This window comes from Schistocerca americana, chromosome 9, assembly GCF_021461395.2.
Source record: "Schistocerca americana isolate TAMUIC-IGC-003095 chromosome 9, iqSchAmer2.1, whole genome shotgun sequence".
NCBI classification, from domain to species: Eukaryota; Metazoa; Arthropoda; class Insecta; order Orthoptera; family Acrididae; genus Schistocerca; species Schistocerca americana.
Window position 1 is genome coordinate 3,937,385 of NC_060127.1, and position 117,054 is coordinate 4,054,438.

The 117,054-nt window shown below is 43.4% G+C and overlaps 2 protein-coding genes across 2 annotated transcripts; both read left to right on the top strand.

The window, feature by feature from the left end:
- Window positions 1-21,690: 21,690 nt before the first annotated feature.
- LOC124551170 (luciferin sulfotransferase-like) lies at window positions 21,691-42,092 on the top strand. Its single transcript, XM_047126152.1, has 3 exons — window positions 21,691-21,757; window positions 29,149-29,362; window positions 41,989-42,092. The coding sequence occupies exons 2-3, from the start codon at window positions 29,161-29,163 to the stop codon at window positions 42,090-42,092; spliced, it is 306 nt and encodes a 101-aa protein (XP_046982108.1). The 5' UTR covers window positions 21,691-21,757; window positions 29,149-29,160.
- Window positions 42,093-42,103: 11 nt separating this feature from the next.
- Window positions 42,104-79,380, top strand: LOC124551188 (luciferin sulfotransferase-like). Its single transcript, XM_047126177.1, has 4 exons — window positions 42,104-42,319; window positions 47,968-48,088; window positions 61,253-61,347; window positions 78,700-79,380. The coding sequence occupies exons 1-4, from the start codon at window positions 42,104-42,106 to the stop codon at window positions 79,006-79,008; spliced, it is 741 nt and encodes a 246-aa protein (XP_046982133.1). The 3' UTR covers window positions 79,009-79,380.
- Window positions 79,381-117,054: the final 37,674 nt, after the last annotated feature.

The window sequence follows — 117,054 nt, forward strand, 5'->3', positions numbered from 1 at the left end:
CTCCCCAATTCTATTCAATACTTCATCATTAGTAATGTGATCTACCCATCTAATCTTCAACATTCTTCTGTAGCACCACATTTCGAAAGCTTCTATTCTCTTCTTGTGCAAACTATTTATCGTCCATGTTTCACTTCCATACATGGCTACACTCCATACAAGTACTTTCAGAAACGACTTCCTGACACTTAAATCTATACTCGATGTTAACAAATTTCTCTTCTTCAGAAACGCTTTCCTTGCCATTGCTAGTTTACATTTTATATATATCCTCTCTACTTCGACCATCATCACTTATTTTGCTCCCCAAATAGCAAAACTCCTTTACTACCTTAAGCGTCTCATTTCCTAATCTAATACCCTCAGCATCACCCGATTTAATACGACTACGTTCCATTATCCTCGTTTTGCTTTTGTTGATGTTCATCTTATATCCTCCTTTCAAGATACTGTCCATTCCGTTCAGCTGCTCTTCCAAGTCGTTTGCTGTCTCTGACAGAATTACAATGTCATCGGCGAACCTCAAAGTTTTTATTTCTTCTCCATGGATTTTAATACCTACTCCGAATTTTTCTTTTGTTTCCTTTACTGCTTGCTCAATATACAGACGTAAATAAGGAGTATCAAGTTCGCAGGCTGGCTCTTTCAAACAAAGGAAAGGCAGCAGTGGATTACAGAGTTGCAATAAATGTTTCAACCGAAGATACACAGCCGCAAAAAAAGTCGCAGTATCAGAAAATACTTAATGTAGAGTAATGAAATTTCTGGAATACATTTGTGTAGGTAACTTACGTAAGTGATTAACATTGCAAGATCACAGGTTAATGCAGGTGCGTGATAAGCCACTGCAAATGTGAAATGCTGGTACATTAATAACCGGTGTAACAGCCGTAATGTTGAATGCAAGCGTTCAAACGTGTATGCACTGTGTTGTACAGGGGCCTGACGTCGGCTTGTGGGATGGAGTTCAACGCCTGTTGCACTTGGTAGGCCAACACAGGGAATAAAGCTGGAGTTGGTGTGCTATATGTGCTCGATTGCAGACAGATCTTGTGATCGAGCAGGCCAAGGCAACATATAGTCACTCTGTAGAACATGTTGGGTCACAATAGTGGATTGTGGGCGAGCATTATCCTATTGGAAAACACCCCATGAAATTGTGAATTCGTGAATGGCAGCACAACAGGTCGAATCGCCTGACAGACGTCGCACGAATTTGCAGTCAGGATGCTGTCGTACGAAATCGTATTTTACGAAAGGAAATGACGGAATATGGCTACTTTTTGCTTGTAGTTAAGAGTGATTTGAAAATAACATGAAATGCAGATGTTACAAATGTGCTTGACGTTGACGCTTAGTCGAAATTAGCTAATCGCACGGTTAAATAAACATTGCATTGCAGCGTACTGCGGACTGTATTTACGTTTATTAAGTATCTTGGAAGCAAAGCTGGACTTGTTACGAGATAAGGACAAGTTCACCAACATCTGAAAGCAGCTAAGAGACTGCGGAGTGTCTTTAAAGGCCGGCAGTGTGGCCGAGCGGCTCTAGGCGCCTCAGTCTGGAACCGCGCGACCGCTACGGTCGCAGGTGAGAATCCTGCCTCGGGCATGGATGTGTGTGATGTCCTTAGGTTAGTTAGGTTAAAGTAGTTCTAAGTTCTAGGGGACTGATGACCTGAGATAAATCCCATAGTGCTCAGAGCCATTTCAACCATTTTTTTGTCTCTAAAGGAAGTTGTCGAAACACCCAGGAAACGTGTTTCTTAGTGTCCACTTCTAATTGAGTGTCTTTCTGCGCATTTTTTTCAGGTGGGCATGAATATCTGTTTCTTCGTATATGGCCATAAAGTATCCTTTTTTCGCTGTGTGAAGAATTACGAGGTTGTTTTCGATGGTCTGCACCGTGTGTGACTACCTTGAATGAGTTGAGCTGTGCAGGTAAATCTACTTCCTGTGTTTTTGCTTTTTAATTGTGATTGTTGCTTGTACTGCGTTTTCAACTTCCTTCCCGTCTGCCCCATGTAACCAGCCGTACAGTCTCAGCCGCAGAGTTGTACCTGTCACCATTTTCGGAGTAAGTCTTGCGTTGTGTAAATGTGGAATATTAAAAGGAAGTAGTAGTGAAGGTCGCGATTTATAAGCGACGTGTACATTACGTTGTTTTATAAAGACTGCTGAATTTATATGTGACCTAGCCGTAGAAACGAAGCGATACTGACCCGTGTGTCGGCTCTCAACATATATCGCGCTCTTAAGATTGTTCTGAGTCCTTCCATTCCATCGTTAATTGATTCTTTCATATTTATCGTTATGCTGCGTACAATCCTGTTGAGATTCCCCTCTGGCGGCGTGTCTGGTCTTATCGGCCTTCGAGTCGTTGCTTCCTGTTAGCCTCGTGTAAGGGAAGAAGGTCTCTGGGGGGATGGCCGGTTGCTTGCCTAGCGGTGACGAGTCGGTCGGTCGGTTTTTAAGATCGGGAATTAGAGAATGTCGTACGAGGAGACCGCGGCGTGGCGTGGCCGTGGAGAGCTGGCTGTTGTTCCGACAAGCCGCGTGGTCTATGCTGGCGGTGCGAGACGTGTGGGACGAGTTGACGGCACAAGGGTGTAAGCTCTTGCTGTGAACACCCGGGGCCCACGGCTGTGGTTCCGAGTCACTACTTGGTGGGAGCGGCAACGGATGTCTCTAAATTGTCCGTCTGGAGGCGGGAATGATGGACTAGTAACTCACCTAACCTGAGGAGTGGTACTCCGCCGCCGTGGGTGCAGAGAAGACGAGGGCTCCGGTGACAGAGCGCGTGGCTGCGTCACTGTGCCCAGTTGGGTACGCAGGCGACGTGGACACGGTCGAGTGTGAGGAATCCTTGCATCGGAGTTCACCTGCTGTTACTCTGATAAACTGCAAGTTAAGTTGGTTAAAGGTTTAGATGTTAATTGAAGAATTTTGGTTTGTGCAACCAGCGTCTTTTGTGCCTTGTGGCCTCCTGCGTTCGGGTTTCCTGTCCCTGTCGCCGGTGAATTTATAGACAGTGATCTTTTCCGCTTCTTATTAGTACTGCCCAGTAGGAAGTGTATTTTTGGGCAGGGATTATTGTTTTAGATTACATTTTTTTCTGCCTTGTGGCCTCCAGCGTTCGGATTTCCTGTCCCTGTCGCCGGTGTAATTATAGACAGCGATCTTTTGACTTCTTATTAGTACTGCCTGGGAGGAAGTGTATATTTGGGCAGGGATTATGGTTCCTGATTTGATTCCTACTCCTCCCCTGGCCTCGCGTGAGGTCGATGTGATTGCTGGATGTGAGGCGTTGTGGGTCTGTTAGTCCGCTTCTAGCCTGAGCATCCTTCGGGAGACAATTGTGGCCGCCCTTACACCCGGTCGGTTAATTATTTCTATCCCAGGACATTTTGGTGGCAGGAAATGGTATTAAAGTTGTTAGTTATTGTAAAATGTTAAATGGTTATATTTTACTCTGATTGTTTTTGACCACTGTTTAAAAAGGTTAAGTTTGCCTTTCATTAGTGGGTTTTTTAAAATTACGTGGCTTTAAAATTGTTAGTGATTGTAAAAGGTGAGTGACTGTATCTTTACTTTGATTATTTCAATCTACTTGGCATCCTTTGAAAATGCTAGTTCTGCCTCCCTGTTAGCGAGCCCTTGTATTTCAATATATTGTTGTGCCAAAATTTAAAAGAAGTGGCTCCCTACATGTTCGGTATCGAAATGGTATGCAAATTGGTGTTTTTGTTTCATTACTTGGAAATTTTTAATTTTGTTATTAAATGCTTTAGCAAAGTCTGTTTAAGGTAAAATGGCTTGGCTATTAACGGTGAAGTAAAGTTTTTAATTTCATTACTTGGAAAATTTTGATTTGTTATCAAACGTTTTATCAAAGCCCCTTTTAAGTAAAGTGGCTGGGCCGTTAACTGTAAAGTAAGTCGGGGTCAGGGATTTTCTCTGCCTCGTGATGACTGGGTTTTGTGTGATGTCCTTAGGTTAGTTAGGTTTAAGTAGTTCTAAGTTCTAGGGGACTCATGACCATAGCTGTTAAGTCCCATAGTGCTCAGAGCCATTTGAACCATTTTTTTGTAAAGTAAGTTGTTTTGCCTACCCCCATGAACCATGGACCTTGCCGTTGGTGGGGAGGCTTGCGTGCCTCAGCGATACAGATGGCCGTACAGTAGGTGCAACCACAACGGAGGGGTATCTGTTGAGAGGCCAGACAAACATGTGGTTCCTGAAGAGGGGCAGCAGCCTTTTCAGTAGTTGCAGGGGCAACAGTCTGGATAATTGACTGATCTGGCCTTGTAACATTAACCAAAACGGCCTTGCTGTGCTGGTACTGCGAACGGCTGAAAGCAAGGGGAAACTACAGCCGTAATTTTTCCCGAGGACATGCAGCTTTACTGTATGATTAAATGATGATGGCGTCCTCTTGGGTAAAATATTCCGGAGGTAAAATAGTCCCCCATTCGGATCTCCGGGCGGGGACTACTCAAGAGGACGTCGTTATCAGGAGAAAGAAAACTGGCATTCTACGGATCGGAGCGTGGAATGTCAGGTCCCTTAATCGGGCAGGTAGGTTAGAAAATTTAAAAAGGGAAATGGATAGGTTAAAGTTAGATATAGTGGGAATTAGTGAAGTTCGGTGGCAGGAGGAACAAGACTTTTGGTCAGGTGAATACAGGGTTATAAATACAAAATCAAATAGGGGTAATGCAGGAGTAGGTTTAATAATGAATAAAAAAATAGGAGTGCGGGTTAGCTACTACAAACAGCATAGTGAACGCATTATTGTGGCCAAGATAGACACAAAGCCCATGCCTACTACAGTAGTACAAGTTTATACGCCAACTAGCTCTGCAGATGATGAAGAAATTGATGAAATGTATGACGAGATAAAAGAAATTATTCAGGTAGTGAAGGGAGACGAAAATTTAATAGTCATGGGTGACTGGAATTCGTCAGTAGGAAAAGGGAGAGAAGGAAACATAGTAGGTGAATATGGATTGGGGGGAAGAAATGAAAGAGGAAGCCGCCTTGTAGAATTTTGCACAGAGCATAACTTAATCATAGCTAACACTTGGTTCAAGAATCATGAAAGAAGGTTATATACCTGGAAGAATCCTGGAGATACTAAAAGGTATCAGATAGATTACATAATGGTAAGACAGAGATTTAGGAACCAAGTTTTAAATTGTAAGACATTTCCAGGGGCAGATGTGGATTCTGACCACAATCTATTGGTTATGAACTGCAGATTGAAACTGAAGAAACTGCAAAAAGGCGGGAATTTAAGGAGTTGGGACCTGGATAAACTGAAACAACCTGAGGTTGTAGAGAGTTTCAGGGAGAGCATAAGGGAACAATTGACAGGAATGGGGGAAAGAAATACAGTGGAAGAAGAATGGGATGAAGTAGTGAAGGCAGCAGAGGATCAAGTAGGTAAAAAGACGAGGGCTAATAGAAATCCTTGGGTAACAGAAGAAATATTGAATTTAATTGACGAAAGGAGAAAATATAAAAATGCAGTAAATGAAGCAGGCAAAAAGGAATACAAACATCTCAAAAATGAGATCGACAGGAAGTGCAAAATGGCTAAGCAGGGATGGCTAGAGGACAAATGTAAGGATGTAGAGGCTTGTCTCACTAGGGGTAAGATAGATACTGCCTACAGGAAAATTAAAGAGACCTTTGGAGAGAAGAGAACCACTTGTATGAATATCAAGAGCTCAGATGGCAAACCAGTTCTAAGCAAAGAAGGGAAGGCAGAAAGGTGGAAGGAGTATATAGAGGGTTTATACAAGGGCGTTGTACTTGAGGACAATATTATGGAAATGGAAGAGGATGTAGATGAAGAAGAAATGGGAGATAAGATACTGCGTGAAGAGTTTGACAGAGTGTGGGGCGGCGGATGTATAAGTTTGTAACAATAATAAAAAATCTGATTGCTGGATATATGCTTGCGTGTTGAATCAGTTTCTAGCTTTTAGAATGTTGTTAATGCTGTCTTTTGCCGTTCTCAACACTGGCTCTCTATTTACTCCGTGGCCCCCAGAAAGTGATTTAATAAAACTTGGAGCCAGTAAATAGATATCCTAGTGCCCACTTTACCTGAGAATGTTATTATAGCTGCAGCTTATAGCTCTGAGGAATTAGGAGATTGTCCGGGATTTCTAATCAAAAACGGTTTTCCAAAATAGTTGAGTATATTCTGAAATTCACTGATAAAAACCACAAGTATCCCTACCACCTAACTAACAGAACAGTTCAGAGTCTAATACGCTGATGCAACTATAAATGTCCGAATCAAATGTTAAAAAGAATGCTCGCCAAAATTTGATGAAAATATTTCATCAAACGCCACGCTAAATATTTGGTAGAATGACTGTCCCGCGACGGCACGTGAAAATACGACAATACGCAAACTGAAGCTAGTTAATGAAAATCATTCCAGAATTAACACTTCACATGAAATGTTCTCATGGTTCCGCGTATCTCTAGTAACTTAATACGGCACCCGAGGCTGTTTGTAGCAGATGCACTGATGCGACGCGACTACCGACACAGATGGCGTGTCATTCAGCGTCTGGAGAGAACTGGGGCCTTGCTTCCTCGCGCAGTGTTCTTATATATAAAGCCGCGGTGCGGACGGCTGAGGGATCGCCTGATCAAATCCGCTCTCCCGACTAGCCGCTGGGCTAGTAACGCACCACTTCAAGATACATAATAATTTATAGCTTCTTTGGCTGATGGCCGAAGAAGCTCTTAATTTAAACGTGCATTCAGCACGCAGGTAAGTATTGATAATAAAATTTTGACGTGACTAAGTTAAATACTTTGGGCGAGAGAATTAATCTAATTACTCTGCACGCAGCAGATGAGCTCTGAACTGTCCCTTTTGAGATCCGCTATCGCTATAATTTTATAGGTATTAAAAAGAAACTTTACACATCTTCATAATCATAGCGGACCTCCAACCTATTTAAATCTAAACATCCTAGCCTTATTTACTAGCCTACTTAATCTATCTTGCTTCCTTCAGTGTTGAGACGAAAACCAGAAAATCATGAATTTCCACTAAAGTCTTAATTTGTGAAATCCAAAGTACTGTTTTTATTAAATCATTATGAAAGATGAATCTAAATATAAATTTTGAAGTCTCTAGCTCTTTTCTGTTGCGCCAATGATTTTTCCAGAAAAACGTCCAAATCTCGGAAATGGCTGAAGTTATCGAACTGATATTTAACACACATTAATTTAATATTATTTCTGACATGCTAGAAAAGTTTTAGTTCATGTGCTTGATTTTTAAGGTATTGCGCAACATTTATGACGTCAGAGCTAGTTACAGCAGACTGGTTGGCACACAATGGAAACTGATGTGAATTTACTACAGCGTGAGTAGGCTGCTTCCCTACATCACCCTCTACTTAAATTTTTTGTTTATGAATGTTAATGAATGAAAAAAAAATTTAATTACAAAAAGGGAAGCAAGAGTACAGTTTAACTCCCTATGAAAAATCAAAATTGAAATATAAACCTGTAGAAACATTAAAGAAAACTTATTACCTACATTAATTATTTAAATTGTAGGCATGCTCACTGCCTTTTTAAACAATGTCATTACTCAAAATTTTAAGCAAAGTCAACGAAATATTTTGGCATACATATTGCCTTAGACAAACAAACACATACAAATTGAAAAATTATGAAAATCTTAGATCCATTAAATACATTTTTACATACACAAATTCAAAGAAAATAACATGATACATAAACAGATGTTTATCTCTTAGCAGTCTTTTCTAAACCTGAAAGAAAAGTTCACAAATAATTTTTACACACGTGGTTGTAGCCGCTTTGGCTGGCGTCCTACACTTCCATTCACAAGGGTAGAGGAGGGGAAGTTGCTATGGTGTGCGTCCTTCACGTTCTCTCTAAATTACATGGGGGAAAGGGGAGGGGTCACTGTGAGTTGTGTCCAAGTCACTCCACGCTTTCACGCAGCTACCAGGCTGCCATTATCTGGTTTGTCCTGTAGAACAAACAAAAAGAGTGCCTCAGACTCTGTTCACTTAATATCTAAGGGAGGGTCACAATGAAATGGGGATATATACATTTTATCCTTCAGTATGTTGCCGGAACAAAGTTAACAGAACCTTTCTCAATTTTACTCTTACTGTTACTTAACTGTCATAAAATCGGTCAACAATTGGCTCAAAATGCCGTTAGTCACGTACTGGAGGAAATTTGTGCTCCTAAGGCATACAATCATAAATCATATTTAATCTGAATTTCTTATTTCTGGGCCGGAACACTGAACCAATGCTCGGTACATTCCTGATACATTTGTATTTTAAGCACTTAACTGACTCATCTTTGATTACCTTATTCTTAGAGATAGTATGAGTATGATTAGTGGTTGTTTTCTCAGCTTCCATGTACATGTGAGTAACTTTTGGTAATAGTACAATTGTGAGTGTTCAAAACACACTACGTTTAGTTGACTACAAAATCCACTTATTGGTCCTCTGCTGTTGCCAGTTCCACATCTGCAATTAGGTACTTACTTACTTTGAAGTGTATTTATGCGGAGCTAAAATAATGTTTTACGTCTGTCATTATGTGCTTACTTACTTTGCTAGTGTATGAACTTAGGTAATACTCACTCCATTTAAATTTAAAGCATAGGAAAGCACATTTATTTCATATTCATAGTGTATTGCAGCTGATTAGTTTGCTTACGTGGCAATCCATTTCCACTCGATCGGATGCTGAAACCTCAGGTAGTCTCTCTCGGACCTACCAATAAACTGCATCAAGTAATTATGGACGAGCGTAATGCAAAATTCCTTAAACCTATAGGACACCATGAGCTGCTCTGTCTCATCTAACATAAGGGTACCTATGGTCGCATTCACGCCTCCAACTCATAACCTCAATACGTGTAGGTGTATCCTGTCACACACTACACTAAAATAATGGCCAGCTCCAACCTTATAAATACTTCAGGGACGTGTCCTTCACGTCTAAACCACAAACACTGCTCAATTCTATTACACTGCCTTTCCTTGCTATACCAGGTGAGTTTAATCTCACAACTTATCTGCATATTTTTCATAACACTAAGCAATCTCTTTCTTACTATTTATTAGTTAGCTCTAATGCATACACTAGGTTTCACTACCACTTCAGATCTTGCTTGTACATGAATTCATATATCGTTTTAAATTACTGTTGGTGGACCATTTCCAATACAACAACACTTTGTACTTACTATATTACCAGGGTACTATACATAATTGTTACTCAAATACATTTTATATCTTCATTACGTCATACTTCTCTACTGTTTGTCACTATTAGGTTTGTCACATTAGGTATTTTTCTTCACTAATCGGTAGATAGAATGGTTACATAACTCAAGGCTTGATAGTTATTACGGAAAATTTTCATTTCTGGAAAGAAGAGGTCGAAATTTTTGTGGACAGGAAAGAGGAAGAATGAGTGAGACCTGAAAGGGAAAGAAGATCTCACACAGCTGGGACTGCACAGCTGCCACACTGTGTAGAGGTTAAAGAACAACCTCCTCCCTACAGCATTCATTAGCTTAATGCTGGCGTGATAATCATAACGGAAAATTTTAGTATTTGGAAAGAAAAGGTCGAAATTTTTTGTAGATAGGAAAGATGAAGATTGAGTGAGACCTGAAATGGGAAAGAAGATCTCACACAGCTGGGACTGCACAGCTGCCACACTGTGTAGAGGTTAAAGAACAACCTCCTCCCTACAGCATTCATTCACTACCTATGAATTTCTTTAGGTCAATCACGTTCCTGAGACCTAAGAGCTTCTTACTTTTAGGATACTCTAGCCTATATGCATTGGCATGTGGTTTTCCTATTATCCTGAAAGGTCCTTGGTATACAAACATGAATTTTTTTGTTTCTGCATTTACTTTCTTTGATTTTTCTTTGGTTTTGACAAGGACTAATTGACCTATTTCAATGCTAGTAGGTACAGCTTTTGCGTCATGACGCTTCTTCCTTTCCAACGCTCTTTTTCTCATATTAGCCCTAGCCTTTAGTTTCTTCTCGTCTGTGGATATTTGCGTTAGAATAGGGAATTCTACCATAACTGCAATCACATTGTGCGGTTCTTGGCCAAACATCAATTCGCAAGGTGCAAAACCAGTTGCATCATGTCTTAAGTTGTTAATTACATTCTCAAAATACTTAATGTGCTCTGCCCAACTTGAGTGTTTCCGAGCACAATAAGTTCTGCAAAGCCTATTCAATTCCCTCATAATACGTTCACTCATATTTCCTTGGGGGAAATACGCAGATATTTTCAGATGTTTCACGCCGGCCTTATCTAGACATTCCTTAAATCTATCAGAAGTAAATTGAGGCCCATTGTCTGACAGCAAATTCTTCGGAACGCCAACGTTCACGAAGAAATCTTTCTCCAACTTTTCAACCAATGTTTTTGCATTTGCTCTTTTAATTGGGTATAGTTTAACATATTTACTGAATCCATCCATCACAACAAAAACATGGGTGCAACCACCTCTCGAAACAGGAAGAGGGCCAAACACATCACAAGCCAGTAATTCTAGGGTTTCAGTTGGCTCTACTGAATGCATATCCCCTTGTATTCTGGTGTTGGCAGCACGGACTTTCTGGCACACTACACACGATGCTAGACGCTTGGCCACACGGCGGTACATGTTGTCAAACACAACCTTCTCTTGTAATTTCGCAATGCACTTCTTTGCACCGTAGTGCCCATACCTCAGGTGTACATAGTCGATTAGTAAGTCTACATGTTGTGAGGGAAAGCACAGCTTCCACTCAGAAACACCTACCTTCTTCCCTCTAAACAGAATACCTTTATGCACACAGTAGTATTGCGAAACCTTAGGATAGCTCGCATTTCCTAAATAGCTCTTCACTAATTTCAGTTGGTCATCTGCATTCTGCTCACGCCTCAAGTTCTTAATCACCTTCTTTAATGCACTTTCTTCCTTTACTTCGTGCAATGCAAACATTCAAACTTCATTTAGGTCGGTGGCTGTAATTCCCGCGTCATCACAGAACTCTGCACTTCTAGATAACCCATCAGCTACCAGATTGTCTTTCCCTTGAATATATCTAACCTCAAGGTCAAACTGCTGGAGATACAATGACCATCTTACCAAACGAGCATTCCTCAACTTACAGGTCTTTAAAAATGTCAACGCTTTATGGTCACTGTAAACAATTATCTTGTGACCTAATAGATACTGCTCAAACTTCTGTACCCCAAATACAATTGCCAACGCTTCTAGTTCTGAGATGCCATAATTTCTTTCTGCTGCCTGTAAAGATCGACTTGCGAAAGCTATAGTCTTGCGCACTTCTTGTTCGTTCTCTATTTCTACTTGGAATATCTCCACAGCTATACCATAGCCACTAGCATCAACAGACATACAGAAAGGTTTTTCAAAGTCAGGATGATGCAAAATTGGACTATTAATTAACGATTGTTTAAGCACCTCAAACGCCTGTTGACATTCTGCTGTCCAAACCCAAGGGGTATTCTTTTTCAGCAGGAGGTGAAGACAGGGAGCATTAAAAGCCTGATCACTAACAAAACGCCTATAGAAGCCGAAAAGACCGAACATTGATCTCAACTGCTTCTTGTTTCTGGGAGCCTCAAATTTTTCAATTACTGCTAGCTTGCCTGGGTCAGGCAGAATACCTTTTCCACTTATCCTATATCCCAAGAAACCTATTTCCTCTTTAACGCACTCTGTCTTTTCAATCTTTAGTTTCATGCCACCTTTCTCAATAGCCTCTAACACTTCCTCTAATAAAGCTATGTGTTCTTCCCAGGTAGGAGTTGCTATTAACAGATCATCTACGTAAACTGTTATTTTATTGCTTAAAGCAGGTCCTAAAACATGGCACATCACACGTACGAAGGCACAAACAGAGATATTAAGTCCGAAAGGTACCACACGGTATTGGTAACAAACTCCTTCGTACAAGAAAGCTGTGTACTTCCTTGAACTTTCCGCCAGTGGCAAATTCCAATACCCACACGTGATGTCCATAGACGTTAAGAATTTTACTCCCCGGAATTTTTGCAGTAACTCGTCCATGTTCTGCGGTCTATCACTTTCCCTAACCACTATTTCATTCAACCAACGAGCGTCCAAGACCAATCTGACACTCCCGTCTCTTTTTGGTACAACAACAAGAGGATTATTGTACTCACTGACCGCTTTTTCAATCACACCCCACTCTAGCATTCTCTGTATCTCCTTCCGAACTGCCTCCTTCCTAGCTACATGTATTTGGTATGGCTTCCTGAAAAACACTTGGCCGGGTTTCACTTGTAATTGACATTCATAACCCTTGACTATGCCAGGTCGATCCGAAAATACCTTATGATGCCTTTTTAGAACCTGTCTCAGTTCTTCCTTCTGATTGGCGGAAATTTTATCGATTTCCTGCAACTTAGCTTCTATCTTGTCTAAAATAATTGCTTCTTCTTCTTCTTCTGTGTTTAGCTTACTTGTACCAAGATTAACATCCTCGTCCCAATACCTCCTATTTTTCAGAACTCGTATAGGCAGCTCCCAAGTTTCATGATCAGTTACTACATATTTATCACTAAAAGGTACTATAATTACTCCGGTTATTGGCAAGACCATTTTTAACTGGCTTCTTTCAAAGTCAACAACACTCTGATATTTTGACAAGAAATCTATGCCAATTAAAACCTCAATACTGAGATTGTTTACAATTAAACATGGATGATCAATTACATTACCATTTATGTTAAAGGGTAGTAAAGCTTCTTGCTTTACCGTTTTTGACACCTTGCCAGTAGCACCAATTATTCTTAGTCCTGATACCCTCATTACTGTAAGCTTATCTTTACCAGGTAATGCATCAAAGAAGGACTGAGATATTGCACTCACCTCACTTCCACTGTCTAAGAGACAACGTACATTGATACCCAACATATTCACTATTATTATAGGGTGGCTTATTCTAGGTTGTACAGGTGGTTCCTCAGATTCATCTAGTAGTTCCTTTTGGATTTGTCTCCAACTAAAGTGATCAACATCTGTCTTCATTACATTTAGGTCACAGTGTGTAGGGGTTTCCTGAATTACATTTTCAGCTGCCTTTTCCAGTCGGTCTATTAATTTTAAATCGAAACACCGCACGACTTCATTACATTTAGTTTGCTGAACATGACCCAAATTACTGTAGTCTGAGCGATTCTGCGCCTCCAGACCGGGCATAACATTAGTTACAGCTAAACCACTTTCACCATTATCGTCGGTTTCCTTCTCAAGTGACAACTGGTCACAGCTACTGGGTTCATCGACCCCAAACAGCCTACCCTCTACATTCCCACTTATCTCCTGTCCTAAATCTATTAGTACATTATCAACATCCTGCACAGGCACTTTAGATAAGAGCACATCATCCTCATCGTAAATATAAGCATGAATTTCTTCTGCTTCTTCACCTGTCAATTCAGTATTTTGTAGCTCCTCCCTATCATTACACAGCTGCGCCTTTTCTTTCTCTTCCCACTTAGAAAGCGTCTCTAACACGGTATCTATCAAATACTGTGAGTGATCTAATATTTCTGTAGTATCCTTAGGTGCTACCGACATTTCATCCATCTGTTCAGTTTGAGTATTCTGATCTGTCTTACCAATTCCCTTAACTACTGGCTTAGGAAAAGTAACCGCCTGGTGAGCGCCAGTGTCCTCATAGACGGGAACTAGTTTTCCTGCCTATGTCTACTACTGTTTCCTTTATTTTCATTATAGTTAGCTGGCATAGCCTTACTTTCCGTACTGTTGTTTACATGCATATTTCTGTTTGGAACAAAATTATTATCCCTTGGACGCCATTGTTGGTTCTGATAATTATTTCCCCAATTCCTATCTCTCTTAGGATGACGAACACCTACTGTTCTGATGTTTACATTGCCATTTTGCTCGTTCCTAAAATTACTATTATTATTATTGGCATTACGGTTATTACGTGCTTGCTCCTCATTGGCAGCAACACGTTCTACACGTTCCAAATATTCAATGAAACGATCTAGATTGTCTCTAGGGGCTGATATAATTCTAGTTTGCCAGTACCATGGCAGTTTGGCTTCCAGACCTAGTATAATCATTTCTGGTTTTAGCTTTTCCGCCAAATGTGACAAACGTGAAATCCATGACCTAGCAAACTCTTTAATACATTCCTTGCCTGCATTGAAGCGTTTTCCACTCCAAAATTCTCTCAACACTTAATTTTGCTTATTGCTAGACCAATACTCATTAATGAAAGCTGTTTTAAATTCCGCTAATGTTTTACACTTTAACATAACATCAGCTGACCAACGCATGGCGTCACCTGCTAAATGGCTTCTAACAAATGAGATTTTCTCTCGCTCAGACCAAGTTGGTGGAATCACATCTTCAAAATCGTTCCAGAAATCTAGCGGGTGGATATTTTTATCTGGATCAAACCGCAAGAACTGCCGACACCCGATAAAAGCGGCGTTTGCAGCTACAACTTGTTGTACATTACCATTACCAGAAGTTACTGAAGCTACTTTACTCTCAATGTTAGCAATGTTAGTACTTATATTTTCTACTTTCATTTCAACATTATCTACTCTTTGCACAATATGAGTAGTGTCAGTTTTGATTGCACCTATGTCTGCTTGACATATGTTTACTTTTATATTAACATCTTTAAATCTATCTGAGCACAGTTCAGACTCCGCCTCGATCTTTTCTGTTAACTTGTGCTCCAGCTTCGCATCTTCCATTTGGAAGTCTTTGCGAACCTCAGCGACTTCGGATTTTATTGTCTTATACATTTCAGAAAATTGTTGAGCAACCTTTTTCTTAATATCCTCATGATTGCAATCAATTTTATAATTCAAACTGTCTAGATCCTCTTTCAACTTATTGCAACCAGCCTTGAAGGTATCGTCCATTACCTCCAATCGTTTATTAAAATTTGTTTGGCTGGCCAAAATTTCAGACTTTAATTCAGCGTTCATTCTAGCATTACTGGCTGACATTTCAGCATTATTGGATTCTAATTTATTGTTCATTGCCTCAAACCGCATATTAAAATTTGTTTGACTGGCCACCATTTCAGACTTTAATTCAGCTGTCATTTGTGCATTACTGGCAGCTATTGCTTGTAATATAACATTTAGATCAACAGCCCCAGCATCTTTGGGTTGCTCACGAGCTGACTTTTTATCACACTCAGGTGACGAAAAACTAGCTCCAATACCAGAACCATCAAAATTAAATGAAACTTCTGATTGATTAGTCATCTCTAACTTCTCCTTCTTAAACTCTACCATTTCTGATGACTGTTTCACTTTTAATTCATCAGAGAAACTATCATCCAATAAATTTATCATTTCTACTTTCCGCTTTACTACAGGGGTCTCTATTATTGAATCATTGCCCCTTCGCACACTACTGTCAGGAGACAATACTTCATTTTTCACTTTAACATCACTACTTTCATGTATATTTACACTTGAACCGTTGTCTGGATTTACAGTTCCCTCAACAGACATAGGTTCTAATTTAAGTTAAAACTCAGTTTCTTTTGGCGGTTCCATCGCGGACAGTCTTTTAGTGCAGGTTAGTAAAATTTTTAACAGCTTTTCACTTAACTTAGTTCCTTCTGCACGACGTATGGCGTTGCCAGCGCGGCGTACCAGGATTCCTGATGCGACGTGGCACGGTGAACTGCACACGGCTCTCCGACGGCTGTTTTGTGTTAGCGTGGCCCGCAATTGCAGGCTCTGCGTCGGCTGCTCCAGCGGACGACTGCGGTGCGGCGAGACTGGCTTCTCGCGATGCCGGCAGCACCGCTAGACTCAGTGCCAGCTCCGTCAATCCAGATGCGTTGTTAATCCAATTGCGTCGTCCACATGCACACGTAACACTTTCACTGTTCTATACTCAGTTGCGTGTCGCATTTCACTCGCGAATCCGAAAAGTTAAAAATCACTTTCACTTAGTTGATTTCCCGGCCGATGCACCATATGTGGGGCGGCGGATGTATAAGTTTGTAACAATAATAAAAAATCTGATTGCTGGATATATGCTTGCGTGTTGAATCAGTTTCTAGCTTTTAGAATGTTGTTAATGCTGTCTTTTGCCGTTCTCAACACTGGCTCTCTATTTACTCCGTGGCCCCCAGAAAGTGATTTAATAAAACTTGGAGCCAGTAAATAGATATCCTAGTGCCCACTTTACCTGAGAATGTTATTATAGCTGCAGCTTATAGCTCTGAGGAATTAGGAGATTGTCCGGGATTTCTAATCAAAAACGGTTTTCCAAAATAGTTGAGTATATTCTGAAATTCACTGATAAAAACCACAAGTATCCCTACCACCTAACTAACAGAACAGTTCAGAGTCTAATACGCTGATGCAACTATAAATGTCCGAATCAAATGTTAAAAAGAATGCTCGCCAAAATTTGATGAAAATATTTCATCAAACGCCACGCTAAATATTTGGTAGAATGACTGTCCCGCGACGGCACGTGAAAATACGACAATACGCAAACTGAAGCTAGTTAATGAAAATCATTCCAGAATTAACACTTCACATGAAATGTTCTCATGGTTCCGCGTATCTCTAGTAACTTAATACGGCACCCGAGGCTGTTTGTAGCAGATGCACTGATGCGACGCGACTACCGACACAGATGGCGTGTCATTCAGCGTCTGGAGAGAACTGGGGCCTTGCTTCCTCGCGCAGTGTTCTTATATATAAAGCCGCGGTGCGGACGGCTGAGGGATCGCCTGATCAAATCCGCTCTCCCGACTAGCCGCTGGGCTAGTAACGCACCACTTCAAGATACATAATAATTTATAGCTTCTTTGGCTGATGGCCGAAGAAGCTCTTAATTTAAACGTGCATTCAGCACGCAGGTAAGTATTGATAATAAAATTTTGACGTGACTAAGTTAAATACTTTGGGCGAGAGAATTAATCTAATTACTCTGCACGCAGCAGATGAGCTCTGAACTGTCCCTTTTGAGATCCGCTATCGCTATAATTTTATAGGTATTAAAAAGAAACTTTACACATCTTCATAATCATAGCGGACCTCCAACCTATTTAAATCTAAACATCCTAGCCTTATTTACTAGCCTACTTAATCTATCTTGCTTCCTTCAGTGTTGAGACGAAAACCAGAAAATCATGAATTTCCACTAAAGTCTTAATTTGTGAAATCCAAAGTACTGTTTTTATTAAATCATTATGAAAGATGAATCTAAATATAAATTTTGAAGTCTCTAGCTCTTTTCTGTTGCGCCAATGATTTTTCCAGAAAAACGTCCAAATCTCGGAAATGGCTGAAGTTATCGAACTGATATTTAACACACATTAATTTAATATTATTTCTGACATGCTAGAAAAGTTTTAGTTCATGTGCTTGATTTTTAAGGTATTGCGCAACATTTATGACGTCAGAGCTAGTTACAGCAGACTGGTTGGCACACAATGGAAACTGATGTGAATTTACTACAGCGTGAGTAGGCTGCTTCCCTACAAGAGCACTGAAAGACCTGAGTCGAAACAAGGCCCCGGGAGTAGACAACATTCCATTAGAACTACTGATGGCCTTGGGAGAGCCAGACATGACAAAACTCTACCATCTGGTGAGCAAGATGTATTAGACAGGCGAAATACCCTCAGACTTCAAGAAGAATATAATAATTCCAATCCCAAAGAAAGCAGGTGTTGACAGATGTGAAAATTACCGAACTATCAGTTTAATAAGTCACAGCTGCAAAGTACTAACGCGAATTCTTTACAGACGAATGGAAAAACTGGTAGAAGCGGACCTCGGGGAAGATCAGTTTGGATTCCGTAGAAATGTTGGAACACGTGAGGCAATACTAACCTTACGACGTATCTTAGAAGAAAGATTAAGAAAAGGCAAACCTACGTTTCTAGCATTTGTAGACTTAGAGAAAGCTTTTGACAACGTTAACTGGAATACTCTCTCTCAAATTCTGAAGGTGGCAGGGGTAAAATACAGGGAGCGAAAGGCTATTTACAATTTGTACAGAAACCAGATGGCAGTTATAAGAGTCGAGGGGCATGAAAGGGAAGCAGTGGTTGGGAAAGGAGTGAGACAGGGTTGTAGCCTCTCCCCGATGTTATTCAATCTGTATATTGAGCAAGCAGTAAAGGAAACAAAAGAAAAGTTCGGAGTAGGTATTAAAATCCATGGAGAAGAAGTAAAAACTTTGAGGTTCGCCGATGACATTGTAATTCTGTCAGAGACAGCAAAGGACTTGGAAGAGCAGTTGAACGGAATGGACAGTGTCTTGAAAGGAGGATATAAGATGAACATCAACAAAAGCAAAACGAGGAGAATGGAATGTAGTCAAATTAAATCGGGTGATGCTGAGGGGATTAGATTAGGAAATGAGACATTTAAAGTAGTAAAGGAGTTTTGCTATTTAGGGAGTAAAATAACCGATGATGGTCGAAGTAGAGAGGATATAAAATGTAGACTGGCAATGCCAAGGAAATCGTTTCTGAAGAAGAGAAATTTGTTAACATCGAGTATAGATTTAAGTGTCAGGAAGTCGTTTCTGAAAGTATTTGTGTGGAGTGTAGCCATGTATGGAAGTGAAACATGGACGATAACCAGTTTGGACAAGAAGAGAATAGAAGCTTTCGAAATGTGGTGCTACAGAAGAATGCTGAAGATAAGGTGGGTAGATCACATAACTAATGAGGAGGTATTGAATAGGATTGGGGAGAAGAGAAGTTTGTGGCACAACTTGACTAGAAGAAGGGATCGGTTGGTAGGACATGTTTTGAGGCATCAAGGGATCACAAATTTAGCATTGGAGGGCAGCGTGGAGGGTAAAAATCGTAGAGGGAGACCAAGAGATGAATACACTAAGCAGATTCAGAAGGATGTAGGTTGCAGTAGGTACTGGGAGATGAAGAAGCTTGCACTGGATAGAGTAGCATGGAGAGCTGCATCAAACCAGTCTCAGGACTGAAGACCACAACAACAACAACAAACAAGTTGTTTTGAAAAGGCACTCATGCCTGCTAGCTTTTTTTGATCTGTTCCTGATAATGTGGTAAAGGAATGACTTTTAATGGTTGAAGTAATCAATAAAGAAATTGTAAATTGCAACTCGACAGTAAGCAACTAATTTTGGCCCCGTTTCCCAACTGGGTGTATTCCTTGATTAATCGTAACACCCGGCTCAGTGATAATGCAAAAAAAGTCACTAGATCGCATGCCGATCAAAGGATCGAACAGAACCCGAGATTTCCTCAGCTGTAACGTATAATGTTCGAACAGTTAGAATCGTTCAAATACAACCCGAATATCAACAACAGTGTCAGATTTCCTAGACTGCTGTTGTCTTTCAAACAATTACTATGGCCATATTTTGAAATGTAATAAAGTTACGTTTGTTTGAGTGGCCATCTTCTGCAGGATTTCTTGGCATCTGTTACTATAGGTTGTCCGTCTTGAGCTGACTGCAGTTTAATTGAAAAGAATTACACCACATGCGTTTCGCTTTTATTCATGAAGCATCTTCCGTGGTTATTGTTGTTTCGTTACGTATTCTGCTCCCTCCCTCCTTGATAGTAGCGGTTGGTGTCGAAATGTAGTGAACTTCGTGAAACGAAGTGAATAAAAACGAAACGCGTCAGGTGTAACTCTTTTCAATTAAATTGCAGTCAGCTCAAGACGTATAACCAACGGTAACAGATGTAATGAAGTCCTCTACCATTTACGCAAATAACATTGAAACGGTACAGTAGTTTCCGCTCCATAAGCAGTAGGTTTCGCTGCTCGCTCGCACCGTAAAATACAAACAGAGGCGGCTCTGCTGCCAGTTTTATTACACGACGCGGCCGGCCGCGGATGCAACAGAACCAATGTGGACGGGTGGAAAGAAATATGTCAGGCTTCATAATACGTATTTATATGTGGCGTATATTATGCATTTCTTGTACGTGAATGTGAATCTGCACATGAACTGTCCTAATCCTCCTCATACCTTTCCGTAAAGCGTGGCCAAATCTTTGTTGGGAAGTAGTTCTGTAGTATAGTAGTGCCACCCTTACTCCTGGCTAGGGGATCAGAGAGACATCACAGGCAGGTAAAAGTCAGACGTTCCAGTGTCACAAGATTTGGGGTGGAGAGGTTGGTCACGACCAAGTGGTTCGACCACCCCCTCCACCGGGGCCCAGGAAGACCTCCGGGTGCCCGCCATATTCTGGGGGTGTTACAGAAGACGGCTAAGTGAGCAGACGTGCCCTCAGTGCGTCTGTCTCAATGTTCACGCATGGAAGAGAGGTATTTGAATATTTGTACTAATTCTTTTAGTTCCAGCTTCAGATTGTGTAAGGAAATGAATGTGCTCGTTTAATTCCGGAAATTTGACCCCCTGTGTTAATGTATCTGGTCCCCAGTTTGCCCGTTATCCTCCTCACATAGTGATCGTCCTATGTAAAATATTGGGAGACTTTGGTGGTATACATTTGGCCAACGCAATTCGGTCTTGCCCGTAGAAATGTGCGTCCAGATTAGTAAATAACATACCCGAGCTATAAGTTGTAAAATTGTAATATCTGTAAACTGAAACAATTGCTGAAATCGCTGTAAAGTCGAGTGATAATGTTTAAAATAAATAGGTAATCAACTGTCATCAATCTTTAACATACCTTAAAAATCACAAAGAAGTCGAGTTAAAGGAATTCATCTAAAATAGAAGATATAGAATGCGGGGACCCACACATCAGCGTGTGAGCCCTCCAGCCCCTTGCCTAGTATCATACAGAAAGGGCACGCTCTCTAGGTAGCGCTCTCAAGCTCCCCTCCCCAGTTATCCGTTGCGCAATTTTCATTCAGGGCTTGACGACATCAACTTTCATCTGGCGTCCCTAGGCAAGGAGGTTTGACGGTAATCTTTCAACATAAATACAGATACTGCGATATTTGATCATATTCACATCAAGAGTTACCGGATACAAAACAAACATTAATAACGCAATTCAGAAATATATTTCTCTATTTTACGAAGCTACCGTTGTTCCATGTAAGAAGAAGTATTTATTAGACTCTACTTCATTTACTTCTACAAACATGAAAGAGATTTCGCTATTAGTGCAGATGTAGAGTAACTGCTTGAAGTAGGTGATTGCACAAAAAACGTATCTGTACGATCGGGAGGCCGTGACGCTACAAGATCGGCTGGGATTGCCCCTGCAGCCAGCGTCGCTCTCGCATGTAATTATGGCGCAGCAGCGGGTGCTATCTGCCGCTGTGTTTGATGTGCTGGTAATTATCGCGCAGCCGTACACACAGCTGCACCGCCTGCCCGCCTGGGAACAACTGGCGAGCAACGAGACTCCGCGCCTGGCAGTCCGTCCGTCCTGCACTGCAGCGGCGGATGCGTTAATCTGGCGTGCCGCGGCAGCCGCTTACGAAACGAGGGTAAAGTCCCTCCCCTCGACAGGCTTTGCTCCCTCCTCGTGTGGGGGCGGGACTGGTTCCCGGCCGAGTGTGCTTCTGGGCGGGTCCCTCTCCCACCTACGTACGTATATAAGCGGCCGTACACTGCTCGTCTCGTAAACCGAGCGACGCCGAAGCCCAGCGCTCTGTCTGGCCCGCATTTCAGCGCAAGACGTACGCTCTAGCAGTAAGGCGTAAGTATTGCCTCGTTCCAGTCGCACGGAACCGGTTTCCTGCAAATGGGACTGTCACTGGACGTAGATGCTACACAGTACATTCGATTCTGCTGCAGCATATTCAGAGTGAGGAATATCGTTACAGGTGTATCACAAGGAATGATGTCCGGCCTACTCTTATTGTTGGTCTTATACAGGGTGGTCCATTGATCGAGACCGGGCCAAATATCTCACGAAATAAGCGTCAAACGAATAAACTACAAAGAACGAAACTTGTCTAGCTTGAAGGGGGAAACCAGATGGCGCTATGGTTGGCCCGCTAGATGGCGCTGCCATAGGTCAAACGGATATCAACTGCGTTTTTTAAAATAGGAACCCCCATTTTTTATTACATATTCGTGTCCTACGTAAAGAAATATGAATGTTTTAGTTGGACAACTTTTTTCGCTTTTGTGATAGATGGCGCTGTAATAGTCACAAACATATGGCTCACAATTTTAGACGTACAGTTGGTAACAGGTAGGTTTTTTAAATTAAAATACGGAACGTAGGTACGTTTGAACATTTTATTTCGGTTGTTCCAATGTGATACATGTACCTTTGCGACCTTATCATTTCTGAGAACGCATGCTGTTACAGCGTGATTACCTGTAAATACCACATTAATGCAAAAATGCTCAAAATGGTGTCCGTCAACCTCAATGCATTTGGCAATACGTGTAACGACATTCCTCTCAACAGCGAGTAGTTCGCCTTCCGTAATGTTCGCACATGCATTGACAGTGCGCTGACACATGTTGTCAGGCGTTGTCGGTGGATCACGATACCAAATATCCTTCAACTTTCCCCACAGAAAGAAATCCGGGGACGTCAGATCCGGTGAATGTGCGGGCCATGGTATGGTGCTTCGCCGACCAATCAACCTGTCATGAAATATGCTATTCAATACCGCTTCAACCGCACGCGAGCTATGTGCCGGACATCCATCATGCTGGAAGTACATCGCCGTTCTGTCATGCAGTGAAACATCTTGTAGTAACATCGGTAGAACATTACTTAGGAAATCACCATACATTGCACCATTTATGTTGCCATCGATAAAATGGGAGCCAATTATCCTTCCTCCCATAATGCCGCACCATACATTAACCCGCCAAGGTCACTGATGTTCCACTTGTCGCAGCCATCGTGGATTTCCGTTGCCCAATAGTGCATATTATGCCGTTTTACGTTACCGTTGTTGGTGAATGACGCTTCGTCGCTAAATAAAACTCGTGCAAAAAATTGTCATCGTCCCGTAATTTCTATTGCGCCCAGTGGCATAACTGTACACGACGTAGCACACGCCGGTTGGGCATTTTGATCACAATAGCCATACATCAACACGATATCGACCTTTTCTGCAGTTGGTAAACGGTCCATTTTAACATGGGTAATGTATCACGAAGCAAATACCTTCCGATCTGGCGGAGTGTTACGTGATACCACGTACTTATACGTTTGTGACTATTACAGCGCCATCTATCACAAAGCGAAAAAAGTGGTCCAACTAAAGCATTCATATTTCTTTACGTACTACACGAATAAGTAATTAAAAATGGGGGTTGGTATATAAAAAAACGTAGTTGCCATCCGTTTAAGCTATGGCAGCGCCATCTAGCGGGCCAACCCTCGCGCCATCTGGTTTCCCCCTTCAAGCTAGACGAGTTTCGTTCTTTGTAGTTTTTTCGTTTGATGATTATTTCGTGAGATATTTGGCCCCGTCACTATCAATGGACAACCCTGTATACAGGGGGTCTCCCGTAAGAGTTAACAGACGCATTATCTGTGTTTTCTCGGCGTATATTTTCAGTTTTGTTTTTACAACGTGTATCTGCTGTCACATCAAACAAATTCTGGTCATCGAGTCCTCCATGCGGCGCTGAGGGTCTACGGAAAGCGTCAGTTTGTTTCCCGTTACAAACTAAAAGATTTTAAAAGTGGAATTTTACGTGCCCATTCGACAGAGCGGTCCCAGATTACTCTAGCGCGATATTCCTTTTAACAGGGACGGTAAGACACGAAGGATAGGCTAGCAGTACTGCAGCAGCGACTAAGCAGCGCCGTGGCCCCGTGCTGGCCGCTACCGCGCTGCCCAGTCACTGCTGCAGTACTGTTAGCTATCCTTCGTGTTCACTATCTCTGTCAGTACACATCGGTAAAACGAATCGCACTAGACTAATGTGTGTCGAATGGGCACGTAAAATTCCGATTTAAAATTTTTTTGTTTTGGGATGGGAAACGAACTGACGCGTTCCGCCGACTCTGGGAACCGAATGAAAGACGTGAGTGATGAGCAGAATTTGTTCGAGCTGACACCACCAACACCCTATAAAATGTAAGTTGCAAATATCTGCTGAAACACCAGACAAAATGCACTTGACGACCCGTGCGAGAGACATCCTGTATATAAAGCACTATTCCCTGCTGCCCTCCCCCCCCCCCCCCCGCCCCCCTCCTTCACCCCATAAAAGCTTAGAAAATGTTTGAAATTTTGTTTTAAGTTTCGGTCTCTATTGTCGACCTTCAGATCTCTTTTATAGAAACATGTCCTAATATACTGGAGCCATAGTGGCATCGTCGAATGCTCAACACAAAATCAGTGTCAGTTTTTAGCATTTGACGATGCCACAACGGCTGCAGTATATTAGGACATGTTTTTATAAAACAGATCTGAAGATGGTCATTATACGCCGAAACCGGTAGTCTGATGATGTTAAAATTTGTGACCGTAGACGTGAAGTAAAGGAAATTTATTCTGTTTTCGGGTCGCTGTTCAATTCGCGACCATGTCGCAGCTTGTAGACATTCACAAGTTCAGTGGCTGTTTGCGCAAAAGGAGACAGTCTAGTTATCTGTCGTCACAATGCCTTAAAATGTCAGAAGAGAGAGATGATTATATTCAGTTCGCATAAGGGACAGGTAGTGCTTATTTGTTATGAAAGGACATTACAGTAACACGCAGAGATAATTTAAACACTTAGATGACAATGCAAGGGCAAAAAATTACGACAATCGATAGGCGGGATTCATTGTCCTGTACATCAAGAAGCGCTCGTGCTAAATTGGCAGACGTCGAGCACTTGGAGAAATTGGCAGTACGAACAGTAAAATTCCTGAAGTCGCACCCATTATTCCATAGTCAGTTCCAACAGTTTTCAATAGAAATCAACGAAGAGTGGGAGACTTCGTATATTACTGCAAAGTAAGTTGGTTAAGTCGAGGTGCATGCCCGCAACGATTTTTCGTTTTAAAACTCGCTATTGTTCCATCTATGAAGGAAAAAAGAGTGCAGGAACGAAAATTGGAACATCGGGAATGCATTGCAGACTTCGCATTTTAAGTGGACTCCACCGCACACTGACCACAGTGAAACACTCCAAGGTAACCTCTTTCTGATCTGATGAGGATGCATTTAAAAAGAAAATCCCATTGTAGAAGGGACACATCCTGACAAAGACAGTCCAGCTCCATAAGCTCTCTGGCGTTAAGGGAAGCGCGCGGTGTGAAGAGTTCATTGTGGTCTTGCGAGAATTGGCCGGCCAGAGTGGCCGTGCGGTTCTAGGCGCTACAGTCTGGAGCTGAGCGACCGCTACGGTCGCAGGTTGGAATCCTGCCTCGGGGATGGATGTGTGTGATGTCCTTAGGTTAGTTAGGTTTAATTAGTTCTAAGTTCTAGGCGACTGATGATCTCAGAAGTTGAGTCGCATAGTGCTCAGAGCCAATCTTGCGAGAATTAGAAAGATAGTTTTATAATGGTTTTGAGGACACTGTCAGTTTAACACCTCTTTTCGATCTGTTTTCGGGACCGTTTGCCATTTTAGCTGAAAGCGGCCCTGTGCAAATACAGGCGTAATTGATGGACCTGGAAGCTAATTCCAGTTTCAGTTACAAATCTCTTTATGTTAAAACTGTCCAGGATGTATATACATTGCTTTCTTCAGGTAGATTTTCCAAGTCTCTATAATGAGGCTGCGAAACTGCTACAATGCCAATTTCGATCGAAGTATTCGTATGAAAAACGTACAAAATGCAAGACGACGGCGGACATCGCGTACACACGATCTCTATCTACATTTCTTGGAAATGAGCTTCTAGCAGTATTATAAGAGGTTCCTTTGACTACAAGAATGGCTGGCTTATCTTAGCAATGAAGGCCCCTGACATTCCGCGGAAAAAGGGTCGGCACGAATGGTCACGTTCCTCGCCCACCGGACCTGTGCCCCTTCAGTTCTTTTGCCTGTGGGGATGGTTGAAGGGGGAAGTCTATGAAGAGAAAGTAAACTCAGGAGACTAGTCGATTGTTCACATTATGAACAGCGCTGTCTCCCCCCCCCCCCCCCCCCTCCCAAAAAAAAAAAGAATGGCAAGACGGTCTCAGAAGATCTTCTCGTGGTGTTGTCAAGAGATTTCTAAAGTGCACTGAAGTCGTAGGTGGAATTTATGGCAGTCGACTGTGAACTTCATCACATGCCTTTGCTTAACACCCTGTGTGTTTATTTCTTTGGGTTACATTGCAATAGCGGTATCTCTGTAAGCAATAAAAATTGAACGCATCTTATATGGAATGTTTTATTCCAATTAGACTTGTTAGTTAGTTCGTCAGAGGTTCCATAGACATTAAAACGAATATTTTATCGAAGTGATGTGGAACGAGTCAGTTTGCAGGATATGTTACACGTGATTAGCGTCGGCAACAATGAACAATGTATTACTTTTAGGGTTCTGAGGCTCAGATTGCTTTGTTGTCCATCCTTCTGTCTGTCTGTACGAGTGTTTAAATTTACCTCACACACTGAGGTCTGTGGTCCATTGGTGGTACAAAATTGAAGCTTATAAGGGAATGCAATCAAAAGATATGCCATTTATGTTCTTTCTTTAAAACTCGCAAACTCAGTGATCAATACCTATAAGGTACCTCCCGTTGGCCTGGAATCATGTAATAGGCAAAAAGGAAGGTTTCACGGTACAACCAAAGTAAGAATCTAAAAAATGTAAATCGTACCCCAGAAAACTATTCCATAACTTATTACTGTGTAGAAAGATGCAAAAATACGAAGAGTGATAGTAGCTGAGCTTAACTGTTTGAGCAAGTCATTAATATGCTTCTTCCAGAGTTCCAGTTTTCATTTGCATTCTGTTTTAAGTACGAGTCAAACCAATTGTGTGCTATATATTTCATAAACTTAAGTTTTTGTAAATGATTAACATGATCGTAATCAGATGCCTCGGAAAGATCACAAAAAGTATCGACTGACGATATTTTATTATTTAAGGCGTATAATATTTGTTTAGTGAATGTATAAATAGCATTCTCAGTCGAGGAAAGGTACTAGAATTGAAACTGTGATGTGCTAAGCGAATTGTTTCTACTTAAATGTGAGACTACTGTTCAGAACATTACTAAAAAATATTTGGGAAAAAGACATCAGTAAGGAAACTAGATGAGAATTATTTAAATATTACCATAGTTACCCTATCTAGAGAGTTTTGATATACTGCAAGACAAAAAAGGGCGTACTGCGAAGGAATTATCCCATGTAAATACAGGCAAATTATTACATTTTCAGAAACATTGTGTGATTAATTCAAGAGAAAAAATTTCACAAATTGAGCAAGTCAGTAATGTGTTGGTCCACCTCTGTACCTTATGAAAGCAGTTTTTCGGTTTGGCATTGACTGTGAGAGCTCCCACATATCCTCCTGAGGATACCGTGCCAAATACTGTCCAATTGGCAAATTAAATCGCCAAAATCCCTATCTGGTTGGAGGGCACTGTCCATAATCCTCCAAACGTTCTCAATTGGGGAAAGGTCCGGCGACATTGTTAGCCAAGATAGGATTTGGGAAGCACGACGACAGGGACTAGATACTTTCGCCGTGTGCGGTTGGGTATTATCTTGCTGAAATGTAAGCCCAGAGTGGCTTGGCGTGGAGAGCGACAAAACGGGGCGTGGGATATCGTCGACGTGCCGCTTTGCAGTCAGTGTGACGCAGATAACAACCGAGAGGGTCCTACTATGAACAGACCATCACTGGTGGTTGTTGGACCGTATGGCGGGCGACACCCAAGCTGGTACCCCGCCGCTGTCTGGCTCGTCTTCAGACACGTCTTCACTGGTCATCGGAGCTCGGTTCGAAGCGGGACTCATCACTAAAGACAATAGTACCCTGACCAATGAGAGCGCAGGCCAAAGACAAGTCTGGAGACGCCGCAGACGCTGGTGAGGTATCAACTAGGCTCCCGCTCGCCCTACGGCCCGACACCCAGCAGTGGTGGGCCAGTCCAATTGATGGCAGGACCACTTTCGTTGTTATCTGGGGCACCGTTACAGCACAGCTGTACGTCGACCATTTACGACTGCCCGTTTTGTAGCCATTTATGACAAGCCATCATTTGAAACTTCCTGGCAGATTAAAACTGTGTGCCCGACCGAGACTCGAGCTAGGGACCGTTGCCTTTCGCGGGCAAGTGCTCTACCAACTGAGCTACCGAAGCACGACTCACGCCCGGTACTCACACCTGTACTTCTGCCAGTATCTCGTCTCCTACCTGCGGAGTGAAAATCTCATTCTGGAAACATCCCCCAGGCTGTGGCTAAGCCATGTCTCCGCAGTATCCTTTCTTTCAGGAGTGCTAGTTCTGCAAGGTTCACAGAAGAACTTCTGTAAAGTTTGGAAGGTAGGAGACGATATACTGGCAGAAGTAAAGCTGTGAGTACTGGGCGTGAGTCGTGCTTCGGTAGCTCAGTTGGTAGAGCACTTGCCCGCGAAAGGCAAAGGTCCCTAGCTCGAGTCTCGGTCGGGCACACAGTTTTAATCCGCCAGGAAGTTTCATATCAGCGCACACTCCGCTGCAGAGTAAAATCTCATTCTGGAAGCCATCATTTGTTTACATTTCAGCAAGACAATGCCCGCTCGCACACGGCGAGAGTTTCTACTGTTGCTTGCCGAACCCTGCCCTGGCCAGCAAGTCTGCCGGATCTCTCTGCAATTGAGAACGTTTGGAGCGTTATGGGCAGGGCCCTCCAGCCAGCTCGGGGATTTGACGATGTAACGCGCCGATTGGACAGAATTTGGGCACGATTTCCCTCAGATGGGCATCCAACAACTCTGTCAACCGCTGTCAAGCCGAAGTAGTGCTTCAGCAAGGGCCAGAGGTGGGCCAACGCGCTGTTGGCTTTATTAGTTTGTGGTGCTCTTTCTCTCGAATAAATCACCCAGTTTTTCTGGATCTACCGATTTCGACCCCATTCGTATGATTCCTTCGCGGTGCATCGTTTCTTTTTCGGTCTTATTACGGTGTATGTAGGAAGTGTTGGCGCCATTGTCTAACGCAACGTCAGAGGCGCTCTGCTGTTTGTGTGCAGTGAGAAGGCACGATGTCGGTGAGTGGGGAGCGGCTGCGGCATTCGCTGGCGGAGCGCCTGAGTGCCGGGTTCGAGCACCGCTACGGGGACGGCTTCGTGGTGACGCGGCCCGGCGGCCTCGTCATGCCCGCAGAGTTCCTGCTGGACGCGCAGCGCGTCCACGACTTCCCCGTCAGGCAGGACGACGTCTGGCTCGTCACCTTCCCCAAGTCAGGTCAGTCTCCGAAAGGAAAAGGTCCTTGTAGAGCTGACGCTTTAGACTCGCGGGGAACGGGCAGTTCCGCATCGCACGACTTTTGTGACGTCACTTCCTGCTGTTTCACGTTGAGGAGACATTTCGAGGCTGAGAATCCTTCATCCTACAAGTTCCAGCTTTCTAAATAATCCTGTTCGTGACAGGTTAGGGCTTCCTGCAGCATACAAGGCTTCAGGGCTGATCGCTGATAATCTTTTAATTTTATATTCATTAGTAAGTTCTTATTGTCGTACACCTTCATAATGAGTTTGAGTGCTACGGTCACCTTCTTTATTCTTGGTCGCATAACATTTTCTTCTGCCCCACCAGTTTGTGTCCATTGTCCTAGGTTTCTAAATCTCTCCACGTTCTACATTTTCCCTCCTTCTAATGTCACCGATGTAGGACATTCTTGATGTTCGCCATATACTGTGCTTCCTCGATAGAGAGTTGTAAACCTGTTTATTTCTGTGTCGGATGGTTGAATTCCCCGTGTCTTCTAATGATTGCGACAAAATCGCAACATTGTCTGCAAATAACTATTTCTGAATTTTATCCATAGTGGATGCTGTCGAACTCCGTGACTGTTCCTTTATGGGGTTGTAGAAAAATACCCGCTACTAGTCACAATAAAAGGTTGTTTATTCGTCACACGACCGGTTTCTTTGACCACAGCCCACATGTTTGTATGTAAACATAGTGTATTTCACGAGTGCACATCATAATAGTGTAATATGGTACTTGGTAAAACTGATATATGGGCGTGAAAACGACCGTAAGTGTGTAACCAAGTACCGAAACTATCACCACAGCACAAGCGTAATAATGGTGCTTCATCTTTTTTGATCTCCAACTGTACAAACATGTACATGAATTTATAAACACCTGAAGATTGGCGCAAGCCCGAAACCGGTCGTGTGACGAATAAACAACCTTTTATTGTGACTGGTAGCGGATATTTTTCTACAACCCCAACAGTATTTCTGTATTCCTCTTCTTGCATCCCAATCGTATTCCATCCACTTGTTTCATTTCCCGTCACATTTACCTGATCACCTTTATGAGGACACAACGAAAGAGGCGACTCTGGTTGTCTTAAATGACTCTGAAATTGACTTTCGATGTCGTATTACATAAGGGCTGCTCAGTCAGTTCACTCGATTTTCTAACCAAAATCACTCGTGTATATAACAAGCGTAGGAGCATAGACCTGCCAAGTTATAGACCAATATCCTTAACATGAGCTCGCACCCAAATTCTTTAACATATTGTCGGATCGAATGCAACAAATTTCCTTTAGATGGGAAAGCTTCTGTCCAGAAATCTTCACGGTTTTAGAAGGCATCGATCGAGTGAAACACAGCTTCGTCTTTTCTCACACGATAATGTGCTAACCACGGATGAACGGCAACGGAAGATTCTATATGCCTAGATCTACGGAAAGCGTTTGACACCGTGCTCCACTGCAGACTGTTAAAGGAGGTACGAACGGTACGTATGGGAAAGTTTCCCAGATATGCCAGTGGCTCGAAGACTTTCTACGTAACAGAATCCGGTAGATTGTCCTCGACAGCCAGTGTTCATCAGAGGCAAGGGTATTGTCAGGAGTGCCGCAGGGAAGTGTGACAGGAGCGGTGTTGTTGTCTGCATACGTAAATGATGTGATAGCGTGATCAGGAATCTGCCGCTGTTTGCTGATGACGCCGTGGTGTACGGGAAGTCATCTTCGTTGAGTGACTGTAGAACGACACAAGGTGAGTTGGGCGAAATTTCTGGCTGCTGTCATGAATGACAGCTGCCTCTAAATGTGGAAAAATGTAAGTTAATGCGGATGAGTAGGAGAAACAAACGCGTAATTTCCGGATACAGCATTACTAGCGTCCCGCTTGACACAGTCATGTCGTTTAAATATCTAGATACAACGTTGCAAAACGAAATGGAACGAGCACATAAGAATGGCTGTAGGAAAAGTGGATGGCCGACTTCGGTTTGTTGGCAGAATTTTAGGATGGTGTGGTTGCGATTCGCTTTTGAGTGCTGCTCGAGTGTCTGGGATGCCCTTCCGGTCGGACTGAAGGGAGACATCGAAGCAATTCAGAGGCGGCCTACTTCAACTGTTACCGGCAGGATCGATGAACAAGCAGGTGTTACGGAGACGCTTCAGGAACTCAGATGGGAATCCCGAAAGAGGGAAGGCGAATACTACTGAGAACATTTAGAGAACCGGCAATTGAAACTACCTTCAGGACGACTCTACTGCAACCAAAGTACATTTCGCGTAAGGACCACGAATGTAGGGTAAGTCTGGGAAAGTCGGGCCACTTTTCTTCTTCAGCATAAACTTTGTGTGTTTCTCAACTTTTCGACTTCAGGCAGCATGTTCGTATATAGTGTCATATAAACTTAAGCACAACGCCTTATTGAGGCACTGCCGCTTAGAATACAAGAGGTATGGTAAAAGGAAAACATACGTGAGAGCTCCGTCTCACCCATAGGTGCAGCAGTGAGATGGACCAGCGTACTCTGAGAGATGGACCGTAAGAAAAGGCTGTACATGAAGAAAAGAGTCAACAATATTCATGTGGCCTCCGTAAACAGGAAATGCACTGAATTCAATCGTCAATTTTATTAGTTTCGTAATAGATTTCGCCACACCCAACAGATTCATCTTCACCCCATTCATCAAAGTTATTTTCGTAATCTCCTACAATATCTACATCTGACGAATACGATGAGCTATTTACACTATTTTTCTGTTTTAGCTTCTTCAGTTTGTTTTTCTCTTCACTAGTATTTCTCCTTGGTTAGCTTTTTGTGCCTTTTTTATGTTTCCTTTCTGCTGTTATCCGCCTATTTCTTTACCGTTTCAATATTTTCAGCATAGTTTAGCGCTTTGGGTGCAGTGACTGCCTTCTTCTTAAAATTCATGGTTTTATTAATGCATGGAACAGATGATATTTCTTCCAAAAGTTTTCTCTGTGTTGGTTTAGGAGTAGCCAGTTCTGAGACGGTAAACTTAGATGTTTTACGTTTAGAAGGAGTGGAGTCCGCAGTTGTGTAAGTGAAACAAATTGCCTTGTATTGATAACACTTCTGACGAGCTTTGGATCAGCAGGTCTTTTGATGACCTTTGAAGTGGTTCGTTGGCCTGTGTGTGAGATTCTGTTCTTCCATTTGTTGGGACAGACATATCTTGCGGCAAATAAGCATAGTCCGGGACTTCGGCCCTCTTCAGTGGGGTTGTTCCACATCCCTTATAACTAAATGTAGCTGTATTCCACCTCTCACACATTAAGGCAAGTGGTCCATCTCTCTCAAATAAGTACTGGTCCATCTCCCCCGACTGTCTGGGGGAGACGAACCACCCTCACTCATATCTGCAGATAGCGGAATCGTGTTACATGCATTTGTAAAGCTCGCATGTAGGAAAAAAAACTGTATCAATATTGCGCAAACTAAGCCTTAATACTATACTTACATGGCTACACAATAAAACTTTTCGTCTCACCTGAACTAAGATGAAAATGTCAGCAACACTTTTGCACCACGTTTGTTCTTGAAAGAGGTCCTCGCAGGTAGCTTGAGCTGCTCTCCAGCGGCGCATTTGTGAACTACACCACTCATCCTGGACTTACCCTAAGACAAGAGAGATTGGGGCTCGTACGGTGCCATAAGTACAGTTGTTTTTCCCTCGCTCTGTTGGTGAGTGGACCGTGCAAGGAAATCGCTAGTGATGGCTTGCTGAGTATGTACGTACACGTAGGTGTAGCTCAGTGATCAGAGTGTCTGGCTGCCTTGCGGAGGACCCGCATTCGTTTTCCGATACTGGCCGGGTTTTGTCCTCGGCGGGAGGACTGGAACAGGGTGCCCTCTGTCTCGTGAGGTCAACTGGGGAAACTACTTGAGTGAGAAGCAGAAGCCAAAGTGTTTGCTGTTTTCTCTGCGGCGCGCTGCGGTCATCTAGAACATGTTTTATCGTCACGAAAGTCGACAACGGCCGAGGGAGTGGTGTGCTGACCACACGGCCCTCCACAGTGCATCCGATGGACGCCGTTGTCAGAGGATGGCACGGTGGTCGGTCGGTCCCCCTTGGTCCTCAATACGTTGCAGATGTCAGTCGTGGTGAAAACAGTATTCAGTGCCTTATGTCGGAGCTGAGTAAACACCAGCGTGGCCAAATTGTTGGACCTAGTATGCTGGATGCTTTCGTAACCGAGCCAGCCAAAGTGTTTGCTGTTTTCTCTGCGGCGCGCTGCGGTCATCTAGAACATGTTTTATCGTTTTTTAATACAAGTATGATTATTGTGTTCACATGGTGTTATTGGCCATTTACCGGATCGGATGGTCAGCAACTGCAATGGCGAACGGACTCTACATCTACGTGATTACTCTGCAATTCACAATAAAGTGCCTGGCAGAATTCGTGCTTCTGACACAGCACAACCTGTATTTATTATTTCCGACAGCACTCGAAGTTTGTTTGAATACCAACGGGTTTCCTAAACGGAATTAGGAATGGTGATACGTTTTTCGTGTTTCCATATTTTTGTAGTTTTTTATTCTAAGTGTGTGTTACTGCTATGCACTTATTATGTGATCACCTCGAAACAGTTGCTGAAAAAAGTTTTAGTTTTTAATTCAGTCGTTTCATTCAGCAACTCTCTTTCGTTATTGATGTTATTAGCGACTACTTCTAGCTCCTGTATGCTGAGCATGGGCGAACTTTTGGGTAATGTATGAAGCAAATGATTTTTGAATCTGCGGCCTGTTTCTGGGACACGGGCAACTAGAGGAGATTTGTAAGTCTCACCTGCTCTGAAAGAGTCGAGATGTTCTTGTAATCGGAATTTTTAGTTTATTATATGTTTTGTCCAATGCAGCATGTGTAAGTTCTCTTCGGTACGCCACATCTAACTCATAAGTTGAAAATGAGGTGGTGAAAATCCGAATGAGTAACGACTCCGTTTTACTGATTAAGATTCAAAATGTTAAACTTTGAACGTTAACATATCTCGTCCCATCATGAGGCTAAACTCTGACAAAACGGTATTAATTGTTTTTTTTTTCCTTTAGTGAACAGTTTCTAGTCATTCTCGACAAATTAAAAAAAATCATTACAACTGTAACTATAAGTTTAAACTTGCTCATTCCTCTTTGAACGAATTGTTATGACAGGTGCCAGCTAGAGATAGTTTTCTTTTCTCGTCTTTCTACACTATATAAACACATAGCCGTTTAACTCGCTTAAGAAGTGAATTAGACATTATTACTTCGATGTTAATCGCATTCCTACAACAAACAACTAATGTCGAGTTTTGACCATTGGCAATTGGCGTGTAATGTGTACCCGCTAATTACCGTTGGGGCGGAGCTGCATCTAGTATTGGCTGTATTAATTACAGCATCGTTCATTTGTTGTTATAACTTTTCAGACTTCAAAGTATTAGCAACAGACAGTTTAAATTAGGCAAACTCAAACTTAAATGCATTGCCTAGTCACAGAAAATATTGATTCCAATAGACGTGTTAAAAGAGAAATTCACACTTTTGTGTGTTGATTAGCGACGTACAGTAATGTATCTTCGACAAATGAGTTACACGTATAAGATAAATATGAGATTTTAGCATCGTTTAGGAGGCCCATAAGGGATAACTATTGTAACCTCCAAGTACAAGAAATCCCTTACTGAATGGGACGGTTGGCAACCCTGCCTTCTTTACACCTTAAGACGCCACCTGTCTGCTTTCATCTTGGTCTCATGGTACAAGCTACTGAAAATGCAGTCCAGCTTCCAATTAATTTGTTGTGGTTATTATGAACGGACGTGAACGACGGTTCTAATTAAAAGTTACTCACAGGATTAGCGAACTCTAGCATTTATGAATACTTGGGTTAGCAGCAAAACACAGCACAACATATTTACACATCTATACACATAATAAAACTGTAACTGGCCAACGTTTCTACATAGGAGACATTTAACTTATAACTGCAATACAAGCCTAAACAACTACGGTATATTGATAATTTTCACTTATAGACCGTCTGACAGCAACTGAATAAAACACAATTTTAGTGCCATACGCGTTTCGCCTTTATTTTCTGCAAGGCATCATCGGTGGCAGGTTGCGTAGACAGTTTCTTACATATTACGCTCCTGTTGCATTTTTGGTGTTGTTCTTCTTCCTATGAGCGCCAATTTGCTGTTTTTTCCGCATTCCACAGCACTATGCACTGAATGCTTGTTTTAATGCAATGTTTTGGTTTCTGTTCGAGGAGGACAGGACTACAAAAGTTGAAGATGTCCTAAACAACTAGTTTTAAAATTTTTGTTTATTTGTCTGTTTGACCGTTAGTCTGTAGGAGCATCACGCAGAAACTACTACACGAAACTAGATGCGATTTTCACAGTCGTATTGTTGGAGGTGTAACTTAAAATCTGGTGCATGTTTCATCTTGATATATTGCCAAGAAGCCGAGTCGTCTACTCATACGGAGTGCTTTTTGTTAACTGGGTCTGTGGGGGGAAATCGGATCCATAGGAGATACAGTGAAACCGTCTTAGGAACCATTAGGCGCTTTTTTGTGAAAACAGTTTTTACATAGTAAAATTTTTGGTCACTCTTGAGTTATATATGAAAACGAGTAATTCACAAAATTTTTTAATGTGGATCGACTCAGTTTCGTGTAAGGACCTTTTCATTATATTGGAATAAAATTGGGGTAGCAGAAGTTTTGTAACACTAAACTAAATAAACCAGGACAAAAATGATAGAATCCGTAAAAAGTAATATTTTGGAACGTTTTATCATCAAAATAATGATGTTAGCAGTTTAATCCCTTTATGCATAGACATTCTGTAATTCATTCTTGAATCGGTGTATATATTATCGTTGATAAGTTTCATCGAGTTGGCACTACTATTATCATTGACAAGTTTGTCGAGTTGACACTAAAAATCTATTATCGGTCTTAAGTTTGTCGATTTAACACTAAAAATCAATTTAATACGTTTCTTCAGAGGTTTCCATCGTGTCTTATCGATATAAGTGAGTAATACACTTTTTGTGATTTCGTGTTAGTGTCTTCGTTCGTTTAACTTCTTTCATTCGTCAACTCTTTCATCAACTGGTGTAACAATTATCGTTGATAAGATTGTCGAGTAGTAATAATGCCTTGCCAGAGATTTCGTCCATGTGGATCTCGACCCCGCATGAATTTTGAAAAACCTTGGAGCTTATTATCGGCGAGAAAAACAGATATAAAAAAACTAAGGTTAAACTGTCAAAATGGCCAATGGTAAGGAATTGCAGTGTGTGTAAGCACAGATCCTATAGTTTTCGTAATTTCTTTAAGTACAACACTAGGCTGTTCTGCTATCGAGGTCTACTGGTATTTCATTCTTCAAATATCGGTATCCGTGCTTACAAACACAGCAATTCTTCACCGTTTTGGACTCGAGATCCACGCGGACGAAGTCATGGGCCAAAGTTACTTTCTAGTAACACTCGTCCACTACCTCACTAACCACCGTTGCTCCGGTACACACTGACGCCATTACTCCATTCCATACTGGTACGGAAGTTAACTGCACAATACGACTTCAGCTGACTGGACACCACTGTACTGATTCGACTCGACCCGACCTACCAGCCCCGCGCAAACAGTACTTAACACTAATCTTAAACACCACCAGAAGCCCCAACGGGACCGACCGGCCGCCGTGTCATCCTCCGCCCACAGGTAGATACGGAGGAGCGCGCGGTCAGCACACCGCTCTCCCGGCCCTTTTGTCAGTTTACGAGACCGGAGCCGCTACTTCTGAATCAAGTAGATCCTCAGTTTGCCTCACAAGGGCTCAGAGTACCTAACACTGCCGACGCACAATTCAGCTACATCATTCGAAGATTACTTTTACTCTTAGCTTCAGCCAGCAGATGTGTCGTAGGCTCAGAAACGATTGCATCGATTGTTGTTGATAATTCTTCCGGGTTATATGGCCGTGGTACACGGAATTATTCTATTCCTAACGTTTCGTCGAATACTACGTCGGACGTCTTCAGAGGTATGGCTGGTCCTGCTGAGTCCTGCCTAGCGATGGCAGTCTAAAACATAAAGTGTTTCGGAAGAGCACACATACTGATAGATACTTACATAAGAACTCCAATCATCACCCACAACAAAAAAGAGGTGTAATCAAAAGTTTAGTGGACAGGGCAAAACGGATTTGTACGCCGGAAGATCAGGATACGGAACTGAATCATCTGAAACAGGCCTTCGAAAAGAATGGTTACTCAAACAAAGAAATTAATAGAGTTTTAAGACCTAATTACAGCAGGCTAAAGGAAAAGGATGGTACACAGCAATGGAAGAACACGGTGTCTTTACCTTTCATTAGTAAGGTTACAGATCGAATCGGCAAAATTTTGTTGAAACTTAGAGTGAAAACGGTAATCAAACTTACCAGAAAAATAGGACAAGTACTTCGTTCTGTTAAAGATAGAAGGCCACCATTATCATCTAGCGGAGTGTATAAAATTCCGTGTACTTGTGGCCAGGTCTATATTGGTACTACGAAAAGAAGTGTGAATACGAGGGTAAAGGAGCATAAAAGTCTTTGCCGACTGGGGAAAATAGATAAATCGGCCGTTGCAGAACATGCACTTCAGTCAGGTGACCATTTAGTTAAGTTTTCTGAAACTACAGTTTTATGTGCTACTACGAACAATTATCCACGACTGTATAGGGAGGCTATTGAAATTTATAAACATGAAGATAATTTCAATAGAAAAGAACAGGCCTTAAAATTAAGCGAGATATGGACAGTGGACCGTGGTCTAGGGGTAGCGTCTTTGATTCATAATCAAAATGTTTTCGGTCCCGGGTTCGATCCCCGCCACTGTCTAAATTTTGATAAATAATCAGCATTGGCGGCCGAAGACTTCCGGCATAAGAAGTCAGCCTCATTCTGCCAACGGCCTTGTCAAAGAGGGCGGAGGAGCGGATAGAGGTTCAGGACACTCTCTTGTCCTAGAGGTGGGAAATTGCCCCTAAAGGCGGAAGAATCAGCAATTATCAACGACATGAGGATGCAGAAGGCAATGGAAACCACTGCATTAAAGACACGTAACGTGTATCCACAGGACATGTGGCCTGTAATGATCTCTCCATTGGCAAAAGATTCCGAAATAGTCCCCCATTCGGATCTCCGGGAGGGGACTGCCAAGGGGGAGGTTACCATGAGAAAAAGATTGAATAATCAACGAAACGATAACGTTCTACGAGTAGGGCGTGGAATGTCAGAAGCTTGAATGTGGTAGGGAAACTAAGAAAATCTGAAAAGGCAAATGCAAAGGCTCAATCTAGATATAGTAGGGGTCAGTGAAGTGAAGTGGAAGGAAGACAAGGATTTCTGGTCAGATGAATATCGGGTAATATCAACAGCAGCAGAAAATGGTATAACAGGTGTAGGATTAGTTATGAATAGGAAGGTAGGGCAGAGGGTGTGTTACTGTGAACAGTTCAGTGACCGGGTTGTTCTAATCAGAATCGACAGCAGACCAACACCGACAACGATAGTTCAGGTATACATGCCGATGTCGCAAGCAGATAGAGAAAGTGTATGAGGATATTGAAAGGGTAATGCAGCATATAAAGGGGGACGAAAATCTAATAGTCATGGGCGACTGGAATGCAGTTGCAGGGGAAGGAGTAGAAGAAAAGGTTACAGGAGAATATGGGCTTGGGACAAGGAACGAAAGAGGAGAAAGACTAATTGAGTTCTGTAACAAGTTTCAGCTAGTAATAGCGAATACCCTGTTCAAGAATCACAAGAGGAGGAGGTATACTTGGAAAAGGCCGGGAGATACGGGAAGATTTCAATTAGATTACATCATGGTCAGATAGAGATTCTGAAATCAGATACTGGATTGTAAGGCGTACCCAGGAGCAGATATAGACTCAGATCACAATATAGTAGTGATGAAGAGTAGGCTGAAGTTCAAGACATTAGTCAGGAACAATCAATACGCAAAGAAGTGGGATACGGAAGTACTAAGGAATGACGAGATAAGCTTGAAGTTCTCTAACGCTATAGATACAGCAATAAGGAATAGCGCAGTAGGCAGTACAGTTGAAGAGGAATAGACATCTCTAAAGAGGGCCATCACAGAAGTTGGGAAGGAAAATATAGGTACAAAGAAGGTAGCTGCGAAGAAACCATGGGTAACAGAAGAAATACTTCAGTTGACTGATGAAAGGAGGAAGTACAAACATGTTCCGGGAAAATCAGGAATACAGAAATACAAGTCGCTGAGGAATGAAATAAATAGGAAGTGCAGGGAAGCTAAGACGAAATGGCTGCAGGAAAAATGTGGAGACATCGAAAAAGATATGATTATCGGAAGGACAGACTCAGCATACAGGAAAGTCAAAACAACCTTTGGTGACATTAAAAACAACGGTGGTAACATTAAAAGTGCAACGGGAATTCCACTGTTAAATGCAGAGGAGAGAGCAGATAGGTGGAAAGAATACATTGAAAGCCTCTATGAGGGTGAAGATTTGTCTGATGTGATAGAAGAAGAAACAGGAGTCGATTTAGAAGAGGTAGGGGATCCAGTATTAGAATCGGAATTTAAAAGAGCTTTGGAGGACTTACGGTCAAATAAGGCAGAAGAGATAGATAAATTCCATCAGAAATTCTAAAATCATTGGGGGAAGTGGCAACAAAACGACTATTCACGTTGGTGTGTAGAATATATGAGTCTGGCGATATACCATCTGACTTTCGGAAAAGCATCATCCACATAATTCCGAAGACGGCAAGAGCTGACAAGTGCGAAAATTATCGCACAATCAGCTTAACAGCTCATGCATCGAAGCTGCTTACAAGAATAATATACAGAAGAATGGTAAAGAAAATTGAGAATGCGCTAGGTGACGATCAGTTTGGCTTTAGGAAAAGTAAAGGGACGAGAGGGGCAATTCTGACGTTACGGCTAATAATGGAAGCAAGGCTACAGAAAAATCAAGACACTTTCATAGGATTTGTCGACCTGGAAAAAGCGTTCGACAATATAAAATGGTGCAAGCTGTTAGAGATTCTGAAAAAAGTAGGGGTAAGCTATAGGGAGAGACGGGTCATATACAATATGTACAACAACCAAGAGGGAATAATAAGAGTGGACGATCAAGAACGAAGTGCTCGTATTAAGAAGGGTGTAAGACAAGGCTGTAGCCTTTCGCCCCTACTCTTCAATCTGCATATCGAGGAAGCAATGATGGAAATAAAAGAAAGGTTCAGGAGTGGAATTAAAATACAAGGTGAAAGGATATCAATGATACGATTCGTTGATGACATTGCTATCCTGAGTGAAAGTGAAGAAGAATTAAATGATCTGCTGAACGGAATGAACAGTGTAATGAGTACACAGTATGGCTTGAGAGTAAATCGGAGAAAGACGAAGGTAATGAGAAGTAGTAGAAATGAGAACAGCGAGAAACTTAACATCAGGATTGATGGTCACGAAGTCAATGAAGTTAAGGAATTCTGCTACCTAGGCAGTAAAATAACCAATGACGGACGGAGCAAGGAGGACATGAAAAGCAGACTCGCTATGGCAAAAAAGGCGTTTCTGGCCAAGAGAAGTCTACTAATATCAAATACCGGCCTTAATTTGAGGAAGAAATTTCTGAGCATGTACGTCTGGAGTACAGCATTGTATGGTAGTGAAACATGTACTGTGGGAAAACCAGAACAGAAGAGAATCGAAGCATTTGAGATGTGGTGCTATAGACGAATGTTGGAAATTAGGTGGACTGATAAGGTAAGGAATGAGGAGGTTCTACGCAGAATCGGAGAGGAAAGGAATATGTGGAAAACACTGATAAGGAGAAGGGTCAGGATGATAGGACATCTGCTAAGACATGAGGGAATGACTTCCGTGGTACTAGAGGGTGCTGTAGAGGGCAAAAACTGTAGAGGAAGACAGAGATTGGAATACGTCAAGCAAATAATTGAGGACGTAGGTTGCAAGTGCTACTCTGAGATGAAGAGGTTAGCACAGGAAAGGTATTCGTGGCGAGCCGCATCAAACCAGTCAGTAGACTGATGACAAAAAAAAAAAAAAAAAAAAAAAGGGGGACAGTGGCGTTACAAAATCGATAAATGATTTTTATCTATGACGGACTGTTATGGATAGTTACATTTTATGCTTGACTAGTTTTCTCTCTGCCACTATGTGCAAGCTAGACCACGCCCACTTCCCTCGGTATTTAGGCCGCTCTGCGACGCCTGACTCGTCAGTCGCCAGGACTCAACAGGACCAGCCATACCTCTGAGGATGTCCAACGTAGTATTGGACGAAACGTTAGGAATAGAAGAATTCCATGGACCACGGCCATATACCCGGAAGAATTATCAACAACAGTACCGTCCGGTCGTGAAAGCCTTCATTGTATGATTGCATCGATTACACCGCTCTCTAGATACGTAAATAATATTAAAATTTCCGCGAAAACTTGGCACGTGAGGAATCTTAAACCTCACCGTTTCCTCACCGATGTGGCAAATGGTTACTATCTGAGCACGATCATTCGACAGGTACGACCTGGACGCAGGAGCTGGTGTGGCTTCTGATGAACGACCTGGACTTCGAGACCGCTAAGGAGATGTGCGTCACCAAACGGTTCCCGTACCTCGAGTGAGTACCCGCAGAATGACGTGTCGGAACGGCGGCTCCTTTGTAAGACTGCTGACCGCAGGCCCCGTGTTTACTGTTGCCGGCAGGCACGTGAGCCTGGTGCCCGCGGCGGCCAGGCAGGGGGCGCCGGACACCATCAGGCAGGCAGCGGACCAGCCGCCGCCCAGACTCATCAAGAGCCACCTGCCGCCGGCGCTCCTGCCCAGGCAGCTGTGGACCGTCAAGCCCAAGGTAAAGAAGGCTCTGCTGCAGTAGAGTCGTGGATTCCATCAGCATGTTTCAGGTGCCGAGTACAAAAATGTATAAACCAAGTCCCACCGCCAATTACACTGTTGTTGTTATTGTGGGCTTCAGTCCTGAGACTGGTTTGATGCAGCTCTCCATGCTACTCTATCCTGTGCAAGCTTCTTCATCTCCCAGTACCTACTGCAGCCTACATCCTTCTAAATATGCTTAGTGTATTCATCTCTTGGTCTCCCACTAAAACTTTTACCCTTCACGCTGCCCTCCAGTACGAAATTGGTGATACCTTGATGCCTCAGAACATGTCCTACCAACCGATCCCTTCTTCTAGTCAAGTTGTGCCACAAACTCCTCTTCTCCCCAATTCTATTCAATACCTCCTCATTAGTTATGTGATCTACCCATCTAATCTTCAGCATTCTTCTGTAGCACCACATTTCGAAAGCTTCTATTCTCTTCTTGTCCAAACTAGTTATCGTCCATGTTTCACTTCCATACATGGTTACACTCCATAGAAACACTTTCAGAAACGACTTCCTGACACTTAAATCAATACTCGATGTTAACAAATTTCTCTTCTTCAGAAACGCTTTCCTTGCCATTGCCAGTCTACATTTTATATTCTCTCTACTTCGACTATCATCAGTTATTTTGCTCTCCAAAAAGCAAAACTCCTAATCTAATACCCTCAGCATCACCCGACTTAATTCGACTACATTCCATTGTCCTAGTTTTGTTTTTGTTGATGTTCACCTTATATCCTCCTTTCAAGACACTGTCCATTCCGTTCAATTGCTCTTCCAAGCCCTTTGCTGTCTCTGACATAATTACAAATTCATCGGCGAATCTCAAAGTTTTTATTTCTTCTCCATGGATTTTAATACCTACTCCGAACTTTTCTTTTGTTTCCTTTACTGCTTGCTCAATATACAGATTGAATAACATCGGGGAGAGGCTACAACCTTGTCTCACTCCCTTCCCAACCGCTGCTTTCCTTTCATGTCCGTCGACTCTTAAAACTGCCATCTGGTTTCTGTACAAATTGTAAATAGCCTTTCGTTCCCTGTATTTTACCCCTGCCACCATTAGAATTTGAAAGAGAGTACTCCAGTCAACACTGTCAAAAGCTTTCTCTAAGTCTACAAATGCTAGAAACGTAGGTTTGCCTTTCCTTAATCTTTCTTCTAAGATAAGTCGTAGGGTCAGTATTGCCACACGTGTTCCAACATTTCTACTGAATCCAAACTGATCTTCCCCGAGGTCGGCTTCTATCAGCTTTTCCATTCATCTGTAAAGAATTCGCGTTAGTATTTTGCAGCTGTGACGTATTAAACTGATAGTTCGGTAATTTTCACATCTATCAACACCTGTTTTGTTTGGAATTGGAATTATTATATTCTTCTTGAAGTCTGAGGGAATTTCGCCTGTCTCATACATGTTGCTCACCAGATGGTAGAGTTTTGTCAGGACTGGCTCTCCCAAGGCCGTCAGTAGTTCCAATGGAATGTTGTCTACTCCCGCGGCCTTGTTTCGACTTAAGTCTTTCAGTGCTCTGTCAAACGCTTCACGCAGTATCATATCTCCCATTTCATCTTCATCTGCCTCCTCTTCCATTTCCATAATACTGTCCTCAAGAACATCGCCCCTGTATAGATTCTCTATATACTCCTTCCACCTTTCTGCTTTCCCTTCTTCGCTTACAACTGGGTTTCCATCTGAGCTCTTGATATTCATGCAAGTGGTTCTCCTGTCTCCAAAGGTCTCTTTAATTTCCCTGTAGGCAGTATCTATCTTACCCTTAGTGAGATAAGCCTCTACATCCTTACATTTGTCCTCTAGCCATCCCTGCTTAGCCATTTTGCACTTCCCGTCGATCTCACTTTTGAGACGATTGTATTGCTTTTTGCCTGCTTCATTTACTGCATTTTTGTATTTTCTCCTTTCATCAATTAAATTTAGTATCTCTTCTGTGACCCAAGGATTTCTACTAGCCCTCGTCTTTTTACCTAGTTGATCCTCTGCTGCCTTTACTATTTCATTCCTCAAAGCTACCCACTCTTCTTCTACTGTTATTCTTTCCCCCATTCCTGTCAATTGTTCCCTTATGATCACCCGGAAACTCTGTACAACCTCTGGTTCAGTCAGTTTATTCAGGTCCCATCTCCTTAAATTCCCACCTTTTTGCAGTTTCTTCAGTTTTAATCTACAGTTCATATTCAATAGATTGTGGTCAGAGGCCACATATGGCCCTGGAAATGTCTTACAATTTAAAACCTGGTTCCTAAATCTCTGTCTTACCATTATATAATCTATCTGAAACCTTCTAGTATCTCCAGGGTTCTTCCATGTATACAACCTTCTTTCATGATTCTTGAACCAAGTGTTAGCTATTAGATGCGATATTCCGCTCGCAGTGAACAGTACCTAACATGGTATCGCCTCCTTTGTAGCTGTAGTCATCGTAAACAGTGTTCCTGTACCGGCCAATTTCACTGACATCGATTTGTTGTAGAATCGTGGAACATACTTTGTGTGCAGACATAAAGACCTTTCTAGACTCTGAGAAGCTCATCTGCAGAAACCAGCATGGTTTTAGGAAACAGCGCCCATGCGAGACACAGCTGGCCCTCTTTGTGCATGATATACAACAGGCTGTAGCTACCGGCTCCAAGGTTGATGCCATATTTCTCGACTTTCGAAAGGCATTCGACTCAGTTCCGCTCTGTCGCTCGCTACAAAAAGTGCGCGCTTACGGTCTATGCGATGACATATGCGGTTGGATAGAAAGTTTTCTAACAGACAGGGAGCAGTATGTCGTCCTGAACGGGGTAACTTCAACAGGAACAAGAGTAACTTCAGGTGTGCCCCAGGGCAGTGTAATAGGTCCGCTACTTTTTACGATTTACATAAACGATCTGGTTGATGGTATTGACAGCGGCCTTAGACTGTTTGCCGATGATGCTGTAGTCTACAGGGAAGTAGTATCACACGAAAGTTGTGAACAAATCAATCAGGATTTGCAGAAAATAAATGCGTGGTGCAATGACTGGCAGTTATTTGCCAATATTAGTAAGTGCAACCCACTGCGTATAACAAGGCGAAAATCCCCACTAATGTGCGAGTACAAAATAAATGCCCAGTCTTTGGAAGCGGTAACGTCCGTCAAGTATCTGGGTGTGACTATTCGAAATGATCTCAAACGGAATGATCAGATTACACAAGCAACGGGTAAGGCGAACTCTAGATTGCGGTTTGAATTCTTGTGATAGCTCATTGAAAATGGATGCAGCTTAAAACTGAGCGCCTTGCGCAGAAGAGTGAAAGACGTGCGGTAAAAATGCACATTGGATTTCTGCTTAATATTAACTGAGTGAAAGCTCTTAATTCTTGGGAATAAGTTGATACTGTTAACAAGAAACGATACACAGGGTGACTCACTAACTATTGCCATCTAGAATAACTCCGAAAGTATGATAGTAGCTGAAAAGTTTGTAGGATAAATGCAGCATGGGACAACTTGGGACTAATATCGTGCAGGGCCCCCGCGTACAGGCAGAAGTGCCGCAACACGACGTGGCGTGCACTCGACTAATGTCCCAAGTAGTGCTGGAGGGAAATGACGCCATGAATCCTGCAGGCCTGCCCATAAATCCGTAAGAATACGAGGGGGTGCAGATCTCTTTTTGCAAGGAATCCTAAATATGCTCAATAATATTCACGTCTGGGAAATTTGGTGGCCAGTGGAAGTGTTTAAACTCAGAAGAGTGTTCCTCGAGCCACTGTGTAGCAATTCTGTACGTGTGGGGTGTCCTGCTGGAATTGCCCGTCGGAATGCACAATGGACATGAATGGATGGAGGTTATCAGACAGTATGCTTACGTACGTGTCACCTGTCAGAGTCTAGACGTATCAGGGGTCCCATATCACTCCAACTGGATACGCTCAACACCATTACAGGCCTTTCAGCAGCTTGAACAGTCCTCTCCCGACATGCAGGGTCCATGGATTTACAAAGTTGTCACCATACCCGTACACGTCCATCCGTCCGATGCAAACTGAAACGAGACTCGTCCGAGCACGCAGCATGTTTCCAGGCATCAACAGTCCAATGTCGGGCCCAGGCAAGGCGTAAGGCTTTGTGTCGTGTTGTCATGAAGGGTACTCGAGTGGGCCTTCGGCTCCGAAAGCCCATATCGATGGTGTTTCGTTAAATGGTTCGGACGCTGACACTTGCTGATGGCCCAGCACTGAAATCTGCAGTAATTTGTGGAAGCGTTGTACTTCTGTCACGTTGAACGATTCTCTTGCAGGATCTTTTTCCGGCCGCAGCGATGTCGGAGATTTGATGTTTTACGGGATTTCTGATATTCAGGGTACAATTGTGAAATTGCCGTACGGGAAAATTCCCACTTCGTGGCTACCTCGGAGTTGCTGTGTCCCATCCCTTGTGCGCAGACTATAGCAGCACGTTTAAACTCAGTTAAATCTTGATAACCTGCCTTTGTAGCATCAATAACTGATCTAACAACTGCGCCACACACTTGTCCTATATAGGCGTTGCCGACCGCAGCGCCGTGTTCTGCCTGTTTACATGTCTCTGTATTTGAATACGCATGTCTATACCAGTTTATTTCGCGCTTCAGTGTAGTTTGTCTACTCTATACTGCCGCCATCTGTATATGTGCATGTTGCTAACCCATGAGTTTTGTCGCATACTTGTATATATGTAGATGCAAGTAATGTACATATATAAGGGGCAGTCCAATGAAAACGAAACAGACGGAAAGAACTATTTGTCATTTCAAAAGTAATCGCCGTATGTGTTAATAGTTGTAACCCACTGTGAGTTATGGTCAATACCTTCACGTGGAAAATTTTTGCTATTGCCTATGGAAACATGACTGTACCCAGGCGTGTACGTATTCGTCCGAAGCAACTTGAGGACCACGAACGTCTTCTTTCAGGACTCCAGAAATATGGAAATCGCACGGGGAGTGATCCGGATAGTATGGAGGATGTGTACTGGCTTCCCAGCGATTCTTCTGCGGCGTACACGAACCAACCTTGTCAACTTAGTGTCAGCCGGCCGTTGTGGCCGAGCGGTTCTAGGCACTTCAGTCTGGAACCACGCGACCGCTACGGTCGCAGGTTCGAATCCTGCCTCGGGCATGGATGTGTGTGATGTCCTTAGGTTAGTTAGGTTTAAGTAGTTCTAAGTTCTAGGGGACAGATGACCTCAGATGTTAAGTCCCATAGTGCTCAGAGCCATTTTGAACCATTTGAACCAACGTAGTGTCACGATATCTCCCCATACGATTTCCGTACTTTTGGAGCCCTGAGAAAAGACATTCGTGGCCGTGTATTTGCTTCGGACGAAGAGGTGTACGCCTCGGTACAATCATGCTACCGTAGCAACCGCAAATATTTATCTACAAAGGAACTGGCCGTCTTGTCTGACAGTGAGATAGATGTACTAACAGCTATTGCGATTACTTTTGAAACAATAAACAGCCTACTTACTTTTTTCCACGTGTCTCGTTTTCGTTTGACTGACCCTTATGGAGAGTCGCAGCACGAGTGCTATATGCGCCGCTGCCAGGCGCCGGAGTGAAGTCGCGCTCTCGTCTGTTGTGCAGATCATATACGTCGCCAGAAGTCCGAAAGACGCCGCCACCTCGTTCTACTACCACAACTGCCTCATCCACGGACTCAAACTCTCGCTGGACGAGTTCCTCGAGTGTTTCCTCGCCGACTCTGGTAAGTGAAGTGGAATCCCCGACATGTCCTCTTAAACAGCAGCGATGAGATTAAGTACTGTGGAGGATGATTCAAATAGTATGGGACAAAAAGAGAGTGTTCCTGTGACTGCAGTAACTGCTTTATATCGGGAATACCCAGATACACTGGAAGGTTAGCTCTTACAGCTTAGGTTGGCAACAATGAGGAAATAGAAAGTCGCCGTTGTTGTTCGTCGCTGGCGTTAGTATTAAAAATGGTGGCATCCGCGATAGAAGGGGCGTACGATGTCTTAGAATACGCAAAAAATATCATCAGTAATCCTTGTTGAAATATATTTTCGGGCCGAGTTCGATAAAGTGGCACCACACCGTCAAGATGCGTACCCAAGAAGAACAACCACAGGATGGACACCCATCGAGAATGAAGTGGTGGAAAACATTCGCACGATGTAAGAAAGAAACCCCAGAAAGTTCACGGGTCGTGCCAGCAGGGAAGTGGACGTGTCGCAGTCGACATTGTGGTGTGTGTTGCTCAAGCGTCTGCAGTTCGAGGCTTACAGAACTTAAATGGTGCAGCCGCTAAAAGCAATCGATAAACTGAAATGGAGAAAACTATGCACAGACTTTGAAGCACGTTTGGAGGCGGACGGTTTCGCAGACAGACTTGCGTTCCCTGCCGGAGCCACATTTCACTGAAGTGGCAAAGTAAAAAGGCATAATTTGTAATGCCGTATCCCACTCTGGAAGCTGAACGTGATTCTCCGAAGCTTAACGTTTTCTACGCGCAAACAAACCACAGAGTCTTTGGTTCTTCCTCCTTCGCGGAACCTACCGTTACAAACATAACCCGTCTCGCTATGATTTCCGTCTCGTTGATGCTTCAGCTGACAGAAGAGGTACCCGACTTCGTTCTGCAGCAGGTCGGGCCCTCTTCACGTTAACATAACCTCGTACGTTACACCAGTGGATTTTTTGTTTTGGGGGATATGACCAATAATTCAAGAACAGTCTTAATCGCATTTATTATTGTTATAATACCGCCAACCGGTATCAACCCGACGGAGGGGTCATCTTCTGGGCGTTTACACCATTGGTCGACTGCTGGTGGTGTCACTCCTGTCTACATAACGGCAGGAAACTTCTTGAAAACATTGGTAGAGCGGAACCTCTCCCGAGGCTTCCTCCATACTCGCTGCGGTGCTACAGAACCACTGTTGACTGCTCAAAACAGTGCGACGCCGTTCTTCAGCAGTCCACGGCACCACACCAAACGCAGCCGTCTGTGCTGTGACGTCAGCGGCAGTCTACGCATTCCCTTGTCCAGCTCCTACCAGTCTCCGACCAACGCTAAGGGACGGCGCAGAACGTTGCGGGAAATACATTACTTTTTCTCGAATCACAGGCGCACATGTGGAGGGTTCACCTGCTATGTGCTCGGTGCATAACACGGCGCGGCAGGCCTTCCTAGTCGCGGTCAGACTCGGTGGGCCGGGATGCTGACAGTGAGCCAGCCTGCCCCCCAGGTTCTCACGCACTGCAACACGGGGCGCCCCACAGATCTGGATGTTGCTCATTTCGACCGGTCGGCCCAGTGGAGACCCACAACGAGGACCCTTCCAGAGCCTGTCACCTCTGGTAACGCTGCCTCGCACGAGTACGCGGCATCTCCGTGTCATTCACAACGACCACTCGACGCCGATGCTGTCCGTATGCCTCACACGCCCCACCAGGTCTGAGGAGAGCGCTAGGCACGAACGACACTCGGGCAGTCTGTTGGCCGCCCTACCTGTCACAGAGATTTGCAACTCTGGTCACTCACTTTACTCATTTTGAGCCGCAACGGGCGATCTGTGACAATACATCAGAGGAGAAGAACTTCTTTGCCAAGACCGCTAAAATAATCTTAGTCCTCGATAGCCGGTTTCGGTAATCGGAGTTACCACCATCAGATTTCGACAAATGGGTTACGACATACGTCTAAAAATAGCAGTAAAAGTGCTAGTCAAGCGGTGCCCTCGACGCCACGGTATACTCTGTTGTGAGTGACATAGACAGATGTATGTCGTGAATAACTGTACATTAGTTCTTTTAAGTTTCTCATGCCTATTCGTGAGAAAGGAGTTCACTGTTATTTTAAAACACGTGAAGGAACCTGTTTGTCGAGATCTGAGGATGGTAACATTGATTACCGAAACCGGTCATCGACTATAGAGATTATTGTTAGAGACCTTATCTTCTGTAATGTCCAGCCATTTACATACGCCCCTATAGTGTCTACGCTTATGAAGCTGCATCGAAAACCGACCGCGTCTTCCAGGTGCTTCGTTCTTTTCGCCGTGCTGTGCGCCCTGTTACAAGCAAAAGTTTAGCTTTTTGGCGATTAATACGTCCTTTATTATCCCTGTGAAAATCCTGCTCATAACTGACTGTTAGACGGTACAGCTTAAGCAGTGATTTGCGCTTCTGCGATCGTTAGGTTTGTTAACCATCAGACATCGACTGTACACAAATGCAGTGTTTTACAGACACACGGATTTGATGGATGGTACAATAAGCACATTTCTGTATTTTAACGTTATTTTGCTTCGGTTCTAACCCTACGAGCGGGGGTGCTTCCCGCGTAAGGAGTGCGACAATGTAGTAGGACTGTATTCTGGCTAAGAAGTAGAGCAGTGTTGTAGGACTGCATGGCTTCTTAGACGTAGGGCACAAATGTAGGGCTGTATGATGTCTAAGAAGCAGCACAGTAAAACTGCACGTATTTTTTGGATGACGGACGACACATGTGATTTAAAATGGCGATTTTCTGCGTGTGTAATTGTGAGATGATTGATCCATTTATTATACAATAAAACGTATCAAAAATTAAAAGAAAGACTGGTTGCATATTTATACATAAATAAATGAGACTACTTGGTATCTAACAAGTAGCCCACTACGGTATTTCAACATGGTGTCCAGCTGCTGAGCTCCGTAGTGGGACTGGATCGTCCCTAAGAAGTGGAGCAGTGATGTGGCAGTGTATGCTATCTGAGACACAGAACAGTAACGCAGCGACAGTACTGTGCAACCCAAGGCAAGTGGCTGTTGACGTTTGCTAACAGCGGCGTTTTGCATGTTAAAATGAGTGACGTGGGATGAGAGAAGGATATGGTAATATCAAATTCAGTTTATTCCATAGTAAATTCGTGTCAGTGTTTGAAAGTCCCTTTCCTAAAAAGTTATCCAGAAGTAAACCGTGAACAAATAAGGGAACCGAAATGCCATGTAAGAGCAAGAGTGTAATTATATAAATGCCAGAATAAATTTAGATCTGACATTACTTTCATAGCGCAAAAAATAGTGTAGTATTTTAAGGAAAGTCATTAAGATGTCTAGAAGAGTGCACATCGTGAGAGAAATAAATTATGCGGATAGTAAGATTGTAACTATATGCGATATTGTCAAATAGGAGATAGGACAGCCAGTCAGTGTACAAGATTCCATAACAATTAAACTAAATGACAATGTTCCGACTAATAATTAGCAAGTTGCGAATACCTTTAACAATCACTCTCTAAATGTAGCACCAAAAATACTATTCATTGGTTCAGTTGAAGAAGAAAGAATATTGAAAATGTCATTCACCCACAAAACTTGAAGCGACTAGGAGTAGCACGAATGCCGTTCAGCGAATTTAATGGAGTTGTGAAAGTTTTAAAAACAAAAGCTCATTTGATGTTGGTGGAACATCAAACAGAATTCTTAAAATTTATTCCAAATTGATAAGGAATGTCCTTAGCATCACGCATCACTGGCATAGGGAATTATTCCAGACAGGTTGAAATATGCAATTGTTAAACCTGTTTATGATAAAGGTGAGAAGATAAACTTAAACAGTTATCATCAAGTTTCCTTACTGACATCTTTCTCCACAATATTTGGAAAAGTAATGTACTCAAGAGTCGTCTAACATTTAAGTTGATATAGTGTATTTAGCATTTCGCAGTTTGAATTCCAGATGTGTTACTTGACTGAGAATGCTATTTATATATTCACTCATAAAATAGTACAATCCTTAAATAATAAAATATCGTCAGTCGGTATTTTTGTGAACTTTCCAAGGCGTTTGATTGTGTAAATCATGTTACTCTCTTAGAAAAATTCAACTTTTATAGAACTGATGGTTTTATGCACAGCTGGTTACTGAACAGACAGAATGCAAAAGGTTATGCTAAATAATTCAAACAACGTCGGATAGGTAGAAATTTTAGTGACGGGAGAAATCACAAATGGAGTCCCACAGAGTTTAATTTTGGTTCCACACTTATTCCTTATACATCTCAATGACACTGCTTTTAACATTCAACAAGCATAATTGATACTTTTCGGAGAAGATACTAGTGTTATAATAAATACCATTAGAGAGGAAACAAGATAAGAAATGGTAATATTTTCCAAAGAATTGTAAAGTGGTTCTTAGAAAATGGACTCTTTCTAAATTCAGAGAAAAGACGCTATATTCAGTTCTATGGAACAGTCATACTAACAACTGATGTAGCACATGAGCAGGAGTCAGTAAATAGGTAGAGTACCCCAAATTTTTGGGTGTTTATGTTGATGAAAACTTGAACTGGAAGAGGCATATTACTTAGCTTCTCAAGCAGTTAAGATCAGCTACTTCTGCTCTTCGTATAATTCTGATTTTGAAAAAAAAAAAACAAATAAAACACAGAATCGACCTCCTGCATATTTAGCATATTTCCACTGAATAATGTTTTACGTAATAATTTTTTGGATTAAGTCATCAGTTATGAAGATTGCATAAAACCGAGCAGTAAGAATAATGTGTGGTGTTCACTGATGGGTGTCATGTAGGTACCTCTACAAGGAGCTAGGCATTTTAACTGCCCCATCACAGTACACATTTTCTCTAATGAAATTCATGGTAAACGACCCATCATAGTTTGACAGCATCAGTGATGTACATTCCTACAACACTAGAGGGGAAAAATGACTCGTTATCAAAGCTGTCAGTAGCTCAGAAAGGAGTTCGATATGCAGCAACAAAACTTTTAGTCCATTTGCCCGATAATATCTAACAGGTAGCAAAGCAACTTTTAAATCTAAGTTAAAATAATTTCTCCTGGATAAAAGAACTGTTGAAATGGTTTATGGAACATGTAAGTAACTAATTATGTCGCCTACTTCGGCGTAGGGATGGTGATTATCCCTGAAGCAACTGCTTTTCAGTTATATTGGCTTTTTTTCCCACGCCAATTCAACCTGACTTTGAAAATCGTTCGAAATAAGCTGTTTCTGAAATAAAACGATTTTCGTTTTTTTTATTCATATTATTTCCTGTATAAATGTTAGAAACCGAAATAAAATGGAAATAATGTTGACTCCCACAGTTTCAAGAGACATAGAATGAACATATTAAATTACATAGGCAAATGAAAGAAACCTTACTCCATCCACCGTTCACTGCTTTCCTCGAAAAGTGATAAGTGGTTGAACATTACAACAAAATCATCAGTGGTCTCCTGTTGATTATAATTTTTTGGAACTCTGCTCGAAAATTATGTTCTAATCGGGGATCATACCACTGTTTGAGCAGTACGAATACTGAGTTCTGGGGAGTGAGAACTCAGATTAAAGAACTCTGTGTTTCGTGTTAATTTGTGTGGTTTCAAGGGCTTCAAGGAGATAGAGGCATGTTATGTGGACAGAGCCAGCAAATGAGGTACTGTTTCTATTAAATACTATAAATGAATTATTGTTAAATTTTTAATTTGTTCTGTGCGGCTGGTCCCGGCGGAGGTTCGAGTCCTCCCTGGAGCATGGGTGTGTGTGTTTGTCCTTAGCATAATTTAGGTTGTGTGTAATCTTAGGGACTGATGACCTTAGCAGTTAATTTCCATAAGATTTCACACACATTTAAACATTTAATTTATTACTGTTACCATAGTTTCCTTCTTATTTTATTATTTCATAGAAATGGCTGACAAACCTTTAATTTCTTAAAGCAAATGAAACTCTGTAGCTCACTGCTTCGTGACTTCGGAAAAATATTTCCAGACTAAGGTTGATGCCACTCAGAAATACAACGGGTATAAGAACGTAGGTTCCCGCGCAGACGTTTCGCCGAATTGCAACGGCCTTCCTCGTGCCCTGAGGAAGGCCGTTGCAATTCGGATGAAACGTCTGTTTTAGTTTATTATTGTTGTTAGAGGGGGGTACCCGTGGTCTAGGGGTGGGAAATTGCCCCTAAAGGCGGAAGAATCAGCAATGATCAACGACATGAGGATGCAGAAGGCAATGGGAACCACTGCATTAAAGACACTTAACGTGTATCCACAGGACATGTGGCCTGTAATTGAAGAAGTGTCATGATGATCTCTCCATTGGCAAAAGATTCCGGAATAGTCCCCCATCCGGATCTCCGGGAGGGGACTGCCAAGGGGCAGGTTACCATGAGAAAAAGATTGAATAATCAACGAAAGGATAACGTTTTACGAGTTGGGGCGTGGAATGTCAGAAGCTTGAACGTGGTAGGGAAACCAGAAAATCTGAAAAGGGAAATGCAAAGGCTCAATCTAGATATAGTAAGGGTCAGTGAAGTGTAGTGGAAGGAAGACAAGGATTTCTGGTCAGATGAGTATCGGGTAATATCAACAGCAGCAGAAAATGGTGTAACAGGTGTAGGATTCGTTATGAATAGGAAGGTAGGGCAGAGGGTGTGTTACTGTGAACAGTTCACTGACCGGGTTGTTCTAATCTGAATCGACAGCAGACCAACACCGACAACGATAGTTCAGGTATACATGCCGACGTCACAAGCTGAAAATGAACAGATAGAGAAAGTGTATGAGGATATTGAAAGGGTAATGCAGTATGTAAAGGCGGACGAAAATCTAATAGTCATGGGCGACTGGAATGCAGTTGTAGGGGAAGGTGTAGAAGAAAAGGTTACAGGAGAATATGGGCTTGGGACAAGGAATGAAAGAGGAGAAAGACTAATTGAGTTCTGTAACAAGTTTCAGCTAGTAATAGCGAATACCCTGTTCAAGAATCACAAGAGGAGAAGGTATACTTGGAAAAGGCCGCGAGATACGGGAAGATTTCAATTAGATTACATCATGGTCAGACAGAGATTCCGAAATCAGATACTGGATTGTAAGGCGTACCCAGGAGCAGATACAGACTCAGATCACAATGTAGTAGTGATGAAGAGTAGGCTGAAGTTCAAGACATTAGTCAGGAAGAATCAATAAGCAAAGAAGTGGGATACGGAAGTACTAAGGAATGATGAGATACGTTTGAAGTTCTCTAACGCTATAGATACAGTAATAAGAAATAGCGCAGTAGGCAGTACAGTTGAAGAGGAATGGACATCTCTAAAAAGGGCCATCACAGAAGTTGGGAAGGAAAACATAGGTACAAAGAAGGTAGCTGCGAAGAAACCATGGGTAACAGAAGAAATACTTCAGTTGACTGATGAAAGGAGGAAGTACAAACATGTTCCGGGAAAATCAGGAATACAGAAATACAAGTCGCTGAGGAATGAAATAAATAGGAAGTGCAGGGAAGCTAAGACGAAATGGCTGCAGGAAAAATGTGAAGACATCGAAAATGATATGATTGTCGGAAGGACAGACTCAGCATACAGGGAAGTCAAAACAACCTTTGGTGACATTAAAAACAACGGTGGTAACATTTAGAGTGCAACGGGAATTCCACTGTTATATGCAGAGGAGAGAGCAGATGGGTGGAAAGAATACATTGAAAGCCTCTATGAGGGTGAAGATTTGTCTGATGTGATAGAAGAAGAAACAGGAGTCGATTTAGAAGAGGTAGGGGATCCAGTATTAGAATCGGAATTTAAAAGAGCTTTGGAAGACTTATGGTCAAATAAGGCAGAAAGGATAGATAACATTCAATCAGAATTTCTAAAATCATTGGAGGAAGTGGCAACAAAACGACTATTCATGTCGGTGGGTAGAATATATGAGTCTGGCGACATACCATCTGACTTTCGGAAAAGCATCATCCACACAGTTCCGAAGACGGCAAGAGCTGACAAGTGCGAGAATTATCACACAATTAGCTTAACAGCTAATGCATCGAAGCTGTTTAAAAGAATAATATACAGAAGAATGGAAAAGAAAATTGAGAATGCGCTAGGTGACGATCAGTTTGGCTTTAGGAAAAGTAAAGGGACGAGAGGGGCAATTCTGACGTTACGGCTAATAATGGAAGCAAGGCTACAGAAAAATCAAGACACTTTCATAGGATTTGTCTACCTGGAAAAAGCGTTCGACAATATAAAATGGTGCAAGCTGTTCGAGATTCTGAAAAATGTAGGGGTAAGCTATAGGGAGAGACGGGTCATATACAATATGTACAACAATCAAGAGGGAATAATAAGAGTGGACGATCAAGAACGAAGTGCTCGTATTAAGAAGGGTGTAAGACAAGGCTGTAGCCTTTCGCCCCTACTCTTCAATCTGTACATCGAGGAAGCAATGATGGAAATAAAAGAAAGGTTGAGGAATGGAAGTAAAATACAAGGTGAAATGATATCAATGATACGATTCGCTGATGACATTGCTATCCTGAGTGAAAGTGAAGAAGAATTAGATGAACAGTCTAATGAGTACACAGTATGGTTTGAGAGTAAATCGGAGAAAGACGAAGGTAATGAGAAGTAGTAGAAATGAGAACAGCGAGAAACTTAACATCAGGATTGATGGTCACGAAGTCAATGAAGTTAAGGAATTCTGCTACCTAGGCAGTAAAATAACCAATGATGGACGGAGCAAGGAGGACGTGAAAAGCAGACTCGCTGTGGCAAAAAAGGCATTTCTGGCCAAGAGAAGTCTACTAATATCAAATACCGGTCTTAATTTGAGGAAGAAATTTCTGAGGATGTACGTCTGAAGTACAGCATTGTATGGTAGTGAAACATGTACTGTGGGAAAACCGGAACAGAAGAGAATCGAAGCATTTGAGATGTGGTGCTATAGACGAATGTTGAAAATTAGGTGGACTGAAAAGGTAAACCGGCCGCGGTGGTCTCGCGGTTAAGGCGCTCAGTCCGGAACCGCGCGACTGCTACGGTCGCAGGTTCGAATCCTGCCTCGGGCATGGATGTGTGTGATGTCCTTAGGTTAGTTAGGTTTAATTAGTTCTAAGTTCTAGGCGACTAATGACCTCAGAAGTTAAGTCGCATAGTGCTCAGAGCCATTTTTTTTGATAAGGTAAGGAATGAGGAGGTTCTACGCAGAATCGGAGAGGAAAGGAATATGTGGAAAACACTGATAAGGAGAAGGAACAGGATGATAGGACATCTGCTAAGACATGAGGGAATGACTTCCATGGTGCTAGAGGGAGCTGTAGAGGGCAAAAAGTGTAGAGGAAGACAGAGATTGGAATACGTCAAGCAAATAATTGAGGACATAGGTTGCAAGTGCTACTCTGAGATGAAGAGGTTAGCACAGGAAAGGAATTCGTGGCGGGCTGCATCAAACCAGTCAGTAGACTGATGACCAAAAAAAAATTGTTGTTAGTTTTTAGCGATGACGTGGCATAATACCCAGAAGAATTTTGATCACCAATACAAAGGTGACCGACGAACTGACGTATAGACCAGGTGGGGGAAAGTCCTGAACACTACACGCACGCGCGCACCTTAAGGCGCGACGCACGGCAACGGCTACATTATTGTCTGAGCTATGCAATACCGATCATGTCATGTATTTATTGCAAGTTTCTGTCGCCATTGCTATTGAAATAGCACCGGTCGCTTTTCCCATATTCCATAAGAACGCAATATATCAAACCAATTCAAATTTTACGAATAAAAATTACTCCTTTTTTCAGTAAAGTTCATTAAAAACGAAAACTTTTAGCACTGCTCGTATGTCTAATCCATATTGATCTTCTTATAGCCAACAGTAAACAAGTAGGGAAGAAGGCCGGTTATTGAGAACTAAAACACCGCTGTCGGTTTTAAGCGGTCGGTTTTTCGATCTACTGCGGCGCCGCATTAAGTGGGAACACGGGAAGTCGCGAAGTCGCTTTACTGGCCGTTAAGCACGTACCTTGCGATACGGGGCAGCGAGCGGTCATGGCCCACCTACCCACGAGCGGAGCTGGCCAGGGGACAAACAGTGTGTGACCAGCGGGACAGGGGGGACAGGGGTTCTGCAGCGGGTACGCCAGCTGCTGGGATAACGATCTGCGTGGGAGCCGTGTTGGGCAGGACTCCTCGGCGTGTATGTTCTCAGCTGCAGTCTTCATCTACACCTTTACCCGGCAAGCCACGTTACGGTGTGTGGCGGAGGGTACTTGTGGTAGCACCGTAGTGTCCCCCGTTTGTTTCCTTGTTGCGAGTGGTGTGTGGGAACAATGACTGTCGGTGAGGGTCCGAATGTGGTCCGATTTCTCTGATGTTCATGTCGTGCTCGTTTTGTGGTACTAATCAGGGAGGAAGTAGTGTGTGGCCCGATTCTTTCCACGACGCAGTCTTTTCGGAATTTCCCCCCGTGATGCGCTGCGCCCTCTTGTAGCGTAGCCAGACTGATATCGTCGGCATGACTCCAGAAAGGTTCAGCCATCCTCTCGCTGGCCTGTGTGGGGCGCCGGCTCCACAGTGGCAGGGCAACAGCATCTCGTGTCTCACCCGAAGATGACGGCCTGCCGGGCTGTCGAAATATTGCGTCGACTTGACTCAAAGATCCGGCTGCAAATGCGAGAAGACTTTTACAGTAAGACCAAGAAAGTGGAGAGTTAGTATGCCGGCACCGAGATACTAATAAATACATTCGCTACGGTCGCAGGTTCGAATCCTGCCTTCGCCATGGGTGTGTGTGATGTCCTTAGGTTAGTTAGGTTCAAGTAGTTCTAAGTTCTAGGGGACTGATGACCTCAGAAGTTAAGTCCCATAGTGTTCAGAGCCATTTGAACCATTTTTTTAAATAAATACGTTATACATATACTTGATGAACCGCTAAACTTTGAGGCATATGAAAACAACCTTAGGGAAGAAACAACAGGGTAAACGTGACTTGCAGTTCATTTGGGAAACCGAATGCTGTGTTCAGAACTAAATGGCCACTGTGCCTTAGGAGGAAAGTCTACATCCAGTGCATACTGCCAGTACCAGCCTACGGGAATGAAACACGGAGTTTAAACGCAGCAAAAGTCCAAAAATTGAATGTCGCCAACTAGAAATGGAAAGATGTAGGAAGGGCATCTATGGTAGATAACGGTGCTGGTACAGGGTGAACAGTTTACCCTCCACTAGCAGGAGCTGTCGCACATGGAGGTGGATCAGTAGATCTACCTATTTTCTCATTACGCTTAGCAGGGGTCTCATCAGTTCTTGGTGCAGTAAACTTTATTACAACAGCAATTAATATGCGATCAGAAAGTATAACTGCAGATTAAATACCTCCATTTGTTTGGTCTATTGCCATTACAGCCCTTTTCGTTCTTCTTTCACTTCCCGTTTTAGCAGACAGACTAACTGATCAGAGAAGTATCACGATATAAATGTATATTTTTATTTTTTATAATTATATATTGTATGATTTTGGTTGGGGTGGCTTTAAATATTGTGGGCGAGCATGAGACTTTTAATTAACTTATACTGCGATAACACTCGTACGGACATAGGTTGCCTCGAAGTACGTACGATATAATATTTTTTAAACACTGCGCGCGACTCACCGCCTTCTAATAAATAGTTTGCGTGAGCGCTGCTATTTAGACAAGAAAATATGCATATTCTTACTCAAACTGTAATTATTAATATTGGTCTCAGGGGCTACTGGTTATTTATGTACCAAATTACATAAAGATTAACTGAGATATTGCGGAATGTAATGATTTTGAATATTTTTTATTCATTATTTGCAAGGCAAAACTGGAGAGAATCTCGTCTGCCGTTAGGCGGCCAAAATGAAACATACTGAACTCACTCAGTATTCTAAATATTAATAAACGAAATCTATTTTGACTCTTTTTAACTTTGAAATTAATGAAAGATCAAAACTGAGAAGTCTCTCGCATTTAAATTTAATATTATGACATGATATTTTAATTAAATATTACAATCAGCGTAATGGCCGACTAAATCATACTAGGGGAGATGAGCTCCCTATACTGCGAAGTTCTGTAAAAACTTTGTTAATTATAATTAATGGTTGCAATCATGAGAGGTGACAACTAAGTCAATAATATACACTTTCTAATGACAATTTCTATTATATTTTTCAAAATACAGGTAAAACTTATGTTAATTATCAGACGAAACAAGAGAGCTAGTTCAATCAAAGCATTGTCTCTGATCTTCATGGCCTATGTTACACAGAGATTATACCAAAAAACTGTTTTGTTAATTACATCGATATTTGTGTTTTCATAATAATAACATACATTCTTTACTATTTGTTACACATCGCGCGCCGGCCGCGATGTGCCGAGCGGTTCTAGACGCTTCAGTCCGGAACCGCGCGACTTCTACGGTGGCAGGTTCGAATCCTGCCTGGGGCATGGATGTGTGTGATGTCCTTAGGTTAGTTAGGTTTAAGTAGTTCTAAGTTCTAGGGGACTGGTGACCTCAGCTGTTAAGTCCCATAGTGCTCAGAGCCATTTGAACCATTTGAACCATACATCGCGCACACGTACACAGTCTTGAAGTAATTTGTAATTCACACGTGTCATAACAAAAACTTCCTTTTCCATTCTCAAAATGTCCATTTATGTGACGTACCGTCACAGAGGACAGCAGAAGATATGACGCGATAGTGACTGAAACCGCAGCGGTCTCGTTCACGTCAAGTTGCAGCGGGGAACCACCACTTACAGACAATATCGCGCTGTCACTGTTGTTGCGTCAGGGTTAGTTAAAACAGGCGGTTCCACTCGAGGTGACGGGGCCGAGCGCCGCACGCCCTGCCGGTCGCCCCGCCCACCCACGCACGCACTGGCACCCCACCCCCTCCATCTAGCACCACGTTCATCTCGCCCTCTCCAAAACTCTGCGCGTCACCCCACTGATGCGTTTAACACACGCCTCTCTCCTCACTGCAGAACTACTGATGACTTAATTTATGCGTTCCAAACCCTTTCTGTTTGTCGCTTAGACAAACAAAAATCATAGAGTTTATGGTAAAACGTACTGTCTTTCTTGCAGTTCAATTCACTCCCTACTGGACAAGCGTCCTGGAATTTTGGAAACTGCGGAATGAGCCGAATATCCTGTGGAACACCTATGAAGAAATGAAACAGGTGAGTTCTGTGTAGCAATAATATATATATATATATATATATATATATATATATATATATATAATATAGCAATATTTATTAGATCTATTGAATGAAACTATTAAGCCAGCGCCATCAACAAGTATTGAAGCAGTAGACATAAAATGTAACTGTGGCTGAGTACCAGCCTCTTGCTAAAGTGTAGGAATACGCTGTCTGACGACGAGTATTCGCAGACCCCTGTGTAAAGCGGAGCTGACCACCAGCTGTCAGCAGGGGTGGACCCGCCAGTATAAAAGGACGTGGGGTACGCCGCAGAGGAGCAGCGGCAGCAGAACGGTCAGCGGTCAGCAGGGCTCACTGGCTGGTCAGTGGGTGTCATCTGAGTGACGAACCCACCAGTGACACGTCAATAGTTCTACAGCTGTCCACGTCTGCTCTTAGTGATGCGATTCTGCAGTCTCTCCGCAAAGCAACGACGACACACTCAGGTTCTCTCAGACGAGGACGTTGGAGCATTGCGGTGGGTGGTTGTAAAAAATCGCCTGAAATCACCGCAGGGAATAGCTCGTGTGTTCCAGATTTCTAGAAGTAGTCTAGCTGGCACAGTCACCATCTGAACCCAACGGAACACCTTTTGGGGTGAATTAGAAAGTCGGCTTCGCTCCACCTCCCAGCATCCAACATCACTCCGTACTCTGGTTCCGGCTCTTGAGGAAGAATGGCCAGTCAGCGTCCCCAGCAGAGGTGAAGCCATCGTAGAGGGCCATGTTAAAGTCCTCTGTTCTCTAATTGGTATCCAGAGACTTTTAATCGCATGGTGTATAGGTATTACTGTCAGTGACGCTGAGCAAACGCTGAAATCGCTAGACGTGAGCAAGGCTGGAGGACCCGGTGGAATACCTGAGAGGAGGTACTGAACTCCTACAAAAAAGGGAAGCACGAATGGTCACCGGTTTGTCTGACCCCGGAGAGAAGTTCAACTGGCAGACGCTTCGAGAAGACGCCAGCTGTCCGGCAAAATCGTATTTACATAGTTTACACATAAAGCGTCGTCCGAAACCGTACTAAATGCCTTCGCCGAAAATTATTTTGAACAATTAGTTCAGGACTCCGTTAGAAGTGCAGATGGTTGCGGAGACACACTTGACCTCTTGGCAGCAAGTAATCCCCAGCAAATAGAGAGCATCATGAGGGGTACAACGATTACCGACCACAAGGTCTTGTAACGAAACTGGTTACCACAGCACCTAAATCCACTGACTGTAAACGCAAAATTCATCATTCGGCAGAGATGCCTCAGATCACCGTCTATCCTACTTCACAGAGCAGACGAGCCTTTGAACCCGACCATCTGTGCAGAGCCGTCGACGTCCAAACATTCGGCGCCTGGTGGTAGTTTCAATGTCGTCCTACCTCTTTCCTTAGATGCTCAAGACAGTAGTACGTGAACATCCGACCAGCTTCGCCATTTTCGAGATACTCGTTCGCAGGCTCTGCGTAACAATAATACGCGCTTCGTGAACGTCGCTTGTCTGAATGTATTTCACCATCTGAAGCACATATCTTGGCTAGGCTGATCCCCCCGTCCGTGTCTGCTCCCCATATATACTTCTGTTAGCGCCTCACGTGCCGGCAACGCCACCACGAGGTATCCATCGTCGCGGTGAGCAGTGGTCGTAATGCTTCGGCTGATCAGTGCATGTAGCCTGGTGCATCATAACGGATAGCGTATGTACACGTGTGCAGCAGTGAAAGGGACAACGGCCCTGTGTCTGGTACTCCGACCAGCCTGGGTGCAGTTTTTAGGTGGTTTTCCACATTGGTTGCAAATGCTGGGATAGTCTCTAATTACCATCTCAGAGTAGGCGATTCAGAAACATTTCACATACGCCAACACGTGGAACAAAGTTTACACGATCCACAGACGAACGACGCACGCTTCTTCTGTCGCACAAGTTTTCTGCCGGCTGCGGCGACCGGAAGACCATGCGGGGAAGAAAGAAGAAATGCCCAGGTGCGAGCAGGGCTAACGCATTGAGGGTTCCGTGCAATCTTTATTACGTGTATACAGACACTTCACCCATTCCGAGAATGGATACTGATGAACCAAGACTGTTCACAGTTCACCGAGCCAACCCACACAGTATTTGTTTCCGCGATGTTTACCTCGTCTGTCACCGAGGCGGACACGTCCACAAGCAGGCTTTAGCCACTGTGCGCAAGTCTGCAGATCTCAGAAAGTATTAGTTTCTGGACCCATGTTTATTGGAATATGTTTCTTTTTTTCACCACCTCTCAAAATATTCGACGCTTCTCTTTTAACATCCAGCACAGTCATCTGGGAAAATCGGATTTTCTGCCGGTAATCCGCGTTGTACTTACACGATATTTCTATCTCGTAACTCGCAATCTTCGTGCTCCCTGAGGCTGAATCCAGCGGTTTTTTCTGGAGGGTGGTGAGCTGTTTCAGTGTTTCACTACGCTAGTCAGACACTGCTTGTAACTAATTTGTTCTGTTGCGACTCTGTTTATTTCACTCTTTTGTCAGCAAGGGGGAAAAAGACGGGTGATATGTCTCCCTGTTGGGAATTTGTTTGTACTACATTTGGGGGGGAAAGCTCCGGTATTCACCATAACAACCAAGAAGGAAAACCTGCGAAACCAGGCCACAGCTGCGTGAAACGGGTCCGGTACATATTTATGCCTGGGGGTAGGGGCCGGCTGTCGCGTTATTTTCTGGCCGCCGACATTCAATCTGCCGTTCGTTCTCGAAATGACGCTCCTCAGATACTTGACTTGCCACCTGGAATACAACCGTCTTCCCTGTGCTGGTTGTGCCAGGTCATTTACGACCTTTTCCAAAGTTATTTGCCATAAGTTTGGGTGTTGCCTCCATTGAATCTTCAGGGAACAGAGAGGCGGGTTTCAGGCGGAGCTAAGCTGATATCCCGTGTTCCGGATGATAAGATTCTGCGTGACCTTTATTTCGATGGATTTTTTAATAACGTTGTCCCAGTACTTGGGTGTTTGTGTCAGAATCTTGACATCATCCTAATTCATCGAATGAATTAGTTCCGATCAATGTTCCGCTATAGTTGACTCGGAAGCCTGTTTGAGCCTGGTGCGCCGTTGGTGGTCCATACAGCTGTTGTCGACGGTCCTACAGTACCCACCACGCAGGCGTAAGTACGGGACCCGCTCCACGCAGGATTCAGCCTCAGGGAGCACCTGATGGAGACTCCGAGCTTTCCGATAGAAATATCGTGAAAGTACGACGCGGATTAACGGCAGAAAACCCGGTTTTCCAAGATGACAACGCCTTGCCTCGAAAGCCTGAAGACGTACCCCGTATGTTGTTTGGACGTGTCCGTGACGAGGACTGTCCAGCGTGTTGAGGCGTAGCGCCGTATACCGATCCCACCTTGGAGGCGGTTAAGCGGGAGATGTGTCTCAGAGCTGGATAGTGACAGACGGTGACGCGAGACTGGACGCGCACGTAGTTTATGTATCAGCCGATAGAGGTCAATATTGGATAGGGGACTGTGATTTAGTTTCGACTGTGCCCACTAGAGTGCACTAAAGTAATAGAATGTTTTTCATAAACTGTTCAGTAGTTTCATAAAGCGTTATTATGTCTTTTTGTGTATGTAAAATGTTATAAATGGGTTTTAGTAGCATGAATGATGCGTGAGTGCGGTTTAAGGTTAATATGAAGATAATAGTTTAACGAGTTATGTAGTGGGATTTAGTGTGGGAACATTTCGAAGAAGTATGGATGTGGACAAAGGGGATTTTTGTAGAATAGATTTGTAAAGTAAGTTGATGGTAAAGGGAAAATTATTTCTGGTATAAATAACAATAGTAAATAACCTTATGCATAAACAGAACTTCAGCATATTAGATAATTACGTCGGTAAAAAGTGCAGTCGTTAGGTTTACTATTTTGCGATTGGTTATTGATGAAAAGCGCGGACTGACGCGGGAGAATGTTGTTTTGCTATTGGCTGTTGAGCAAACTGACCAATGGTAAAGCAATATTCTTTGCGCGCCTTTCTCTGCTGGTAGAGAAGACTTAGAGTATTCTAGAGAGGAGTCGGAACCTAGCCATGAAACAGTTCGGACGTGTGTAGTAGTAGTTCCAATTGAAATGATAAGTTGTCGGATCTAGCAGTGTTTCATACATCAAAAGTGCTGTAAAGTGACGGCATCATTATTCCGATGGGTGTGTAGAAATTTCGGAATTTTTAAGTGAATTTTGTGACAAGAAAAGACATAAATTCCGCGTGGTGTATTGAGCAGGTCGGTGGCTAAAAAACTATGACTGCATTAGGTACCGACAGACTTAATATTTGGCGAGCATTCTCAACCAAAAACAATACGTATTTTTGTAGCTATTACGTTTTCGGGAAATGCAACACCATAAACTTGCTAACGTGAGTGAAAGGGATTGTGAGTGACTGTGTTAAGACTAGCACGGGCTTGGCAGTGATACTTGTTCACCTAAAGTTTCAGAATATATTAATTAAGGACATAATTTCCAACCTTTCATTTCGTGTGAAAACTTTCTCCCGGAACGTAGATCAGTGACTTTAATTGCAACCTGGTTCACGTCGAAGTACAGTAGGTTTTGCTCGGCTTCCCTACAGGGACGGAAGGAACCGCGCCGCCGCAGTGTCTACACGGAATGGTGTACCACTTGCAGTCACGTAACACGGCGTGAAAGCACTGGTCGCACTTTAGTGGGTTAAACGACACAGAAAGCTGACAGTGGCAGACAGGTGGGGGGGGGGGGGGGGGGGCTGTGTAGTGTGATCCGACCAGTCGAAGGTTCGCCTGTTTTCTTCAGACGATGTGACATGCCGAGGGCACAAGCGGCTGAGTGAGATGCTTAACCCGCAATGTGGCCGCAAGCGCCGGCCGTGGTGGCCGAGCGGTTCTAGGCGCTTCAGTCTGGAACCGCGCGACCGCTACGGTCGCAGGTTCGAATCCTGCCTCGGGCATGGATGTGTGTGATGTCCTTAGGTTAGTTAGGTTTTAGTAGTCCTAAGTCTAGGGGACTGATGACCTCTGATGTTAAGTCCCATAGTGCTCAGAGCCATTTGAACCATTTTTTTAGGCCGCAATCGCGTATCACACGTTTGGGGTGGCGGGAAGGGGGGGGGGCGGGTTGAGGGTTAGTTCCGCACTACGGCTCGGGGTCAGCTCATCCAGGTTACTGTCCACAGAGACCAGGGTGTTAGTTTCAACGTCCTCGGTGACCAAGTGTTGCCCTTTCTTCTTAGGCTCACGGTGTATGTATGTATGTATGTGTGTGTGTGTGTGTGTGTGTGTGTGTGTGTTACGTTTCTATCTCGATTGACACACGAGTACGCTGTCGCGACTGCACTGGCCCGCGAAGTTGGCTTCTCTTAATTTCATAGAAAATGTCTGGGACTATAAGGAATGGCGGAAGAGGTGTAGCAGTAATCATACCCGCAGTTTGGTAGCTCTGCAAGAACCAGCCATCAGTCAGTGGCTCCAGCCGGGTGCGGTGTACCTGAAGAGACATTTAGACTCCCTGCCCCGCCGTATACATGCGGTGTTATGCGGTATCCGCGTGTTATTGCCTTGCACAGCTCACATTACGAAGTGACAGCTTCTGAGGTACCCATTCTGTTCGAGCCACATTTTATTTCTTTATTTTCCAGTATTACGTTTCGCGTCTGTAGGTATCACGCAGAACGCACACAGTCTGGAGTAAGATTTCAGTGCCCACGCCGGCTGAAGGAGCCGGTGGACCGGATGGCGTTGCGGGTGAACGGGGGTGGTGTGAGGCGCAGTGGCTGGACACGACAACAGCCTTTACGAGAGTAGGGAGAGCACAGTGGTTGTGGAGCGAAGCAAGAAGGGCTTCATAAATATTTGCTAATAAAAGTAGATTCTTCCAAGGTATTGGGAGACGGTTACGGATAGTAAGTATTTTCTTACAACAGTATTACTACGCCAGAGATCGATCATCTTAATAAATAAATGAATAACGTTGAAGCTAACGAAAATGCACCGACGGCTACGAAGTACCACGAGTATGTGTACGAGGTACAGGCTGCGCTCCACAGCCGCTGCTCCCGATCTACATAGCTCTGTCGTAAGACGGTGCTCTCAGCAAATAATTAATTTTCAGTTAAATCACTATCACCTGGTGTTTAGTAAATAAGTACATCATAATAGTATCCCTTTTGAACATTACTCCAAATAATATAGCTTCCCACTTCATCACTTAGAATCACAGGAAGAAGAATTGCACTTTACTGAGAACCTCACGGCGCTGATACTGCTTTTGCGACCGACATAAACTTTGAGAGCTTCTCGGCAAAACAGGCAGAAATGATACTACCAGTACAAGACGGCGCTCTGAGATACTCCAAGGACGGATTGCCTCAGTCTCCGCAAAACACAGATGGAAGAGCACGGCCAGTCATACTTTATATCTCTTACACCATCCTCTACATACTCACTGGCTAAACTGCGGGTTTGGTACAAGTGTGTGTGTGTGTGTGTGTGTGTGTGTGTGTGTGTGTGTGTGTGAGTGTGTGTGTGGAGGGCGGGGGGTGTTCTTGCAAGCTTCATGATGACAGCTTTAGCGTTCATGTAAGGACCTTCGTTGGGCCACCGGCAGGGCAGGAGCGCGTGTCTGTGAGTTCTGTTGCCTCGTTTTGAACGTGGCGTCACAGTAAACGTCTTTCCCACGTGTTGTTTACACTTCTACATCGATATGCACAGCTTTTGAACACGGACACACCTGAATGACACCGTCCCAGATAAGAGCCGCGCTCATTACGCGATACCGCTGTGCAGCGCTGGCCGCCATATCGCTTGTTTATCCGACTGCAACGGCCATTAGGCAGCCATGGCGGATTAGCGTGAGAACTGCTTCGCTATCTCTAAACTTTTCCCACGTAAACTTCCCGATACCAAAGCGTCAGATTTCTTTTCCTGATACGATAAATTACGCAAAAAGAATATTTCGAAGTAATAAAAGCAAATGTGATTAATTTTATGAGAGTGAAAGCATATGAGCTAACTGAAGAGAAAGGATAAATATCTCGTTGGCTGAGGCCGTGGTCGGTCGTCTTGTAAATTGTTGCGAAGTTAGCACACGGGACCTGTTATGACGAAGTGGCTGTATGTTTCTCCGCCGCGTATTAAAGTGAGAACTAAGATTATTAGTGTCTTCTTAATTAATCAGTCCCTCCTCCAATACATCCTGCAACCAAAGCTAAGTATTTCAGATTTATTTTAAACATTCCCGCCTCGAACACTGCCAGGTGGTAGTAAATTCTATTGTTTTTCATCGCGAATCTCAGCTCTCTGTTCTCATTTTCACAAAAGCATGGTCCCATTATTGGTACTTCCCTTTCTGTCATGATCCATGCGATTTCGTGGCTTCTTGCGTCCTTTGCTAAGGAAACAATATTAATAGTCCCACTTCTTCACTGCATCACCGGAAAGGGACTGTTAGTGAGCTGCTGGGAAAAGGTTGCCAGCTGTGGTGGCCAGGAAGAGACAGAGGAAGAAATGGTGTTGCAGTAATAATAGTTAAAGAACTGGCGAACAAAGTAGTGAATGTGGAAAACGTGGCAGAATAAGTAAACTTAAGATAATAATGGGAGGAAAATATTCTTGATGTATTCCAGGTCTATGCTCATCAAATAGAATGCGAAACATGCGAGAATAAGAGTTTATCACTAAAGTGGAAGATGCTGTGACATCTAACAAGACTGTGTTGTGCGTGACTTCAGTGGCAGAGCTGCGAATGATTGAAGAGGATATCAAACGTAGGAAGCCACGGAGAAGATCGCGGAAATGACGAAGGTGAGGAATTACTATAATGAGGTATAAATGACTAATTAGTAATGGATGGTATAAGAAAAGAGACAGTCACAACTTAACCAGATACATTTGGAATTTCGAACAGAAATCCACAATAGATATATAATCAGAAATGAAGGAATCAGAAGATGCCTGACAGGAGTGAAACTGATACCAAGCATTAATCTCGATGGAGACGACAGTCTGTTTGTAGGGATATTGAGGACATTCAAAAGAGTTACACAGGGACAAAAAGACAGGCAAAAATCAAGTGATGGAAACGTAGAGAAACCCAAGAGTTATATAGGGACAAGATTAAGAGAAGAGAGAGGATTTAGAGGAAGAATGGAAGAAGTAAATCAACAAAATTCAGACACAGAATTACTCCATGGTGGAATGAGAGAATTGCAGAAGCTGTCAAGAAAAAGAATAACACATGCAAAGAATGGTTCAAAATCAGAACGGAGCGTAACAGAGAGAAATGGAAACGACTAAGCAGAGCAGCAAGGAAAATGATAGCATCGGCTAAGTGGATGTCTTGCCAAAACTCACAAAAGAAATAGAAGAGAATTTTAAGGATGTCAAGAATCTCTGCCTCGTGATGACTGGGTGTTGTGTGATGTCCTTAGGTTAGTTAGGTTTAAGTAGTTCTAAGTTGCAGGGGACCGATGACCATAGATGTTAAGTCCCATAGTGCTCAGAGCCATTTGAACCATTTTTGATGTCAAGAAGATATTGTACCGCCTTTTAGGCAACAGAAGGGAGCAAAAAGAAAATAGAAAGATTATTTGCCCGCGAAAGGCAAAGGTCCCGAGTTCGAGTCTCGGTCGGGCACACAGTTTTAATCTGCCAGGAAGTTTCATATCAACGCACACTCCGCTGCAGAGTGAAAATCTTATTCTGGAAACATCCCCCAGGCTGTGGCTAAGCCATGTCTCCGCAATATCCTTTCTTTCAGGAGTGCCAGTTCTGCAAGGTTCGCAGGAGAGCTTCTGTAAAGTTAGGAAGGTAGGAGACGAGGTACTGGCAGAAGTAAAGCTGTGAGTACCGGGCGTGAGTCGTGCTTCTGTAGCTCAGATGGTAGAGCACTTGCCCGCGAAAGGCAAAGGTCCCGAGTTCGAGTCTCGGTCGGGCACACAGTTTTAATCTGCCAGGAAGTTTCAAAAAGAAAATATTTCAGGAGTCATAAACATCGAAGGAAAACCGTGTGGCAGGAGGAAGAATTGTTGGCAGTATGGGAATCATACCTTCAAAAACTGTATGAAGGACAGGAGAAACAAGTACACATGATGAAATAAAGGGAAACGAAAGAAATAACACCAGCTGCGAATATGAACAGTGATACAATACTGTCAAATGTTTTTTATTCCAGTCTTTGATCACAATATCAATTCCTTTGACGGTGACCGGTTTCCGTCAGTAATGACCATCTTCAGATCTACAATATAAAAATATATACACCTAGTGGGCAGTACAGCATTACGTATCACAATATACTATCATACAACCAGGGAGATGTACAGATAAAATATGGTAAAGCGTACGTGTTCTACACCATGTCCTAATGCGATAAAGCCGTAATGGCGTCGTCAAAACATAGAAATATACTCAGCACAGCATTGTCACATAGATCTAAAATAAGGTGTACAACAGGCCACATCGTCCACACAGTCATTTTTCCAACTGGCTACCAGAAATCTGTTTGCCTACATCCTACATAGATGTAGCTACTGTGGGATCAGATGTAGTCATCATTTACGAAAGAAACATAATCTGATAAAAACACATTAGGTAAAGTACATGTAGCAGACTTTGAAATATTGATAACTATTATAGAAAACAATTGCGATACAGTAAAAGACGAATACAGTAACCCATATAAAATTATTAAAAGGGAATATATAAAGATAACAGGTCTAACACTTTTATGGTGAATTTACGGTCAAAAATAAATATTCATAATACATTGCCTGTAGCAACCTATAAATGATCTAAGAAAGATAAAATGTCTATATGACAACTGAAGACAAGACAGATCAATTATCAGCGCCTTCTGTTGGGTCGGCCGCCAGGATGATACGTAGGCGCGCTGCGATCGTAAGAACTTAACCACTAGAGGGCTTTCCATACATCGCGATATGTCTTCCACAGAAACGTTTATACAACATATATAAAAGTGTCAGACTTGTTATCTGCAGCTGAGAATCAGAAACATGTACAGAAAATGCCTGAATTGCGTTATAATACACTGCAGAAAATCCGAATGATTTATGGCGGACAGAGAGGTTCGGAATGGAAGTGTGCTCTCACCAGCGCATCTTAATATAGTCGTGGACAACTTCATAATGAAAGTTCAGCAAGGGTCAAAAGCAGATGATATGAAAATCATAGCCTGTGCAGATCATGTGATGATTTGGGAAGAAAATGGGCAGAAATTGGAAGAACAAATAAATACCTAACAGAGAGTAATTGAAGAAGCAGGCACCGATATAAGCTTAACAAAAAGTGAAATAATGAAAATGAAAAGTAAAAATGAAGGATCAATTTACTGTGGAAAAATTATTAAAGAAGTAAATGCTTTCAGGTATGTTGGAAGTAAATTATCTAAGAAAGGAAACATCAGGGACGAAACTTCTGAGTAAACAGAAAACTCTTCCATATTTTGTTATTGTGTCTCGGACGTAATTAGAAATTGTAAAATACAAGACCACGATTTACAAGTCATATTATTTGTTAATTTTGATCTATGGGTCAGAATGTTGTATTTGGACAAAGAAAGGCCTGAGTGAAATACGGGGAACAGAAATACGCTCTCTACAAGGCATCCTGGGTAATACGAGAAGGGACAGGATAAGGAACGAAACACCCTGCACATGGAGATGGAGCCCCTAAAACGAACTGTGGAGATTAACAGGTTTAAGTGGTTGGCCACACTGAAGTAAGACTTCCGAAGAGAGCCCTAGAATGGATAGAATCTGGCCGAAGACTAATTGGAAGACTGCGAACAAGATGGAGAGGTGGGAACCGAAGAGGACTGTAATGGCGGGAAATGATAGGTGCTAGATCGTGGGAGAAAAGAGGAGCTTGGAAGAGGCCCTGTGAACGACCTGCATAAGCAGAAACGTCTTGAGGGAGAGGAAATTTGTAAATTTATCTTATGTAAACAAATAAGTATCTGATACTTCAGTACTATTGTCAGATATTAATGTGGTGTCACCGCCAGACACCACACTTGCTAGGTGGTAGCCTTTAAATCGGCCGCGGTCCGCTAGTATACGACGGACCCGCGTGTCGCCACGGTCAGTAATTGCAGACCGAGCGCCACCACACGGCAGGTCTAGAGAGATGTCCTGGCACTCGCCCCAGTTGTACAGCCGACGTTGCTAGCGATGCTACACTGACGAAGACTCTCTCATTTGCCGAGAAGATAGTTAGCATAGCCTTCAGCTAAGTCAATTGCTACGACCTAGCAAGGCGCTGCATTCAATTGATGTTATTATATGAAGCATGTATCATCAAGAGCGATGTTCTACAATTATTCCAGAAGCTACGTACTTTTCTTTATAGCATTCATTACGTATCCTGTTTCAGACCTCACGCCAGCCTGCGTGAGTTTAAGCGCGTGCCTTTCGGCTTCCTCTCATTGTATCTATACTGTCTTGTCTAGACACAACAATTAATAACTCTTGCATCGACAAAAAGTAATTTTAAAGGAAACTGGAAGCCTTATAACAGCATCCATGAGGGCAAATATTCAGTCAGACGCATCCCGCATTCTCTAAAAGACAAGCTTTATAAAGAAAAATGCGCATGTACCAGGAATATCATCACTAATTCTCTGTGTCACGAAAATGTGAGATAGTGGATCCGCCTTGATGCAAAACACATTTTTTTATTTATTTAGTCCCAAAGTAGTTTCAGCGACAATAAGCCGCCATCAGTAGATTCTTTAATTTTGAAACAAGCAGAAATAGCACACTTATAAACATTGCAAAACATTAATACATGTGTACTGTTTGATTCCAAATTATTGTGTTTCAGTGAATAATTTCTAGTCTCTACAATAGCGTTTGTCTGGCAGGTACATTTCGTGGTAAAAAGTACGTAAAATTGGAAGACACTGATTGAGTAGCAGCAGTAGCACTGAAAAGATGGCAAAGAATGTCCGAATAGTCAAGGAAGAGTATAAATACAAATCCAGGAAATATTATTCAGTAACTTGAGAAAAAGAGGTTCGCAGATATATTGAAATATTGATGTACAAAGCATTCTAGGACTTGTTGCTGCGTCCGCTCAGGGTGAATTCTCGAGCTTTGGTCGTTTACTTCAATCTTTTTCGTCAGAAACAACTGACTGTAAAAAAATGGCTCAAATTGCTCTGAACACTATGGGACTTAACATCTATGGTCATCAGTCCCCTAGAACTTAGAACTACTTAAACCTAACTAACCTAAGGACATCACACAACACCCAGTCATCAGGAGGCAGAGAAAATCCCTGACCCCGCCGGGAATCGAACCCGGGAACCCGGGCGCGGGAAGCGAGAACGCTACTGCGAGACCACGAGCTGCGGACACTGACTGTTAAAACAGCTGCTGTGATGCCCTCATACACCCGTAAGCGGGATGCAGTTGGTCGGTAACGCCGCCACAGATGTGTCAACTTGTGCGCTGCTGGCAACACCGCCCCCGTCATAAGGTAAACATAGCGGCGAATGTCTTTGCGCCTTCTCTGCATCGAGAGCTCGCTCCCACGTACTGCTGAGATTGTGTCCGCTGTCACAGTTGAAGTTCTTCTCACACATTCTTCTTTCTACAGAGGCTCGAACGGAGACACCTGTGCGTGAAGTCAGCTGTCGCTAGTCCAGGTGCGTGTTGTCGTCCAGCTCAGCGTCTGCACTCCCTGGACGTGGTGACGTCAGCGACCCCGGAGGCGCGGCGGCTGCCGCGACTCGAGTGGTTCTCGCGCTGGCTGTGGAATGTACTCTCTCACACTCGGGATTCTACGATGACCCTCGATGACCCATCTGCGATGTACAGAGTGTCGGTAGTCGTGCGGTCGGTTGACCCCCTCCCTGCCACTGGTAGGTTTGAGCACCCGAAGGCGCCTAAGCGTAGAACAGGCACCTGGACCCCAAGAGCCCCTGTCGCTGCCTTCTGCGTTCAACTCCGGTACTGGTAGCACCCTGCGGTGTGATGTTGTCGGAAGACAGTTAGTTCCTCCATCAGCAGAGGGTAGGCGGCGATGAGCGAAGGGCATCATTTCGAGTACATAATCGGCCAGTTCGCAGACTGTGCTGGAGCACCTACGACATACATAGATCCACTACAGTGTCATAATCGCAGAATTGAGTGCTGTTACTGTCAGTGCCTTCGATACCAGTGATCAACTCGTGACAAGAGCTGGGGTATTTAAAGGGAGCCGGCGTGTGGCTTTGACACAATGTGTCCTTACTCTCCTACATTCACTTAACAGGCTGTTAACTGCTGTACCGGTCCCTCGCTATGTGCTGTTATGAAATAGATACAGTTTCTGCCTGTTTTCAGCTAAATATTTATTCCTCATTGGGCAGACAGCGTCGTCGACCTGATCCATTTGGGACATAATAGCTCGGTTCCTGCTTCTGCCTCTGCCTCTCGCATAACTCGTATTTGTCTGCTGCAAGATGAGCGAGTTCTAATAAAAAGTTTCCCTTATTTCTAGCCCTTACTATTGTGTGCCGTGACAAGCCTCTTTAATTACAGAATCTCAGTACGTAGGAGCCTGGAACAAAACTTTTGTTCCGTCAGACGGTATTTTGTATTTCTTTGTGATGCTCTGCTCAGAAACTGCAGATTTCTCCAGTTGTCTTCAGTATGCCGCTGATGTTCTGCACAGCAGTCGGCAACGGTGCGGATGTAACTGCTTCCGCACTCGCAAGGGATGTTGTAAATCCTGAGGTCGAGACTGTCCTTAATAGGGCGTGGCATCTCCGTTATCTTCTTAGGAGGTCGGAAAATACGTCTTATACCACGTGTCTAAGGCGTTCAGCCTGACCAGGTTGCTTCCAAACACGTCTCCGACGATTGTCTGGTTGGAGGCATATGCGACTCTCATCGGTAAAGAGAACGTGATGCCAAACCTGAGCGCTCCATTCGGCATGTTGTTGGACCCATCTGTACCGCGATGCATGGTGTCGTCGTTGCGAAGATGGACCTCGCCGTGGACGTCTGGAGTGAAGTTGCGCATCATGCAGCCTATTGCGCACAGTCTGAGTCGTAACACGACGTCCTGTGGCTGCACGAAAAGCATTATTCAACATGGTGGCGTCGCTGTCATGGTTCGTCCGAGCCATAATCCGTGGGTAGCGGTCATCCACTGCAGTAGTAGCCCTTGGGCGGCCTGCGCGAGCCATGTCATCGACAGTTCCTCTCTCTGTATCTCCTCCATGTCAAAAAAACATCGCTTTGGTTCACTCTGTGACGCCTAGATACTTTCCTTGTTGAGAGCCCTTCCTGGCACAAAGTAACAATGCGGGCGCGATTGACCGTCTAGCCATGGTTGAACTACAGACAACACGAGCCGTGTACCTCCTACCTGGTGGAATGACTGGAACTGATCGGCTGTCGGACCCCTCCGTCTAATAGGTGCTGCTCATGCATGTTTATTTAAATCTTTGGGCCGGTTTAGTGACATCTCTGAAGAGTCAAAGGGACTGTGTTTGTGATACAAAACTCTCCCTCTCTCCCCAGAGGGAGGGGTTTGAGAGAGAAGAATTACAATTTCACAAATGTTGACCCAAATACTGTATTAATTTTTTCCGCAGATTCGGATAAGATTTGTTTGTTTCATGTCCATGAAGCCACATATCTTTTAATTATCAAACAAATCATCTGACTAGCTGGTTTTAGCGAATCAAAATTTACGAAATGAATAAGTATTTTTTATTTATCCGTAACCATTTTCCACGCATAAATGAGAACATGGATTTTCTTGAATTACAACGCCAACTGTCAAAAATCAAAACAAATGTTTAGCACAAAATGTACGTAGCATTTTTAAGTAGAATCTGATTCTGCGATAAAAAACGGGGGTTCCCATTTGAAAATTTAAAGATGCCTCCCGCCCCACCTGCAGGGTGTTGGGGTGGCGGGCTAATTTTAGCAGCACCAGATGTCCCCCTAAAAAATAATCAACTTTGGAATCTACACATTTTTTCGTGTGAAGCTTATTTTTCGAGTTATTCTGGTTTGTCAAGTAGTACAAGATATAGGAAGACATCAACGATTCAGATGGCTGAGAGTGGAACTCAGCATAAAGGCCTTCAGTTCTGTGCTATGTTAGTGTGTGCGTATGTGCCTTTACTGCAGTTGGGAAACAGACACCGTTAGTGACAGAGCGTGTTACATGGATAAGCCATGATTCTTGTACTGGCACAGGGGAAACAGTTCTCGTGTGATAAAATAGGAAAAATCGGCACGTGCAAGGAAATGGGCCTCTCTGATTGTCAAATTCTCAAGAAGTAGAACTGTTGAAATACGGTGATTGATAATTTCGTTAGATTCGGAGTACAATATGGACAGAACACAAAATATGGGCAAAGTAGGAAATTATCTGAGGCACAGAAAGGGTTACTCTGGGCAGAGTAACTTGTTGCTGATTTGCAGTTGCCAGTAACTGCTAGACGTGCATTGCAAATTTTGTCAAATAACAAACGTCTTATATTCAAGAAGTGACTGCAGAATCTGCTCTTACAACCAGACATAAACAGGCTGGATTGGATTTTGCTCAATCGCATAAAGTGATCACCAGTGATGAGAAGAAGCTTTCTGTAGATGCACAGGATGGATTTCAGTATTACTCACATCGACTGAGAACAGAGCAGCAGGTAAGAACGAGCAGAAATTTTGATGGTGAGGTGTGATGATTTGGACAGATTTCTGCGTTGGAGCCGAATCACGCACTGCTTGGCTGAACGCTAGAATGAACTCTAACATGTACACCGAGATGCTAGAGACACTACTGATCAGAATATTTGTGGACCTAGGGGACAAAAGTCTAATGTTTCAACAAGATAGTGCCTCTGTGTATGTTTCTGCAGCAATCAAAAAGTGGTCTGAAGATAAAGATATCGATGTCTTGCCGTGGCCTGCACATAGCCCGAATTTGAACCCCATGAGGCAGTTAGTGAGTTGACGAGAGCGATACGAGAAAAGTGGGAGACAATTTCGTTGCAAGAAGTACGAAACTCCTACAAAATCAATCCCGAAGATTTCTGAGGTAATTAGGAAGTACTGGCAATGCAAGAGCATCTACATCTACATACATATTCCACAATCACCATACGGTGCGTGGCGGAGGGTATCTCGTACCACAACTAGCATCTACTCTCCCTGTTCCACTCCCAAACAGAACGAGGGAAAAATGACTGCCTATATGCCTCTGTACGAGCCCTAATCTCTCTTATCTTATCTTTGTGGTCTTTCCGCGAAATGTAAGTTGGTGGCAGTAAAATTGTACTGCAGTCAGCCTCAAATGCTGGTTCTCTAAATTTACTCAGTAGCGATTCACTAAAAGAACGCCTCCTTTCCTCCAGAGACTCCCACCCGAGTTCCTGAAGCATTTCCGTAACACTTGCGTGATGATCAAACCTACCAGTAACAAATCTAGCAGCCCGCCTCTGAATTGCTTCTATGTCCTCCCTCAATTCGACCTGATAGGGATCCCAAACGCTCGAGCAGTACTCAAGAATAGGTGGTATTAGTGTTTTATGAGCGGTCTCCTTTACAAATGAACCACATCTTCCCAAAATTCTACCAATGAACCGAAGACGACTATCCGCCTTCTCAACAACTGCCATTACATGCTTGTCCCACTTCATATCGCTCTGCAATGTTACACCCAAATATTTAATCGACATGACTCTGTCAAGCGCTACACTACTAATGGAGTATTCAAACATAACGGGATTCTTTTTCCTATTCATCTGCATTGATTTACATTTATCTATATTTAGAGTTAGCTGCCATTCTTTACACCAATCACAAATCCTGTCCAAATCATCTCGTATCCTCTTACAGTCATTCAACGACGACACCTTCCCGTACACCACAGCATCATTGCTATCCACCCTATCCAAAAGATCATTTATGTAGAGAGAAAACAACAGCGGACCTACCACACTTCCCTGGGGCACTCCAGATGATACCCTCACCTCCTATGAACACTCACCATCGAGGACAACGTACTGGGCACATCAGAACAGTGAGTTCTCTTATACTGATTTCCATCCAGAAAATGCAAAGGTTTTGTTACTTGTGCTATGAAACTAACTATGTAATTCCGTCTCGATTCTTTATGTGTTATATGTATCTACTAATTTCATAATAAGTTCGATACATACATGTTTCAGATATTGTACTAATACTTTTGTGGAAGCCTGTCTTTATACTGATTTCCTCTACTGGAAATGGACCTACAATGGAGCCTTGAGGTACACACGGTGAAGCTAGAGTCAACAGCAGTTGTTGTCTGTCTGCGCAGGACCTGGGCGCCGTGATCCGGAAGACGGCCGCCTTCTTGGACAAGGAGGTGACGGAGGAGCAGGTGCGGCAGCTGGAGCAGCACCTGAGCTTCAGCAGCATGAGGGACAACCCGGCCACCAACTACGGCGGCGTCGTCGAGGCGTCGCGGCAGCGGCTGCGGCTGCCGCCGGCGCCGGCCGGCCTCAGCTTCATGCGCGAGGGGCGGGTGGGCGCCTCCAGGAGGCGCATGTCGCCGGAGATGGACCGCCGCTTCGACCAGTGGATCCGCGACCACGTGCGCGGCACCGGCTACTCGGGGCCCCTCTGAGTCCCAGGGCACCGCAGCCACTCTGGTCCTCCAGTGGGGGCAATGCGTGTAAAATATCCTCGGTATTCTTGGTGCATCGGATTACATTAAGAACTCGACTTTTAGTTACTAACCTACTCAGTCCCAGTATGGAACAAAAGACAGTCACCATGCCGACAGATGTGGTGTCGATGTGTGGAATGTTGGTGGTCCCCTGATGGAACATAAACAACTCGGTCAACTTTCGAATGTCCATTATAATTGTCCCGGCTGTTATGCCGTGGTCGGTTGATGAATTCTGTGTCAATTCCCAACTTTCGAATGTCGAGACACCGCTTGTGTGCACCGCCGAGTCTCTGGTCACAGTGGCTACCACATGGGGGGCATTTTCAATACACGTGCAGTCTCGGCGCAACCGATCTCAGTGGCCAAATGTAAAGACTTCGGACGACGGTCAGCAGAATTCAGATAAGTTTAGTTTCTTCGGTCGAATCAGGCGACGTTTACGCATGCAAAATATGGATTGTGAGAAATTTATTTAGTACTTGAAAGAAGCAGTTTGTGGACTCCTGAGTATGATAAATATAATAACAGGGATACATCCCGGAATTTATGGTCTGAAACCAACAGTTTTGAGCAAGTTAAAAATATAATAATAGTTACTTGAATGTTACCTTATATTACGTTATACGCTTTCTGTGATTCACAAGGCGTTTCACCCTCATGTCTACACTTTATGCAGGCAAACTTGTATCGGTAATTTTAGACCTAGTTTATCACCTCAAATAAATTATGTGCTTAACAAAGAAAGGTGGCGTGTGTCAATTTTGCCGTTTAAAGTTACTGTACCGGATTTTTTTCGGCTGTGGTATGTGGGTATTAGCTTTAACTTAACCACTTGTTTCCTTCCCTCTATCTGAGTGAATCTTCCTGAATCCGTCAACCAAAGCTTCCCAAAACTGATTACCGGACAAACTAATTCCTAACTTAAACTGTACTGTGCAAACCTCGGCTTACACTGAGTCATACTAAGGACCAATGTGATTTGTTCAACACTGTCTACAAACTAAAGCTGGCTGTTTCTATACAAATGCAGTGCTACCCTGAATGTAACCTAATTTCCGAAATAAATGTGCGACTGAAATTACAAAGAAATTCGTGGCCCTAAACTGTATTTTCACGTACCTTGTGTCTTGACAAACATTTTTGCAGATTTCTGAAAGCAGCGCACAGCATGCAGCAGCAAAGCAACATCAAAAAACTACAACTGAAAATTACGTACTACGGAATGAATTGTGCACACGTACATAATAAACTGAATGAAGGATGGAAATTTTAACTGGTATGAAATGAATTCTGACAAAATTCGCATTCAAAAGTTCATATTCAAAAATCATGCTTCAAAAATCAAGTGAATGTTCAGAATAATATTTACATAAAATGACTTTAAGTAAGGGGAATCCCGTCGCCCTATCAGAGCAGTTCTTATAACAATCCTGCTATCTGAGCTTCGTTACTCCAGTCTCAATAACACAAAATAGTGACACACGCTTGCATACTTACATTAATCTCTCAACATTCCAGAAAAACACAAAAATAATCTATGAAAATATTCGAACGCCAATTCCATCAATCTTATATCACACTTATAAAGAAAATTTCCTGGCCATTCTTGAAAACACGTCTGCTGCTCAACACGGCTCAGAGTGCGTGCAGCTTCTCTAGCGTTCTCAGGTGGAGGCGGTGTAGCAACACAGAGATATTGTAGCAATAGTCAAAGATTACTCAGTTACATGGTTTACCTCTGTGTGATCTATGCACATCGATATCTACGTAAGAAACAGAATTTACCAAAATAACATGCACACCTCACAAGCTGTCTAGGTATTATTATTGCTGTGACTACATAGGCTTTCCCGGCGTATTAAGTCTTGAAAGTCTCTTCGGGTTTGCTATCGTATCCTAAAATCAGCTTGACTCGATATTTCGGCCAGTTGGATCCCCGAAATATCGAGTCAAGTATTATTATTGCTGCTTACTGGTGTTCTTAGGCCAGCAGGATGGTGATTCTGCCATAAGAGGTGGTTTGCAAATGTGGGGTGTGTGTTGCGATAGTTCAATGGCTTAGGTGTTCAGAGTATATTTTTCTACAGACCTTTCTTCCTGTACAGCAACTCCTCGCATAGTTTAAATAAAGGGTTTCGAGTTTCTTCATTGGTTGTATGTGTACACTATCTAAAAATACTTGTTTTCTTTTACTTACCTGAATTCTGTGATTTATGCATGTAGTGACTCCGTTCAGCTGAAATGAACATCCTCAGCCTAACTAAATAAATAAATAAATCGTCACTTCCCATAAACGTGCGCTTATTCTTATTTATGTCTATGGATGTGTAACCCATGATGTCCTCGTGCAAAACCTAAAACATTATGGAATAGAAGACACAGTAGATTCCTGAATTTTATCTTATTTGCAAGGCATGGAGCGGAATCTATCATTTCCACATCGACCACATAGCAGTAGACACCGTAGAATCTGAAACAACCACACGTGGTACTCTAATTTGGGTCCATTGATGTATATACACTGAAGCGCTAAAGAAGCTGTTATAGTCATGGGTATTCAAATACAGACATACGTAAACAGGCAGAATATGGCGCTGCGGTCGGCAACGCCTATATAAGACAACAAGTGTCAGAGGCAGTTGGTAGATCGGTTACTACTGCTACGATGGCAGGTTATCAAGATTTAAGTGAGCTTGAACGTGGTCATATAGTCGGCGCATGACCGTTGGGACACAGCATATCCAAGGCAGTGATGACGTGGGGATTTTCCCGTACGCCCATTTCTAGAGTGTACCGTCAATATCAGCAATCCGATAAAACATCAAATCTTCGACAACACTGGCACCAGAAAAAGATCCTGCAAGAATAGGACCAACGACGACTGAACAGAATCGTTCAGCGTGATAGAAGTGTAACCATTCCGCAAATTGCTGCAACTTTCTACATCTACATCTACATTGATACTCCGCAAGCCACCCAACGGTGTGTGGCGGAGGGCACTTTACGTGCCACTGTCATTACCTCCCTTTCCTGTTCCAGTCGCGTATGGTTCGCGGGAAGAACGACTGTCTGAAAGCCTCCGTGCGCGCTCTAATCTCTCTAATTTTACATTCGTGATCTCCTCGGGAAGTATAAGTAGGGGGAAGCAATATATTCGATACCTCATCCAGAAACGCACCCTCTCGAAACCTGGCGAGCAAGCTACACCGCGATGCAGAGCGCCTCTCTTGCAGAGTCTGCCACTTGAGTTTATTAAACATCTCCGTAACGCTATCACGGTTACCAAATAACCCAGTGACGAAACGCGCCGCTCTTCTTTGGATCTTCTCTATCTCCTCCGTCAACCCGACCTGGTACGGATCCCACACTGATGAGCAATACTCAAGTATAGGTCGAACGAGTGTTTTGTAAGCCACCTCCTTTGTTGATGGACTACATTTTCTAAGCACTCTCCCAATGAATCTCAACCTGGTACCCGCCTTACCAACAATTAGTTTTATATGATCATTCCACTTCAAATCGTTCCGTACGCATACTCCCAGATATTTTACAGAAGTAACTGCTACCAGTGTTTGTTCCGCTATCATATAATCACACAATAAAGGATCCTTCTTTCTATGTATTCGCAATACATTACATTTGTCTATGTTAAGGGTCAGTTGCCACTCCCTGCACCAAGTGCCTATCCGCTGCAGATCTTCCTGTATTTCGCTACAATTTTCTAATGCAGCAACTTCTCTGTATACTACAGCATCATCCGCGAAAAGCCGCATGGAACTTCCGACACTATCTACTAAGTCATTTATATATATTGTGAAAAGCAATGGTCCCATAACACTCCCCTGTGGCACGCCAGAGGTTACTTTAACGTCTGTAGATGTCTCTCCATTGATAACAACATGCTGTGTTCTGTTTGCTAAAAACTCTTCAATCCAGCCACACAGCTGGTCTGATATTCCGTAGGCTCTTACTTTGTTTATCAGGCGACAGTGCGGAACTGTATCGAAAGCCTTCCGGAAGTCAAGAAAAATAGCATCTACCTGGGAGCCTGTATCTAATATTTTCTGGGTCTCATGAACAAATAAGGCGAGTTGGGTCTCACACGATCGCTGTTTCCGGAATCCATGTTGATTCCTACATAGTAGATTCTGGGTTTCCAGAAATGACATGATACGCGAGCAAAAAACATGTTCTAAAATTCTACAAGAGATCGACGTAAGAGATATAGGTCTATAGTTTTGCGCATCTGCTCGACGACCCTTCTTGAAGACTGGGACTATCTGTGCTCTTTTCCAATCATTTGGAACCCTCCGTTCCTCTAGAGACTTGCGGTACACGGCTGTTAGAAGGGGGGCAAGTTCTTTCGCGTACTCTGTGTAGAACCGAATTGGTATCCCGTCAGGTCCAGTGGACTTTCCTCTATTGAGTGATTCCAGTTGCTTTTCTATTCCTTGGACACTTATTTCGATGTCAGCCATTTTTTCGTTTGTGCGAGGATTTAGAGAAGGAACTGCAGTGCGGTCTTCCTCTGTGAAACAGCTTTGGAAAAAGGTGTTTAGTATTTCAGCTTTACGCGTGTCATCCTCTGTTTCAATGCCATCATCATCCCGTAGTGTCTGGATATGCTGTTTCGAGCCACTTACTGATTTAACGTAAGACCAGAACTTCCTAGGATTTTCTGCCAAGTCGGTACATAGAATTTTACTTTCGAATTCAATGAACGCTTCACGCATAGCCCTCCTTACGCTAACTTTGACATCGTTTAGCTTCTGTTTGTCTGAGAGGTTTTGGCTGCGTTTAAACTTGGAGTGGAGCTCTCTTTGCTTTCGCAGTAGTTTCCTAACTTTGTTGTTGTACCACGGTGGGTTTTTCCCGTCCCTCACAGTTTTACTCGGCACGTACGTGTCTAAAACGCATTTTACGATTGCCTTGAACTTTTTCCATAAACACTCAACATTGTCAGTGTCGGAACAGAAATTTTCGTTTTGATCTGTTAGGTAGTCTGAAATCTGCCTTCTATTACTCTTGCTAAACAGATAAACCTTCCTCCCTTTTTTTATATTCCTATTAACTTCCATATTCAGGGATGCTGCAACGGTCTTATGATCACTGATTCCCAGTTCTGTACATACAGATTCGAAAAGTTCGGGTCTGTTTGTTATCAGTAGGTCCAATATGTTATCTCCACGAGTCGGTTCTCTGTTTAATTGCTCGAGGTAATTTTCGGATAGTGCACTCAGTATAATGTCACTCGATGCTCTGTCCCTACCACCCGTCCTAAACATCTGAGTGTCCCAGTCTATATCTGGTAAATTGAAATCTCCACCTAAGACTATAACATGCTGAGAAAATTTATGTGAAATGTATTCCAAATTTTCTCTCAGTTGTTCTGCCACTAATGCTGCTGAGTCGGGAGGTCGGTAAAAGGAGCCAATTATTAACCTAGTTCGGTTGTTTAGTGTAACCTCCACCCATAATAATTCACAGGAACTATCCACTTCTACTTCACTACAGGATAAACTACTACTAACAGCGATGAACACTCCACCACCGGTTGCATGCAATCTATCCTTTCTAAACACCGTCTGTACCTTTGTAAAAATTTCGGCAGAATTTATCTCTGGCTTAAGCCAGCTTTCTGTACCTATAACGATTTCAGCTTCGGTGCTTTCTATCAGCGCTTGAAGTTCCGGTACTTTACCAACGCAGCTTCGACAGTTGACAATTACAATACCGATTGCTGCTTGGTCCCCGCATGTCCTGACTTTGCCCCGCACCCGTTGAGGCTGTTGCCCTTTCTGTACTTGCCCAAGGCCATCTAACCTAAAAAACCGCCCAGCCCACGCCACACAACCCCTGCTACCCGTGTAGCCGCTTGTTGCGTGTAGTGGACTCCTGACCTATCCAGCGGAACCCGAAACCCCACCACCCTATGGCGCAAGTCGAGGAATCTGCAGCCCACACGGTCGCAGAACCGTCTCAGCCTCTGATTCAGACCCTCCACTCGGCTCTGTACCAAAGGTCCGCAGTCAGTCCTGTCGACGATGCTGCAGATGGTGAGCTCTGCTTTCATCCCGCTAGCGAGACTGGCAGTCTTCACCAAATCAGATAGCCGCCGGAAGCCAGAGAGGATTTCCTCCGATCCATAGCGACACACATCATTGGTGCCGACATGAGCGACCACCTGCAGATGGGTGCACCCTGTACCCTTCATGGCATCCGGAAGGACCCTTTCCACATCTGGAATGACTCCCCCCGGTATGCACACGGAGTGCACATTGGTTTTCTTCCCCTCTCTTGCTGCCATTTCCCTAAGGGGCCCCATTACGCGCCTGACGTTGGAGCTCCCAACTACCAGTAAGCCCACCCTCTGCGACTGCCCGGATCTTGCAGACTGAGGGGCAACCTCTGGAACAGGACAAGCAGCCATGTCAGGCCGAAGATCAGTATCAGCCTGAGACAGAGCCTGAAACCGGTTCGTCAGACAAACTGGAGAGGCTTTCCGTTCAGCCCTCCGGAATGTCTTTCGCCCCCTGCCACACCTTGAAACGACCTCCCACTCTACCACAGGTGAGGGATCAGCCTCAATGCGGGCAGTATCCCGGGCAACCACAGTCGTAGTCCGATTAGGGGTTGCGTGGGACGAGCTGGCCGTCCCCGACAAACCCCCATCCCGACCCCCACAGTGATGCCCATCGGCAACAGCCTCAAGCTGTGTGACCGAAGCCAACACTGCCTGAAGCTGGGAGCGAAGGGATGACAACTCAGCCTGCATCCGAACACAGCAGTTGCAGTCCCTATCCATGCTAAAAACTGTTTTGCTAAGAACGTCTGAACTAATCTACAGAGAGCGCAAACAAATCGACAAAATTTAAACGGTTATTAAAATACAAGATTGCCTAGTAAATGCAGTAATGCTGCTACTTGCGTACTGCTGACACTGCTCGGCGGCGGAAGGAGACTAAGCGAAATTACACTATTCAGGTACTAAAACACGATGCTACACTCTCAAATACTATTATACGCCCGAAATTTATGAATTAAACAATGCAAGAACCAAAAACACCCAAAGAAATTAAGAATTAAACTATGTAACAAATGAGTGAGCTAGGAGTATACGACTTGCTGCTCAGCTGCTTATCCAACGGCGGCAGGGAGCACACTGACTGCGACCAACAGACACTGGCCGTTCAAAACAAAACAGTAGACAAACGACTACGCGAATTTACACTATTCAGGTACTAAAACACGATGCTACACTCTCAAATACTATAATACGCCCGAAATTTATGAATTAAACAATGCAAGAACCAAAAACACCCAAAGAAATTAAGAATTAAACTATGTAACAAATGAGTGAGCTAGGAGTATACGACTTGCTGCTCAGCTGCTTATCCAACGGCGGCAGGGAGCACACTGACTGCGACCAACCGACACTGGCCGTTCAAAACAAAACAGTAGACAAACGACTACGCGAAATTACACTATTCAGGTACTAAAACACGATGCTACACTCTCAAATACTATAATACGCCCGAAATTTATGAATTAAACAATGCAAGAACCAAAAACACGCAAAGAAATTAAGAATTAAACTATGTAACAAATGAGTGAGCTAGGAGTATACGACTTGCTGCTCAGCTGCTTATCCAACGGCGGCAGGGAGCACACTTTCAGTGCTGAGCCATCAACGAGTGTCAGCGTGTGAACGATTCAACGGAACATCAACGATATGGGCTTTCGGAGCCGAAGGCCCACCCGTGTACCCTTGATGACTGGACGACACAAAGCTTTACGCCTCGCTTGGACCCATCAACACCGACATTGGGCTGTTGACAGGAAACATGTTGCCTTGTCGGTGAGTCTTGCTTCAAATTGTATCGAGCGGATCGACGTGTGCGGGTATGGAGAGAACCTCATGAATCCATGAATCCTGCATGTCAGCAGAGAACTGTTCAAGCTGGTGGAGGCTCTGTAATGGTGTGGGGCGTGTGCAGTGATATGGGACCCCTGATACGTCTAGATAGGACTCTGACAGCTGACACGTACGTAAGCGTCTTGTCTGATCACCTACATCCACTCATTCACGTTCATTGTGCATTCCGACGGACTTGGGCAATCCCAGCAGGACAATGCGACACCCGACGCGCCCAGAATTGCTACACCGTGGCTCCAGGAACACTCTTCTGAGTTTAAAAACTTCCGCTGGCCACCATGACCATTATTAAGTATATCTGGGATGCCTCCCAACGTGCTGTTCAGAATAGATCGCCACCCCCTCGTACTCTTACGGATTTATGGACAGCCCTGCAGGATTCATGGTGTCAATTCCCTCCAGCACTACTCCAGACATTAGTCGAGTCCAGGCCACGTCGTGTTGCGGCACTCGTGCGTGCTCGCGGGGAACCTACACGATATTAGGCAGGTGTACCAGCTTCTTTGGCTCTTCAGTGTATATATTAGGACAATTGTCAGAAGATAAAAATTGTGTTCTTTTCGCTAATGATGCAAGAACAGGAACAAAATGTAGCGCCAGTCTTTCATCTGAGAAGACAGCTAATGAAATATATGGAAACGTCATAAGATGCTTCAAGGCAAATGGATTATTGTTGAAGAACTTCTAATAGGACTCTACTGACCATAAAATTAATATTCTTAAACAATGAAGTAGATAGTTTTACGTTTTTGGTACTACAGATGGACCGCTACCTTAACTTGAAAACGCATACCCGGGGATTAATGGAGTACTTTAGTTGTGCTATATTTATAGTACGCACGATTGCTGCTATGAAGGTGGAAAAAGCAACTAGTTTTTACTTTTTTCGTACAAACAAGGTCTGTTCGAAAAATTCCGGAACATTCGTAATTAGGGGCTGAAAAGCGGTTGGCACCCCAGTACACGCCAGTGTTTAATGTATGACTGACGGAAGTTCCACTGCTGTATGTCTGTTAGTTACTGTTCTGTGGTGTATTAAGTAGAACGTTGTGTCACTCAATTAGAGAATTGGCAGAGTTAGAGGAGCAGCGCGTCTGCACCAGATTTTACGAGAAACTCAAAGGTAACTTCTGCAGAGAAACACCAAATGATGCAGGAAGCCTACGGTGATAGTGCTTAAGGCGAACCCGATGATACGAATGGTTCACACGGTTTAAAAATGGCCGAACAGAAGTTGAAGGTGAGCCTCGTTCAGGACGCCCTTCGTCGTCTACGGACGTCGCTCGTGTGACGAACGCCGACGAAAGTGTGCGTGCCAATGGAAGACTGACTGTCCGAGAGAATGCAGAAGAACGTAACATTTCAGCTCAACATGTCATGAAATTCGTACACAACATCTTGGAATGCATCGTGTTGCCGCCAAGTTCGTCCCACACCTCATGAGTCGAGACCAGGAAGACTTTCGCCTCGCAGTCTGTGAAGAGCTTTTGGACCGCGCAAATGAGAACGAGATGTTCCTTAAGAGAATCACAACTGGTGACGAGACGTGGGTCTACGGTTATGATTTTCAGACCAAGTGTCGGCAAAGGGTCTCCGAGACCAAAAAAAGCTCGTCGGGTCAGGTCAAATGTCAAAGCCATGCTGACAGTTTTGTTCGACTTTGGAGGATTAGTTCATCGCGAATTCGTGCCACAGGCACAATCTGTTGCGACGCCTGCGAGGAAATGTCAGAAGGAAACGGCCTGCAACGTGGCGAGACAATTCGTGGCTCTTGCAGCATGATAACGCTCCAGCACATTCATCCCTGTTGGTGCGTGACTGCTGCACAAAAAACAAGATCACTGTGCTGCCCCATCCTCCGTACTCTGCAGACCAGGCCCTGGGGAGTTTATTGTTTCCATAGTTGAAAATGCTGCTGAAAGGACGAAGATTTGCAACAACAGACGAGATACAAGAAAATTTGCAGATGTCGCTTCGCTCGATCCAGCAATAGGCGTACCAAGACTGCTTCCCGAAGTGGAAACGGCGTTGCGAGCGGTGTATCAATCGTGGAGGAGAGTGTTTCAAAGGAGCCATGCACAATAAGCAAAAGGTACAAGTAGAAAAATTTTGTGGACAAAGTTTCGGTGTTTTTTTGAACAGACCTCGTATTTCCATTCACAAATGACCTATGGAATCAATTTTTTGGAGAAACTCAACGTAGAGGGATAGTAATTTTTGAATAAAGAAGAGTGTTGAGACAGTTATACCTGTTGTTAATTCTAGAACGTCCTGCCGAAATCTCTTCAAGAAACGTGATATTTTGACGCCTATTTCACAGCGCGTGTTTTCATGTATGTCCACTGTCATTGTTTTTCTTAAAGTGCAAAGTATGAAAAGAAGACAAAGAACGAAAATGGCTTCTGAAAGTTTGGCCACGTTTCGTCTATGGGGGCCAACTCACATTCGTCGCAATCCACCCAGTGCTCCACAAAAGCGTTTACTATAAATGGAGTAGGATTTCCTATGCAAAAATGATGTACACACTCACGTAATTTTTAAAGTTTCACAAATTCGAGTTCATTTCCAATAAGGACATAGAGAAATTGAAAGTCACAGCTCACAATAAATTAATTTCAGAACCTGGCCGAATTTTTTAAGATCTTGAAGATGGTTGAATTAACCACGATTAATTGCGTGAATTATCTTTAGAGCACCGTTAAAGTTCCACAGTACGACAAACTATAAATTCCACAATGGCTTCACACTGAAACCTTCTAAGTGCGGCTTATATCACACGCAACCCTAAAAATAACAAGTCCATAAAATGCCGAAAAATTTCGATGTCCGAAAGTAGGAACTCTTGAATAATTCACACACGCTATCAGCTATTTCATCGCTCATGAGATAAAAGTCTCTCGAAACACAGACTAACACAGCCTGACCGCCTCTAACAGCGTCCGAACATAGACCCTCCCACCAAAATGCCACTGTTCACTCACGAAACCTCTGTGAATCAGCAATGAATTCGTTTAAACTGCTGAACATGAGAGTTGCTGAAATTCTTAATTTTAACCTTTTACGCACATTGAAATTTTCCAAGAAATTTATCTGCCATAGTTTATTTATACACTACTGGCCACTAAAATAGCTAAACCATGAAGATGACGTGCTACAGACGCGAAAGTTAACGGACAGGAAGAAGACGCTGTGATATGCAAATGATTTGCTTTTCAGAGCATTCACACAAGGTTGGCGCCGGTAGCGACACTTACAACGTGCTGCCATGAGGAAAGTTTCCAATCGATTTATCGTACACAAACAGCAGTTGACCGGCGTTGCCTGGTGAAATGTTGTTGTGATACCTCGTGTAAAGACAAGAAATGAGTACCATCACGTTTCCGACTTTGATAAAGGTCGAAATGTAGCCTATTGAGATTGCGGTTTATCGTATCGTGACATTGCTGCTCGCGTTGGTCAAGATTCAATGACTGTTAGCAGAATATGGAATCGGTGGGTTCAGGAGGGTAATATGCAACGCCGTGCTGGATCCCAACGGCCTCGTATCACTAGCAGTCGAGATGACAGGGGTCTTATCGGCATGGCTGTAACGGATCGTGGAGTCACGTCTCGATCCCTGAGTCAACAGATGGGGACGTTTGCAAGGCAACAACCATCTGCACGAACAGTTCGACGACGCTTGCAGCAGCATGGACTATCAGCTCGGAGACCACGGCTGCGGTTACCCTTGACGCTGCATCACAGACAGGAGCGCCCGCGATGGTGTGCTCAACAACGAATGAATCCAGGTTCTATTTACAGCATCATGATGGTCGCATCCGTGTTTGGTGACATCGCGGTGAACGCACATTGGAAGCGTGTATTTGTCATCGGCATACTGGCGTATCACCCGGCGTGATGGAATGGGGCGCCATTGGTTACACGTCTCGGTTACCTCTTGTTCGCATAGACGGCACTTTGAACAGTGGACGTAACATTTCGGATGGGTTACGACCCGTTGCTCTACCATTCTTTCGATCCCTGCGTAACCCTACATTTCAGCAGGATAATACACGACCGCATGTTGCAGGTCCTGTACGGGCCTTTCTGGGTACAGAAAATGTTCGACTGCTGCCCTGGCTAGCACATTCTCCAGATCTCTCACCAATTGAAAACGTCTGGTCAATGGTGGCCGAGCAACTGGCTCGTCACAATACGCCAGTCACTACTCTTGACGTACTGTGGTATCGTGTTGAAGCTTCATGGACAGCTGTACCTGTACACGCCATCCAAGCTCCGTTTGACTCAATGCCCAGGCGTATCAAGGCCGTTAATACGGCCAGAGGTGGTTGTTCTGGGTACTGATTTCTCAGGATCTATGCACCCAAATTGCGTGAAAATGTAATCACATGTCAGTTGCAGTATAATATATTTGTCCAATGAATACCCATTTATCATCTGCATATCTTCTTGGTGTAGCAATTTTAATGCATAGTAGTGTAATAATATCTACGGTTTTCCTCCATTTGTGGATTTATGAGAGTACATATTAACAAACAATTTAAATTATACCTTAAATGATTTCCTATACATGTAAAGATTACAGTACTGCCGTTGCTTTTAATGTTTTTCTGTTTATTTAGTAAGAGAAGCTGTTTTTAAATGCACAAGATCGATTTTGTGGTCTCTCATTTAAATATGTGAATAATTTTCGTAAATCTACTATAGGAGTCCGTTACAGTTCTACGAGACGTATCCGTAAACACCTTGTTTGTTGTAATCGCATAATGCATCGCCGAGGTATTCATTTTACAGTTCAGGAATTATTGATAACATTCAACTTACAGATACGAATAAACTAACGCGGACATCGAAGGCGCTTCATCACACGCGTAATCGTCCATCTTTTCTGCTTCAAATGAGACTACTGGCTCTTCGGCGACACATGTGGTTCAGTGTTTATTAATTTTGGGGTGAACTTTAATTTTTCGCTGGACACGAGAAACGGCCATGTGAAACGAGCAGCCATTGTGCTGGCCAACGGGCGGGTTTTGCCGGTCACGTGGTCACGTTAGCGGCCGGTGGAAGCCCAGGGACAACGCCATCTGTGGAGCAGAGTGTGAAACTGGCCCTCCACGTGCTCCTGTCAAGCTGGTTTCAGCTGTCAACTCGAATATGTCCCGGTCTTATAATAGCCGCCGCCTGTGCGTCCGCGTTTGTGACTGAACAAAGTGTCTCTTCCCCTTACGGTAGACTGCCGTGTTCCAAAACTCAGTGGCGTCAACGGTCCAGCGGAACCGACGCGAGCAGCGTGAATGGAGGCAGCGCCTCGCTCAGCTGTCGCCTCCTCTCTCATTGAGAAACCTCTGCCAGCGGTATATCCCATTGAGAACTCCGGGCCCTTGCGTAACGGACTTTTGTCGCGTTCACTGCCTCGTGAGTGCCGGTGTAAATCTGGACTGACGCCTCCGTAACCACGTGCGACGTACACGGCGATGAGAACAATGGCAGACAAACACTGGGGGACCACACGGAACGTCGCCTTTCTGTCTGCAAGGTCGAACACTGTCTCCCTGTAGCGACCTGCCCGCCAGGTCAAAACAGCGCGTCGGACCGAGACCTGACCCTGGTGCCCTCTGGGTTCTGCACCTACAGCTGCATTCTGAGACGTGGACGTATTCCCGTTTTCTCATACATGTACCGTTTACGAAACACAGACAGCCTCTTCAGAAGATATATCTTTTGTAAAAGTCATGATAACCCGTTTTAGAAAGTTAACACGTCTCTCCTTGACATCCCACATGTGTCCGTGTATGTGAAAGACACCCAGATGGAGCGCTTACCATGCGCGAACGTCGGAGGATTTTCAAACAGTGCGATACAGCAGTTTCTTGTTTACCCCCTAATCTACTAGTCTCCTGCTTGTAGTTTGAGAGGAAGCGGCTCTCTAGGAGTGTACTACCAATTTTGAGGGAGACCAGAGCGTTGGCAAGGATGGTTACTACTGTGTACGTTTCAGAAAGGTGATTTTCCTCACCTGTGGCTTAAGATATCTGACCTGTCTTCCTACAGTTAGGAAGTAAATACTCCAGAATGCCAGTCGATAACAGCTGCCAACATTTGTAATTCAAAAGTATACTAAAAGAAAAAAATGGTTCAAATGGCTCTGAGCACTATGGGGCTTAACATCTATGGTCATCAGTCCCCTAGAACTTAGAACTACTTAAACCTAACTAACCTAAGGACATCACACAACACCCAGTCATCACGACTATAAAAAAAAAAAGACGCGCCACGAAGGAATTATCCGAATGGGACGGAAATAGGTTGATGTGATGCACATTTACACACAAACGAACTATTGTAATTTCAGAAAAATTGAATGATTTATTCAAGAAAAAAGCTTCACAACTTCAGCAACGCAATAAGAGTTGATCCACCACTGGCCCTTATGCAAGCAGTTATTTGGCTTGCCATTGATTGCCAAAGTTATTAGATGTCGTTTTGAGACATATCGTCCCAAATTCTGTCCAGTTGGCTTGCTAGCTTGCCGAAATCACGAGTTGGCCCTGCCCATAATGCTGCAAACATTCTCACTTCGGGGTGGATCTCGGAACCTCGCTGGCCAAGGCAGGCAGGGTTCAGCAAGCACGATGACGAGTAGTAGAAACTGTCGCCTTGTGAAGGCAGGCGTTATCGTGCTGAAATGTGAGCCCTGGATAGCATGGCACGAAGAGCAACAAAGCGGACAGTAGAGTATATACCGCTGTTCTACAAGGGTGCCGCGGATGACAACCAAAGGAGTCCTGCTATGAAATGAAGTGGCTCCCCAAACCATCGCTCCCGACTGTTGGCCCTTATGGTGGTCAACAGTCACGTACGTATCCCACAGCTGTCTGGGACGCCTCACTGGTCATCGGACCTAACCGCGAAGTGGGACCAATCGCTGAGGCAACTGTACTCCAGTCAATGAGATCCCATGCCGAAGTACATATCATCCAATTTTTTTTGGATTGTAACCATTTGTTTGTCTGTACATGTACATCACATCTACCGACTTACGTTCAACTCGGGTAACTCCTTCGTGGTTGTCTTTTTCTGTGTTAGAGTGCAGGTATCCACGATGTAGCATTCATCTTCATTCAATTAATACATGCAACTCTTCCTACCCAGACTGTATACCAATTAGGTCAGTTTCAGAATATGCTGATACAATAGCCCCATACTTACCATTCATATACAACCTTTCGCTCGACTAAGCGTCACAGCTCAAGACAGAATTGTGTGAGTCACACCGATACCCAAGAAAAGAAATAGGAGTACTCAGCTGAATAACAGACCCGTATCACTGAGGTCGATGTGTAGTAGTATTTTGCAACAGGTACTGTGTTCGAGCATTATGAATTTCCTCGAAGGTAACGGTCAGTTGACACATAGTCAGCACGGATATATCGCTCTTGTGAAACATAACTAGCTCTTTATACTCATGACGTTAAGAGTGCTATCGGCAGGGGATGTCAAATTGATTCCATATTTTTAGGTTTCCAGACGGCTTTTGCCACCGTTCCTCAAGAGCAATGTCTCATTAAACTGCGTGCCGATGGAGTATCGCCTCAGCTGTACGATTCGTGACTTTCTGTCGGAAATGTCACAGTTCGCACCAACTGACGGAAAGTCATCGAGTAAAACAGAAATGATACCTGGCGTCTCCCTAGGAACCATTAGAATATCTCTGCTGTTCCTAATTCACATAAAGGATTTAGGAAACATTCTGAGTAGCCATCTTAGATTGTTTGCAGATGATACTATAATTTACCGTTTAGTAAAACTATCAGAAGATCGAAACAAAATCACAAAATGATTTAGAAAAGATATATGTAAGGTGGAAAAAGTAGCTATTCAATCTAATTAGTCAAAACTGTGGGATCATTCACATGAGCCCATTTACGTTAAGACGCTTACAGCGCTATGCGCTGCTAAAATTTTCGTTAATTTTTTTGTCCGCGACGTTACCTCCTGCATCGATAATACGCTGTTAAAATGTGACGTCATTCTGAGCAGTGGTCCTCTTTCTGCAGGGTCTTGCTACTGGAACATTACTTATGGACACCCTGTACGTAAAGAGCGGCAGCGTCTCTCCATCGCTGTTTGATGACATCAATGAATGGTATTTAACTAATGTTACCTTCTAATTATTAGAAAATCTGGAAACTTTCCAAGTTTGCGGTTCCAGTTCGGTGCTAAAAGAAATTTTGAAACTTTGCTTTAATGTGAGTACAAATAAAGGATTTTATGTAGGATCACACATACAATTACCAAAAGTAATCGGAAATAAAAATGCCGCCATATTGCTTGAAGTGACCAGTTGTATGCTGTTCGTACCCAGAAATTGATGGTGCGTGCTACATCTGTAATGATCTTCCTTATGCAAAGAGATTAAACTTTTCTAGCCTTTCACTTCCTGGCAATGTGAAGCATGTGGAAATATTTCAGAAAAAGAACGAAAACGTACCTGTTAATCCGTACGGATTCGCTAGGAAAGTGCCCGAGTATGGCAGTAGGTCGGTGTTATTTATAGTGTTACACTTGTGTCACTTTTTTACTGTCGCGCCTCGTCCATCCTTTCCCCACCTAATATGTGAACCTTATCTGCCACTCAGATCGACACACATCATCATTAATAGAAACAATAGCTATCCAGACGATGTTTTTCACTCGATGCCGCCGATTAGTGCTAGGGAGGAAAACGATGACTAGGGACGACACAGTAGTGGCAGAAGACTATGCAGCGTGGAGGAAGTGAGGTGGTTCAAATGGTTCTGAGCACTATGGGACTCAACTTCTGAGGTCATTAGTCCCCTAGAACTTAGTACTAGTTAAACGTAACTAACCTAAGGACAACGCACACATCCATGCCCGAGGCAGGATTCGAACCTGCGACCGTAGCGGTCTCGCGGTTCCAGACTGCAGCGCCTAGAACCGCACGGCCACTTCGGCTGGCGGAAGTGAGGTGTCGGAAGTAAACACGCAAAGGTGAATGAAAGCTGTCTTCGATAAACAAAAGAGCGCTGTCGGTATCGGGAACACAGCAATGTGCGGAAATGAGACGTGGAGCGCCGGGAATGCAGAGAAGAAGGAAGGAAGGAAGATAAAGGTTTAACGTCCCGTCGGCAGCGTGGTCATTAGAGACGGGACGGACCAAGAGCTCTGGTTCCGAAAGGATGAAGAAAGAAATCCGCCGTTCTCTTTGCAAAGGAACTATCCCGGCATTTTCCCGTAGCGATTTAGGGAAATCACGGAAAACCTAAATGTGATGGTCGAACGTGAGTTTGAACCACTGTCCTCCGAATGCGAGTCCAATGTGCTGACGACTGCCCCAGCCACCTCGCCCCGTAGCTGCAAACGAGTGGAGATGTGGCAGTGACGAAGAATTTTATAAGCAACTGGACGGATTACAAACTGAAGAACTTTACAAATTGAGTGTAGAGACAGAACACGACATAAAGAACTTTATAAAGGAAGGGTGCAGACAGCATACGAAATAAAGAAGATTAAAAAATTAAGCGAACAGAGTTTTTAGCAAACAGAACACAGCATGTTGTTATCAATGGAGAGACGTCTACAGACGTTAAAGTAACCTCTGGCGTGCCACAGGGGAGTGTTATGGGACCATTGCTTTTCAAAATATATATAAATGACCTAGTAGATAGTGTCGGAAGTTCCATGCGGCTTTTCGCGGATGATGCTGTAGTATACAGAGAAGTTGCTGCATTAGAAAATTGTAGCGAAATACAGGAAGATTTGCAGCGGATAGGCACTTGGTGCAGGGAGTGGCAACTGACCCTTAACATAGACAAATGTAATGTATTGCGAATACATAGAAAGAAGGATCCTTTATTGTATGATTATATGATAGCGGAACAAACACTGGTAGCAGTTACTTCTGTAAAATATCTGGGAGTATGCGTACGGAACGATTTGAAGTGGAATGATCATATAAAACTAATTGTTGGTAAGGCGGGTACCAGGTTGAGATTCATTGGGAGAGTGCTTAGAAAATGTAGTCCATCAACAAAGGAGGTGGCTTACAAAACACTCGTTCGACCTATACTTGAGTATTGCTCATCAGTGTGGGATCCGTACCAGGTCGGGTTGACGGAGGAGATAGAGAAGATCCAAAGAAGAGCGGCGCGTTTCGTCACTGGGTTATTTGGTAACCGTGATAGCGTTACGGAGATGTTTAATAAACTCAAGTGGCAGACTCTGCAAGAGAGGCGCTCTGCATCGCGGTGTAGCTTGCTCGCCAGGTTTCGAGAGGGTGCGATTCTGGATGAGGTATCGAATATATTGGTTCCCCCTACTTATACTTCCCGAGGAGATCGCGAATGTAAAATTAGAGAGATTAGAGCGCGCACGGAGGCTTTCAGACAGTCGTTCTTCCCGCGAACCATACGCGACTGGAACAGGAAAGGGAGGTAATGACAGTGGCACGTAAAGTGCCCTCCGCCACACACCGTTGGGTGGCTTGCGGAGTATCAATGTAGATGTAGATGTAGATGAACACTAAATGCTATAACGCTGGAAATTAAGTGGAGGGGTACAGTACGAAATGAAGAACTTTCAGAATTAAGGGGACAGATAGAGCATGAAATGAAGGACCACCACAAGTAATAGCAAATAATTTTATCGGAGACAGGATAGCGTGTCACGTGGTACGGAGTTCAGTATCAGTTGATCTGCAGCTGGTAACAGCAGTAGAGGGGGAAAATATGGTAAGGGCAGTGAAACACTGGAATATGGAGAACAGATAATAGAGGTCGTTGGCAGTAGAAGTCAGTGAGACACGAAACGATAGCACAAGACAGAACCAGTAGGAGGACTGTGTTAGACCATTAGAACATCTGACGACTTTTAAAAAAAAGTCTGAACAGATGGGACTGGTAGCCAGAAAGGATGTATGGTTAGCGCTGAGTCGTTTCGGTAGTTGGAAGTGGGACTTTGTCATTGACCCGAATGGATCAAACTGTCCTTGGCGAACACCGTTGCACCGAACTAAGCTGGAACGATCGTGAGGTCTCAGCCGCAGATAAGGCGAGTGGCACACTTTGGTTCGTTGGGAGAGGAAACTCAATCGGTCTACTACGGAGACTGCGTACAAAACACTGGTGCGACGCTCAAGGTTGTGGGGCCAGTGTCATATAGGACTTACAGGGTATACAGAGAAGGGCAGCACGAACGGTCACAGGTTTGTTTGGGTGCCAGCCGAGGTGGGTGCTGACTGGTGGAAACCGGCAGACGTTCGCACACAGACGCCGACTGTCCCTACCTACAAAGTTACGAACAGTACAGTTTTGGTGTGGAGCCTAGTGGTACACTTGAGGCCTGTTCCCGTCGCTCCCGTGGCGACCACGAAGACAGAACAGGATTGGCTGTCATCTCGCTACGCACACACGACGTCATTAACGCAGTAATTCTTCCCGTGGTCCACACACGAACCGAACGGAAGCAAACCAAATGATGTGGTACAGCAGAAGTGCCCTCTGCCACGCACTTCACAGTAGGTTGCAGGAAACTGGTGAAAACGAAGTTTGTGACGTAATCAAGCGTAATGCACAATATGAAATTTGCGGTACAGGTAGGTGGCTATCGATAAACTTCGTATAGTTTGTCAACTTCCATTTTGATGGACACAAATTTAATATTATGTAGTTAAATTAAAAAAATAGTCAATACGCCCAAGTTATAAAGTCCTTTGCATAATTATTTGCCAAAAAATTATAAAATTTGCGTATCAGTTTATGTAGGGTCTTTTAAGCGCTTTTGTTGGCTATCTGTCTAAATGGTTAACCTCTTTGGTCTACATGTAGGACCTAGATTATTATCTGTGCTGTTCTTCCCCTCTTTAGGTGAGAAGAAGTACGGCAGGCATGTGTTAGTTGTTGTGAGACGAAGCTATGTTTCAGTTGTGGGAGAAGGACATATTTGAGTTGCTGCAAGTGAAATACATAGAGTCTTGGATGGCAGTCGAAATGAAGATATAGGGGTGGAAAATATTCAACTTGTCAACAGTTTGCGTTAGATCGTTCAAACTGCATCGTTGGCTGCAGGCCATGATGGGAGTTAGTCCACACATGCACGGTTTGCTTTAGCGACGAAGACCACTCGGATGCGTTCGTCAACAAGTAAAATTGTCACATCTGGGGGACTGAGAATCTCTTCAGCCTCAACAGGTGACTGTGTGGTGGGCAGTGTCCAGTCACGGAATAATCGGTGCGATATTCCTTGATGGCACGGCGACTACGTGAAGGTTTTGGAAGATGATTTCCTCCCCATTATGCAAAATGACCCTGATTTCGACAAAAAGTGGTTCATGCAAGACAGAGGTCGACCCCATCGAAGCAGAAGAGTGTTTGGTGTCCTGGAGGAGAACTTTGAGCACCGCATTCTGGCTCTGGGATACCCGGAGGTCACTGGCCGCCATGTTCTTTAGATCTGAACACTTACGACTCATTTTTGTTGGGTATGGCCGGCCGCCGTGGCCGTGCGGTTCTAGGCGCTTCAGTCCGGAACCGCGAGACTGCTACGGTTCGAATCCTGCCTCTGGCATGGATGTGTGTGATGTCCTTAGGTTAGTTAGGTATAAGTAGTTCTAAGTTCTAGGGGACTGATGACCTCAGATGTTAAGTCCCATAGTGCTCAGAGCCATTTGAATCATTTTGTTGGGTATGTTAAAGACAATGTGTACACCAATAACCTCAAAAGCATCGCTCAGCTCAAAACAGCCGTTCAGGAGGTCATCCACAGGATCGGTATGCCGACACTTCAGCGGGTCATGCAGAATTTCGTCACATCATCGTCAATGATGGCAGGCATATCGAACGTGTCATAAGCTAAATCCAAATAACATTTACATGTTGAATAAAGCGTATGCAGGCCGTAGTTTGTAACTAGTCAACGTTTTCTTTCATGTAGTTCAGTGATTGTCGCCCTGTATGATTAGATGTGGCTGTAAAACAATGTTTTGGAAATACACGGGAGTTATCAGTTCGTACTTAGGGTCTCCCTGTGGAAATAGTAAATTCTATGGTACAGGTAAAAACTCATGAAGAAAAAGACGCAAAGGAGGCCAGCAAAATAATGAGCTTATTCACAATTTCTCAAAGTGGACACGCGTTTCAGTTCTGCTCGAACACCCGTGCAGTGGGTACTTTGTAATAGATAGAATTCATTAATGAAAGTGCATGTTACAGGAACATAGATAGGGAAAAAACTGAAAAATGTCATTTTCCTTACGTTATGCTAGGTTTTGCGTGATTTATACTATATTTTCCAAGTTAATTCGAACTACAATCATTGATCATTGTTTACTAAGGAGATGTGTACAAGGTGCACGTAAGTAATGTAATACCGTAAGTCTGGTTCCTTTCATTCACTGACATGCGACAAGTCTTTGAACGTTGCCACTCTTGTTGCGGTGGGCGACTGTTAAAACGGGTTGCATAAAGAAAAGCATCCTTCTAAAGTTCCCGGTGAAAAGCCGTAATGTGACGTCACTTTCTCAAGGTCTGATAAGCGAAGCAGTTACGCGTGCTGAACAATCGTGAATTAATTTCGCGCTTGTATCTGGGGGCGCTATCACGGCGAGCGGAAAGGTACTAACTCATTAACTGCCAGAGACCGAGCTTTTGAGTTGAGTGTCTGGGAGTCAAGTCATGATTAAGGTGTAAACACGGCTCGGCGTAAACACAGCTCATGCCTCGTGTGCGTGTGCGTGTGTGTGTGTGTGTGTGTGTGTGTGTGTGTGTGTGTGCTGTTCTTTTCTCAGGAAACCTTTGTACTGCGCAGCTGTGAGACAACACCACTTTTTGCACGGCATATCTTTGGAACAAGTAGACCTTTGTGCCACAGTTTGCCTGTTGTCATCTGCCTCTATATCTACATGGTGTTTCAGTATTTCTGTAGGGGCACTTTTTTCCGGAAACGGTGTGTCTGACTTTTTCTTTGGGGTATATTGCGTTTTAAGCAAACTGATGAGGGCGGATAGAAAGTTTAACGTTGCATCGCCCGTGAGGTGCCGCGAAATGGAGGAACTGACTTCCAAACAGAAACATGCAGAAACATTAGTAAATTTGAAAACAGCTCTCAGAACTGAACATTTTGGTGGAAAAAACTGTTTTCCTGTAATTTGCACTGCTTCGACGATACCATCAAAAAAGGAAACGTGGGTGTGCACGGAGATCGACACCACGCTGGCAGAGTCTTCGAGGGCGATCCGACATGCGGGACACTGCCGCCTTGGACACAACAGCCGAGAACAGAGAACAGCTCGCGACGGTCGCCAGCGGCGCTCCAGAGAGAAAGGCGACGTACAGTCGGTCACTCCATTGCACGCGATCGTCAGCAAGTGGCCGGAACTGACTCACACGCAGACCGGCGTGTTCACATCTCGCTACAACCAGACGTCTCACTTCACTCGACGGCCGGAGACACCATCCGCTCTGCAACCAACAGGCAAACTGTACAACACCCACTCCTCACAAAGCACACGCAGTCTGCCCAAGGCGCCGGTTCCCTCTCCCGTATTGCAGTACAAGGCGGACGGACACTTGCCTACGAGGCGATCATCCGCCACCCTGCCCCACGACTCATACGCGGCACAACCTGCTGTGACGGCGGCGAATACATTTCATGTTTACTGGTTCACTATTCGTTTAGCACATTAGGGTCCTAGAAGGCATGCCTCACACTGAACCAGGAGCAACACGTACCAAAAAATATTACAAAACAATTGTCAATTTCTGTGTGGACTTCTGACTCAGTCACGTTTATCTGACAAATTTTTCTCAGAGAAATTACAATTACCAACACAAAAGTAATAGTGAGATATAATAATTGGCATTAATAATAATATTGATAAAGGGCATTAAGAATAAAAATAAAATTGTATGTAAACAAGTTATACAGAACTGCAACCGGTCACTTTTTTGAATAATTATGTTTTATTCCATGAACCGGTTTTCGGACGTTTTCAGGTTCATCTTCAGGTGGTCTCAAGAAGTTACATCATTATTTCTAGCATAATGCTGGGTGCTAGCTCTATGACAAAAAGATGGAACACATTTTAATGTATCGCCATGACTACAGCTTATCTGTCTATATGGATGTAAATTTAGTTTTTTACTTACTGCGACAGTATAGGCGGCTTTTTTCGGTTAGTGTCCATCTGTCTGCCTCCCTTTTGATGTCCAGTTGTTAAATAACTACACACACTTCCACACAAAGTATATTAATTTAGACTCTGACAGCGAGACTTTTCCAGCATCCAGCATGCGCTTTAGAACTGTTGCTTGTAACAAATATCTTGACAGAAAGATGTGGCATAGGCCTGCTTTGCACAGAGATGTGATTTGTTGTTCTTTACATGTATTAAAGTCGATATAAGAGCAAATATTTTAATCAGACTGGCGATAACATTAGGGCACAAAATAAAACAAATAAATTACTACAAGAACGAACTTCAGGTGATCTGATATCTTATTTCTATTTGTATATTACGTATATTACAGGCAGTTTTAGCAATTTTTATCATGATTGGCATTAACATGAATACCAAAGAATCAATGAAGATTTCTTTTTAATTTAAATATATAGGTCCTAGTAATACAGACAGCTGCATCTCACTGCAGATAAAATAAGTCTGTATCATTGATTCCCGTGTATTCATGTTAATGCCAATCATGATAAAAATTGCTATAAACTGCGTGTAATATACAAACAGAAATAAGATATCAGATCACCTGAAGTTTGTTCTTGTACTAATTTATTTATTTGTTTTATTTTGTGCCCTAATGTTATCGCCAGTCTGATTAAAATATTTGCTCTTATATCGACTTTAATACATGTAAAGAACAACAAATTACAACTCTGTGCAAAGCAGGCCTATGCCACATCTTTCTGTCAAGATCTTTGTTACAAGCAACAGTTCTAAAGCGCATGCTGGATGCTGGAAAAGTCTCGCTGTCAGAGTGTAAATTAATATAGTTTGTGTGGAAGTGTGTGTAGTGATATAACAACTGGACAACAAAATGGAGACAGACAGATGGACACTAACCGAAAAAGCCGCCTATACTGTCGCAGTAAGTAAAAAACTAAATTTACATCCATATAGACAGATAAGCTGTAGTCATGGCGATACATTAAAGTGTGTTCCATCTTTTTGTCATAGAGCCAGCAAGCAGCACTATGCTAGAAATAATGATGGAAGTTCTTGAGACCATAATCTAAAATATCCGTAATGGATGAGCATAAAAATAATATTGATTAGTCTAACAAATTTGTAGCCTAGTTTACTATCGTGGGATAGTGAAAGAAGAGAAGACTGGAGACACAGTGACAAGAGCTGTTAAAAACAGAACAAAGTTTGAGTAGAGGACTCTGGGACAAGGGGGTGGGGAGAGCGGTGGGGGAGAGGGAGCTGCGGACAGGTATATGGGGGAGATGGCTGCTCCGACAGATGGTGGACTCTTACCTGTGTTTTGAAATTTCAAAGGGATTTAATGTCTCTAACATTTTGAGGAAGATTATTCCAAATTGGGGAGGGGGGGGGGGGGAGAGGTCCTGATCGAGGATTTTACTTTGCTGAGAACGAATATTTCTGCTGCACTGTTGAGATGGTAGTGTAATCACTGAAGATGAACAAGAGTGCTTGCAGTGGTTAGTAAGACGGTAGAGCAGACGCAAGGTATGAGAGACTCTTCGCCCATATCACATAGCTGTTCGTCTGCAGGAGTGATGTGGTGGAGGCGACCGACACCGCAAATGTATCGCCCACGTCAGCTCTCACACTAAAGTCCTCGGAGAACAGGATCACCCTAACCCGTTAAGAAGAGTTTTGGTGACTCTAAGAGCGTATTTTGAGCTTAGGTGAGTACTTTTTTATATTTCTGTAGTGAATGAAGTTACGCTGACCCCTTTTCACAGTTGTTTTCAGATCGGCTTAAGTGATGGTCGACAATTATGCCCAAGTTCTTCGCAAGAAGAGTAAAATTTATTTTGTGCCATTTAAGATTAACGGTGGAAGAAATTCCCGTAGTGAGAGGTAATAAGTCTTTTGTGAGCGACTAAATTGCTTGCTTTTCAGATGGGTTAAATTTAAAATCTGCGTTCTGCGACCACACTGATAAGGCAAGAAAGTCAGCGTTTACACACTGGATGGATGTGTGCAGCTTTGTTGGACTCGCACTTTGTACACTTGAAGGTTGCAAGTGCATAAGTAATAGTTGCAATGGGACAAAATAGTAGACACATCATTAACAGGTAACACAGGTCTGTAAAAAATATTTTTTTAAAGTTGTTTGAAATTTGATAACTGACTTTAATCTACTTTTCAGCGCTGGTTTCATAAATGTAATCAATTTTTTTCTATCATGTCAGGTTTTCTCACAAAAAGGGAGTATTTTTGGGTGTGATAACAAAATTTAACCAATTTATCACATTTTTTTCCAACGTTATAAAATTTTATTTTATTTACAAATCATGTTCTAAACTACATTTACAGTACATTTCCATTCCTCTCTAAGCTCTTAACTCCTTATAATAACGCTTTCGCTTTCTGTCGAAGCTTCTTTTATTGCTTTTCCGGTTGTGGACTCGTTGAGGATCATCTCTTTTTATCATCCAGCAGTAGTCCGTTATCGTGTTGACGTTCCATCTTCCTTCATATCTTCTTTCCATTTCTTTGATGTCTTAGTGGAATCTTTCACCCTGCTCTTCACTTACATCACCAAGGTTTGCAGGGAAGTAGTCAAGATGTGTGTGGAGAAATTGAACTTAAATGCTCGTGTTACAGCCCAGCTCCTTAAAGTTGTCGAGCATCTCTGCCACGATTGTCTTGTACTTTGGATCTCTTTTATTTCCTAGGAAACCGGTAACAACTAATTTAAAAGATGTCCATGCTACCTTTTCTTTTGTCTCCATTTTGTCTACAAAGTTGGGATCTGTCATTAGTTTTCTAATGTCTATTTGAACTGAATTAAATTCTCTATAATGGAATGAAAGCATCAGTATGAATGAAATCAAAACTTGGGTACTGCTTCAACATCAAAACATCTTTATTGTAATCTCTACACTGACACTGCCGGCCGGAGTGGCCGAGCGGTTCTAGGCGCTACAGTCTGGAACCACGAGACCGCTGCGGTCGCAGGTTCGAATCCTGCCTCGGGCATGGATGTGTGTGGTGTCCTTAGGTTAGTTAGGTTTAAGTAGTTCTAAGTTCTAGGGGACTGATGACCCCAGAAGATAAGTCCCATTGTGCTCAGAGCCATTTGAACCATTTTGAACCATTTGATACTATTTACGTCATAGCTCGTTCAGTCCCAATGATCCAGTTGTGGATTCCTAGTAGTAACATCATGCATAAATCCCTGAGAGTATGTCAGTCAGAGAGTATTATTCTGTCCCAGTACCGAGCGAGGTGGGGCAGTGTTCAGCACACTCGACTCGCATTCAGGAGACCGACGGTTCAAACCCGCTTCCAGCCAGCCTGATTCAGGTTTTCCGTGATTCCCCGAAATCACCTCACGCAAATGCCGTGATGGCTCCTGTGAAAGGGCACGGCCGACTTCCTTCGCCATGACCTCCCCAAATCAATCAACCTGCGCCAGTGCTGTGAATTTATAGGAAACTGAGACGAATGGTATGCAGTCTCGCTTGATGGGAAGTCATTTAGAGTTACGATTCATTTATTTCAGTTTAAGTGTCAATTAGTAGCAGCCTGTTAACTCGTGTCGGGCTTGGTTGTATCGGCGTTGATCGCTCGCACCCCCTGGCCTCAAGTCGGAAGCGTGAGGTAGGCCGGGCCGTCTTCGGACGCGGTGCGCGCCCACAAAAAGTTGGCGCAGCCGGTCTGGTGCGAGGTGAGGCTCGCTTCCCCAGTTCACTGTAAGGAAATGTCCACGCCGGAAGACTGTCAGAGCCGCGGAGAGAGAGAGAGAGAGAGAGAGAGAGAGAGAGAGAGAGAGAGGGGGGGGGGGAACTGTTGTAACCAAGAGGACTGGTGATTGGGAGGAAAGTAAGTGTTACAACTTGAAATCAACCCCACCACTGGATGGAGACAGCGAAAAAGGATTCGAGAGGACGTTCCCACTCCATGAAAAAATACTAGAGGTTGACCACAGTAAACAAAAGTACAGCAAGGAGAGATTTATCAAAGTCACAAAAAGTGCACCCCACCTAATTTGAGAGAGAGGCAGCTCGCCCCCATAAACCGAACCGGAAAGATAAAATTGACAACTTGAAGAAAGGACACTCTTGTTTCTACCTACGAGAAGGAAGGGCGCAGTTCGTAGTAATAGACGGTAAACCATCGAGTAAAACTGAAGTGATATCAGGTGTTCCCCAGGGAAGCGTCCTGGGACCTTTGCTGTTCCTGATCTATATAAATGACCTGGGTGACAATCTGAGCAGTTCTCTTAGGTTGTTCGCAGATGATGCTGTAATTTACCGTCTAGTAAGGTCATCCGAAGACCAGTATGAGTGGCAAAGCGATTTAGAAAAGATTGCTGTATGGTGTGGCGGGTGGCAGTTGACGCTAAATAACGAAAAGTGTGAGGTGATCCACACGAGTTCCAAAAGAAATCCTTTGGAATTCGATTACTCGATAAATAGTACAATTCTCAAGGCTGTCCATTCAACTAAGTACCTGGGTGTTACAATTACGAACAACTTCAGTTGGAAAGACCACATAGATAATATTGTGGGGAAGGTGAGCCAAAGGTTGCGTTTCACTGGCAGGACACTTAGAAGATGCAACAAGTCCACTAAAGAGACAGCTTACACTACACTCGTTCGTCCTCTGTTAGAATATTGCTGCGCGGTATGGGATCCTTACCAGGTGGGATTGACGGAGGAGATGGAAAGGGTGCAAAAAAGGGCAGCTCGTTTTGTATTATCACGTAATAGGGGAGAGAGTGTGGCAGATATGATACGCGAGTTGGGATGGAAGTCGTTAAAGCAGAGACTTTTTTCGTAGCGGCGAGATCTATTTACGAAATTTCAGGCACCAACTTTCTCTTCCGAATGCGAAAATATTTTGTTGAGCCCAACCTACATAGGTAGGAATGATCATCAAAATAAAATAAGAGAAATCAGAGCTCGAACGGAAAGGTTTAGGTGTTCGTTTTTCCCGCGCGCTGTTCGGGAGTGGAATGGTACAGAGATAGTATGATTGGGGTTCGATGAACCCTCTGCCAAGCACTTAAATGTGAATTGCAGAGTAATCATGTAGATGCAGATGTAGACGAGAAAGACAGCGGTTCCTGACGTCGTCGGAGAAGCGCCTGGTGCAGAGCCGTCTGCCGCCGTGGTCCCCAGGGCAGCCCTCGAGGGATTGGAAGTTCACACCAGGGGGCCTAATGCTCGACAACTCGCAGCCATCTCAAGCTTCGGCATCTCATCCGACGACGCGACGAGGCCGAGCCGGCAGCAGTCAGAGCGTCCCACTGGACGAGCAGTGCCCACTAAGCTTCACTTATCCCAGTTTAGAATCCAGATTCAGGCTTACATTTGCTAATGACCTGATTTCGACCTCAATTTGTTCGATGCATTTTCATCAGATTCGTGTCCGAGTTGCGCAACAGATTCAGTCAGTCGCTCTCCACTGCCTTCACAGCCGGTCACAGGTGCCCATTTAACTTTATAGTAAGATGGTGTGTATGAGCTGCCGATTTACTTTTACGTCAGTCTGCACTTCGAAAATGTTTAACTTTCCAATGTTAGACTGCATATCAGGAGCCACTAACTCTAATTTAAAGTCAGATTGCGTATTAGGCGCTCCGATCCTTATTCCGCTCCATCTGAGTACTTAGTAACATGTAATGCAGTTATGTTCTTGAATGCAATTAATGAATGAATTATATTATACAGTCAGTTCGACAAGGAAGTGTAGGCCATAATGTTAAATGTAAAGTCCGCAGCGACATCCCTGGTAGCTGTCTCGAATCTGCAGTCAGTGCGCTTTTGCACAGTGTATAGATGAACGGTGTGAGAGTTTTGTTTTGTCGGTTGCAGTTTTGGCTATTTGCACTTATTTACAGCCAATTTAAACGCTGAAAAAATGTACAGTATTTCCATTCAGAAGCTATTTGGTTCGAAGGAGGCAAACTGGGTGCTTCTAGAGGATAACGATCCGACACATCGCAGCCGTCTCTGTGCTGCGTTAAAACAATGAACTGGCGTCCAATGTCCTCCGGATGCAAATCCCATCGTAAATGTATGGTCGTATATTAACGTGAAGCTTAAAGGAAAGCCAATGTGTACTCTGAAGCAGCTGTCACATAAAATCAGGACGACGCGGAGATCGTTGCCGAGAAAATAGCAGAAAATCTCGTGAAAAGCATGCCAAAAAGATGCCAAGCTATAATTGATAATAACGCCGACTGTATTAACTATTAGGTAACTGTGCAATTAGTAATAACACGTATTTTCATGCCGGCCGTTGTGACTGAGCGGTTCTAGGCGCTTCAGTCCGGAACCGCGCTGCTGCTACGATCGCAGGTTCGAATCCTGCCTCGGGCATGGATGTGTGTGACGTCCTTAGGTTAGTTAGGTTTAAGTAGTTCTAAGTTCTAGGGGACTGATGACCACAGGTGTTAAGTCTCATACTGCTCAGAGCAATTTTTGTATTTTCATGTAAACATATATTTATAATAGTGTCTTTCATTTCATAGATATAACGACGTACACTTTATTGTGGAACTGACTGTATAACAATTTAAAATTATTGCCTCTATTCATTTCAAATTGCTTTTCAACGTCACGCCCAGGTAGTTAACCGTCGTGACGGTAAATGTGGCACACCTCTGAAACTGAATTTCAACATTACACCATCACTTTCCCCACTCATCTTCATTAACTTACATTATTCTACACCCGGAGCAAACTGCCATTCGTCACTTCGAATATAAATTCCGTCTAAGTCATCCCGTAGCCTGCTGCAGTAACTCAACGACAACATTTTCCGACGCGCTAAGCACCATCAGCAAACGGCAGAGATGAAAAGCGGTCCAGTCGCACTCCTGACAATACCCTTGCCCCTGACAGGTTCTCTTCGTCGAGAACCACGCACTGCGTTCTTTTGCTTAACACGTATTCCAGCCACTCACATATCTGGCAAACTATTCTGAACCCACCCTTAAAATTACGGTTTGTACTCTCCCCATTACAACTGAGGGCAGTCACCAGAGAACCTGATATCAGAATTCAACCTAATTTCTAAAATGCGAAAGAGATACACATTTTAAATAAAAACTCTAAACGCTGTGAGCAAAATACAAGGGTAAAAATAGTTACAATGATGACGAAGTAACATGAAATTATTGTCAGTGTCGAAAACTGAAGCTATGATGGAAGAGATTCTCGCAGTTGCATATTACACCCATATTAGTTTCTCGAATTTCTTCGAGGAAACTGTTACAGAAGCTAACTTTCGTAAAAGGTATGAAACTACCCCAGCACACTGCCAACCCCAGCACACTGCCAATGATTTTATAAAACGTCTTTTATAAACGGCATTTGACAGAGATATCTGGCAGTGCAGTAGAGCCCTTGGCGTGCTTTCTTTGCGCGTATCCCAGCAGAGGGCGTTGCCGAAGGCCGTTGTTTTCCGCGGCTGGGGAACGCAGTGTTCTGGTAGGCGGCTACAGCGGCACTCTGGGTAAACATCGCGGTGGTGTGTCGGTACGTGCCAATAACTTGTTTTACTCAAAGAAAAGGGGGGGGGAAAAACTAGGCATCTGAAAACGCTTTTGTTCAGTGAACAGTTTGTCCGGCTGATTCTATTGACGCGCGAAAATTTCGACGTCCTCTGCTGGATTACGGAAACGACTTTATGGGGCTGTTCCGTATTTTGTCTCTTATACCTCGCTCGGGTCGACTACGTACCAAAGGCAGTTGTACTATTTCTGCCTGCGTGCTCCTTGCATCGAGAATGGGAATTCCACCCTGTCCGTGCTTTGTACAAGTTACCGTATACTCTGCACATTTTATCTTACATACCGGTGGTCCTGGTCTAGTGAACTCCGTCCGTAGTCTGCTTGTAATAGCCCCTTGTGCATAAAATACCTTGGCTGACAGCCTTAGCTAAACATCTAGCCACCTTTTTCTGATAAGTATCCTCTAATTGTAAGCCGTGTGTACGGTTTTGTATCGGGGCATCGCTGCATCTTACTTTTAATACTTTTACGTATTTCGGTTAAGTCATGGACTGTAAAGCCATTTGCCACTAACATTACCTTCACGATGTCTGACGCTTTCGGAGCTCGATTAAGGGCAGTTTTGAAAGTACAATCAATCTTGCTGATAAGGTGCTTGTGGCAGGAATTCTTGGTCATGTTTCCGAACACGTCGGTTTTCTGTGTTTTATTCATGTCATGCATTATTTTGTAAATGTTTAGTGCAGCCCTCCCTCTTTGCATTTTTCGTTTATTTCGTTTATATTTGTACTCAGCGTGTGTCAAAGTACTCGTCGGAGACTTGTCGATTATCTGATGTACGTTTCCTCAGTTTACCTTTTTATTATATTACTTTTTAAATGCAGTTTGAACACACTGCGAACATAAAACTTAGGCTACGCTACGGTAAAAACCTTTAATTTACATCATATGGCTTAATCTCAACCAGAATGTCGTCCTTGCACTTAACCTAGGCCTGGGACTACGGTACAAGTTAGTCACGCACCGCACTCAATGCATCACGGGGGGGGTGGGGGAGAGAGAGAGAGTGTGTGTGTGTGTGTGTGTGTGTGTGTGTGTGTGTGTGTGTGTGTGTGTGTGTGTGTGTGTGTGTGTGTGGGGGGGGGGGGGGGGGTTATTTAAAGCATCACACTGCTGCACATTATTTTTAGAAGTGTCTATAGCTTCCTTTCCTTAATGTTCAACTGTGCAGTTAATTTTCCTTCGTTAAATCACGCTGCTATATACTGTCTTACTTCCCCTCTTTAAGTAGTGTGATAGTCTTCGATGTATATTTTACATGACTCTACCTGTTATATGCGAGTATTTAGAGGAGAATAGGATTTTATCTGTGACAAGAATTGAAGGTAAGAACTGTGAAACAGTTTCCCACCACTTCTGTTCTCAAAATCTGTGACGTAGCTGAGCTACGGTGCAATGTGTTGTGAAGCCATCGAGCCGCGTCGTTTGTTTTGGAGTGGAAATGAAATTTTGTATGGGGAGCAGTGCATGAGGATTGCTGTGCCCTGGTGGTTCGTGTGTCTGTGAGGTGTTACTGTCATTTAGTGTGCTACACACGTCTTGTTGCGGAGTGTACGAAATTACATGGTGGAACAAAGGAATATATTGTGCAGACTGTAGTCATGTAAAATAGAATACGTAGTAAAATTTAAGCTGTTCTCTTAGCTGACTGCGTAGCCACTGAGTAAATGGATGAGTGTTTAATTAAAATTGCGTTAGAAGGTAGATGGATCAATGTTTGATGTATCGATGTCTTATTAACATCTATCCGCATAACTCCATGATTTAATTGGAAAAATGATCCACTTCAGATGTTTATCGAAAACTGAGTACTTTCTCGTGGGTTCCGCCGTATTGGGCTATCACTCATTTATCATGGTCGCTTCCCATCGTTCGCTATGCATACAGTCACCAACTGAAAAACGGAACAGAAAAGCAGTCGACACCGTCAGTGCACTTTTTTGTGGGGTCTATGGTTGAGCTATACAGGTTAACTGGCGTTGAGGATACAATGATCGTTTGGTGTTTTTTGGTATGGTTTTGACGTATTTCGGCGTTTTCGGATGTTTGTGTATTGCGCTTTGAACGGTGTTTTTTTAGTTTGTCCCAGCAAAAGACCCCTTTTCCCGAGGTTATCCCACTAATTTAATCCGGTTTAGTCAGTGTATTGGTTCGCGTGATATTTGTATTTTCGCGGGTGTTGTGATAGATATTTAATGTTTGATACGTTCTAAATAGGGGTTTTCAGCATGGTGATGTCATTGATGTCATTGGTCAAAGCAGACGGGTGGTACCCCAGTGTCCAGTAATCCCAAAACGTGTGACTGAACGCAAAAACTTAGTTCTAACAATTTAATGTCCTATTCGAAGAGTGACCGATTTGTTTTTTGAGATTTTGCTTTGACATCCAGTGTTTCTTTAATGGGTATATTACTATACCGACTTAAAACTTCCAAATGTGAAATTATAATGGAATCCTTCACTTCAGTAGAAAATTGGATGTTTGTTGCGTACGTATTCTGAAACGTGTCCGCTTGTATCACTCACTTCGTGTACATTGCCAATTACCTGCAAATTTTTGAACATTTTTTTGAGCTCTTGCTGTCATAAAATTTATATTTATAAAGCAGCTCCTATCGGTTTCGGTAAATAAATATTGTATCTCGTGCAGTTTAAGTTTTGGAACCTTCTATCGACTCAGCACACACAAGTAGTGCCTTGCTGTGCAGCTAAAACTGCTATGGAACACACTTTCACGCTCGATGCCAAAAGTGGAGTTGTGGCCTAACCCCAACCAAGCTGTTGTGATGCAATGGCACTGGTAAGATCCTAGAGTGAGAAATTAGGATCTGTAGGTTTTATTTTGCTGTAAATGGGATCGAAAAATTTAAGACCCACGTTTTGCAAAATTGTCATTTAATGTAACGTCTTCCTCGAAATACTTGCTTTATGCTGTACCGAGGCACGGCTTTTTGTACGAAAGCCATTGTATATTCACAGTCAACTTGGGAAGCAAAGTTTTGTTGTGGTTTCGATTAAATCTCACTGTTAACAAGGAGGAAGCAGTTGAACTTCAGCAGCATAGTGGACGGTGTCACGAGACCTCTTCAGCAGTGGAAACAACACTATGAGCTCAGTGTGTGTGACTCTTGAGGGGAGTGGCAGCAACATGCACTGTTTAGTGGACTGGACACGTTGGTTTTGCACCTGCCGATCAGCTTTTGCTGGAAGTGCTTCTCTTCCTTCATCTCAATAACTCTACGGTGGAAAGCCGTCGTTTGCAAGTGGCAGCGTACGCAGAAAGTGGTGTATAGGAAACAATGTGCAGAGATTGGTTTCGATGATGGGGTGGCTCAATGCGTCGTGGTCGTATTAGTGAGTCAAGAGTTGCTGCATGTGGTGAACCAATGTTGAACGCTGTTGTTGTGGTCTTCAGTCCCGAGACTGGTTTGATGCAGCTCTCCATGCTACTCTATCCTGTGCAAGCTTCATCATCTCCCAGTACCTACTGCAACCTACATCCTTCTGAATCTGCTTAGTGTATTCATCTCTTGGTCTCCCTCTACGATTTTTACCCTCCACGCTGCCCTCCAAAGCTAAATATGTCATCCCTTGATGTCTCAAAACATGTCCTACCAACCGATCCCTTCTTCTGGTCAAGTTGAGCCACAAACTTCTCTTCTCCCCAATCCTATTCAATACCTCCTCATTAGTTACGCGATCTACCCACCTTATCTTCAGCATTCTTCTGTAGCACCACATTTCGAAAGCTTCTATTCTCTTCTTGTCCAAACTAGTTATCGTCCATGTTTCACTTCCATACATGGCTACACTCCATACAAATACTTTCAGAAACGACTTACTGACACTTAAATCTGTACTCGATGTTGACAAATTTCTCTTCTTGAGATACGCTTTCCTTGCCATTGCCAGTCTACATTTTATATTCTCTCTACTTCGACCATCAGTTATTTTACTCCCTAAAAAGCAAAACTCCTTTACTACTTTGAGTGTGTCATTTCCTAATCTAATTCCCTCAGCATCACCCGACTTAATTTGACTACATTCCATTATCCTCGTTTTGCTTTTGTTGATGTTCATCTTATATCCTCCTTTCAAGACACTGTCCATTCCGTTCAACTGCTCTTCCAAGTCCTTTGCTGTCTCTGACAGAATTACAATGTCATCGGTGAACCACAAAGTTTTCATTCCTCCTCCATGGATTTTAAATTCATACTCCGAATTTTTCCTTTTGTTCCTTTTACTGCTTGCTCAACATACAGATTGAATAGCATCGGGGAGAGGCTACAACCCTGTCTCACTCCCTTCCCAACCACTGCTTCCCTTTCATGTCCCTCGATTCTTGTAACTGCCACCTGGTTTCTGTACAAATTGTAAATAGCCTTTCGCTCCCTGTATTTTACCCCTGCCACCTTCAGAATTTGAAAGAGAGTATTCCAGTTAACATGGTCAAAAGCTTTCTCTAAGTCTACAAATGCTAGAAATGTAGGTTTGCCTTTCCTTAATCTTTCTTCTAAGATAAGTCGTAAGGTTAGTATTGCCTCACGTGTTCCAACATTTCTACGGAAACCAAACTGATCTTCCCCGAGGTCGGCTTCTACCAGTTTTTCCATTCGTCTGTAAAGAATTCGCGATAGTATTTTGCAGCTGTGACTTATTAAACTGATAGTTCGGTAATTTTCACATCTGTCAACACCTGCTTTCTTTGGGATTTGAATTATTATATTCTTCTTGAAGTCTGAGGGTATTTCGCCTGTTTCATACATCGTGCTCACCAGATGGTAGTTTTGTCATGACTGGGTCTCCCGAGGCCATCAGTAGTTCTAATGGAATGTTGTCTACTCCCGGGGCCTTATTTCGACTCAGGTCTTTCAGTGCTCTGTCAAACTCTTCACGCAGTATCTTATCTCCCATTTCTTCTTCATCTACATCCTCTTCCATTTCCATAATATTGTCCTCAAGTACATCGCCCTTGTATAAACCCTCTATATACTCCTTCCACCTTTCTGCCTTCCCTTCTTTGCTTATAACTGGGTTTCCATCTGAGCTCTTGATATTCATACAAGTGGTTCTCTTCTCTCCAAAGGTCTCTTTAATTTTTCTGTAGGCAGTATCTATCTTACCCCTAGTGAGACAAGCCTCTACATCCTTACATTTGTCCTCTAGGCATGCCTGCTTTGCCATTTTGCACTTCCTGTCGATATCATTTTTGAGACGTTTGTATTCCTTTTTGCGTACTTGAACGCTACTAACTAAAATTACTCAATTTGACTAGCGCATTTAAAGACATTCTTGTGCACGACAATGCCAAACCACATGGCGCAAAACGACTGAAGGAAACCATGAAAGGACTAGGATACTATGTCTTTGCCCACGATCGCCCTCTTCCGAATAACGTTTGTTTCGACCATGCACCAAGGCTTCTCCGAAACTTGGTCTACGAGAGGATAAGTTCAAAAGAATCTGATTTTTATCGCGGGGTTCATTTGCTAACCGAAAAGGGGGAAACGTTGTAGCTGTCGAAAAACACAAGTAAATTACCTTATACCATTTTACTGAAATAATCTGGTTTTCTGTCCAACAGCGGGAGTTAATTAAAATAAGAGTTGCGTTCTTCTCTAAAGAGGGCACTGAAAGCATTCTTTGTTATCGTTGTGATGCTAATCCCCCCCCCCCCCCCCCCGCCCCCCGCCCCTTCTTTCAGTAGTAACAATATAGCTAATCGGAAGAAACGTAATTGTTAGCATGAAACCACTTGGTTTTTGTAGGACAGCTAAGCCGCAATGACATGCCAGGTACGGATGTTCAACTGACTAGGAGCTTAGGACTGATTCTTTTTTTTTTAGTACAGTGTCTGGTTGAGCAACTGCAAATTGAGACAGCAAGGTTAGTTCTGTTTCTGGATTTTGAGCACAACACTGATCAGAATACGTAGACTGTTTCGACACTTCCCTTAATACTGTGGTGGTATATATGAAAAAAAAATTATTTGGTGGTGGGTGATAACATTAAGTAAAATCGTAATTTCTTATTTCTGTTGCAGTACTTGATTTAGAGAGAAGTGGTCATCAGTAGCATTGGGTTCTGATTGTGACTGGCACGAGACTGTTAAGCAAGCTCAATACCACCACAAGCATTTGCGTAGACCCTGGATTTTCCGCGGTGCGTACGTAACAGTTTTTGAAACACAGCACGTGACTCGATGCCTTCTACGGTTAGGTTTGCGTGGGTGGCTAAAATATAATAAAATATAAGTACAAATAAAATATAAATAAAAATCTGCGTACATTACGCGGAATGTTGTAATAAAAATTAGCTCTCAGGCGGCCTGATGGCAACTGGTTTAATTATGTACCAATTTTAAAACAACTAATACCTGAGATTTCAATTTTCATTAAAAGTAATAAATTGATTTGATTACTTTTCATTACAAAGGCAAAGCTGAGATTCTCATCTGCCGTTAACGGACAATAGAAAATTTACTTCAACCAATGCAGCGAAAGTAATGATTGAAGCTTTAACTTAATTTTATTGGCTTTAGAATATTGAATGAGAAAAACAGAACTGTCCTGCATTTACATTTAATAAATGATTTAATAAGAATAATCGTTTTGCCGGCGTAATGGCCGACCCATGCTGCAAGAGAATTGGTCACCCCCCTGAGCACACGTTAAAACAATAAATTTGCACAAAATATTAATTCACTCATACGAGAGGTGCGAGCCGTACAAAAAGTAAATGTAAGTGGAAATATTATTTATATTCTGAATAGTTTTACGGAACTTAAAATTATATACAGCGTACAATGGCGCCTATCATCCATGTAAGAATGGAAGACAAGAGTGAGCCATATGATACAATGTGTCTGGTTTCTTTTCATTGACGGACACAGATAAAGGTTTGAGATCATTACACTTAGTTCTCAGAATTTTTTCTTCCAAATGTTAATGTCCGTTGCACGAAACACATCGCACTTTAACACTTCTAGCATCGCATGACGAATTAATCAGAATACAAAAACTCAATTTGTTTTTAATAAATATGTGGCTTTCCGCCACATCACTAGTAAAAGCACAAACTTTAAATAGTCGAACTCCTATGTACAACAGCGAGTTAATGTGTTAAATGTATGGCATATGAGCATGTAAGCTGTACTGATATCGTAGTCATAGGATACTACGATTTTTAATTTGAGATGTGCACTGCTTTAAATTTCTGAACATATAAAGCAAGCTGCCAATCACTATATTACTTTGAAAACTTATCCAGATTCTACTGAATGTTTGTAGTTTGTTTGTAAACAGCTCATTGTAGATA

Bases quoted from the DNA above. Each gene is read 5' to 3' on its own strand.
- LOC124551188 (XM_047126177.1), top strand. From the start codon at position 42,104: ATGACGTGTCGGAACGGCGGCTCCTTTGTAAGACTGCTGACCGCAGGC. The intron at 42,320-47,967 runs GTAAAGAAGGCT...TCTGTTGTGCAG, and splicing joins TGTGGACCGTCAAGCCCAAG to ATCATATACGTCGCCAGAAG. The intron at 61,348-78,699 runs GTGAGTTCTGTG...CTGTCTGCGCAG, and splicing joins CCTATGAAGAAATGAAACAG to GACCTGGGCGCCGTGATCCG.
- LOC124551170 (XM_047126152.1), top strand. From the start codon at position 29,161: ATGTCGGTGAGTGGGGAGCGGCTGCGGCATTCGCTGGCGGAGCGCCTG. The intron at 29,363-41,988 runs GTCAGTCTCCGA...ATCATTCGACAG, and splicing joins CGTCACCTTCCCCAAGTCAG to GTACGACCTGGACGCAGGAG.